This window comes from Gobio gobio, assembly GCF_949357685.1.
Source record: "Gobio gobio genome assembly, chromosome: 22".
Taxonomy (NCBI): domain Eukaryota; kingdom Metazoa; phylum Chordata; class Actinopteri; order Cypriniformes; family Gobionidae; genus Gobio; species Gobio gobio.
The window spans coordinates 12,449,427-12,593,605 of record NC_137118.1 but is presented as its reverse complement, the minus strand read 5'-3'; the positions used below and the strand labels follow the sequence as shown (position 1 = coordinate 12,593,605).

At 39.7% G+C, this 144,179-nt stretch overlaps 4 protein-coding genes across 5 annotated transcripts; 2 read left to right on the top strand and 2 right to left on the bottom strand.

Annotated features, from left to right (window-relative positions):
* The first annotated feature begins 7,005 nt into the window (after positions 1–7,005).
* On the top strand, positions 7,006–9,670 carry LOC307118238 (uncharacterized protein). Of its 2 annotated transcripts, none has more exons than XR_013815509.1 (7): positions 7,006–7,094; positions 7,682–7,755; positions 7,938–7,985; positions 8,069–8,152; positions 8,303–8,508; positions 8,676–8,835; positions 8,936–9,670. XR_013815509.1 is itself a non-coding variant. In XM_079803788.1 (7 exons), exons 1-5 carry the CDS (start codon positions 7,037–7,039, stop codon positions 8,476–8,478), a joined length of 432 nt encoding a protein of 143 aa, XP_079659914.1. In that variant the 5' UTR covers positions 7,012–7,036; the 3' UTR covers positions 8,479–8,508; positions 8,676–8,835; positions 8,936–9,670. The 2 variants fall into 2 exon arrangements, 1 of the variants encoding a protein (XP_079659914.1); XM_079803788.1 differs by having other exon boundaries at positions 7,012–7,094; positions 7,946–7,985.
* A 37,703-nt stretch (positions 9,671–47,373) lies between these two features.
* nlgn2b (neuroligin 2b) lies at positions 47,374–125,966 on the top strand (the record flags this gene model as incomplete). The annotated part of the gene is made up of 8 exons (XM_079803765.1): positions 47,374–47,860; positions 73,608–73,661; positions 88,340–88,489; positions 107,330–107,515; positions 121,674–121,939; positions 122,035–122,188; positions 124,562–124,928; positions 125,045–125,966. 8 exons carry the CDS (start codon positions 47,374–47,376, stop codon positions 125,964–125,966), a joined length of 2,586 nt encoding a protein of 861 aa, XP_079659891.1.
* Positions 125,967–126,946: 980 nt separating this feature from the next.
* epob (erythropoietin b) lies at positions 126,947–137,933 on the bottom strand. Its single transcript, XM_079803787.1, has 5 exons — positions 137,800–137,933; positions 136,278–136,405; positions 133,091–133,177; positions 132,781–132,945; positions 126,947–129,915 (listed from the first exon to the last, which is right to left on the bottom strand). The coding sequence occupies exons 1-5, from the start codon at positions 137,813–137,815 to the stop codon at positions 129,751–129,753; spliced, it is 561 nt and encodes a 186-aa protein (XP_079659913.1). The 5' UTR covers positions 137,816–137,933; the 3' UTR covers positions 126,947–129,750.
* Positions 137,934–140,308: 2,375 nt separating this feature from the next.
* On the bottom strand, positions 140,309–143,842 carry LOC307118234 (endonuclease domain-containing 1 protein). Its single transcript, XM_079803782.1, has 2 exons — positions 143,489–143,842; positions 140,309–142,300 (listed from the first exon to the last, which is right to left on the bottom strand). The coding sequence occupies exons 1-2, from the start codon at positions 143,792–143,794 to the stop codon at positions 141,695–141,697; spliced, it is 912 nt and encodes a 303-aa protein (XP_079659908.1). The 5' UTR covers positions 143,795–143,842; the 3' UTR covers positions 140,309–141,694.
* Positions 143,843–144,179: the final 337 nt, after the last annotated feature.

Here is a 144,179-nt window from a genome sequence, read left to right as displayed (position 1 = left end):
AAATCTAGGCAACAACACCCATTAGTCAAAAGTCTTGTGGATCTATTGTGTGTTTTGAGGCCTTAATAATAAAAAAAAAGGTGTTTTCTCAAAAACCATGCATAAACATTTTTCTCTCAAAAATACAAGCATGGACATACATGTTGCTCACATATTATGGTAGCCCAGTTTGTGCTGAATACAGTGTAATCACACTTTTGCCATTAATGTGTTTATAAGCAACTGAAAAAAACACAAATGTCAGAGCATGTCAAAACTTCTAAAGGGCCCCAAAACAGCTCAGACTCCTAGGGGTTAACAACTAAAAAGAGCTGTATTTTTACTAAGTATTATTATTATAATATTATTTACTAAATATACACTAACTTTTGTCTTCCAAGTGCATGTCATGTGACTTGGGCGATCGCTCAAGCTGCATGGTAGAAGGACAAAGAAAGCCAGTTTCCCCATTTAGCCAGGGAGGATAAAAGCTACCTTGGAGTCCCAGCAACATCGTCATTTTCGTAGCTTGTTACGAAATAAAAAATCTCTCTCACCTCAGAAAAACGCTTTCCTGTCCTGTCAGACATTATACTGCACTCGTAGCGCACACTCTTTAGTTACTCTTTATATACGCACGCCGTATATAAAGCAAGAGAAACTGTGAGCATGCAAAAATCACTAAAACATTGTGATCTAATCTTTATTGCGCAAAATTATTATAATATGAAAGGCTCCAATACAGAGTAGGGATGCGCGGTATACCGGTACTGCAAAAATACCGGTATATATTTTATTTCAAACGGTACGATATCATGATTTTGCTCATTTCGGTATATACTGCTGTTCCGAAGTTCACCGCTAGGTGGCAGCGCGCTACCCAAACTGACGCGAAACCGGCAAATGTGGCAACAGAACAAGATGAATACAGCAGTTGAATCTCACTCAACACGCACAAAACTCATTAATAAAGACGAGTAGATGTGAAATTTGGAATTACTTTGCTTATAAAACTGCTGAAGAACCATCAAACCTTGCCAAGCATCGGTCACTTAATTCCTGACTTGTAAGACATTACCCAGATAGCAAAAAATATCGGCACGGCTTCTTTTTGCCGCCGGCCCTAAGCTGTCGGCTATAGGTGCGTCCCGCTGGCGGTGATTAAACGTTTGCCGCCGAATACGTCACTCCCATTTCTTGCGAGATGCCGCGGCCGACTAGCCGGCGGGCCGCCGGCTTCATTTTCTCTGGCGGTTGCCTCCGCCTAATGGACCGCGGCCGGCTGGCGGCAAGCCGCTGTGAAATACAAGGATTTCTACTCTCAAATTCGACCAACCACGTTGGCTATGTTTGGCTTGTTGGGAAATAGAGTGGAACTGACAGCATTTTAACTAGTTCTCACATTTGAAGCGATTATAAAATCATAATAGCCTATATGTGAATTATATCAAATATTAGTTTTTTTTGCTCCAAAGCCATTAGGGTTTATAACAGATTCTTGACTCTTGATTCCATGATAAGGTTAGGTTTAGGAAATTACATTTAAATTTTCACTTGATTATTTGCATGTCGAGTGTGTTTAAACAGTGTTGGTCAATTTGACCCATAATGGATGTAATACTTTTTTTTTTTTTTTAGCATAATAGGAGGGTTAAGAAAGTTTGAAAGTTCATTTTAGGATAACACTTATTTTTGTATTGCCCTTTTTAGGGCCCAAGCCCTGAAAGGGCGCAGAGCCCTATTGTTCTTCCTCAGATTATTCTTTGTTTTTTTTTTTTTTTTTTTTTTTATTTTTTTTTTCGACTTCTCGGGTACTTTTGGGGCACTTAACATGCTCGAAAACTCTTGAAACTTCGCACGGGCGTCGGAATGCGCGGCCATCAGAGCCGGGCTGAAGCTGGTACCCGGGCGTGGCAGGGGGGCTCGACAGCGCCCCCTTAAGTGGGGTCTGAAAACTTGGTCCATATATCAAACACACTTGCACGTACATGTATGAAACTCGGTACACATATAGACCTCATCGGGCCAAACAACTTTCGTGCTCATAGTTATGCGTCAGCCCAACAGGAAGTGAGCTATAATCGGTTGTTCGGAAAACCCATGCTCTGGAATTTAATATACTCCTCCGAGGCCATTGTTTCGATCATCGCCAAACTCGGTCAGCATGAAGAGAACATATCCAGGATGCTAAATTGCGAGCGGATTTTTGATATCTCAAATGGTGTGGCCGTGGCGAAGCAACGAATTTATGGCGAGAAAAGGGAAACAGGAAGTGTGTTATAACTTGTGCAAACATTGACTGATTTGGATGAAACTTCAGCTGTGTGTTTGTTGTAAGAGGCCGATCACATGGATATGACTTTTGTGAGTCAAAGTTATAGCGCCACCAACTGGCAGCAGGAAGTGTGTCACTTTCAAAAATGCTTTGAATCACCATCTTATTTTCACCCCATTTACTTCAAACTTCATCAGTATAATGTGAAAACATGAGAGATAGAGACGTATGAAATGGATTCCTGAAATTTCAAATACTGTTGCCATGGCAACGTGTCAAAGTTTAATAATCTTTTGGCTGTTCTGAGGCTCTTAGCATGCTTGAAATTGCTTGAAACTGCTTGAAACTCAACACACACATCAGAGATGTCAGTCAGTACACATGGACAAAGCCTCAGAAACGGGCGGGGATGAGGGGCTCTCTAGCGCCACCTTTTGACAAAAGTGAAGGGCTTCGTTTCATCTACAATCACCAAACTCAGTATATATATTGACCTCATCGAGCCGGACAACTTTCTAATTTACAGTCATTAGCTCCGACCAACAGGAAGTCAGATATTTTGGTTTGAAGGTAAATTTTTGGTTAAATCGGGGTCTGAGTTTTTACGTTCTCCTCGTAGGCGTTTTATTCAATCTCCACCAAACTCGGTCAACATGAAACAAAGATACTGAAGATGCTAAAATGTGAACGGATATTGGATATCTCAAACGGTGTTTCCATGGCGAGGGATTAAATAAGGACAAAAAAGGGGAACAGAAATTCTCTGTCTGCTGCTCTCCCCTCAATGAACACAAGATGGCAGCATTGTATTAGTTTTGAAGCAGGATAAAAAAAAAACTTGTTTCTCTCTCTCTCTCTCTCTCTCTCTCTCTCTCTCTTGTTTGTGATTTATGAGGACACAAATTTGTATAATGACATGGGTATTACACTGGTATTACAATGTGTATGTGTGTGTGTTTAAAAACATACTAAAACAATGTTTTATTAAAATGTAACCAAATAGCTTTAAAATAATCATACTATTTTTCAGATCAATATATTTATTTTATTTAATATATTTCTTCTGAATATTTATTCTCTGTCTGCCCTCCCCTCACTAAAGGGTGGCAGTGTTGTGTTATTTTTTAAACTCTCTTTCTGTGTGTGTGTGTGTGTGTGTGTGTGTGTGTGTGTGTGTGTGTGTGTGTGTGTGTGTGTGTGTGTGTGTGTGTGTGTGTGTGTGTGTGTGTGTGTGTGTGTGTGTGTGTGTGTGTGTGTGTGTGTGTGTGTGTGTGTGTGTGTGTGTGTGTGTGTGTGTGCAGGCCCGTCGCGACAAGGCAGGCAAACCAAGCAATTGCTTGGGGCCTCGAGCTGGCCTGGGGCCCCAAGACAGCGACAGGTTAAGAATAAAATGAAACGACAAACTGTGTGAGCGCCCCATTGATAGTCAATGCAGTAAAGTGCAATGACGCTGTTATCGGGATCCCCCTTAAGGGGCCCCTCTCAGAAGTCGCTGACAGCAGCCAGCCAACCACGCGATCTCTGCTGCGGCAAAATACAAAATCTTCGGATTTTAAGCGGAATTTTATGCTTCAGGAAGCCAGAAAAGAAAATAGAGAAAGGAAGAGGAGGATAAGAAAAAACAAGATAGTGGTATGTGATAAATTACACTGGATAAAATAGCTCTACTTGTCTTGTACAAAAAAAGTGTAAGTTTGCAGCAGGTAGGCTAGCAAAAATATGTTTATGTTAGCTATCGTTACCTGCCTGACGGCAAATGCTGCTTGTAACGAACAGTTAGTGCAACTTTTTTTTCGAAAAGACGGAATGACATGAGATTGCTATAGCTTTGTAATAGGTTTTGATGAAAGTGGCATAGCATGCTCTACTAACTATTATTTATGCTATGCATAAATAACCTGGAATAGTTAATATAGCATGCTATATTAACAATTATTATAAACATTATTTAACCAGAAAGAGGCAGAGGAACATGATTTTTTTCATAGCTTATCTTAATGTGCTAGTGTCGGGATATATACGGTAGTGACAGTTTATGCAAATATGACATTATTTTTATGAGTTACCAATAGATCTTGAACAATTACTTTATTCTGTGGCAATTTTTACACTGTTACATTTTGAAGTACAGTATCAGGACAACCCACATGTTTGACTGGTACTGTTTACATGTTTTACTGGTACTGCCCACGTTTTACTGGTACTGTTTATTAACTATTTAACAAGGTATTATAGTCATCGGTTGCAACTTTATAATAACCATCCAGATAATGTTTATAGACAGTTTACAAAACAACTAGTAACCCTTAAGTATTCCCAAAGTGTTAGGAATATCTGGTCCGTCTATCTATGTAAAAGTAATGTTTATAGATGTTTAAAAAATGGTTACTTAAAGGTTTAAAAAAAAATTAATGATACAGTGGTGTTTTTTGCAAATGTTTTCAAATTTTATGCACAGTATATGCAACAACAGTATTTGCACTGTAAACCTTTTTATTAATATAAAGTGTAGGTGAACTTAAACTGTATGGCTATGCTGGTATGCTGTGTGTGTGTGTGTGTGTGTGTGTGTGTGTGTGTGTGTGTGTGTGTGTGTGTGTGTGTGTGTGTGTGTGTGTGTGTGTGTGTGTGTGTGTGTGTGTGTGTGTGTGTGTGTGTGTGTGTGTGTGTGTGTGTGTGTGTGTGTCAGTGTCCTATCTGTGTGGATGCGTCTCATGTCAGCTAATCAAGGGACACTGACACACACACACACACACACACACACACACACACACACACACACACACACTCGACGCATAGATAGACTCGCGTCAGTTTCCTGCTCACATCGAGTTCTCTTTTGCTCTTGAACAAACAATAACACAGAGGATTTTGAGTATTCTCATATTCGAGTCTTAAATTAGTTAAATAACGTCTTAAATGAACTTAAAGAGTTGTGAGGAAATGAGATGCGCGGGACAGCGCGTGAGATCCACGGCTGTTCTTAAAGTGACAGTAGCACTGATGATGCCTGTCATTAATGTTCATCACAGAACAACGGGAACAGAGAAAATTGTAGCTTTAATGATGATTCATCTATATTTCATTTATTATTTATGCAGTTAAGGAAGGTTTGATAACTATTACATTTCTGTATAACAGGGAAGGCCATGGGTAAATATAACATTTATTATTTTGGTGATTTAGGTAAAATGGTTTAAAAAAAACACAGCAGAACCACAGCGCATCTGATATGACTGGCATAACGCTGGCGAAGTTAGGGACCGTCTGCAAAGTTACATACAACATTGAAACGTGTATAACGTTACCAAACTTCACTAGCATTTAAAGAGAATGACAGTCATAAAACTGACTGTAAAGTGTTCATCTAGGTGTCAGGTATGATGCACACATTTTGATATTTAATAAAATAAACTGTCAAATCATATGGAAATATGGATATGCATTATTTCACTTGGATACTGTTTGGGCTCTAACACAAAATATGCTTGATTTAAATGCATCGTAGCTGAACACTGATGAGAATATTTATTGAGAATATATTTACAGAGATAATATTAGAGATTATATTTACGACAAATTATTATTATTTATGCGTTATGCGTTGCTATTGACGACGGCCATTAAGTAAAGAAATCCCACAGAATCTAGCTTAAAAAAGTGCTTAGAGCTGCTTTAGTTATTTGTTGTTTGTTTAATTTCAAATATAAAACTTGTTGAAATGTTTTAAGTGTGTGCATCTGTTCTTTTTGAACACTTTCATCTTGTTTGAACAAAACCGTGATAATATTGATAACCGTGATAATTTGGGTCACTATAATCGTGATGTTAAATTTCCATACCGTTTCATCCCTACTTTAGTGTGAATAAGTAAAAAAGAACTACAAACACCTTGAATTAAATACTGGCCTTCTGGACTTACAAAATTTTGAGCAGGAAAATATAACTTTTATTTATTTTATCCTATGATATTAAAATTAATCTAGATTTAAATTACATCATGGGTGTGGCTTGTGGTGATAGTGGCACCAGTTGCTGCGGTAAATGTGGCATATTCGAGCGATTCTAAAATATTCTCCTGTTTAAATGCATATTGCCTGCCGTGCACAGTTAAGCTGATGCCACCGGCGTGGCGGTGCCACCGGCTTGGGCCCGTCATCGCTGCTCGCAGCTTTAATTTCTATTTCTTTTTGGACTGACTTTAAAATAGACATGACAAAAAATTAGAACTAACTTCATGACATTTTACTTTGTTTTCAAAACCCATATTTTTCTGAAAAACAAAAATATATTATTAATTATTTAGGAAAAATTCTACATTCATAAGACAAGAATAACTCAAAAGAAGCCCTCTAATATTACCTCTTATAAAGCTGATTTTTACAATATTTGAAACCCTCTCAAACATGAGGTCGCAAAACAAAAAGCTTACAAAAACAGAAACCTGAAAGCTTTTCAATTTCATGTGACTGCCTTAATATTATAAAGTATTTTCTATCTCAGAATTCTTATTTTTATTATTTATTTTATATACAGTGTTACATTTGTTGTTATTCTTTGTTCTACATATTCGGAACTGTACCACAATGCTTTATTATTTTTATTTTTCTCTCATTGTACTTTTTGTATTGTACTTGTCTATACATGTACTAATTTAAATAAAAATAAAATAAATAAAAAACAGAGAAGTACCTCCACCGGCCGAGAGGGGCAGTATACCTAAAAAAGACGGAAGACAAACCGGTAAAACATACAGATTTACCATCAGCGGCCGCTCATCACATGGTTTTAGTATTTGAAGAGAGGAGATCAGAAAATATCCTCGACTACGAGCGTTTAAGTAAGTACATGTTTCCTTTTTGTGTCACACAATATTATGTTCATTTTTGATGTATATACCGGTAGGTTGTTTTAATTAGTTTGTTCAGACACGCACGCTGATATAGTGCACAATACACAGTGTTAGCTAACACGTGCTGTTTCGCCTTTTTTACACACTGAGTTCAAGCATGTGCTACATGTTAAAATGTATCTAGCTACTGTAGGTAAGTTAGCCAAAGCTTTACATCTAGAAAGACTTAAGTTTAACTTTTGGTGTTTTCTAACAAAACAGAATGATGTATATAGGTTATTTAAATTATTTTGTTAGTCCGAACAAGCATGCTGCTAGGTCAGTTTTAGCAAGTGTTAGCTAACATGTGCTGTGTTGCTACTGTTCTTCTAGCATTTAAGGTCATTTATGAGTTATTTCTCTGAACTGCTGTACTTATTATGTTTGAGGACAATGCAGTTTACTTGATTCACTACACTGAATGAATACATTTTACTGTTCCACATTTGGCTGACCAGTTTTTCCCCCCACAGCATAGCTACTGTATATTCTGTATTTAACGTTAACAATGCGGTTTTGTTCACATTTTCTTGCAGATACCTTGACCAGAGCACAATCGGTTATCTTCATCCAAGAGACCTATTGTTGGACAATCGTTTCGGCTTTCAAGGTAAATAAATTGTTAGTCACAATGTCTAGTTACTGGGCTATAAGGAGAAGAATATTGAAAGGAGTTGAGATGGACAAACAGGAAATTGCAGATGTTGGAAACTTTAACAGTATGGAAAATTGTGCCTGTAGTTGTTGTTTTATATATATATATATAATTAAAATAAAATATTTTTTATGTAGATTTCCAGAATGAGAACCAAGCCCTGAGGGAAAGCAATGCACGAGCAGGTGAGAACATGCACTCTTTCTTAAATTTTACTTTTTTGACTGTGATGTAGGTCCAAAATTACCAAATGCCTTTCATTTTTTAGCTTCGGATGACAGCGGCTCACTTCATGAGCAGGTGAAGCAAGTTGGGACAATGTTGACGACGTTTGCTCGTACTGGGCAATCAGGTACAACTTGCAAACAACACCTGTGGTTGTTGGTTTAATTCCCACTGGGGCCACCTGTACATGTAGTAGACCTAGTTGTAAATGTCATAGTTTAGTAGTTGAGGGACCAGGACTGACTGCTTTATTCTTTTATTCTGTGAACCCCTGTAGGTGCAGATCAGACCCTAATGCTGCGACGTCTTGGAGAGTTTGGCGATGTTGTGCGTAGCATGGACAACAAAATGGACACTATGCTGCAACATTTCAGTGCCAATGTGTCTTTTGGAGAGTTATCCCTGCCAGGGGGTCTGTTACTCCCCCTAGACAACCCATTTGGCGTTGCTTGACAACAGTTTGAGGCAGGATAAAGAGCTCCAGTAAGTGTGCTGATTTTGTTTATAATGCTGTAGGGTAATCTAAAAAGTAAAATTTAAGATTGTACACTGCATATTCTACAGTCTGAATCACAGCCTGTCACATTTTTATATTTATGTATGAGAAGCTTCAGAGATATGTAATTTGTAACACTTTTTTGTATTTTCAGCTTCGGTTTTTGGCAATCAAATGTGGGAGGGACCTAAAGACAACCGTGTGGCGAATGCTTTAGAGTATCTTCTCTAATCACCTTTCCATTAATACAACCTGGACTGGTGTAGGGGATAAAGCATGTTTTAGAGACATGTTCCTGAAGACCATTGTTCAAAGTAATATATATATATAAATATATAAATTTGTTATATATTTAAGTAGATGTGTGTGGCCTTATGACATTCACATGGAATGACAGATCTGTATTTTCTACAGGAGCCATCCGGAAGAACCCGGCAACCCAGGATGCCACTGATGAGGCGGTCCAGGTTAGCGCTATGCGTTACCTGAAAGGAGCATCTGATCGTGAAGGTGGAAAAAGACGCCGCACAGCTGAGAGGGACCCACAGCCGACCTCTTACACCTAGGCTGACTACTGACACCTGGAACCCTTTCTTTATCCTGCAGTCAGTAACATCAAGACCCCTAAAGAAGCCAGAAGTTTCAGGCTACACTCACCCAATCCACACTGTTCACTGTGGAAATTACTTTTTTTTTATTCCCTGTGACCCTGCCTTGAAGGCAGCTCCTTGGATAGATATGGGATGGCGAGGTTGTTTGTCCTTTATATAGGCGCACAAGAAATCACTGAAGATAAGCCAATTTGCGCTGCCTCATTCTGGAGGTCGGGGAAAACCGGAGAACCCATAGTCAGGCTTGTTATAATGTTCTGTTCTACTACTGTTCTATTCTTCTCCAGAGCTTTACTCTAAATTATTACCATTTATGCTATTGTTAGAAATGGCTTGTTAAATGTGATGTTATACCTCGATTTATTTGGTATCCTGCACATTCTTTGGTACCAAATATCCTCATTATTTGATATAATATTTAATGGTAATTCTTTTCATCCCAGAGCTGACCTATTTGTTATTAACAAATATTGTAAGTGTTATAATTTGCTTGTAAGGCTGTTTTTTTTTTTTTTTTAAACCAAAATTTAATTGGAAACATGCAGGTTCTTTAGTAAAAATGTTTTGTTATTTATAGGCCTATTTAAGCTTATTTATTGTCTGTTATATTTAATTTATATTATCTTGTATCATTGACAGTTAATGTACTTTGAAATGTGGAATAAAAATGCCAAATGGGAATTTATCTGGTTTGTTCAATTATTATCCATCATAAACTGCATGTTACAAATATATGAATAATAAATAAATATATATATTATTTATTACACAATAAGCGGAGGCAGATCGTTCGAAAAAAGCGTTTGCCTCCGCCGGGCCGCCTTCTGGTATAAAGGCGGCGGAACGGCGGTTTGCCTGCGGGCCGGCGGCGGTACGAAGGCGGTAGGAAGCCGGCTGCCGCTTTTAAAAAGCGGCTGCCGCCGGTGGTGCGCCGTCAAACGTGTTTGCGATTACGCAATTCTGACGCTTCTACAGCCGCCGGATCACCGCCGGTGGTCCGCCGACTCATTGCTATCTGGGTAAGAGATCGACAGGTGAGTGCATAATTCTAACGATCTAATTTAGACATTTTTCTTTTAACACTGATTAACGCACATACATAAGATCGTATCGTTTAAATATAAAGAAATCTCCAGCGTTCGTTTCAACCAGTGACGTTTAGACCTCATAATATTTGCACGCATACTATTGCACTATTTACATCCGCGAAAGACATAACCAACTGTGTTTATGTAACTACTCACTAAAGATGGACATTTTTGACATCATTTTGTGTGTATTTGACTGAGGAAAAACAACTTAATTTGGAATGCGCGAGCTCTTTAGGCTTGTGTGTGTGTGTGTGTGTGTGTGTGTTTGTTGTTGGCATGAGCGCAAAGAAAACTCTCTCTCTCAAAGAGCTCTCATCCCATATGTGTTACGAAATGCTATAAAATCGCTTGCATGTTCAAATTGGTGAGGTTTAAAAAGACGTGGGCAGTGATTTCCGTCAGTTGTCCCGCAACGGAAGTGAAAGTGTTGAATCTGAGCGCGCAGACTGCTTTTATAGTGCAGGTGCGATGTCTTTTGAAGCCAGAAGCAATGGAGACGCGCAGTAATGCTGATATTACTTACAAAAAAGTTTCCAAATGACTGATTGATGTGACAATCTTTGTTGATTAATTTAATAATAAACATTTGCGGTAATTTCCCGCTTCATAAACCCAAAACTTGCGAGAGTGAGCAAAATTATGCACAATACCCGCATCAAAATTCAGACCCTGTATGGTATCGATTTAATATCGGTACTTCGGTATTAGATTGTGGTACCGTACCGAAGACAAAATTGTGGTATCGAGCCATCCCTAATACAGAGCACCGCAAAGCGCTTATGTGCATCCTGTGCGCAGAATGATGCGCTTGGAGCAATATGGAGTAACATCACTTCGCATTGAAAAGTTCATAGCACAAAGGGAGTAGATATTGATGCGTAGTGTACTATATCTATGCAATAGTTTATTGAGCATTTTCTTTCAACAGTTTTAAATTTGGAGAAAGATTTCGAAAACGCAATAAACTTAAGCAAGATAAAGTCCTTAAATGCACAAGCATATACCTTTATCCACAGATCAAGTATAATAATAGGAATGCTGAATGAATGACTGACAGCCACAGTGGAGTGAAAGTAAATGTGAACTTGAATTTAACGACTTAAATGTTCATCTGTACCTCACATTAAAGGAAAAGCTTCAGAAAACTTGGAATATAGTGCACAAAAACTTTAATGTCTGAAGTTCTAACATGGACTCTGTAACATTATTTGTGGAAAAAAATGCCTTGGTTACCTTGTTTCAAGCCATTCTAGCGTGGTATAGAAAGCCTGCAGGAAGACGCAGCTCGATTTGCACCAGTTCTCATTAATATTCAACGAGCTAAGCTGCTTGACTCTGGCTAACAGCTAGCCAATGAGAGCCTGGCTATCAGCATCCTTTACCCAGACCAACAAGTAGAGGAACTTTGTTTACTATCGTCTGCAGAAATATACAAACAGGTATATGAAAACTGTCACTGAGCTAGACGAATTCTGTGGGCGCGTTCTCAACTGGGTGAGCTCATGAATAGTAATGAGCTCAGGCAACACCACGTCAGACTGACCAGCTTTTGTAAATAGCCTGATTTCTCCTCTTATTTCTTTTCAGTGGCTAGAGCTGAGGTAGCAGTTCATTTTCACATTCACAAGATAACATAAACACATAAAATACAAGTAAAAACGTTTTTGTGTGGCAGGGCACCTTTAATGTTTTGTGCCTTTGTGGGGGTTAACAATGAAGCTTGGTACATACTCCGCAAGAACAAAGAAATTAGTTTGTTTTCTCGAGGTGGCAAGAACAAAGTTCGTTCTGGCCTATGACATTCCATACTTCACGAGAAAAGCAGGTGCCGAACATCTCTGTTTCTCCGCATTAACCCCGCCCACTTTAAAATTCTGACCAATCACACAAGAAAAAAGTTCTGCTCAGACGATGTGTCGAGAACGAGCTGCGAGAACTCCCAAACCAGGGCTCCAAGAACAAAATGACGTAATTTTGTTCTCACAGCCCTGGGAGCGAGAACGTTATTCTCTTTTCTTGCGGAGTATGTAGCAGCCTTAACACAGAATAGTATACGCACAATATCAGATTTGGATGAACATGTAATATGAGTAACATGGGCAGTGAATTATCTTCCCCTGAGTCATAACACCGATAACAAAAGTGGGGAAAAAAATGTTTTAGAATGTATACTCGTCACTGTTGGTGTAGTGAATAATAGTAAAAGAAACAAGTAGGCCTAGTATCCAATGAATAGTTACTAGTCAAACTGAAAAATGGTACTTAGTCTGTATTGGATTATTTAGGGGACTAATTAGTAGGGATGCACCGGTTGACCGGCCAAAAATCGGAACCGGTTTTCTTTGTATTTTTCTGCTGATTTTTCCAGAAGTGCGCCCACGTGCATATTGCAATCATTCACGAACATGTCACTTGTGTGTTACAAACGTAAACTGCAGAACTGAGGGAAGGAGATAAATCTTAATTTGATTTAAAAGCACCTGCTGTAGCATCTTAGTTTTTCTCATTGCACTAAACATTATTTGATTTAACATTTTGGAACAATTATATACTTTGGTTTTATTTAATTTCACTGGTAAAGACTTTTTTTCTTTACACTAATTTTAAAAACAAATTCTGATTTAAGTAACATCTTTGTTTGGATTGCAGAATATGCAGTTGTTGCCTTTAATTTCACCTTTCAGCCTTTTAATTTCCAATTCAATTTCCCGTTAATTTCAGATTGCGGACTTGTTTTCATTAGCCAAAAGCCAATTTAGCCTGTTAAATACCAAATAAACATCTTGTTCATGTATACTTTCATTCTATTATTGTGTAAAAAAAAAAATCGGAAATAGGTATCGGAATCGGCCAGTTTTCTTGAAAAAAATCGGAATCGGCCATGTAAAATCATGATCGGTGCATCACTACTAATTAGAAACTACCTGTGAGTATTTATTTTTGAAGATTAAACGTTAAAACGGCTTGCCATAGAGTGTGCGTGTGTAAGGGGAAGAGAGAGAGAGAGAAAGAGAGAGGCGGACATCGGGATTCAGGACTCCCGAATCTTGACAGCTGTGCGTGAAGTACGGAATGGATATCTGAGAGGCATATACATCTTCATTGTTCGCGAGTGGGAATAATAATAATTATTATCATCATCGTCATTATTAGATACCAGTGAGAGAAACGAAAAAGAATCATAATTGTTTGCGCACTTGCTCACACAAGAAGAGGACTCGTTTGTGAGTGAGACAGACTGAGAGCAGATGAGAAGTCGTGCCACCGGATGGTTTTTATTATTTGGTGTCTTTTGATGCAAGAACGGACTCTGAAATGGGTCGCCATGACGACAGAGCGCTGAGTTAGCCGCTAATGCGTTATACGCATTTGTTTCTGTTATTGTTTTATTTTATCATTTCCCTACCTCCTTTATAGTAATAAAATATGTGGTAATCTCGCTGTCAGAAAACACGGGTGTTGTCAGATACAAAGAAAGAAAAAGGAGGAGGGGGTGTTAAGAGGTGTTTATTCCCCTTTCTTTTTTTTCTCGTTTCTTAATTTTCACTACGCTCCTTCCTTTTTATGTCTTCTTTTCTTTCTTTGCGTTTTTCTTTTATTGTTTTGGGGGCACGGGCTGACGCGAAGAAGGTAACGTTAAATTGATGTGCGAGAGCCTGCGACACATTCATGACGAATTACCTCAGAAAAAATACCGATGGCATAAACACCGGCTTCAGCACTGAAGTACGAATAATCACCGGGAAAGAACCGGAGACGCATCGACAACAACCCTTTCATCGCGGTAAGCGGGTTTATGTTGTCTATTGTTATATTACATGTATGTATATTTGCGCGACATTTGCAAGTAACTCGTCTGTATCGTTTTGGTGCACCGCTCACGAATGAGATACCTAATTAGAAGTGTTGAATAGGTGCGCTTTGGTCAGGCAATACCGAGTGTCATGGCCTGTATATAAGAAATAGAGATTTTATGATTGACACACTTGGCCAATATCCGCATATCCTACTATTTTATTCTGGCATGTCTCGTCTGCTCCAAAGAAAAATGACGCGTTCTTCAGATCTAGATCAAATGATCTCGACGCGACGTTGTCGCGTGGCCTTTACCGGCCATTTGCGCCTCTAATTGCATCCATCGCTCGTCCCTCTGGCAACGTGGGGATTGATTTATTTTTGCACTTGATAGATAATGGTAATGCGCTCTGAATGATGGCAAACATCCGCAACCCACAGACTTCCCATCGCCTGTTAAATGTTTAATGGCATTTACGTAAGTGTGAGATAGGATGGAGCAAAGACAACCCACCTAACCCAACCGCACACTCACGACGCCCATGCACACATAGGTATGGAGGTGTATTAGGAAGCCACGGCTCTCATAAAGGGGCACATTTATATGCTGTGGTGGTTGGGCAGTGCTCTGTCAATGGCAGAATTCAGCACAGACAAGGAGTCCTCTGTTCTCCTGAAGGCTGAGGATATGCCTGTTCCTCAGCCCAAGTGCTGGTTGATCAGTCTAATGTCTAATATGACCTGGTGTAGATGGTTTAGTGCTTCTAAATCTGTCTTCTGTCCTTGTATGATGTAGCAGAGGTGAGTGTTGCTCAAAGCTTTCCATTCTTTGCTGGAGTTCTGCTGCAGTCCCTCACGTGGATTGAGGAAAAACTAGGAGTTGATTTCAGAGCATGTGTCTATGTGGAGCATTCGGCCTTGAGCCTTCATGTGAGCTACTGTGCGCATCCATCATACTGTCTTACACGAGATAAAAAGACAAAACCCTCTGCTTGGTGACCCACTCAAAAGAGGACACAAAAATCTATGGAATTATGGCTGGCAAGAGCAAGTATTTAAGGATGGATCCGACCTTTCGACTTGGAAGGTATTCTGTCATTTGCAGAATGTTAGCAACATTAGATCATTCAAGATTCCGTGGCTCATTTTGACAGATAAAAATACGCTGGTAATTTTCCGGTAAAGAAAAGAACGTTTTAAAATGTTTTAGACCAGGAGAACGCAAGTGAGTAAATGTATAATTCTGAATGTAATTCATTAAAATATGTATTATCATGTTGTACATTTTAATTGTGTTTTTTTGCATTGAAAGAGCAGAATACAAAGAAAATGCCACAACAAAGCACTTGTTATATTAAACGTCACATAAAAACACCGTTCCCGTCAGATTGACAGATTTGTTGCACAACCTCTGCTTTAACTCAAGTTTTTGCTTGTCGGATTGTTAGGTTCTTGCATTGTTTGTTCTATTCATCCTTCCATTTAACCATCTTTCTACTGTGCTCAACTGAACTATTTATAAGATTTAATCTTCTTTCTACTGTGCTCATCTCTACTGTCTTACAATATGTTGATAGATGAATGAAGCACAGCTGGAATGCCCCGGAGTCAGGGCAAATGGCCTTCGTTATTATGAGCGGAACAACATAGAGTGCAATACTGTACCCAGGGCTGGAGCATTTGTGATGTAAGAGGGACGGAGAAATGCTTGTGTTTCAGGCTGGCCCAGGCCTCAGAACAGGTAAATAATGAAGAAAAGTGCAGTGTTAGCTTGATGTAACCCCCTTCATGTGTCCTTCTGTGCTGCCTGTCCTTAGTGTGTGAATGCCGTCTTGGGAAGCACTCACATGCACTGCAGCCTTATTAAACTTTAAAACTCTCTGAGCACTGGGCAAAGCTGAAAGAGATGGGTTTTAGACATGGCCCCTTTAAAAGGGGGTTTGTGAATAAATCAGAAACCTCCTTATTGTCTGGTGTTACTGCCTGGTCCATGATGGACAGTTGTATTTTCGAGGACAGAACAGATGTCTTGGTCCAGTAAATTTTACTTATTCACTTATGCAAAAGAGGCATAATTATATGAAGAATTCATGATGATGTTAACAGTATTTGCCTTCCTTTCACTCCGAGGAACACCCAAGGTCAGCACTTTTTTTTTTTTTTTTTTTTGTGGTTCATTCACACATGCACAACAGTATTTGTCAGACAGTATTCTGTGTCCGTGTGGAATTTATTCGAAAGCTTTCATCTCCCACAAAAGCCCGACCTCTGCCTAGTTTTGTAAACGCAATGTCAGTGCTAAAATACAGTTTTTATTCAACATTTATCTCTTCGTCCTAGGACACAGCATTCGAGCATGCAATTGTCCAGATAAGCATTTCTGAATGTTTATGCATCACAAAAGCGAGCGTTACAAACCATCAGTCTCCTTGAAGTGTCACACAACGCTTCTTCTACATCTTTCAAAGCGGCCACGACCTGTGAGTTAGTAGCTGTTGATTTTCTGCAGCAGTGTGTTCGCGGTACACTCTTTCTGAACTCCAGTGTGTTGTAGTAAAGTTGCGTTTGTGTCGGATTGTGTGGCCTGATGTGCTCAGACATCTGTGTGCCATTATCTCTGTCCCAGCATGTGCAGTATGATCCACTCACTGTAGGCAGCATCGCCACAAGCAATGAATCATCGGCTGAACCTGACAGCCTCCTCCCGTCTAGATCTATATTTCAACCTCCACACATGATATGTGGCGCCCATTGCCCGACACAGTCCTGCCGTTGTTCCGAGCTGTAAATGCACTCATAAACAGGAATCTCCTCTCATAACTTTACCTGGAGCGGAAAGGTGTGTAGCTGCAAGAAGGGAGCACCTAGCGTACCTTCCAGTGCTGACTCAGGTTTCCTGCCTGTCCTGACATTCAGCTAGAGAAGCTCTGGACTGACTTTACAGCTCTCTCCAAAAAAATCCCCGTCCTTTAGAAGTCTGGAATCCACAGATAGACATGCTAAATGCCACATCTGTGTTCTATCTTGGATGGCAATGAAAAAGCTGAAGTGTCCACTCATCTTGAGTTTTGCTCAGGTCTGAAAGAACCCGTAATCCGTCAGTAAGATATTTTTTAGGATGGCGCTGAGCTTTAAAGTTGCCAAGAACATGGCGTTCCCTCGCTCTTCAGTGCACAGCCTGAATCTGAAAGGAACCGGGAGAGGTAGAAAATGTAGAAAAAGGACGGGAGTAAAAGGAGAAACACACAAGTGAAGTCAGTGGTACGCCTGTGGTTTTCAGGGAATAGCTGTTTTTTTTAAGATGACATTTTGGTGGGAAAACAGATTCGTGTCACTTGGAAAGAAAGACTGATGCAGTTTTGCCCTGCTGTTCTGAAAACTGTATTTAATTATTAATTTGTTTGGAAACCCAAATCACAGCTGGGGCTACGTTGCCGCTTTGGAGGAGGTTCATTAGTCGTGGAAAAACTCCAAACAAACCCGCCGTTGACAGGATCAGACAGGCAGACGAATGGACAGTCCAGTGTTCCTTGATTTAGTCAGAATTCGTTCCGTTAAGCTTCTCGGGTTTAGTAAAGCTTCTGTGCACTTTAAGTGTGCTGCCTTCTTTCATTATCTTACCCTAATGGCATAAATCCAGCGTTACGAATTAATTACAGAATGTAAAATGTGTCCTATTTCAGGCACAGTAAGTTGCCCTGAAGGTGAGCATCTGGCTTTGTTGCAGTGTGTTTTTAGAGTGGAAACTGCACCAAAAAATGTTGTTGAATAGTAGGAGTTTGTCAAGGGTGTATGTTTAATGACTCATCCGCCCGTACAAGAAGAACTCAAGTGAACGGTGACACTCTCGAACTGATATTGACATTCTGCAGGTTCATTTCAAGCCAATTATGGACGAGGTGATGATTGTAAAATTGCGTATTGATCCCGGGTTTTAGTGTGGACCCTCCCGCCCTTGAGTGTTAAACATAGTCGAGTGCTGCCCGGTGTAATCACATCAAGAAACCTTCCCAAGATTCCTCCTCACGCTTCCTCTCTTCATTCTGAATGTTGATTGTCTTAGTCTCTCTGCAACCTGATCTGTTTCCCCTCACCCCACGTCTTCAATGGTCGAAGAGATCGAGAGGTTTAGAAGCTTCGAGAGATTTGATTTTTGGGATACGGACCTACATGCAAGACGAACTCTGTCTGTTATGGGTTCAGGGCCCCGTATTTATCAAGCTTCTCAAAGTGCCGTTTCAGTCTTAAGAGCTGAGAATTCACGAAATGTACTCCTACTTTCAAACATAAGTATAAAAGCAAGTTATCAAATTTCTTAAGGCTAAGAATCACTCTTACTCTCCCAGTTATTTAAAGGATTAGTTCACCCTAAAATGAAAATTTCATGATCATTTACTCACCCCCATCTCATCCAAGATGTTCATGTCTTTCTTTCTTCAGTCGAAAAGAAATTAAGTATTTTGAAGGAAACGGTCGAGGGTTTTTCATCATATAATGCTTTTCAATTGCAACCAAAATGCTGAAGGTACAAATCAATGCAGTTTCAAAGCGTTTCGATGGGCTCCAGAGGCTCTGCGTGATCCCAGAGGAGGAATGGGGTCTTATCTAGGGAAACGACCGGTCATTTAAAAAAGAAAATTAAAATTAATATTCTTTTTAACCTAAATTGTTCATCTTGTGCAGCTCTGAGAGGTGCTAAGGATGACGTAATAATTTCGGAACGGTATTACCGCCCCTGTGTTTACAAAGCGCTCGTGTGAAGACTAATACAAACGCCCTTTACCAAAAACACTCAATTTTCAACTTCAAAATTAGGGATATATCGTTGTTTTCCCTTTTTTTTTTTTGCTAAAGGGCGTTTGTATTAGTCTTCACGCGAGCACTATGTAAACACAGGGGCGGTACTTCTTCCTACGTCTAGCGTGACTATTCCGACGTGATTACGTCATCCTTAGCACCTCGCAGAGCTGCACAAGATGAGCAATTTAGGTTAAAAAGTATATTCATTTAAAAAAAAAAAAATCAAATGACCGATCGTTTCGCTAGATAAGACCCTATTCCTCATCTGGGATCACACAGAGCCTCTGCAGCCCATTGAAACGCTTTGAAACTGCATTGATTTGGACCTTCAGCATTTTGGTTGCAACTGAAACCTATTATATGATGAAAAACCCTGGAACGTTTTCTTCAAAATACTTAATTTCATTTCGACTGAAGAAAGAAAGACATGAACATCTTGGATGAGAATGGGGGTGAGTAAATTATCAGGAAATTTTCATTTTGGGGTGAACTAATCCTTTAAGACAGCTCGAGAGGTCTCTCAAGGGGTTAGGAGTTGCCAGTAGGGGCTTGTGATGGCACAGAGGAGATCGAGACGTGCACAAATCTTTTTAGAAGAGGAAGAATGTTTTTGAAATGTTTGACAATGAGCAGTTAATCAAACTGTATCGTATGGACAGAGCAGGCATCATCTTTGTCAGTGCTGGATAATGTTGGGCTGAACTTGCTTTTATAACATTCCGCTGTTCGAATAATTCAGCAAGTGATCGCCTCTTCCTCCCGCCAGTTCGGTTTTCTTTTGGAATCCATGGTGGCTGATAGGGGTGTAACGATTCGTTTTAACAACGATTCGATTCGTATCACGATTTGAGGTTGTCGATACGATTCAAGGACGATTTTGGTTCATTTAGAACGATACGATCCGAAACGATTCAGTGACCTGAAATCGATTCAGTAACTTTTTAGCCAAAAATTGTGTGACTGAAATAAATATCTGGATACTGGTCAGTGCAGGTGAAGTTTCCTAGATTCCTGTTGTTTCTTGTAAGGGAATCAGGTATCAATTAATTATGGATATAAACAAACAAGTAAACAACAATTAATGGCAAATGCATTCAAATTTTATTTGAATAAAGTGCAACCAACAGTTTAGGTTGAACTAACAGGAAGTTAACCTTTTCTGCTCTCACTTTCAATATTCAATACATTTTCAATAAAAGCACAGTAAGTGCAACCAACATTTCAACAGTAGGTTAACCTGCTACTTCTGCTTTTGTTATCCAACATAATAATATTACTATATTAATATCAAAAATAAAGTGCAACTAACTTCTCTTCAGGTTTAATTAATAGTAGGTGTACCTGTTACTTTTGCTGTTGTTTTTCAACATTAAAATAATACAAATACAATATTAATATCAAAAATAAAGTGCAACCAACATTTCTTCAGTTTGAATAAACTGGCTGAACCTGCTACTACTCTCAGTTTAATAAACAAACAATATTTAACAAAAGATCAAATGTAACCAACTACTCTTCAATGACTCTACATATTTCTTTTTCAAAAATATCAACATGATCTGACCGCAGAACACTTCTCTGTGCGTTCACTATGTTGCCAGCAGTACTAAAAACTCGCTCTGCTGGCACACTGGTCCCAGGAATGCACAGGTAACATTTAGCAAGGGTTGAAAGTACAGGTAACACGTTACTAACTTAGCTCTTTCTCCTGGTGGCTTGATCATTTCTCGCTGGTTGGCTTCTCCTCTGCCATACGCCATGCTATGTTTTGTTTTCTTAGCGCTGCTGCTGGTGCGTGCGTTGCGATGATGTCACAGATAGGCAGACTGAATCGAGTAACGTTTAACGCCTTTATCATTAAAAGTGCTAAGAAAAAACATCCATTTAAAGTCTGACGTGCTTAAATCCAATGCGTTATTTCCTATGATCGATACAATCGATTGATTACCTTTTAAAACGATGTTAGATCGATATATGTCGTCCGGAAGGCCAACTTGCCGAGCACAGATCGATGTAGTTAGATCGTAGGAAAATAAATCGATACATCGATGTAGTAGATGAATCGTTACACCCCTAGTGGCTGATTGTATTAAAAAATCTAAGCCATATATAGGCAGGTCAGTTAACAGCAAACCAGTTTAAAAAAGTTAATTCTTTATTGTCAAATGTGTGTTGAATGTAAACTCCTCTTAGGAACTTCACCATTTAATGTGAATTTATGAGAATATTCTTAAATTTGGACATCTATTCAGTGATTGGTTCATGCCTATGACATCATCCAAAATCCCGTTGCACAGCAAAGTGTCGTGAATCAACTCTAAGACTGACACTTAAGATTTAGTCCTACACAGGGGCGCCGCTAGCAATTTTGGGCCCTATGAAAGAATTCGATGTTGGGCCCTCTACCACTCCAACCTAGCTATCCAAGATCATCTCAGGGGGCCCCAAAAGTGTGTGGGCCCTTAGAATCATCCTAACTTTCCCCCCCTTAGCTGCGCCCCTGGTCCTACACTTCACTTAAAGTATGACTGAGATGCTTGATAACTAACTTTTAAGCGCATCTTTGAGCCAATCATTTTTTTACTCTTAAAGGGGGGGGGGGACACTCAGTTTCTGTCAATCTCATGTCAATCTTGAGTACCTATAGAGTAGTATTGCATCCTTCATATCTCCGAAAAGTCTTTAGTTTTACCATAATTATAAAAGAAAGATATGCTGTACAGAGTCTTTCTGAAAAAAAAAACGAGTGGCTGGAGGCGTATCGTGTGGGCGGAGCTAAAGAGCCACGAGCGCGCGGAGCTATTGCGTTGAGATCCCCTTAAACGTGGAAAAGAAAACGTTATCCTAAATAAACCATGGCTATCAATCAGATTCAGCCACACATATATGATCCAGAATCTGATCTAGAGGCTGAAAGTGAACAGGAGTAGCAGCAACAACTACTCCAGCATGACGTCTCTATGTGGTATGTACTGTAACTGTATATATTTGCTAAGCGGCTCGTCATGTGCGAGTGTGTGTTTACTCATGGTTTATGAGGTCATAAACCAGGTTTATAAGGACTTAAAGTTAGCAGTAGCAAGCGGAACAGTTTTGCACGTCATGTTGTCTACATGAGGTGCACTTACAAGCCGATAGTTACCAAATCAAAGACATTTGAAGCAGTTTTACTAACCGCCTGCTTCCAACGCACGACCGTGAACCTTAATCGCTGGGACTGTTCCATCTTTTAGCATTAGACGAGCTACAAATCTGGCATCGAACTGGGCCTTGCTTATAAACGATCGTCGCCGAAATGCAGTGAACAAACACAAACACTTGCACAACTCCGTTGCTGCTCCGGAAAAACAAACTCCATTCACTGTCCCATTAACGCTGGGTTCTTTGGGAAGCTGAACAGGGTTGTCTTGCCCTGACAACCAAAAACAGACTTCTTTGGTGACATTGTTAAATTTGCGAAGTCCTGTGACTGCAGCGGCCCGTACAAGGACATTCTGCCCTTGCTGACGTCAGATAGACCCATACTCGAAAAAAAACTTTCCAAAACTTGTGAGAAAACGGAAAGAGTATTTTTGGCACAGAAATACTCCTTAAAACGTCGAACTTTGTCCATGTTTAGCATGGGAATCCAAGTCTTTAACAGTGTAAAAAGCTCAGTATGCATGAAATACACCCCCCCCCCCCCCCCCCCTTAAGTCAATTCTTAGCAGTGTTCTTGTGAGTAATTCTCAGATATTTGATAAATACGGGCCCAGGTTTGGTCTCACGCAAAAATGAACTAAGATCCTCCATTTCTATTTGGATCCTCTGGTACTTTTAGGAGGTAATGGACACCAAAAATACCAACTATAGCCAGTTCAATTGTCTTCGTTTCTCTATTTCGATATTAATATGAGTACTATGTGCAGCTGTCACCTTTCTATAAGGATTAAAATCTTGCAAAAAATGAAGGCCGGTGTTCGTTTTATAGTTTTGTAATGCTGAAATTGTGTCACTCTCAATATGTTGGCAAACAACTCTTGCACTTTTCCGATTATGCTACAGATGGAGCGAATGCAAGCAGCTCTGGCAACATTTTTTTTTTTTTTAGAAAACAGGCAGTAATGACGGGTGCATTGGATGGTGTGCGAAAATATAGTAGCATTTCACTTCCAGATCAGCTTTAACTACTTCCGATCATGTGTGTCATCACACAGCATGCGTTAATGTCTCCTGTGTTAATGTGACAATGAAGAATAGTGGCATTATGAATCTGAATTAATAATGAATACTAGCTATTGATTATCTTGCTGGTTGAGTCATTCATACTCAGAAAGCACCAATTGATCAGTTTCTGACTGAGAGCTCATCAACCACTCAAGCATTGACATTCAAATCCAGCAGAGATTTTTCCAGAACGCTGTGTTTTATTTTGCATGTGTTAAACTTTGCCGTGCAATATTATTTATGCATTCCCTCAGATTGCATTATATGCTAAAACGATCAGTTTAAACTGATTAGAGAAATTTAATCTACAAAAGAGCTCTCGAACATGCTCTGGTGTTGATGCTGAGCAATTTGAAATTTAACCGCATTACTTCTCGTTTGACCTTTAAGTCGGGCTATAGAACTAATGGCTCCATAAATTTGCATTCAGTAAAGCGTTAATGTGCCTTGTAGACTTTGGGTTTATTTTTAACACGCAGCTCAAATTCCATGTGTAATTGTCCAGTACCTGAACATCGTTCAGTCGTGTGCACGAATCATTAAAATGACCATTGTATAATGCGAGAAAGGTTAAGTGACGGGAGAAGAATTGCTACATGCACAGCAATCTTTTATGTCTTACGCCGGTGCATCTAAATGTTGCGGAAATTATAGCCCGCTGTATACAAGTAATGCAGATTGTTTGGTGGCAGAAACAACATGAAAAAAAGATTTCATAACCGCTCTCAAAGCTGGCCAGCACGGCCCGTAGACGTTTCAGCACCTCATCCTCGTGGACAGCGACAGATTTAGAGCAGGCATGTTGATGGGCCAGCTCCAGAAATTAAATGAAGCTGCCTAGTTTCTCTTGCTGCCAAAATCACATTTGATTGCTGCACAACAAGTCATCACTTAGAGTACAGCTTTCTTTTCTTTTTTTCTGGTCACATTTTAAGTTCATGAACAGCATGAAACTACGGAAATGTATGTCGTTTTTTGGCTCTTCGCTTTGACAATAAGAATAAGTCTATACAGACTCTTGTCTTTTCAGTCCCTTATATCTTTGCTAGGAATTATGTCTCTATTTCTTGATTGCATGACCAGAATCCGCTTTTTACCAAAGGAGTGTTTTTTTTACCCCCATCTTTTTCCTTCACTCTCTCACGACCCATTATTTTGAAAGGAAAAGACAGAATAGCTTAAGTCCCAAAAGGCTGATAGCATATCACCATGTTAGCAGAGGGATCACCCATGTACTTCAATCACTCTCATAGCTACCGCCATTAAACCAGGCGTGCAGCATGGCTGACTGACAGCCCTGTCTCTGAGGGAAACAAATCGGGCTGGGCCAGCCTCCCGACCCCCAATCAATATGCCAGCCCTGCTGGGACCACTGCCACCAATCACTCTGTCTGGAGAGGGACTGAGACAGACAGGACGCCCGAGAACTTGACTCGTGCTGTGTTTAGTGGTAACTGTGTTGAAAGACAACATGGCTGAGAAAATGTCCAAACATCCCCTGAGGACAGGAGTGTGATGTTAAAGGCAGAAAAGTACACCGTTACAGTTCACTGAGTGATGCTCATGTACAGCGAGCTGAATTTCTCTTTCCCTTTAAAATGTATCTCTATTGCACACCCATAAACTAAAAGGCTAAGCAACAAAAAAGACATGTTCTATATTGCATGTCAGTGCTTGCTTATTTTTTTCACCTTAAGCTTAAAAACACAATGTTACTGTTAAAGCGCTCATCTCTCTCCCTCTGGCCTGCTACTTGTAGCGAGTGGTGATTTATAAAGCCATGGAGAGGGCGACGTCCCCCTCCAATGGGGAGCGTCAATGCGTAATTACTTTGGAAGATGGATGGGGCCCATCCAGGCTGTCCCAGACCCTGAGTTAAATCACAGCCCCCCCTTTCCTCAGGGTTCACATACACTCACAGGAACGGCCAACATCTCGGCGACGAGCGTGGCTCTGTTTCACCTGTTTCTATTGGTTCTCGCTCATACACCTTCTCCTCATGCGCCTTACATCCATCTAACAAGACCAGATGCCAGAGATCAGGTTCATTTCCCCTCTGAGGGCGAAAGAGAGAGGGAGAGAGAATTGAATGAAATGTGAAGTAGGTGCAGAAGATAGAGCCCGTGGAAGTGATGCGTAGACATAATTTTAGACAAATTTAGCAATCCCCAGATGACTGCGACAACTTCAGATGTGCAAAGAGTCAATTAATGATTATAAAGTACAACTTCCCTTACCAAAAAGATATTTCAGAGAATATCATGCCTTTGCCATTTGATTACCACATTCATAAATCATGATATTTAATTATTAAACAGTAGTATCCACCTTATTTTGCAATGTGGAAGTAAGCTATTTTCGGTAAATGTCTGAGACTGTAGACTCATTAGCTGTTATAGGTACAGTAAATAACTAGAAGAGTAAGAAAGTGCAGTAAATGGTAAAACAATTTTCGGTACGAACTAGTGTTTTTTTTTAAATATGATTAGATAATACCAGTTTGCAAAATCAAGCAGCATAACTGGCTGTTTTTGTGCAGGTAAAATAACTGGAAGTGGATGACACTGGACTCCTCTCACATTCAATCTACAAATGACTGCACCCACTCTTACGTTAAGAATAAGGTGGATTGGGCTGGGGTTTTTTATGCCAAGGACCCCCAAAAGATGTTGATTCTTTAGCCATGGAAATAAGCATATATTTATGTATGAATCCCCAATTAAAATGTATATGTGAAATATAACTAAAACTGTGAAAGAAGTATTTATATTATCCTTTTGTATTTATGTAATGTTTTAATATAAATTTTAGTTCTGTCAAAATTAGCGTTAATGCATGCGATTAATTGTTTCAGTTTAACGAGTTAAAAATATTTAACACAGCATCCCTAGCGTTACATTATAAGATCATGCTCTTAAAGGAACACTCCACTTTTTTTTTAAATTAGGCTCATTTTCCAACTTCCCTACAGTTAAACAGTTGAGCTTTACCGTTTTCGAATCCATTCAGCCGATCTCCGGGTCTGGCGGTAGCACTTTTAGCATAGCTTAGCATAGATCATTCAATCTAATTAGACCGTTTGCATCTCGCTCCAAAATGACCAAAGATTTTTGATATTTTTCCTATTTTAAACTTGACTCTTCTGTAGTTACATTGTGTACTAAGACCAGTAAGTTGCGATTTCCTAGGCCGATATGGCTTGGAACTAGACTGGGTAAACCCAGCCTGATCTGCCGGCGATTTGATTTCGCCCTGCAACTCAGTCTGGAAACCTGTACACTCATTTCTACTGCTTCTGTTACACTTTTGCGGGATTATATTACGCATAGCGTCTGAAAATAGTCCCCAGCACGCTCCCTGTGCAAGCAGGTTGTCACGTTGGTTATGTTGACGGAAGTTTTAATTTTCAGACGCTGCGTAATATCATTTTCCTTAGTACACAATGTAACTACAGAAGACTCAAGTTTTAAATAGGAAAAATATATGTATTGTGTGGACAGAGAGCACACCAGAATCGAGTTCTCTTTTGCGCTTGAATGAACATTAACACAGAATGAATGCCAAAATGCCCGTTTTGTCGAGTATCCTCATAAGAGCAGTCTTAAATCAGTTAAATAACATCTTAAATTAACTTTTTTTTGTGAGAAAATTAGATGCGTGTCACATCCGTGTCATGTTCGGCAGCGGCAGATCTTAAAGTGACAGCAGCCTAATAAACCAGTTGCTGTCATGTCATTAATGTTAATCAAAGAACAAAGGTAACTGTAACAAAGTTCAGTAAGTTCAGTAAGAACAAAGAGTTTAGTATAAATAAATAAACACAAACTGAAAGTAACGCAGGCAGCCCGTCACGGACGGCTGCTGCTCACAATAAAACATAAACAAAACACAAAGTAAAATCCAGGCCTGGTCCTCTCTCATCCTTCATTGTCATCGCTCCTCCTGTTACTCAGGAAGGAAGGCCACGGGTAATTATGACATTTATTATAAGGGTTTTAAAATAATTAAAAGTGATTTTTTGTAAAGCTCAATAAATTTTGAAATTGATATAGCTTTCAGCACTATAATGTTGAATGTCTATCATTTAATGTGAAAAAAATTCAAGCAGTTGTTTCTACATTAATTTGGAGAGTAACTGAAATTATTACAGTATAAAAATATAAAAAACGTTGCTGTTTTAAATCACGATTACTTACAGAAAGAAATGTGATACTTTTTTTTATCAATTGACAGCACTAATTTATTAACGTTTTTTATATTCATTTGTCATCTATCAATTAACTTATTATTAATTCATTTATTTAAATAATAATTTACTAAAATATGAGATTAATATTTTTAATATTCAACTATTGGTAGGTTTGTTCATTTTCCTGTTAAATCTCTTAAATCCTGTTAAGCTGTCCATAGAATAATAAATATAATTAATCTCCTGATTAATCAAATTTGGTGAATGGAAGTGTAACAAATTATTTCCTCACACATTTTTGGGGTTCCCTGGATTCTAGTTTGAAAACCCCTTCTGTAAGGTACCTCAAATTATTGTAGTGTCCAAAACACTATGTTTTGATGGCTTGGCAGATGCTTCCATCCAGAGCGACGTGCACATTTGATCGGTATGTACCAATGACCTTTGGCATGACCGCACCAGGTTCTACCAGTTTCAGGAACATCATACAAAAACACCATGGTACGTTTTGTAAACATCACCTCTCTAACTGCACATACTCTTCCATTTTTAAACCTACATATAAGCACTGTACTCATTCATACGGAAGTGGACACAGATGCAAGCATGTGCCACTGGGGAATTTGGTCTTTTTAGCCAAAGCTCTGTCTTCTGAGCTCCTCGGTTAGGGCCAGTTAGCTTGGCTAGCAGTGAAGGTTTAATCCCTCCCTCAGAAAGCTGTGGGTGCCTCTAAACAGAAGAGAGTGGCCTCAGGAGACTGCAGCCTGGCTCTCCTCTCCCGTCTCACTCGCTTTCATGTGTGGGTTAACTCGCTGAGGTGGGAGGATCGGCGAGGGGTGCTGGCGAGAGCTGGAGCTGCTTTTTAAGCCGTGGATGTGTGTGGGGTCTGCTGGGGAATTTGGCATGACTGTCTGCATGTAGTTTGGCAGGCCTATACTGTACAGGGCTGGATTTAATGATGCCAGAGAGAGAATTTGATACAAAAGACAGAAAAAGAGGAAAATCTGGGTTTCTTGGTCCATAGACAGTCGACTCTGATGCAACCGGCATCCACCAAGGAAACGCTTTACTTGAAGCCGGAATGTATAATGTAGTATAATGCTAATGCATTATGGACTTTACTCGAGGTAGACAGCATTTAATCGAATGAAAATGAAATCGAGACTGTGGAGGGATAGACATGCAGTGCGTTCTGTGGGTTGTGCTGTTGTCAATCGCCACAAAATATGAAAATACTTTTATTATTAGGACAAAATATCTAGACATGTTCATAGCCTCGTTTTCATTCATTATGGACTGAAAATGAATTAAATATTGCCTCTATCCTATCTAAAGGCCCGTTCACACCAAAAGCGATAACTTTTATTATAATTATGCGCTGCAGTTTTGAAGTCTGCCACTTTAAATGCACCGCTTTAAAGTCAGTATTTAAAGACAAATTCTGTCGAATTCTGATTGGCTGTCAATGTTTTTATAGTTTATCAGCTGAAAAAAATTATTCCAATGACATCGTTCCTTTGTGTTGTTGTTTTGTTGTGGACTTCACTACTCTCATAGAATTAGAACGATTATTAAAACCTTGTAGTTATCGTTATCGTCCTTGGTGTGAAAGGACATTAAGGTCCATAATACACAATTAATACATTAAAATGCTTTCCTTTACATAAATAATTTTAACAAAATATATTGCCTATTTTGAATAGAATAGAATAGAGTGCACAACCACAATGGTCAACTAGTCGTTCATACATTTTATTTTATTTTAGAATATGTGACCCTGGACCACAAAACCAGTCATACTGGTCAATTTATTGAAAATATGATTTATACATCATATGAAAGCTGAATAAATATGAATACATTGGTCGGATAGGACAGTATTTGACTGAGATGAACCATTTGAAAATCTGGAATCTGAGGGTGCAAAAAAATTTAAATATTGAGAAAATCACCTTTTAAAGTTGTCCAAATGAAAGCAACGCATATTCCTAATAATAATATTTTTTTTATATATTTACAGTAGGACATTTACTAAATATCTTCATGGAACATGATCTGTGCTTAATATCCTAATGATTTTTGGCATAAAAGAAAAATCGATCATTTTGACCCATACAATGTATTGTTGGCTATTGCCACAAATATACCCGTGCGACTTATGACTGGTTTTGTGATCCAGGGTCACATATTAGGGTTTTTTGTTGTTGTTGTTGTTGTTGTTGTTTAACTATCACACTGTGCTTTAGCTCTTTGACAGTTTGCACATTGACAAAAATACCACATTCTTTCTTTGCTAGAAAGATGCTCTGTGGTCAGCATCTTTCTAGCAATGAGTTAGTGAGTTGAATTACTTCAAAAACAGCAACGTTTCTGTGCTCCTCAATGTTTCTGTGCGTGCGCAGCACGATATCGGAGTCAGTGACGTGTGTGTGTGTGTGTCTGCTTCAATTAAAGCAGTGCATTAATATAGTACGGTGATTAAACTAACTTGGAACTACTTGTGCATTACACCATGTCCTAACTAGATGTGATGCGATAAGATTCCAGCATCAAGCCATGCGTCTGTCTAGCCTGGTCCTACCAGACTCTCGTACATTTCGTTTGTACAGAGAGTCTGGCCACTCTCCATTGACAAGCGTTTACTTCCTTGAAGGTGGTTTCTCTGTTGAAGTTTAAAACTATTGGATCTGCTCAGAGTCACTCTGATCTGCCATAACCATTCGCTAACGTATGGTCGTGATGTTCGCCTTTGATTCTCAAGGGATTCTCACATTGAAGTCCGCAAATAAATGTGCACGCCACCTCAGTGATAAAACCTTGTGCATTCGGATTGTGATTTATTCATGGTGGAGGGGAGAGTTTTGTGATCGGGAACGCGCTGCTCTTGTGGTCCGTAACATGATTGTATATGCTGTAAATATGCTGTCATATGCTTGGTATGATGCGAATAAATGCTGCTGTAAATAACGGCCCAATTCAAATGTTTCCGTGCTTTTCTTCTTTTTACTTTTTTAACGGTGATGAAATATATTGTTCTTGTAAACACTTGCCAGCATTTAAAGAAATACAAGTCTAGAAATGCATCCAAATTACAGCGCACACAACCATATGGTGCAGTGGTCAAAAAGGTTATATTCTGGTCAAAGATATAGATAAGATATATTCTTGAAAACTCAGAGATGTGGATTCGGAGAGCAATTAAATTACCACACGACCTTGGTGTTTGTCTAAAATTCGGCCGGGGATTTTAACGTGGGTGGTGGGAGACGGATGGCTTCAGCAACTCCTTCACCACTAACGGAGCGAGCTGGAAAATCAAACTTTTCCTGGGCCACAACATCATGGCCAACCACAGAACTCAGCACAGATTGTTCTTGCTCCGGCTTTAACTTCTGGATATTCGGCAGCGGTCCCAAAACGGAATGAATGGCTTCACTCGCATCTTTTCTCCGCCGCCATTACTGAACTACAATTCAAACTAGCACACAACATCAACGTCATCATTCTCAGCCACTCCCTCTGTTCGCTTCATTTCATTTGTTCGGAGAAAACCTAAGACTATACAGCAGTCCCAGACGGAGTACTGAAGGAAAATGAAAATTGAGAGGAAGTACATAGGAGGGTGGAGTCAGGTTAGCGTCTGTCCACACCAGACGTGATGCGACTACGAGATGCGTCAAAATCGATCAAAAACCCCAGCCAATCAGAACAGAGTGTGGGCGGGCTCTCACAGCAAGTGTAAGCTATGGCACCAGAGATTAATCTTGACGGCACTCGCAAGGAAATGGATAAGTACATAATCAAATTCACAAATATTACACCATTTAAACATTACTAAAAAATACATACAACAAAAAAGATTACATGCTTTTAACATTAAATAAAGCACATAAACATTACCTGAGATTATCATTGCCATGTTTTGTGTTGTGTTTCCAGCCGCGACGTCGCAGAAATAGAAACCGTTTCTAAAATAGAATCATCGCGTGTCGCCGTCGCGGCTGGTTAACTCTAGTTAACATGGATAAGATACCTTTTATCGCGTTGCGGCGTCGCGTGTAGTTAGGACACAGTGTTATACGGTTTTATTGCACACCTTCCTGCCAATCAGGATCAAGTATTCAGTCAAATGATTAATCGCATACAAAAGTTAGTGTTCACATAATATGTGTGTGTGTACTGTGTATTATTATGATGTGTGTATTGGCCAAATCCAGGCGGAAATTATACCAGATTAATTTTGTGTAAATAAGTTACTTCATGTAAAACAAATGCCAAAGTGTTGCATATCTCCAAAAAGTAGACATTCTAAGCTTTCAAATGTTACCACATATGAGCTCCTCCACAGACATTTAAAATTTAAAGTATATACTTGATGTCATTCTGGACCCTGATCAGGGTCTGCAGAGTTTTAAGAAAAACGTCTTATTTATATATAGAATATTTGTTTATATATGATATAAATTTACACTCACCTAAAGGATTATTAGGAACACCATACTAATACTGTGTTTGACCCCCTTTCGCCTTCAGAACTGCCTTAATTCTACGTGGCATTGATTCAACAAGGTGCTGAAAGCATTCTTTAGAAATGTTGGCCCATATTGATAGGATAGCATCTTGCAGTTGATGGAGATTTGTGGGATGCACATCCAGGGCACGAAGCTCCCGTTCCACCACATCCCACAGATTCTCTATTGGGTTGAGATCTGGTGACTGTGGGGGCCATTTTAGTACAGTGAACTCATTGTCATGTTCAAGAAACCAATTTGAAATGATTCGAGCTTTGTGACATGGTGCATTATCCTGCTGGAAGTAGCCATCAGAGGATGGGTACATGGTGGTCATAAAGGGATGGACATGGTCAGAAACAATGCCCAATTGGCACTAAGGGGCCTAAAGTGTGCCAAGAAAACATCCCCCACACCATTACACCACCACCACCAGCCTGCACAGTGGTAACAAGGCGTGATGGATCCATGTTCTCATTTTGTTTACGCCAAATTCTGACTCTACCATCTGAATGTCTCAACAGAAATCGAGACTCATCAGACCAGGCAACATTTTTCCAGTCTTCAACTGTCCAATTTTGGTGAACTTGTGCAAATTGTAGCCTCTTTTTCCTATTTGTAGTGGAGATGAGTGGTACCCGGTGGGGTCTTCTGCTGTTGTAGCCCATCCGCCTCAAGGTTGTGCGTGTTGTGGCTTCACAAATGCTTTGCTGCATACCTCGGTTGTAACAAGTGGTTATTTCAGTCAAAGTTGCTCTTCTATCAGCTTGAATCAGTCGGCCCATTCTCCTCATCAACAAGGCATTTTCGCCCACAGGACTGCCGCATACTGGATGTGTTTCCCTTTTTACACCATTCTTTGTAAACCCTAGAAATGGTTGTGTGTGAAAATCCCAGTAACTGAGCAGATTGTGAAATACTCAGACCGGCCCGTCTGGCACCAACAACCATGCCATGCTCAAAATTGCTTAAATCACCTTTCTTTCCCATTCTGACATTCAGTTTGGAGTTCAGGAGATTGAACAGGACCACACCCCTAAATGCATTGAAGCGACTGCCATGTGATTGGTTGATTAGATAATTGCATTAATGAGACATTGAACAGGTGTTCCTAATAATCCTTTAGGTGAGTGTATATATACATGCAAATATTTCTTGTATGTGTGTGTATTCAAATATAATTATACACAGTACACATACACATATTATGTAAACACAAACTTAAAATAATTTTGTCAATGGCTGAATATAGAGGGGGTTCCCTTTCATTTTTATTTTGTCATTTCTATTTACGTAAATTGTTGAAGTATTATCTAGAAGTATTTTTTTTACACTTTCAGACATACATGCACAGTACTACAAAAGCAGAGGCTGTTTGGGAGTATGAAAGTGACATCTATTCTCTCTCTCTCACACACACAAACACACACACACACACGCACGCTCACACACAACCCACACAACGAAACAGGACAGTTTGTCCTCATGTGGTGTAAAAAGGTGGGATTGAAACAAATTGGTGTAAAAGGACTTAATAAACTAAAAGGCAGTGCTGTGAATAAGCCATGAGTCACGGCAGTCAGCTGTAGGGTAGGCGTTACAGACCAGACTGACTAATGGAAAACATACAGTTTTATTAACTTAACGTCCTCACTGAACTCTTTTAGCACATTAGGTACAATTCTAAGGTGAAATTAAATGTAGTAAATTATCAAATGTATTAGTAGAAACGGTAAACGTAATCTGTGTTGTATTTATCTGTATGTTTTTTCTCTAAATATAAGGAGACTGGTTTCCATGGTGATATATTGATTGTCTGACCAAACAGAGGTTGAGATGTGTGTTGTTGTTGTTTTTTATATTTTTGTTTTTCACACCTATCTGTCTTCCCGCTGGGTCGTGTCCTGAGTCTCCTTCATTCATTCATCAATAGCTTCTCCTCCTGCTTCGTTAAAGCCTTCTTTAATGACTTTTATTTGATTATTCATGAGTTTGTTTAGTTGATTGTTTTTTATCATGCTGTGACCTGGGGGGTGCATTTCGGGAAATAAACCCAAAGTGTTCAAACAGGCTTTGTGTAGAATGGAATACTAGCTTACTGTTAACTGCACAGTATATTCTCAACATTGTATTGAGAGTATTTATGTTTATGTTAATATACTATATATGCTGCTTACATATACACACATTACAAACTACAAGCTGCCTTTTTCAATAAAAATATAACGTAATAACCCTCTCAGATCATATATATTAGATGATGTTTTGCATACACTGCAGTATGCTAGTGTAACGGAGGCCAGCTAATAAGAGCTGTGCGAGTAAACCTCCTGGCCTCAAGAGGTCTTTAGCTTCCTTGTTAGCGCGCCCTCCTCCCATGCTGGAAATGCCGGTTTGAATCCCGTTTCATAGGTCCATTGTGGGATACATTGTTCCGCTTAGTATGCTAATGTATAAATGTAGTATGTCATTCATGAATTCATACTGCACATAGTATACACCAATCAGGCATAACATTATTCCTAATATTGTGTTGGTCCCCCTTTTGCCTGCAAAACAGCCCTGACCCGTCGAGGCATGATGCCACAGAACACCTTTAGGGGTCTAGTGGAGTCCAAGATGTTAGCAGCAGATACTTTAAGTCCTGTAAGTTGCGAAGTGTGGTCTCCGTGGATCGGACTTGTTTGTTCAGCACATCCCACAGATGCTCGATTGGATTCAGATCTTGCCCAGTCAACACCTCAAACTCGTTGTTGTGCTCCTCAAACCATTGCTGAACCATTTTTGCTTTGTGGCAGAGTGCATTATCCTGCTGAAAGAGGCCACAGCCACCAGGAAATACCATTTCCATGGTCGGCAACAATGGTTAGGTAGGTGGTACGTGTCAAAGTAACATCCACATGGATTGCAGGACTCAAGGTTTCCCAGCAGAACATTGCCCAAAGCATCACACTACCTCTGCCGGCTTGCCTTCTTCCCATAGTGCATCCTGGTGCCATGTGTTCCCCATGTAAGCGACGCACACGCACCCAACCCGCCACATGATGTAAAAGAAAATATGATTCGACCATGTCACCTTCTTCCATTGCTCTGTGGTCCAGTTCTGATGCTCACGTGCCTACTGTGGGCATATTCGGTGCTGGACAGTAGTCAGCATGGGCACCCTGACTGGTCTGCAGCTATGTAGCCCCATACGCAACAAACTGTGATGTATTATGACACCTTTCTATCAGAACCAGCATTAACTTCTTGAGCAATTTGAGCTACAGTAGCTCGTCTGTTTGATCGGACCACACGGGCCAGCCTTCGCTCCCCACGTGCATCAATGAGCCATGGCCCCCCATGACCCGTCGCCGGTCACCACTGCTCCTTCCTTGGAGCACTTTTGATAGATACTGACCACTAAAGACTGAGAACACCCCACAAAAGCTGCAGTTTTGGAGATGCTCAGACCCAGTCACAATTTGTCGCTTGACAAACTCGCTCAAATCCTTACCCTTGCCCATTTTTCCTGCTTCTAACACATCAACTTTGAGGACAAAATGTTCACTTGCTGCCTAATATATTCCACCCTCTAACAGGTGGCGTGATGACGAGATAATCAGTGTTTTTCACTTCATACTGCATAGATAGTATGAGCATTATGGTAGTATGTGGTTTCGAACACATCCTTATCCATCTTCGTTTATCTTCTTCCTGGCCAGAAACTTGCTCTCTTGTTATTTAGGGTGTATGGAAAGAGTTTAGTGTTATCACAGTTAAGCTGGACTCTGCCAGACCCCTATGAATAGCTGTCTCGCACATACAAAAATACTCGCACGCATACTTTTTCAAAACTACTTTAGCAGGCTGAACAGAGGGAATCGTGGGATAAGGCTCTGAACTCACAAATGATGACAGTGCAATGTCTCAGAGTAATTATGGGGTCACCCTGAAATTAGCAGAGAAACATGAACTCCCATTCTAAAATGATTGTTCTCACGGACAGCTTAACCTCCAGCTCCAATGGCGCTGTCAAGAACAGATCAGCTAAGAATAGATTTAGCCACAAATCATTCCAGACTTCCTTCAGTCAGGGTATTACAGTTTGGAGTGGATTAACTAGGAATAGATTAATAAAGAATATCATTAAAAAAAAAAGTTGAATTACCCCATACTAGATATTACTGTAAGCCAGCATCGGGGAAGCTACTTTGAATCTAGCTTGCCAAGCTACATGCTGCTCATAATTTAAAGGAGCTAAACTAGTGTCAAGCTGCCTTTTTGAAAAAGGAAATACATTACACTTCAAGCTGCTTCTTAAGGGGGCAATATCCTTTTTAAACATAGAACTTGCGATGATTATGTCTAACTTAATCACATTTTGGCTCACAAACAAAGCAGGGTTTTGAATGAATAAAAATTATGATTGAGTTGAAAACATGATGAAGAGCAGCATTTAGCTAAGTATTCTGCTATAATCAATTCACTCAAATCAATGACTTTTTAATCTGTTCTATGTATTGTCCAATATGGGAGCGGACATTTATGAGAGCACGTTTATTTATTGCTTTAGCTCACTCGGTAGTAAAGCCGCATGTGCAATACGCTGTAGCATGTAGTCCCTCTACACCATCAGTAACATGTTAAAGTACGCACAAAATCAAATTTGACCTTATTTGCTTCGATAGTGTACATTACTTTTCTGTTTCGATGACAGCTGAGCTACTGCAAAGTTAGTAGCTGCGATACGTTTAAGGCTAATTCACAATGACGTTGGGGTTGTTCGGTGCTTCGTTTTTGCAGAATGAATATGTTCAGTTGTCATTTGTTGGGGGAAGGCATGTTAGAGAAGTGATGTACTGTGATTTGGTGACTTGCCGGTCCAGTGTGAATTAGCTGTTGTTAGCTGCTGTATGTGTATGCGTTTTACTTTACTGGATATTTACTTACTGTACATTATGTTTGTGTGCACCGAGTAATTTTTTTCCCATCTTGACATGACAGCTAACATTGCACAAAAAAATCCCATGCGTCTTCTTGTCGTGTTCTGAGCTTAGTTAACCGCCGACATACCCTGGTGGACCGGCTGAGTCTGACAGCCTGGCCAGAAGTCATGTCTACAGTGCCAGTGGCGGGACGTAAGGGTCTCGTGGTGGCCCATTTGTTCAAATGCCACCGTTACGATGTGCCTTTTCACACTTGGCTCTGACCATTCGTCCGGCTGAACGCACCCCCGCGTCTGTCCAGAGGGCCGTTACTCCATCAAACAACCCTCCTCTCTGCTGTGACAGCAGGACAGAAGGTGCTGTGGGCACTCGTTGCTGACACAAAGTTAGACAAGGCTGTGGGCACCGTGTGCACAGATGGACCTGGCCCAGCTCAGCGCCGTTCACGCCGAGAATCCCAGCACAGATGAATTAATGCCAGATATCACATTCATGCGAGAGGAATGGCTCATTATTAAAAAATGCTCCAGAACAATCCATATGTGATTGAGATCACGTGTGTGGTCATTGCTGCGCTTAAGGGCATTTAGACCCCCGTCTCGGCAGACAGGAGCCAGGCTGCGTTATTGGCTACTAATGTACAGGCCATGAGAGCTTCATATCTTTATTAGAGACTTCATCTCAGCCCTTTAGTGCTCTGACTCAAGGCCTCTCACTTTTCATTTTGAATGACTGTGACGTTTAGCTCAGTGTTTGAGGTGGGTGACATGTTAGGCCCTAACGGTAGTGGTGATAAAGGCAAAAAAATGCATTGATGTCACATTAATACGCTTATATTGATGTCAGAGGAGATCACAGACATGGCTAAAAAAATACATTTAAAGATGAATTTGACTTTTTGACCCATGATCTTGTTATCATGACCATAATAACTGTGTATTAAAAAAGAAACATTGTATTGACAGGCCTATATAGTTAGAACTCGTGAAATACTCTGTTCTTTTCTTTTTTGAGTTTATTTTGAATACTTTTACTTAAAGCGTTAGTTCACCCAAAAATATATATATTTTTTTCCAAACCCTTAAGACTTTTGTTCATCTTCAGAACACAAATGAAGATCTTTTTGATGAAATCGGAAAGATTTGTGTTAGGGATGGGTGTATCGATATGAAGTATCAATATCAGTACTGATGTGAGTATCGAAAAGTATCGATACTCCAATAAAAATATCGATACCAAGGTACTGGTACTTTTTACCAGTAATTTTCTTTATTTAAAAAAGATTATGTATTGCATACAATACGAATAACCCATGTACACGGATAATTGTGTAGTATAGGACTATTTTCCTGCTCATCTGAACCACACAGTACACACGCAAATGCTGCAAGGCAGAACCAATCAATCACAGAGAGAGCGTTCGCTCACTGCTGACACTGTATTCAAACAGAGCTGCATTTCCCATAAGAAACCATTGGTGCTTTTGGAAACACAGCCCAGAACAATGCTCATCATCATGTTTGAGTTATTTCACAATAAACAAATTGAAATTAGCCAACATAGTCTGTGCAATTACACTTATTTAAATTGAATGTTAAGACAAGACTTCATATTGATCATGTTCTATTCTGTAACTAATGTTAATCATGTCAGAATAAAAAGGTTGCATTTTATGGGTGCAACGGCCTGTCACTGGCAGTCCCTTATGAAAATTAACCATGGTTTTTCTACAGTGACCGTAGTTCAATTATAGTATTTGTAGATTTCCATGGTTACCACTACGAGTAAACATATTTTAGCCATGTGTAAACAAAAATATAATCAAATAAATTCCAAAGCATATTGATGGTTAAAATGCCTTTCAAATATAATGTTATGTGGGTATATTTACCCATTTTACTCTTAGTAATTTTAATAATTTAATAAATGTAATAATTTAACCCCTAGATGTCTGCACAGTTTTGGGGCCCCTTTAGAAGTTTTGACATGCTCTGTAGGGTTGGGTACTGAAACCCGGTGCCAATATGGTGCCTATATAACCGGTATGTACCGGACCGAATCAGAACGCAGATTTCGGTGCCTCGTTTCGGTGCCACTTAAATTCAAACGTGCTTTCGCGCTTTGGCTGGCGCCGAGCCAGAGACAGACACGCGCAGCGCTCGTCACATATCACAACTATTCAGTGTTTTAAACCACATAATGTTTATTTTAGGTTTCAGACATTTAAATGCTCATTGTCTATGGAAGCGGCAAAAACAATCCTTTCAGACAGTTATAACTTGAATACGTGTTTTATTCATATCAGATACACATTATATAGTAACTATATGTAGTTTACTCTATTCTTCTTCCAGTTCAGCGGTCACTTACTTTCATGTATTTTGTGAGACGTGAATGAATTTACGTGATGTAAATCCGACATATTAATGGCAAAATTGTCATTACACAGTATTCAACATAAACTGGGTTACCATAATATGTGAGTAACATGTATGTATAATGCTTGTATTTTTGAGAGAATAATGTTTGTGTTTAAAAAAAAAAAAAAGTAAGTCACTGAATTAACAATAGATATGTGTCCACAAGACTTTTGACTAATGGGCATTGTTGCCTAGAGTTGTTACTTCAACTTTATATGATGAACTGATTAAATGTAGGCTTTTATTCACAAATAAACATTGATCGCCCCACATATACAGAAGCTTAACCATACTTTCTTGACGCTTGAACCTCATTGGTTCTTGCAGAAGCTCAAACATGAGCCGTAACACACGAGAATGAACCTCATTGGTTCTCGCACGTCAGAGGTTCCGTTTACCATAACTGAGTTGATGAATGTTTATATGTGAATAAAAGCCTAAGTTAAATCGGTTCAGCGTATAAAACGTTAGTGTCTCTTCATAAAATTTTAACTAAATCACTCAATTCATATGGATTTTGAAGCATCAAAGGGGTAGTTGCATGGCTGTCAATGGAGGGACAGAAATCGCTCCGATTTTATTAAAAAGGTTTTCATTTCTGTTCCAAAGATGAACGAAAGTCTTACAGGTTTGGAATGACATGAGGGCGAGTAAATAATTTGGGTGAACTAACCCTTTAATGTTTCTGCAGGACAATTTAAAATGCTTGACGCAGATTACACATCATGAGTCAACTGCACATAATATATTCAAAGAAATGGTGACAAACATAACTATTAACTAACTATATAACTTTTTTTATTTCACTTCATGTAATATGCGGCACGGGCAGTTCTGGGAATGCATGAAATGAAAAGAATAATTTATTTCAACTAGTTCATGGAAATGCACCAGTCTTCACATTGATACCCCTCTGTCTTGTGTCATAAGCGACCCTGAACTTTTGATAACAACCTTTGATAATGCCCATTAGCTTGTTTCGTTTATGATGAATGTATTTGATGTGGTCTGCTGACTGATCGATTTGTGTCATAATAGCTAATGGAGCCTTTCACTGTTAAGAATTTTACATTTAGCTAAAAAAACATTTTCCATATTCACCCCATGTTACTAATTGGCACTTGACTGTCCCCCTGCAGTTGTCAGAATCGTGCTGTTCCCTCCAGGGTATTGTTTGGTTTAGGCGGTGCCAGATCCTCTGCAGGAGATTGTAGATGATCTACAGCAGTGGCTGATGGCTCAGGGCAGGCGGTCACACCTGGAGGTGATAGTAACGACTTTAGACTGATGGAGAAGGTTGGAGCCGTTACAGGATCACGTAGTGAAGCGGTGCTAAATTGTGAAGACTGAGACAGCGGTTGTTATCCGATGCTGTTTGTAGATGACAGAGGTCAGACCTAGTTTGGATTTTACAGCTGGTAAATTGATAATGTTTAGGTAACAGATTGAAAAGATAAATGGCTATTTAAATGGGAAATGTTGATTATATTATAAGAAAGAACATCATATAAATAGATTTTGACATTTTGTGAAGAAACCATGAGTAGTGCCTACCCAAGGTAAAGTGATTTAGGCTCATTCATTTTCAGTGGAGAATAGTGGTCTGTGAATGTATTTTATGTTGAATGTTAAAGTTATTTGTTTTTTGGGGATTTGTGAACAATAATGAATTTAGATTTGTAGGATTTTTTTTTTTTAGGAAAAATGTAAAGTTAGATCTTCCGAATGTGGGCAGAAGACACTCAGTGGCATGTTGTGGCTGGGGATTTTATTATTAAATGTTTTTTATTTTATTGTATTATTTAATTAAAATTTGTAATAATTCATGGAATTGTTTAATTCCATCAACTACTGTAGATGTTTCAAACATCATTATTCATCATAACCTACAGGCCAATTGAGTGCCATCATTTCATCTTTTGTCATAGATTGCAATTATTGAAATACCCTAAATAAAAAATAGGCATCTGCATAATTTATTGAATTATAGTGTACAGTAATTAAGTTAAATCTCTTTGACTTTGATTCCATCATGCTATTATTCAACAGTTTTTGTATTACATTAGTGACGGGTTTTCAAAAATATGAATCATTAAAAGTCACATCCGCTGCATTTTCCTGTATTCTGCAAAAATCGGTGGTGGGGCATGATGGCCCCTTTTCCTGATTTTCAATTTTGTAAATTAGCAAATGCTTTGATTTATTTTCCTATGCATCATTATCATGTACAGGTTAACGTCAATTTAGCTTTAAATACAAAGTGTTCTTAAGGAGGTATCGTCCTACATCTTACCCTAATAGTAATGTCTTTTAGAAGTTTAATTCTTGGCAAACAGCACTAAAAGAGCATTATGATGTCATGAGAGAAAAATTATTTTGGAGAGAGATGAATGAATCTCTATATCTCATTGGCTTGGATTAGTGACTTCGCCCTTTTGAGCCAGTTCAGGGTCACTTTCATATCGACTGAGCAAATGCTAAAATTCTGCTTGCAATTCAAATCATCTGTACGTGCCGTCGCAGGTTTTTATCGAACTCACCTCAAGAGTTGCATTAATCTCTTGAATCTTCTGAACTAAAATGGATCTGAGCCCAGGCCCGCTGCTGAATGCATCAAGCATAAGGACGGACCCGAGCAGAACGGGAAGTGTGCATCATAGTCACTTACTGTAGTGGACAGAGAATGAGTGGTGTGGTGTGTTATTTCAGCACACAAACACACAGTCCTTCTCAATTAGGATCCTTTTGCATGTCCATCTAGCAGTGAGTGCTTTATTGGCAGGTCCAGTAGGAATGCATTTCCTTCTAAAAAAAAAAATCTGCTTCAAACTACTGAGGCATCCGTCAATAAGAAGCAGAAAGAGGGGCGTACGTTGTTTTACTCTCAGACTTGCTGCTGCCCCTGAGGGCCTAACCTAGCCCACACGCCACTAATCAACAAGGGCTTTGCGTGGGCTTCTTACACTGCCATTTCACATACACAAACACACAAGAAATTGTCTGTGAGTGATTTATGAACTAACCATATCTAGTTTTATCAATAAAGCTCTCCCTCAGAGAAACAGTGTTTGTGTAACTCTGTGTTTTGGATCACCGATTGCATGCGCCCCCATATCATTAGGAAGTTCCCTGGTGTCCTTACAGGAAATGAAATATGTGTGTGTCCTAACCAATCGATTGAGAGCGTTTTATTCTTAGGTGTTTTGCAAGGATAGACAACAATGAAGGAAATATCTAAATATTTAGTTGCTTCTGTAACAATGGCTCAATTGCCATAGATGCATCTCATTCCAAGAGTTTGTCCCATAATATAATATAGTTATATAATATAAATACTACAGTATGTGGTGCTTTGCACAGTTTGTGCTAGAATTTATTTTATGAAATATTCAAGTACAAAGTATGTGCGAAGTTCCACATAGTGTCTTGATTAATTGTTAGCAAAGTGTAACACATATTAAATGTGTGTGGTGGTGATGATGATTATAATAATAAAAGAATTGGAAAAGTGTTTTTTTATCTTTTTAAGACTGAGTACTATATCACACGTCACACTGCTGTCAGTTTCTGTCATGTCATGTCAATTGCCCGTTAGCACAATTTGACATACCATTTAATATCTGAAGGGGGAATTTTGTCATGTCAGAGATCCTGATCACATGACTGGGAGACATTTTCACTAGCTTACTGAGCATATATCATAACAAGGACCTGATCTTGATGAGCTCGGAAACCTTTTACCTGGGGAGCTGAGAGAGCATGCTGTCTTTTTCTTGCTGTCTTCATACACTCTTGATTTATTACCACACGCTGCTGGTGATGTAACAGCACCTCAGCAGGTTATACACGTATTTGTGTGGCTGTGTATTTGAAGGTGGGGGGTCAGCTAAAAACTGCATATTTATGAAGTTCAATTGCAGCCCCACCAGGCGAGGGTGAATCTTTGGCCTTAATTGTGTCTCATTAATATTGATAGGTTAGGATATTTTGGTGTTCCAACACACCCATCTACACACAAGCAAAAATAGGATCTTCTTAATACCGCAAGTTTCTGAAATGTAGCTTACAGATATTGTCTCTTCTGATGTTTGGTTAGGTTTATTTTGCTGTGAAGTTTCAAAATATCACTGTGTGTGTGTGTGTGTGTGTGTGTGTGTGTGTGTGTGTGTGTGTGTGTGTGTGTGTGTGTGTGTGTGTGTGTGTGTGTGTGTGTGTGTGTGTGTGTGTGTGTGTGTGTGTGTGTGTGTGTGTGTGTGTGTGTGGCATGTTTTTGTGAAATATAAGGACACAAAAGTGTATAATGACATGGGTATGATGACATAGGTATTACAAAAAGAGGGTGAAATATGAGGACGTTACCCATGTCCTCACTTTTCCAAATGCTTATAAATCATACAGAATGAGTTTTTTTTCACAGAAAGTAAAGTGCAGTTTCCTGTGATGGGTAGGTTTAGGGGCAGGGGCAGTGTAGGGGGATAGAAAATACGGTTTGTACGGTATAAAAACCATTACGCCTATGGAATGTCCTCACATTTCACAAAAACAAACATGTGTGTGTGTGTGTGTGTGTGTGCGTGCGTGCGCGCGCGTGCGTGCGTGCGTGTGTGTGTGTGTGTGTGTGTGTGTGTGTGAAATTAAGTCATACAGGTTTGGAATGACATTTGGGTGAGTAAATGATGACACATTTTTCATTTTTGGTTGACTATCCCTTTAAGCCAATGTTGCTCTAGGGGGATTGAATTGGAAGTCTCTCTTTTTCGATGTGATTTTTGTGGGGATATTAGTGACATAAGCTATTGATATTGCAACAAAAGATTAACAGAATGTAATTATATCCAAATGTGATGACTACCAATAGGAGTAGAGACAGTGAACCGTCTTCTGAAACAGTGGGAGGCTGCACTCGAGTAGGGACAACTGCTAGGAACCAACAGTACAGCAACTTGGCGGCGTCTTAATAGCCTAATTGCAAGTTTTTTAGATGAAAGAGTCTGTTAAGTGGCTATTTACAGTACATACTGCTTCTTACATAAATGCATTCACTTCTTGCTGAAGGTTTTAGGAGCCATCAGTGACTTTGGGGTTGTTGATGTCAGATGTCTACATTCATCCACAAATTTCTTGAAGTGTGCTGAACTGACGTAGTTACAGGTCTCAGGTGTCTCTGATCCTAAATGTTATGGTATTAGAGGCTGTCACTGTATGTTGTCATTGAATTTTTTTTATCTTTTAGTACAGAAACATTTGGTTGTGAGCTCTGGACGTCAAACCCAGTGTATCTTCCTCTTCCTTCATCTTTTCCTTAGTCAGGTTCTCCTGCAGTTGGTGATTTTCTACTCCAGGTGTTTTGTGTCCAGGTTTGGTGCCGCTAGGTTGATTAGCTGTGCTTTGGTTGCCATGGAGATGCCGAGTGCTTGAAGAACAGCATACGCTGGATGATTCTGTCTTTGCTCTTGACTCTTGATTTCTTCGTAGAATCTTCTGTCTCCTGCGAGGATGATGCCCAGATGTTTCACTAAGATGGTTTCTGTTTTGCCTGCGCAAACGCTCATATTTTTCCTCAGCTGTTGAGATCGGCTGTGTGTTCTTTGCGGCTGTGCACACATTTACTTTAGCATACATTTACTTCTCTATAAAGTCTCCAGGCTTTGATCAGCAGAAAAGGAGCAGTTTGCTCAGGGCCTGTGAGGAAACGTTTACTTCATTCTTGGTTTTGTCGATGTAGATCCTAGGGACAACGGTTGTCACTTTAAAGTGGTTCTACAGCCCTCATGGTGTCCAAACTACACTCACAACTCCCATACAGATTGGCATTCTGCTGTTGAGAAGTCAGCCTACATCTTTACAAAGTTTTTTTTGACTTGTGTCTGTTGGCAGTAAAACTTTTTATCTGGTCCTTATACCCCATCTGACAGTGTCTTTTTTAAAAAAAAAAACCTTGCAGCTATCTTGTTTTTATTCCAAAGATTTCTGCAGAATTCAGAAACTGTTTTGAAATTGTCAGGTTTTCCCCAGGTTTGGATGTAAACAGACATTTAATAAGCCAGTAAAGTCATCTAAATGCAGAGTGGCATTGGGCTAATGTGCCAATTGGGTTGTGCTTAACCCATTTATAAACTTTGCCTGATAAAAAAAAAACACAGTTTATGGCATTTAATACTGTTAGTAACACATTTGACCATATTTACATCAATGCCAGAGATTTCCCAGGCAATCAGTGTATAAAATAAAAATAAAAAAGTGCATTGCTTCCACATGAGCTTACTCATGATTTACTGCATGCTGTGTGTGTATAGATTGTAATTTTACACACTCTTCATAACAGTATTGTTATTGTTACCTAAAACTAAAATGATTAAAAATTGTTAATATAGCCGCGTTTCCACCGCAGGAATTTTCCCCAGGAACTAGGGACTTTGGGGTGGTACTTGGTGTGTTTCGACCGCAGGCTCCAGGGTCTAAATTACATTCCGGGTAAAAATGTCCCCCTCAAAACAGCCCTGTTCACAAGGTAGTACTTTTCAAAGTTCAGGAACTTGGGACTTGGGCACTGAACATGCTGATTAGTTGAGCTCACCGAGCATTTTATTTCAACCTAAAAGTCGGTTGATGCGACGAGTAAGAGTTGTTTGCTATTCGAATCAACAATGAAGTTTAAAAAAATATGACAGATGAAACGACGACGAGGTTCAGGCTTTATTAGGTGTATTTGCGGAAGACGAAATCCAGTGGGCTCTAGAAGGTCGCGTGTAGTCCCACGTCACTGGACTAATCTTCACGGTACTTTAGACCATGATGGAAACGCAGACAGCAACAGGTCTGGGGGAAAAAAGTTCCTGGGACAAATTGTTCTGGGTAATTTTGGTGGAAACGGGGCTTAATTTAAATAAAGCAGAAATAAAAGAAAATAATAATAGATTAAAACCGTATAAACTTTTAAATAATCAAATGTTGCTTTGGCACCTATCTGAAATAAATACGTTTAAGTTAAAGTAAAACATAAATTAATTAATAAAAAAATACAAATGAAAAGCACCCCTGAAAAATGACTAAAACTTAAACTAAAATTGAAAATAGTAAAGCTAATTCAAATATTAAAAAATACTATTATATTATACAAATGATACTAAAATAATACTGCTTGCAATGGACGCGTCTAGTATGCATATGTTTTTAAGCACAGATACATGCTGTCCACTGTAGAATATTCAAACTGGAAGCAGTTTCCAGGACCAAATGCGTATGACATCATCGTTCTTGAGTCACTGATTCCTGTTACCCTGTTTGACTCCAGAATTTAGTGTCTCATTATAGGTTGATTTTAAATTGGTCTGTCTCTGTACACCCAGTCCCCGTTCATAACGTCTTTTTATGCCAAAATGGCGGTAAACACTTCTCCTTGCATTCCTCGTAGATCATTATGTCATGTGGCTAATTCCCGCCTGTAGATGTATGTCTTTAGCTTAGCAGAGGGGGGAAGGTGATTGTGTCATAGACTGTCAGCGGCAGACAGTTATTACGCCCAAATGCCCCCATCTACTCTAGCGAGATTGAAACTAGCACGGCTAAGTCAAGTGGAACGGAGGGGAGGCAGGAACCAAGAATCTAGAGCAACAGCACGTCGGGGGGGGGGACTTAAAATGAACACACTTGGTGCTGTCATCTCCTCCGAGGAAGTCAATTAAGCAACACACTCAGTATTTCACACCCCCCGGTACCCGAGCGCGAATATGTGTCGCTGTTGCGCACCTCTCAACGATGTGACAGCGCCCTGGAGAGAACGGCCCATGGTCCAGATATGCATCTGTAATTATGCGCCTTAGAGAATACTCCAGAAAAAGAAGATATTTCAACCAAGATATTAAACAAACATTAAGAGAAAGATTATATGCGGTGGAACAAATGATATTTAATTAGATTCATGTTTCACATGTTTATGGTTGATATGATTTTTAAACCTCAGGCAATACTGTAATTACCTTTTATTGTGTTTGATAGTGTTGGTATGCATGTTTTACTGTCTGCAGTTAATGATATCTGTCTTTCTGCTTTTGTCTCTCTCTCCCTGTAGGGAACTAATGAGCAAATCGCAATAGAAGCGCATGTTGCACTAACATCAGGATGAAGTTCGTCACCGCTCAGTGTCAGCAGTCCTCTTCTGTGCTCCGCTGAGGATACACGCACCCTCGCTTGCGCAAATTCCTTAACTTCGAAATCACTGGAGCAGCCTGAAACTCTTTGCCCTTGTCCGTTTCATACATAGTTACCCATCGCTGGGGCACCACTCACCCCAGCCGAAGCATGTCATTGGTGGGTGTGGCACGATTGCGGCGGGAGACGGCCCGCTCCTGCCCGCGCCGCATATCTGACACTTGCCTGGTGTGGCTGCTGGGCTTGGCGCTGCGCCTGGCCCTGTCCTCCTGCCAGCGGGCAGAGCTCACCGCCGCCAAGCACCCTATGGTCACCACAGGCTATGGGAAGCTTCGGGGCGTACGCAAGGAGCTGAACAATGAGATTCTGGGCCCGGTCGAGCAGTACTTGGGCGTCCCCTACGCTACCCCGCCAGTGGGTGAGAGGCGCTTCCAGCCCCCGGAGGCACCAGGTTCCTGGCAGGAGATCCGTAATGCTACCCAGTTTGCACCAGTGTGCCCGCAGAACATCCACGGAGTGCTGCCAGAGATCATGCTTCCCGTATGGTTCACCGACAACCTGGATGCAGCCGCGGCATATGTACAGAACCAGAGCGAGGACTGCCTTTACCTCAACGTCTACGTTCCCACAGAGGATGGTAAGTTTCATAGAAATATATGTTGATCTGGGGAATGTCTCGTTCATATTCATTCTCACTCACTATAAACATATTTTCACCCACACAAAAATGTACATCTCACCCTTTCTCAGTGCGGTTCTGTCTTTTTCCAGGACTTACTGTAGCAGTGTGTTACAGAGAGTTTACGCAAATGTAAAACAAAGGCTTCAAACTCTGTCTTTTCCAGGACTTACTGTAGCAGTGTGTTACAGAGAGTTTACGCAAATGTAAAACAAAGGCTTCAAACTCATTTACAACCATTATACCTCCAAATAAGACACTCTTTTTTTATATTACCCGTTTTCCGGATAACCTTGGGATCCTTCTCTTTTTGTTCTCCTGTAAAAGAAGCTATTCTATTGCTCATGATCACTTGCAGGGTTTAAGTTAGATTAGTTGCATTCGGTGCATACAAAACGGTAGTTTCCAGAGCTAAAGAGAGCAAGAGTTCTTTGCGAGCGCAACGGATATTTAACATGCTCCAGTCAGTGATTGTTACTGAAACTGCACAGGCAACAATCTGAGCATGTGCTAAAGTCTCTGATAAATGGGCCTCGCTGCAGTTTGTAAATGGGTTGTGCAGAGACTGCTGGGTAATGTCTCACTGTGCCAGCTCACAAAATGGGTTGTCATAGTCATGGGAGTGTGGCAGGCAATGTGTGTTTGTTCCAGAGATGAAAGCTCTTCAACGATGAAACCATATACACAGGAGGTCTCCTAATGCTAATAGCACTTTTGCGTTTTAGCAACTCTGTGTACTCTTTGAGTGTGTTAATGTGCCTGTCCATTACAGTGAGTCAGTAAATCAGTCTTCCTTAATTTGTAGATATACATTCACTAAGTGCTGTAGATTGCAGTGGGATGATGCATCCATTGCAGGAGCGATTCTAGGATTTCAGTCTTCGATCAGCTCAATTGACGTGGCTCAGCTAGTGATTGCAAGTTTGAATCTTGCTCTAGCTTTTTAAAATAAATTCAACTAGTTTGACTAGTACATCTACATCACACAATGACCATGTGTTATTTGCACACACGAGCTGAAAGAAACAGCTTCTGTGTACAGAAATATTTCTTCCATAATAAGAGATAATAAGCAAACTGGGGCCACATAACAAGAGAAGATATTTTCTTTCATAATTATGAAGATGAATTGGATTTACTCACAAGGGAATATGCAAGCATTTGTTTCATGTGTATGAAGTTGTACACACAGTGAAATATTCTCACAGACAGCAATGCAGTGGACCGGCAGTATGCATGCAGCAGACATATGACATTAAATGTGTGTAAACTCTTGCGATGGGACATCTATGTCGCTTTTGCAGTGTTAAGACAGGTCTACGACATTAAAAGAAACACCCAAATCCCATTCGTCCTCAACAACACAGAGAAGCAGTGCCTCCGCAGTAGGTGATTAATGCATCTGACAGTGTTGTGGAGGTGTACACGCTCTCCACACTCATCGCTTCCCATGTCTATGTGTGCCAAACGCCGCTGCGTTGCTAGTGAGTCTTATCAGAAAATCGTCCAGCACACACTCACTGACGGGGATTCCTACACAGTCACCGCGCTGAGAATCATTCACAGGTTTGGGAGGGATTTAACGGGATCTGGACTTGGCAACTTCACTGCATTTCAGTTTAACATTTGGTGAGTGTTTAGTGTGGGAATTTTGGACATGCTAGTGGGGATGTGAGTGTAGTTTTACAGCCAAAGGATTAGAAGAAACTGTAATTATCTCATCTATCTCTCCTTTTTGCTCATTCACTCTCTCTCATTCTCTTTCTAAGGCATTTTCAAACTTTCTGAAAAACCCACAAATATGATGATCCTCTTGCAAGGGTTCTCCTTCCTAAATCCTTTTATGCTGAGTCTTAAAATATAGTAAGCACGGTATTATAAAGAAAAATTGTTGCCTTTTATTCAGCATTCTACTAAATATTTTTTCAATTCTTACAATCTTTTAAAATAGTATGTTGAAAATATTTACTTTATTCACTCAGCAGGATATTTAAAAAAAAAAAGCATTTTAATTTTGATTAAGCTTTATTTTTTTTATTCTTAGCTGTCAATAATAGATAGATAGATAGATAGATAGATAGATAGATAGATAGATAGATAGATAGATAGATAGATAGATAGATAGATAGATAGATGGATGGATGGATGGATGGATGGATGGATGGATGGATGGATGGATGGATGGATGGATGGATGGATGGATGGATGGATGGATGGATGGATGGATGGATGGATGGATGGATGGATGGATGGATGGATGGATGGATGGATGGATAGATTGATTGATAGGAGCACACTTTATTCATCTCACCTGCACTTAACTCTTTTTCATAGCCTCAAAATTATTTTTTTTTACAAAAAATATATATATAAATATTATCAAGTTTTCTCTGCACTTCATTGTAGCCTCTAGTTTGAAAATCCCAGCTCAAAGTTATTGAAGCTAATCATAAAGGTTTCCATTGACAAGCATCTTCTCACCTCTAATCTTCTCCTGTATTACAATATAAAGGTTATCATTCTCTTTTTGAATTTGAAATATAAACTAATTGAACAAATCAGCCACAGTTAGCTTAGTCATTTTATGTGATTAATACTTAATTGGAAATGCTAATTCTATGCCACGTGCAGAGTTTAACAGGCAATATTGTTTCATTTTTATTACGGTGCTTGCAAAGGCCGCATTAATTCCTAAATATTTAGGAAGGATTTCTCAAATAATGAATTGCATTGTTTATTTGCACATTCTGTTTGCGCTGTTAGTCACCTGATGGTGCAACTGTTTAGTTTGCCAATCTACTTTTATCCATCTCTTCAAATCTCTGCAATTTCAGCTTTGATCGCTTAATGTATGGACTTCATAATTTTTTTTTGCAGTGTATTTAAATAAGTATCTTAAACAGTCATTGAAGGAGGGGTCTAATGCTCTTTCGTGCATTCTGACTTATTTACACTGTTAAAGAGTTGGATTCTCATGCTAAACATGGCCAAAATTTCAAAAAATTAGTTGGACGTATAAAGGAGTATTTCTGTGCCAAATACACTCGAACACGTTTCGGAAAGTTTTTTCCGAGTGTGTTTGTTTGTTCCCGGTCGTGTGTCATAACGCAGGCGGTCAAATGTCTGTTTTGGCAATCGCATATAATGTGAACAACACGAACGTATAGTGAATCGAAAGTTATCCAGGGATAATGCCATGCTGTATTGAGTTAGCCTGACAAGCCAGACCCACATCAAGATGTTTGGTCTGGAAACTCACCATTGACAGGGCTCAATCCGAGGGGCGGGATAAACGGTTGTCTGTCAAATTCCCTTTGCACGCAATTGGATAGCGCCACAACCAACCGAGGCGGAGCTAACGTTAGTTGATAGATTAAACTCCGAGTACATCTTCCTCTCTTACGAATGACTTCAGTGCCGTTCTTTGTTCTTTCCTCAAAGAAAAGCTTAACTCCAAGTCTTCCAGAGTGGCGGCCAAAACCGATTTGAAAGACGCTGATCGTCAGCTTCTTTGTTTACCTGTAGCACCAAGAACCTCCGCAACTCCGCTCCTTCATTATGTTAAGCCCGCCCACCGACTCTACACACGCTGTGATTGGCCTGACCAGAGTTTGGTTTTTCCAGCTCTGAGGTCTACCGAGAGTTGCTAGACTACACTCGCGGCAAAATAATTTTTCTACCGCTAGGGTGCGTCTAGATTTCTAGGCTAGTATTGAGTGTGTGCTCGTGACTCTTTAGCTCCGCCCACTGCTCGCCTCCACAAGTTCGGCTGTTTTCGGAAAGAATACAGCATATCTGTCTTTTATAAATATGATAAAACTAAAGACTCTTTGGAGATATTAAGGATGCAATACTACTCTATAGGTACTCAAGATTAACATGAGATTGGCAGAGACTGCGTGTGTTATGCAGTCCTTCCAGAAAAATGCGGCCTTTTTTTTTGATTGTTGCGGGCAAAAATCCTTGATTATGCGGCACGTTTTCTTAAAAAATGCGACGTAAAATGTGGGATATTTATGCAATTTTATGCGATAAAATTGCGGGAACTTGCAAAAATTACTGTTTGATGAAAAAGAGAAAAAGAGCACTACATCACAGAAAGTGCTGGGAATATAATATATATGCTTCCAATGCACAAAGTGCAATCTCTTAAAGGGTTAGTTCACCCAAAAATGAAAATTATGTCATTAATGACTTCCCCTCATGACGTTGGACACCCGTCAGACCTCCGTTCATCTTCGGAACACAAATTAAGATATTTTAGTTGAAATCTGGTGGCTCAGAAAGACCTCCATTGGCACAATGCACGGTACACTCTCAAGACCCATAAAAGGCACTAAAGACGTCGTTACAAAGTCCATCTCACTACAGTGGTTCTACAATAACTTTATAAAGCAACGAGAATAGTTTTTGTGCGCAAAAAAACCCTAAATAACGACTTATATAGTGATGACCGATTTCAAAAAACAGTATCATGAAGCTTCGAAGCGTTATGAACCAGCGAGTCGATTCATGATTCGGATCGCATGTCAAACTGCTGAAATACGTATTTGGCGATCCAAACCGCTGAATCGACTCACTGATTCATAACGCTTCGAAGCTCCATGATGCTGTTTTTTGAAATCGGTCAACACACCGGGAAACTGCTTGGCGCGGTCTTTTGCTGTTATTTTTGTTGGCAAATGGGAATTTGCGTGCTTCATATGGTTTCACCGATATCTATGGTTTCACCACGGGGTTTGCAGCTTTTTGATGAAGTTCACGTCGGGTAATTACGTCACTTCAAAACGTTCCCATGGCAATAGGGGGAAATGGCGGCTCTTGTGTGAAGTAAACGAAAAATGTTCATGCGAAAATAGGCAATTTACGCGGCGAAAGTGCGGCATATTTGAAAAAATTCGGCCCCCGCATAAATATGCGGACTTTGGCTGATTATGCATTAAATCATGCTATCGCATAATCACGTTTTTCTGGAGGGACTGGTTATGTACCCTTTAAAACTTTTTGTTCAACATTCCTACAAGTGTGTGATGTGTTTTATTTTATTGATTAAAGGATTAATTCACTTCAAAATTTAAGTTTTCTGATATTTTACTCACCCCCATCTCATCCAAGATGATCATGTCTTTCTTTCTTCAGTGGAAAAGAAATTAAGTTTTTTGAGGAAAACATTTCAGGATTTTTCACCACACAATGGACTTCAATGGCAACCAATATGTTGAAGGTCCAAATCAATGCAGTTTCAAAGGGCTTCGAAGGGCTTCAAATGCTCCGCATGAGCCCAGCTGAGGAATAGGGTTTTATCTAGCCAAACCATCAGTCATTTTCTAAAAAAATTAAATGTATATACTTTTTAACCTACATTGTTCATCTTGCGCTGCTCTACGAAGTGCCAGGGATTACGTAATCATGTAGGTCATGCTAGACGTAGGCAGACGTACCGCCCCCGTGTTCACAAAGCGCACATGCGAAGACTAATACAAACGTCCTTTAGCAAAAAAAGGTTAAACAACTTTTGAAGTTGGAGATGGACTATTTTTGTAAAGGGCGTTTGTATTAGTCTTCGCACATTCGCTTGGGGGGGTACTTCCGCCTATGTCTTAGCGAGACCTTTCCGATGTGATTGCACAATCCGTGGCACGTAGCAGAGCAGCGCAAGATGAGCAATTTAGGTTAAAACGTATCTAAATGTTAATTTTTTCTTGAAAATGACTGATGGTTTGGCTAGATAAGACCCTATTCCTCGTCTGGGATCGTGCAGAGCCTCTGAATCCCTTCGATGCCCTTTGAAACTGCATTGATTTGGACCTTCAACATTTTGGTTAGAGTTGGGCATCGTTTTGGTTTGACCGATTCTGATTCCGATTCTGATTCTTACTTTCGATTTCGGTTCTTTTCGATTCTCGATTCCGATTCTTTGAGGGGTGGAGTCAAAACATGTCACAAGTTAATTTCACAGAGGAAAAGTTTATTTTGATTCAATAATGAGTTTTATTTTTGGGACTTTCTCCGCTGGCATTTTCCCCTGCTTTGCTGCAAAGGTGAATGGAATTATTAGCAGCAGTCATATTAGGACTGCTACTAGCGTGGGCAATTTGCGTATACATTTATCTACGAGGGGAAAAAAAATTATTTCAGTAACGTTGTTGTTCACCACAATTAGCAGTTTGGTCAAGGGCTTTGTTATTACACTACAATCACTTACCTGATTGTGACAAGGTAACGTTAAAGGGATAACGTTAGTTCACCCTGAAATGAAAATAAAGCCATCTTTTACTCACCCTTCTGTTGTTCAAATGCACGCGTTCTTGTGTGTGCGCACTCCAAGCCGTCAGTAGGCTCACACAATGTTGTCATGACAATCGGTACACAACATTCACTTCAGGGGGTTTTATTATTAGTATTATTGTATTATTTCTTATCATATACGTTATAAAAAAGACGAGAGTCACGTTTGTTGCTATTGAGCCTGATTTCTCCAAATGGTGCGTGTGTGTGCTTATCCTGGATGCCATGACAACAGTGCGAGTTATAGTAGGCATGAGCGCCGGCGCCTGCTGACGGCTCTGAGTGCGTACAAACAGGAATGCGTGCAGAGTAAAAAAAAAAAATGGTTAAATGGACTGCATTTATATAGCGCTTTTAACAGACCAATGGCCATCCAAAGCGCTTTACACATTGCCTCACATTCACCCATTCATACACCGACGGCGGTGTCAAGCCATGCAAGGCGCCATCCAGCTCATCGGGAGCAGCTGGGGTTAGGTGTCTTGCTCATGGACATCTCGACACTTGGTCAGGTGGAACCGGGGATCGAACCACCAACCTTCTGGTTTGTAGACAACCTACATGAACCACTGAGCCACTGCTGCACCATAGTAACGGCCGAGCTCAGTGTTTTGACTGAATAATACGGTTTCTTTCTCGCAAAACCTTATAGTATCCCTCTGAACGCTTTCCATTTATGGCACGTATCATTGCGTGATACATTTGTATATTTTTTTGTAATGTTTTAGCCTGATCGCTATTCACTGCCATAATAGGAAGGAGCACGTGCAGGACAATATTTTAAATTTCTGCTTTTGAGGTCCGAAAAATATAGAAGGACATAGGGCACTGGGACAACAGCAGGGTGAGTAAAATATGGCTTTATTTTCATTTCAATTTGAACTATCCCTTTAATAACGTTGGTTAGCGCAGGGAGGACGAGACAGTGGACCTGCGCAGCATGTCAAACACGCTACACTCGTTAATTTTTAACGTTACACCACATATTTGTACATACAACTACCTCCCGTGCAAGAAATAAGTTTGTCACATGTTTTGCACTGTGCCGACCCAGGCTTTTTTAAAAGTGCAATAAAGCCACACTTTTGAGCGCCGCTTAACGTGCTCCATGGCTGCAACAGAACAAAATCCGGTGGCCACTATGGAAACCAAAACTTGCGCGTTTGGTAAAGATGATCGGAATCGAAAACAAATTCTCTAAACTATTTCAACGGCATCGTTATTTTTTCAATGGTTCCTAGTTGGAACTGGTTCTCGATGCCCAACCCTAAATTTGGTTGCCATTGAGGTTCATTGTGAAGAAAAATCCTGGAATGTTTTCCTCAAAAACTTAATTTATTTTCGACTGAAGAAAGAAAGAAACAAACATCTTGGATGAGATGGGGGGTGAGTAAATTATCAGGAAATTTTCATTTTGAAGTGAACTAATGCTTTAAAGCTTTAAAAAAAATATTCTATCTTCACATTATTAAAATGTTCTCAACTCAAAATCATTGCGTCATTGCAATGTTTGCATTCTGACTTGCGATTGGTCTTCTTTCTTATGTTTATTGGCTTACTGAATTGCGTTAGCCATTTTCTTCTTTTACACTGCAAAGACTGCACAGAAGTCACATTATGTGTGTTGATTCTAGTGCGCAGCTGGCAGAAAACAAGACTGAGTGTCATGACAAAGCCAAAGTTTAAAGAGCTTTTGCATTGTGGCATTTCATTTACGCAGAACCAAATCATAAACCTAAATTCACCTAAAATGTAACTCGGCCGTACAAGCACTGGTATTTCCTTCGGGCATGTGGCATTTGACTCTGAAAAAAAAACGTGATGGACGACTGTGCTTCAGAAGCAGAGGCGGGGCCGTTTCTCGGTCACGTCGGGGGAAATTTGATTTCATCCAGACGTGTTTCGTCAAGCAGATTGGAGCGTAACACTCACTTCTCTTCATTCAAGGCAGCGCTCCAAATAAAAAATCCCTTTAATACAATCCATAAGGTGCGCAGCTAAACAAAAGGATGGTAACAGTCCAATAGTCAATTGAAGCTTGGCAGCATTTTATAAATGTAGATTCGCTTAGTGGCACTGCAGGTTGGGAGAATGTTGCGTTTGGGGGAAATAGTGATGTCGGCGAAGGTAAATAAATAAATAACCAGTTGGTCGACGCTGCAGAACTATGGAGTCAACTGATTTTGATGCAAGAACAAACCTCAAACAAATGCTGCTATTTCTGCCGTCCTAGCAGCTCTTGATCAGGTGAAAATTGGATCAGGATTCTTCTGCAGGGGGAAAGAGAGATGGCGAAGAAAATGGAAAGGCAGTAAGGGAGAGTGCGTGTACATGCATACACTCCTATGCCTATTGTCTTCTCGTTCTTTTCTAATTGGCACAAATATATAAGATTTGCTGTATTGTTTACTTGAAAGGAGAGTTTTCTGCTGCTGTTGGTCTGATGGTGTGGCTGCGTGTGATAGAGATGCTGAATTATGGCCTGCGCTGATCAATATTCAATCAATGAAGCTGGTGATTGATGACCCGGCCGTGACAACACATGCATACACACACTGGCCATGCACCTCACACCCCTCATCGCCATTCGAATGCAGAGTTTTTGAATAAATGAGCCCAGAATGTTCCAAATGTCTTTAAAGTATAGCCCAATAAAAGTGAGGAAATTGGCAGAATCACACACCGATTTCATAGACAACGTTTCTGATGTAATGACAAGAAAGCTGTTGTATCTACAGTCAGAGATTTGATCAGGTTTCAAATTGAAAACAATTTTGGAAAGATGGAAAAACTGCAAATTAGATCTCTTTAACTAATATTTATTACCGATAAATTGTCTTAATTCTCCCACCGCTGACAACTTTTTTGAACCATGCAACAAAGACTTTAATCAAAAATGTTTATAGTAACAACAATTTTAAAGTCAGCATGAAATCAAAATTGACAGTTCTTAGTCTGCAATTTGGAATATCGCAGTATTTGTTACCATTTTTCCGTAGACATCATTATTTTTTTTAATTCATATTCGCTCATAATCTTTAATCAAATAACTTCCCCTCCCTCTTGCAGCAACATCTCTTCTCTTCTCTGCTGACGTGCTTACTGGCGTGAGGGCGGGACAACCTGTCACTCACATGACATCACAGCAATAGCAAACCACAACTGTCCAATCAATTCCTGATGGACAAAATCAAGTATCGCCCTAAATTGTTTTCTTGTTCGAGAAGCCGTTTCACTCAGATATGTCACAATAGGGAAGAAAAGACTATCGCAACTTCCGTTTCATGCCTATTTTAATGCTAACTTTCTCATCTTATTATTCCAAAACCAAACTATTGTACAGTAAAGACATGAAGCTGAAATAAAACATAGTCCATTCACATCAATTTTAGTTTTATGCCATTACTGTACAGTTGTCTCATTTGCTTCTATTTTTATTTCTCCCAGAGACATTATTAAGGAGAAGACGGATGCTTGTTTAGAAATTAAATAAAGTCGTAACTTTCATCATGGTGGTTGTAAGAATTGCCTTTTTTTAATTGAATTGTCCTGCCTTTTATAAATGAGAGGCCTAATCACGTTTTGGTCAGTTTACTCTAGAATGCATTAGCTGTTTTTTCAGCCTGATTTAAGCAAAAAAGCCTATATGTAATGGATATTGTACATCCAGCCGGTTGTTATCGCAGAATAAACCCCAACAGAGTGATCAGTCTTGCGTCACTCTGAAGGAGTTTATTCTGCGATAACAACCGGCTGGATGTGCATTATCCCGCTTATTACACGGCTACTTGTCTCAAGTAAATTAGACATGAAATATTGTCTTTAGTTTAAATATTTTATTAGCTCTTATGCAAAGCTTCCGCGAAGAAAAACTGTTCCAAACTGCTTTAAGCCTTTATCTATTGCTGAAAAGATTAGTTTTTACCATATATGTTCAAATTAATGCTGAAAGGGATAGTCCCTCCAAAAAAGAAAATTAGCCCATGATTTACTCACCCTCAAGTCATCCTAGGTGTATATGACATTCTTCTTTCAGAATAACATTTAAAAAGTCCTGGCTAATCCAAACTTTATAATAGCAGTAGTTGTAGCTCTGTTTTTGAAGTCCATAAAAAATTTAGCGGTTCGTACTTTTTATAAAGTAAAGTTCCGGCCGATCGCCTTCCATGGAAAAAGTGTTGAAAGTGCCTCTCGCAATTCAAAATGCTTATGTTACGTCATTTTGAACTGCAGAGGCACTTTCAACACTTTTCCCATAAGTTGAATACGGAAGGCGTTCAGCCGAAACTTTACTTTATATTTTTCTTACACAAACTCATCGATTCGCTTCAGAAGGCCTTTATTAACCCCCCTAGAGCCATGTGGAGCACGTTCATTGACGGACAGATGCATTTTTATGGACTTCTAAAAACAGAACAACATTCACTGCCATTATAAAGCTTGGATTAGCCAGGATTTTTTTTATATAACTAATTTTATTTGTCTGAAAGAAGAATGTGATATACACCTAGGATGACTTGAGGGTGAGTAAATCATGGCCTAATTTTAATTTTTGGGTGAACTAACCCTTGAAGTCTTCCATTGTAACCCGTGGTGGTTAAGTGTTTTTCAGTTACAAGACGGAGCCAGACAGTCAACGAAGACAGCGGAGTGACACGTTAAGCATATAAGTAGTAAAAAAACTGGGGCTGTTATCAAGATGGCCGCCAAGTGAACTGACTTTGCTTTACAAGGGCTGTGTCCGAAATCGCCCCCTATACCCTTAAATAGGGCCCTATTTGAGGGGAAAGCCATTTATAGTGGTGTCCGAAACCATAGTGGACGTTATTGAGTGCACTCATTCAATCCCACAATGCACTGCAATAATGTGTGTACAACTGATATTCGCTCAAAAGCTAGAGAATACCCACAATGCACTGTGAGTTGCGCGTATGACCACAAGATGGCGCCCGCATCTTTCCCAAACCGCTGATCCAACGTGGCTACAGTAATATACAGGTATATATTCCTTTTTAATTGGTTATTAAATTGTTTAATTACCTTTTATACATGCTAGTTTCCATGAGAGTTCAAGATAAATCTTTTCATTTACTGGAGCTGCAAGTTTGCTAAGTTTCAAATGATTATTAAACAGCAAGCACAAACTATGCAAAAGCGGCATCCCTTCCGGCGCACTCAGTGTCCAAATTAACGCACTCGTTTTCATTAACTCCTTCTAGTGGAGTAATGTAGGGAATAGTGAATGAGGGACACAGCAAGGGAAGGGACTTGTCCTCCAAAGGCATTTTAGGAGAAACATATGAAACAAAGTTAATGCGTAACTCAGAGCTCCATTAAAAAAAAAGCAAAAATCTTTTGTGTTAAATGTGAAATGTTTAAATTTGCATGTTATGATAGCTGTGGATCGGCCTGCTTCACATCTGAACTCTGCTGAACTCACGCTGTTCACCAACAAACACAGTTTCACAACCATCCAGCTGTATAGAAAAGCAGAACACACAGCTAAACACATCTTAATCCAGAACACCGCATTCATGCAGCTTCTGAGTATGTGTGTGTGTGTATTCACACAATGTGACAGGATCAAATGTGTTTGTATTTGTCTAGTCAGTGGAATCTTTTGAACCCAAGCCCAGGGCAGATCAGATATCAGTTATATTGATTTGTTTGGCCTCAACCGTGTTGTGTGTGTGGTGGTTTAAGAGTTGTGACACCGTCCGACTCCCCACAGTGCACAACAGCTGGAATACCTGATATGCACATCTGCATTACAGCACAAACACCCTTGTAAAACCATTCACCGGCATACATGTGTGCTTAAAGCCACTTTACCGCAATCATATCATGTAGGGTGACATGCACACACACATAGTGTTAACAGTCATTTCTTACTGGGACAAGGGTTGTAACCAATGCTGTGGATCATGACAATCTCCTGCAGGCAAATCTCCATTATACTGTCTCCCTGTCTCTTTCTCTCCCATATTTTTTCTTTTTCCCCCTAAGTACAGTACAGTTCAGCTGCATAAGAAAATGTGTCTTGTTGTTTTCCCTATTGAATCACTCTAAACAACTAGGGGCAATTCAGTAAGAATTAACTGTGGCCACTGTTACCGGCACTTATGCTCTGTTTGTGTTATTTCACCGCCTGATTCACTAAATGAGTTGCGTTAATCTGGTAACAGCATAAATGTGTATCAAAATCATCTGGGCTGAATGCATTATGAAGTTTTCACTTTTGTGGTTGGTTCTGAGCTCTTTTTATCTTGTATTTCTTTTTTTGTAAGCCAAATCGATTAAGGACCATTAGATTTTTTTTTTTACCATTGTGGCATTCTTTTCATGACAATTAATGGGGGTGCACTGATACCACTTTTTCCAGAGTGAGTCGGATACTAATACTTTCATTTTAAGTACTTGATGATACAGAGTACCAATTTTCACTGCATTTTTAATTTATTAAAATAACGGGCAGACACACCAAAAGAATATGAATCAAATGAGTTGGCTTAGCAAATAGATATTTCCTTCAGTTATTTTCATGCCTAATTATGCCTGTTAAAATGTATTGTAGTAGCTACTGTTCATATTATAGCTCTATCATACTATAGCACAGTGAATATTTAGAGCTGCTTCAGCAGAACTCAACAATAACGATTTTTTTCTAGTGGCCCGGTTGGGCCAGTGGTTCAAATTTTTACATACCAGTGAAATATCACAATTTCAGGTACAGAAATTGAATAAAGTAATCAAATATAAAATAACACTGCATCTTCACTGTATAAAATAAATCTAGGTTTATCATTAATAAAGTTACAAAAGTTATTCAGTCCAGAGCCATGAGTGATGTCCTCTTTGTCTTTTGTTGTTAGATTAACATTGAGGACAGCAGTAGGTTTATTAGGCTGCTGTCACTTTAAGAGTTGACTTTACATTTTCACGCCCATAAACATGACGCAGAACAAAAGGAACTGTGATTGGTTGCGTTACATGTCAGTCAAACGTCCTCTTGGGTGGTCCTTGGCCAGTGAAAGCTGCGATAGAGTCCAGACCAAGCGGCAACCTCCCGCAGATTCTCTTGAAGCCGATACGGAAGTGACTTAAACTGCAATTCATCGACTGGCTCCAGAAGGGAGCAGAATCTCATTGAGCCCCATGTTAAAATGCCCAACTTTACAGTAGAAAAAAAACATGTTTACAGCCCAAGCCTTTAGCACTCCTCTCAGGTCCTGTCCCAAATGGCACACCTCATGTGCACTGTCGGTCTTGTGGACTTACAATGGCCGTTGCGTGCATATGTCCGTTAAGTCATCGAGACCGCAGGGTGTCCCATTTTTCATTTTAGGTCTCAGAAGGGTGCTCGCGTGTGCCCCCTTTTAGGTCGATATGCGCCCTCGATGCTCACATCTGCCGAGCCTGCATTGGTGCGGGTTACGCAGCGGACTTCTTCCCGGCAGTCAAAGCGGCATTACGTTGTGAAAGTGCAGACTCAGAGGAAGACTGAGGGTTTAGGGTGGCATTTGGGACAGGGCCTCAGAAACTGAAGCCTCCACGCCTCGATCGCCCCCAGGTGGTTGGTCCCAGTATAGGTCATAACCCCCGCCCATCCGTGTTTTCTAATGGTCTTGACTTGGTCTCTCCTTGCTTTGGTCTTGTCTTGGTCTCAACGCACTCTGGTCTTGGTTATTGCTTTGTTCTCATATTAGGTGGTTTTGACAACAACACTACAATCTAGTATAATCAGGACAATCTGTTCCCAAAATAGCATTCATTTTAACAGGGATTGCTCTCCTAAAATATGTGCTCACCCAAACTTGTAAGATATTTTGAATTAATGATTTGTCTTTTGAATAAGATATTGACTAATGTTTTCATACAATAAAAGTCAATTCTGTCCAAAATATCTTATTTTATGATCTAAAGAAGAACACCATAAGCATTTATTATATGTTGAAAACTGTTTTTTCAGGATTCTTCGATGAATAGAAAGTTCAAAAGAAAAGCATTTATCTTAAATAGAAAGCTTTTGTAACATTATACACTACCGTTCAAAAGTTTGGGGTCTCTAAGGGTGGGGGGTGTATACTTTTATTCAGCAAGGATGCATTAAAATAACCCAACTTGACAGTAAAGACCTTTATAATATAACAAAAGCTTTCTTTTCAGACAAATACTATTCTTTTGAATTTTCTATTCATTAAAATTTGTGTAAAGGCAATATTAAATATGTCTCCTGAGTTTGTCACACCACAGAAAAAAAAGTGTTATTAACCATTCTGCCAAATTTGAATGATAAAAAAAAATAATAATAATAATAAAAAAAAAAAGAACAGTATTCTCTGGTCTCAAACGCTGGGGCGTGTCCGCTGTTGATGCTGAAACCACGCCCACTCGCGGGAACACTTACACTCATTGGTGAGCACATACTGCCGACGATGGCACCAGGGCTGCGTTCAGCCCCGAAAAAAAGTTGCAAAACGTTTTTTAAACGGAAACGGTGCTGCATTGAACACCCTGTTCTGATGACGCAAGAATTGCAACTATGGCAGCTGAGAAGGCCTTTCTTTGTGTTCTTTTTGAAGAATTTTCAGAGCCTGATGAAATCAATATAAATATGTGTTTAATGCTGCAAAATACATGTACTCACTGCCCTTGCCGTCCAGAATAAAAGAGAACATCCCCAGCCCATTTAATTAACTTTTTTATCTCCTGGTAATCAATTCTAATTTAAATCACTTTATTTCTGGTTCTTACTTTTTTAATACCTTGTATTTTCTTTCTAATTTTTATGCAAAGCACTTAATTACCATTGTGTATAAAATTTGGTATATAAACAAACTTGGCTTGCAATGAAGCTAAAAAATAATCATCATGTTGATATGCTATATTTTTTACTATAAAACTCTTATAATATCTCCAATTGTTGCGTATACTGAGCTGCAGCGTACACATTTGTAAACAACTTTACTTGGACCCATTGTGCGAACTGTCTCTTTAATACCACGTGGTTGCTGCTGATTGGGCTGACATTTTTGACACACCCACCAAACAAGAGAAAACGTATCTCAAAAGTCGTTCAACTGGAAACCGTAGCAAAACGTTGCGCACCGGTTTGAGCTTGAATGTGCCCCAGATGTCGGCTGGACAGGAGGATGAAGGGAGGCCGGATTGGGAGATAGTCGGTTCGGCCCCATTCACAGCGGATTATCAGTGGATCCCAGTTGTCCCCTATGAAAGTTTGTAAACTACAACTACAATTCTACCGAATTGATCCTCAGCTCTCCATCAAGGTGGCTCTTCACAAAATGAATCCACCGAGCTGTTTTGTAAGTTATCGCAACCAGGTAATATACATTTACATGACAAAGGCATAGCTAGCTAACAGAATGTAAGCTGTAGTAACTAACTGTACTGACAGTAACTCGCGATTGAGCGGTCAAACTGATGCGAATGTGCTCTAGTTATTATAGTGTTAGGGGAAGGGCCATGCTCAGTGACTCTAGTGCGTCATCAAGCCATGATTTCAGGCCTGCCCAAAAAATCCTGAACACAGAAATGGTGAAAAACTGTTTAACCATCTAACTCCACAATTCAGTACTACACAGTTCCTAGTTTTGAAACAAATCTCAGAATTGTCCGTTCGCAAAGACCCGCCCCCTTTAGTTACTGTTGCTATGTCCGACAAGCCGCGCTCTCACACCACACATTATGTTCTCACGCAGTGAAAAACACATCGCAGAGCAAAGAGGATACTGACAATGCACTGACAGACAGGACAGAGCAGATTACTTTTAATATGAAACAAAGTCTCAACTCTAACATTTTGTCATTTTTTAAAGAAATGTAAACAATAAATACCGTTTTATGACTCTTTAATGTGTCGTGATCGCTGTAGTGCCTCAGTTAAAGCTGCTCGTGAACCGATCATCTCTTCCTTCTAGTAAATTTATAGTATAAAATAAACATGAATGAACTTCAGAAGGAATGTTGTCTCAACTGCGGAAATATGTCATTACACACCATTTTTCAAGTTCACGTCAACCGACGTTAATCTAGGAACCCTCTTGACTGCTTTGTCGGACAAAAAAATGCGATGATTGGTCAGATCGCCTGTCAATCAAACTCCCAGCGAAGGGTGAATTGCCTTTAAAGAATCCTGAAAGAAATTGTACACAACTCTCTTCAACATTGATAGTAATAATATATTTCTTGAGCAGCAAATCAGCATAGAATGATTTCTGAAGGCTTATGTGACACTAAAGACCCGAGTAATGATGCTGAAAATTCAGCTTTGCCATCACAGGAATAAATTACATTTTAAATATATTCAATAGTAGAATAAGAGTAGCATAAGAGACTTATTAAAAAATATTACCGATCCCAAACTTTTGCACAGTATATGTACTGTTTGTATATGACATTTTTATGCAAAATACTGTAGCAATTATCAACCTTTAATTTCCTCTCACTTTCGTTATTATGACCTGGCCCCTATGATATTCTTGCCCCTAGATATGGCTTGGTTCTCTCCTTCAACCTGTTTTATTTTCCGCCGGGAATAAATGTCTGATAACTTAGTATTATAATTGCATCTCCTCTCACTAAACCATATTGAGACATTATGTCTGCAGCATAATGCATACATAACAGCATATAGTTCAGCACTTACCGTTAGGGGTTTGTTTTGAATTCAACCCTAGGTATGAGCAAAAGTAGTAGTGATGTTTGCGTGGCACGCACCACTAACAGACCCTCTTTTACTGTGAAAGGTCTATTAGAGCCAACAGCTCTACATAAACGCACACACATTTTTAACTCCAGCTGTGCTCTGTGTGGGAAGGCAGCTGTGTTCTCGTCTAGTCGACTGTGTTAGCCCCTGCCACAGTTCTGCCTCCACCAAACACCCCGAATCCTCCATTTTTATTACCGGTTCGACGAGCGTTTACAATCCATGCGCTTTATTAAAAGCTATATTTCAGAGCACAGCATGATGCAGCAGATGCAGACAGCACACCAGCGAGAGAAAGAGCGAGCAAGAGATAGATAGAGTGCGACAGGAGAGAGAGAGAAAGAGGAAGAGAAGGATGACACTTGTTTGAGTGGGAGCAGCTGGGAGATTGCTAGCAGTAACTGAAGGTTTATGTCATGAAGACATGGACGGGCTTCTTCTCACTTGCCCACAGGCACTGAACGGCAAAGAAACACAGCGCCGCGCACTCGTACGCACACGCGTGCCCGATGACCTCATTTTCACGCGCTCTTGGAGACGATTACAACGGTGATTCGTCCCTCTCCCGAAATTTCACTGAAAAACTGGCCATTACATCATGTCACTTGAGGCAGCGCTCACCTCCTTACTGGGTGACTTTTAAAAACAACACAAAATGGTATTTGCAACCCATTTAGCTTCCGTAATGTGGCATTTTGGAGTGAAACTGAATATTTAGCTGGAATGTCAATGTAAGGGGGGCTTGATTTGATTCAGAATTTGATTGGATGCTGAAAAGTGGGCTATTATCTTACAGCTAATATTATATTCTATGCTCCCATGGACTTGTTTATGTCCATGGTCTGTATCATAATACCTAGAGAAAGCTATTCTTTAACAAGTGACAGTTTATAATGTTACAAAAGATTTCTATTTCAAATAAATGCTGTTCTTTTGAACAAAGAATCTACCGTATATAAATGTATCATAGTTTTTACAAAAATATTTGACATCTGTTTTATAAAAAAAAATGTATGATGCTAAAAGTTCAGATTTGCCATCACAGGAATAAATTACATTTTAAAATATATTCAAATAGAAAACTGATTTTTGTTTAATTGTAATAATATTTCACAATATTAATGTTCTTGTATTTTTTATCAAATAAATGTAGCCTTAATCAGCAAAACGTGAGGTTAAAACGGGCTTGGGACAAAATTTGGGCTGGTTTGGCAGTTTTCAGACATAAATTTAAATTTTATAGTCTAATTGGTTAAAGCTACACTATGTAATTTTTCAACGCTAGGGGTCGCTAACCTCTTCAAAACAATAACAAAGACATAGATTGAGGACGCACTGAATGAGCGTGGAATCCTGGAACTTGTCGTCATACCGATGGATCTAATAATGTTTATGGGGAAATAATGTGTCTGGATGAGTAAATGTATTCATGTTTTTTAACTAGGGCTGTCAAAAGATTCATCGCGATTAATCACATCCAAAATAAAAGTTTGTGTTTACATAATATATGTGTGTGTACTAGACATGTGCCGGTAAACGGTAATACGATATACCGCAATAATGAACATGCTCAATATTGTTATCGTGGGCACTTCAAAATACGTGAATAATTATTTATTACGAATTATTCCGATTTTTTGAATGAATTTTAAGAATACTTTACCCATCAACCGTTTAAAATGAAAAACACGTCAAAGAGTAATGTGCAATGATGTAAATAGACCAAGAGGAACCGCAATTATGTAAATAGGCCGTGCATGAGCTGAGCACATGGCGGAAGGCGCTGAAGTGCACATTCACTCTTTGACAGCAGAGGGCGCTGACGGAACAGCAGAAACGCAGCCGTTTTCCCCGCTCATCACATAACCTAATACTTAATACTTAAAGACTAAAGGCTATTCATTTTCAAACTTGAGCATTTTATATTTTAATCTGGATTAAATTACATGCCCTAGATATTGTCTGAATATGTTCTGACTGTTGTTCAATCATACACTTTACACTTTCCATTATTTAACATTAGTTAATTCATTAACAAACTGACAATGAAAAATACTTCTAAAGCTTGTAATAATCTTAGGTAAATGTACATTTCAGCATACCTATTGTTCTTTATAATTATTTTGATGTCGTACTCTAGTTTGAGATGACATACGTCACGACCAAACGTTAGCGATTGGTTATGGCAGATCCAGAATGGCTCTGAGCAGATCCAATAGTTTTAAACTTCAACAGAGTACCCGCCTTCAAGAAAGTAAACGCTTGTCAATGGAGAGTGGCCAGACTCTCTGTACAAATGAAATGTACGGGAGCCTGGTAAGACCAGGCTAACATAGTGCACCTTTAATAACAAACTCAAGTGTGCATGTACTCCATAAAATCAGTGACCATAGACCGTAAAAAAATATGGACGGCTCGACTTCATTGGCTTCCGCTGAAGTAACTGGTGCCTCCGGAGGTCCGAATATGGCGCTGACATCTCGGGACCGAGTCTGCGCACTGTGATCTCAGGACCGGAGTCTGCGCAGTAGAGAGCAGGAAGTATAGCCGCGATATCAAAAGCCCGCCCACACTCTTGCAGATGAAGAACAATTCATTATGTTGGTGTGAAATAAACAGTTATGGAAATGTAGAAATTAAAGCTAAAGCTCCAATCTCCTCCCAAAAATCCAGAAAAAAAGTCAGTTAGTTCCTCAGTGACAACTGCACTCAGAGAAGCTGTCAATCTCAGCTGTCAATCATGACGTCACACCCCCCGTTTTTATAGGATCAAATCAATATCAAATAATAACTCAAACTAAACTTATTAAAAAAATTAACACTTGAAATTAAATCATCGTGATAAAAACTGCCTACAATGACCGACGAGCACGCACTTTCAGCCAATCAGCGATCAGCAGGGAGACACGCTCATTCAGGTTTTCACAATGCCAAAGTGGCATACAATAAGTTATCTACCGTAATGAGTGGGAGAGTGAACCAACTCTCAAAACGTGGATTACACCTGTGACTCAAAGACTATTTATAAATATAACTAACTCTAAGAGCACAGTTGAATGACTTGAATTGAAATCAAATATGACTCCTGTCCATCATCGTGTGCACACTGGCCTGATCAGGACATCTGCAACTTTTAAACCGTCTAGTCTGCGCTCTACTCGTCCCGACAGCTGCTGAAAGAGGTTTGACTCAACGATTAATCCATTTTGACTGTTTTAAGTTCTGCGTCATGTTCTACAAATATGTACTTCACGAAAGACATAACGTTACTGTAGTTCTGTCTGAAGTTAAACACAACACAAAGGTAAACGCATTCTTGTTGTTCATTTTTAGTTGTAGGATTATCGTACAGTATGTATCAGTGAATGACACATTTTGGCTGTGGTGTGTTCAGTAATGTGTGTGTAATGCCTGCTAATTACGTTGTTTATTCCGATCACTTATATTGGGCACTTTTTGCACTAAAATTAGTTTATTCTTACTGTTGACATTTGAAAATGATGCATGTGTTTTTCCATGGGATCTCGAGTTCACACTTACATATAATTTATAGAGAGTAAATTTGAATGCGTATTTGGCGTGCTGTCCGGGGGGAGGGCTTCGAGCTCGGAATTTGGCCCGAACCCCCGTGTATGTAAGTGGTTAGAACTAAAAGTGTGGAGAAGGGGGGGTGGAGGGATGCTGATAACTGTCAACAAACTGAGGTAGGACTGCTGCATATACAGTCTATACCTCTATTGTTGATTAGCTGAGTGCTCTCCACTTGTGTTAATTATCTGTACGTGCTCCCCCCGAACATTGTTAATAGAACATCATTTAAAGTCATCGGTTAATTTCATGATTTTGACAGTTTCCACTTCCAATTTTTGTCATGCATGACTGTAGTTGAATGTATTTGCCCTGTTTTGATCCATTTTTCCTGGGAAATGTATTTATTTTTATTTTATTTTGTCATCATTATTTTGTTTTAAGGAGATAAAATGGTGCTAATCAACCTTGCTTGACATGGCAATCAAATTATAGCACATTATTTGGCAGTTTAAATTTTGGGCGTTTTTTTCTTGGATCGGGCGGGTTTTAGTGAGCTTTTGGGCAGGAAATCGTCGACCCAATCTGGCAACACTGCATGTAAACGCTGGTCTTTGATGCACATATTTGTTTTCGAGCCAATCACCAAGCCTTTGACTTAAAGTCAATCCTGAGCTGTGACTTGAAGGACAGCAGACAGAGAAACCTGTATGTCCAGAATCAAAACTTGGTCACTGCTAAAACATCTGAAACATTTGTCAGAATACACGGCTAGTTTTAAATGGCCATCAATAGGGAGCTGCACTGATGATGTCATTTTATAGGCCAACCCGTAAGTTAGCATCACCCTGGTTCCCCTGACAAAAAGCCAATAGGATTTTCCATTGGCTTTTGTATTATTACATAAAATAATTATAAAAATTATTCTTAAAGCTACACTGTGTGATATTTTCCCCCATCTAGCGGTGAAAAGGTATATGACCATCCAGTGAATATTAGTTTCTGTTCCTCTCAATTCCGATTTTGTTTTAACTCCTATGGTGGCCGATTTAGTCCAAGATTAACATGGCTTCCAGTTCGACCTCATCCACATTCGACACGGTGCCATTGAGTGTTAAAACGCGAAAGGCGAAGTTTGAATTTACGGGTATGTCCCTCTTTGGCTAATGTACTTTCAAGATGGAGGGGCAACATGGCGACCGGCATTCAAACCCCTCACCCGTATGTATTTTCAATGGCATATTATAAACTTACGAGAATACTTTATTACTTGAAAGAAGTAAATATACATTAATGAGCACATATATTTTTGAAAGAACTAAGTCTTTTTAGCTAAGAATAAACTAAAAAAGTTACACAGTGTAGCTTTAAACATTTTGTTCATTAAGATAATGTTCAAAAATCGACAACTGAATTTTAAAAATACAATAGCCAGAAGTTCAAACCTAAAGTTATGTGATTAAACAAACTAGACCTCATTCACTAGCCTAGAAATCTAGACGCACCCTAGCGGCAGAAAATGTATTTTGCCGCGAGTGTAGTCTAGCAACTCTCGGTAGACCTCATGGTTCAAATTTCCACTCCACATAGCTACATACAGTATTAAACATCAATTTGTTCTGATTGGCTGTGATTAGCATGGCGTGATTTGTTTTCCCCCAACCAGTTAAGTGCAAACCCCATCCACAATGATTTTATTGGTCAACTCAATTACCCAACATCTCTCAAGAAAAGTTAATGGATTCATTTCAGAGTATCATAAATGGATCAAGATGTACTACTTAAGCTGTGCTAGGGTTGAGGTTGTTTCAGCATTGCGTTCAGCATTGCGATTGACATGACCAATGACATTTTTTAGTTTGCGCTGAACTGGTTTGGTGTAAAAAAATACAAATAAATCACGCAATGAGCATGTCACGCATTGATTTCACTTTGAATGTGTCCTGACAAATTACACGTCACGCCTGGTTAGGACACTAACAGAGTTAGCTATCGAACCTCCACAGTCACACTGTACTCTAGTATCCAGCCACTACTGCAACAAGACATTTCATTTGTCATGTGGTTTCTAATTCTGTAGCGTTGTGCTGGTTAGCCCCGCCCACATCCAAATCTCATTGGTCAAATTTCACTCCACATAGCTGCATTTTAAACATCAAATATTCTCTGGTTGGCTGCAGTATTTTTGCTTTCACAATATACAGTCAGTGGAAACTGGACACGTCATGTCTGGTTAGGACACAGCGTTAGAGTTAATACAAAAGAGAAAGAAAGAAACTGCTGTAGCTATTGTTTAATGGCTCATCTAGAGTCTTTAATGGAGGGGAGATATATATTGAGCACATGACATCAGCCCTTCAAGGCAGATTGCTTTCATGTATTGTTTTTTCTAGGTCTGCTCCCCTTGCAGACAGAGAGAGGGAGACAGAGAGATAGAAAAAAAGCAAAAACAGAGACGGAGAGAATAGGCTGAAGACATCTCTACACGGCAAGCCTGTCAGGGAGGACAAACCTGCTGGTTACACTGGGATGGCGTACTGCCGGGTTTCCTGTCACGCACTACTGTCAAAAAGTACCAAATACACACTCACTCGCTCACACACAAACTTTCCCGGAAAGAAAGTGTTTACTGCACAAACTGTACGGCGGCTCGAAACCCGCTGCCATCTCTCAGGCTGGGAGTAACGCCATGTTCACAGAGCCTAGTTTTCCCTTTCCGACTGTCACCGCACCAGGCGCTCACCAGCCCACGTACCACCCAAGACTCATCCCACGTAAATGATCTTTCCTCCATTTTAAGTCTTCATTATCATGCTTTCCGCTTTTCTTCCACACCGACGGCATATCCCATGTCTTCTCTTGCGCTTGGAGGTGAATTTCCGGGCCTTCGTTTTAAAGCTGGTGCATCGTCTTCAAAGGCCAGCAGGATTAGGTTTCTGGGAAAAGCCTGAGCCCTAATGGAGGCTGTAGACCATATAGACGGAAGCAGTAACCAGTAAAATAGTGAAAGCTTGATCTCCAAATGCTTTAAGCATCGATAAAGTGCTGACGTTGCTGAGACTTAATCACACACACGCGCTCGCTCCATACTCCCATCAACCTGTCTCCTGCTCTCCAGTCTTTACTGGAAGAACTGACCTGAGACGGTGAATTGAACTGAAAATCACGTCAACATTGATCGAGTCTCAAAGCTTAAGTGCAATTCAGGTTTCGCCTCAGATGAACATGCAAGAAGGCGAGTTGCTCTTCAGTGTAAAAAAATGTACAACAGTAAATTTATTTAAAATATTTGAAAATCAGACAAAGTCAAAGGTACAGCATTGACACAATCAAATTAACCATTGCGAATTGAAAGCGATGGATACATTTAAAACTGATTTAAAGATGTTGATTATTGATATAGAAACGATATACTTAATGTTTATTTAAAAATACATAAATATTTAAGAAGTTTGATAGTGTAAGGAAACTGGGAGTGAGCGGGCGCTAGAGTTTTGCCGTGATTTGTTTGTTTTGATTCTGTGACTGGATTATTCTCTGAAGAATCGGTGTGAAATTAATAATGGTATGAAAAATAGACTGTCGTGTCGCATTGTAATGTGACCTGCTCCATTAGCTACATCGCTGTTCCTCACCATTTACAAATGTAATGACTCTCCTGTGGCCTCACGCTTCAGAATTTCAGCGCAAAGAAAGTGTTCATTCAGGTATTTTTTGCCTTTGATTTTATGAATACTGTGTATTTTGGGCATACTACACATTTGAAATCATGCTTTTTGCAGACTTTGATGGGACATCAACCTACTAATGGCTTACTTTTAGTTGTCTCTCCACTTGGGATAAGAGAAAGTATTATGTTCATTGAAAACATGACACTTTCACTTTAAATGGAATTGTTAATATGTGTATGATTTAAGGAAAATCAGGGGGTGAGCATTTGAAGGGAGTGTTTTATGAGAATACAGTGCTGAATATGTTTGTTTGACAGTCTGGGTGAGGATTACATGCATAGCAATGACAAATGGGGTTTGTGTGTTTGTGTGTGTGTGTGTGTGGTCTATTGGTGTGGAGAGCCTGTGTAGCAGATAAACGGTAAATAAATGGAGACGATTTCTATCTCGTCTCTTACAGGCCCACCGCCAGTACTGAGGGAGGGGGTAAGGGGTCATGCTGATAATACCCGTTAATGGCTGTCGCCACACGAACATTTAGCATTTAACCTGAGTTAGCGACAGGTGCTAATGTGTCTCGCGGCACCAAGGAGCCAATAAGAATGCACTATTTAACTAGGACTTGTTTCATTGGGGTGAAGAAAATAGAATTTAACTTGCATCAATGCAATATTAGCATTAGATTCTCTGTTTAAAATACATGATCATTTTTTTGCTGAAAAATAAGGATAGAGAAGAGTCCAGGTCAAGTTTGTTGTCATTTTTCACATTTTATTTGATCCCACAAATGTATGGACGCCTCCTTGTTTTTACCAGTTGCTCTTCAGTGTAAAAAATGCACAACAGTAAATTTGATTTTGACTTCAAATTTCACTTTGTACCAGATTCCCATTGTCAAATGTTCATTTACAGCATGTCCTCTTTCTTAAGAAAATCACACAACACGCTAGTCTGTTTGTTTGTGAGACAGGAAAAGAGAGATCACAGTTTCAGCAGTCTTATCCTGTGAGGGGGAGTTACAGTCCCACAGGACATTAAGACGGAGGACTCCTGAGGGCCATTGCACTAAACGCAGCTTTGCTACAGTGTTTCCACATGTCTCATCACTTTCTCTCTTTGGGCACAAAGAAAGATGGCTGGACATTTGTCATTGAAAGCCTGGCATGTAGCGAATGAGTGAGTGTGGAAGGGAGGACTGAGGAAAAAAAGAGACAATAACATCGCAACTGCTAGTAGAGATGTTAGCAAGTGTCACTCCACCTCCAGTTCCTCTCTCTTTCTCTTTCTATGAGTTTGTTGTCTGTTTTGTTCTTTTGCTTTGGCTGCTGTTTTTGATTCTTCTTTTAAATTGGGACACATGATCTCTTTGCTAGTTTGTCGTTTTTCTTGTTTTGCTGTTTTTGAATTTTTTGCTCTTTTTGTTTAAGCGCAGTAAAATCTTTTTGAATTTTGTCTTTTCTCTTTCCCCCCCTTTTTGTCTTAACCCCAGGTCCGCTCACAAAAAAACATGATGAGTCTTCGATGAACAGACCGAGGGACGAAGGTATTTTTCTTGCATGTTTTTCCCTTTTTGTCTTGTTTTTCAGACTCTTTTTGGGGGGGCGGTTGTAATATGTGCCATTATTTCTCTTGATTATTTTGTCTTGTGTGTTTTTGCTTTTAGCTCAACAAGTCACAGACACACACATAGATATGCTCAAGCATATATGCGCTAATTCATACACTGCTGATGTGGTTATTTGTGCTGCATATATTTTTAATCTCTTCTTGAAACAAATGTTTCCGACATAATTTCATTATAACAGGCTTTTATTTTAGGAATAATGTCCCGTCAACGCTTATTAAGATTTCATTATACGTTTTGTGTCCTTTTTGATGAATGGCAAAGGATTAGCCAGAAATCAATAAACTACAAATCCCATCAGCCCCCTGTGATTTAGTGCAATTTCATTGGCCGACATGCATCCAGCTGAGAATGCAGTTGAGTAGCTAATGCAGTAAGTCTGTAAAAGACAACAGGCTGGATTTATTGCTTTCAGTAGCAGAGTAAAATTGAGTCTAGATCCTGAATGTTCAAAATGACTTAATATTAATCTTGTATCTTAAAATGGCCCATATTAAATGAATAAAATGTCAAAATATGTTTTGATAATAAGAAGGAAGCTCTTGTTGTGTGTATGTATGTGTTTACAGCATATACTGTGTGTCTGAACACATTTGTGTTTGTTTGAGTGTGTGGGTGTGCATGTCGATCATTCCATGTAATACTTTCACAGATTCCACAAAATGTGTGTTTCTGTTGTGTTTAAAAAAAAAAAGCTCGCAGCTGTGGTTGCCAGAAATTCACTGTACAGAGACGACATTTGGTGCCTGTATATTTAGCAGTTTATGACAGGCTATATGTCTTTTACCGATTTAATTTACCTATTGAAAGTACTTAAATTTGCTTTTCATTTTAAAATATAATGAAATCCACATTTTTAATACAAGTAATGAAAGTAGAAGATTACATGATGGCAGTGAGTTCATAAAAATTGTCTGAAACACATGAAGTATAAACATGTAGACAGTTTACATTATTAAACATAAAATGTACATGTATATGTACATATATAGAAAATAAAAAGAAATTGGGGAGTGTTCTTTACAAGTGGGGAAAACACAAATATTTTATAATTAAATAATTTCATTAATTTACTGTTAAAGTATTGTTTTCCTAAAGGGATAGTTCATCCAAATATAATTTACTCACTGTCATTTATGTTCAAGACCTGTATATGACTGACTTTCATCTAAAGAACAACAAGTTTTTCCCATTTCAAATCCAATTTTAATGAATCAGTACTTCAAGCTACGCAAAATCCCCATAAGCATAGTTCATACGACCATAAACATAGTCTTTTGACTCTTAGGGTGGGTTGCTCCAACAAGGATTATTCTTAAATCTAGATTAAATCAAGGTTTATCGAATAATTCTGTTGCACTAAACTTAAAACTTGTTTAAAAATAAGCAGGTTTACATTTAAACCATAATTTAATTCATATTTAAGATATAGATTAACTTTAATCCTGTTGCTCCATAATTTTAAACTCAGATTTAAATCTCAATTAGGGATTTTAAATTTACTTGGGTGGAGGTTTAAATAAAATAAAGTACCCCTACAATTAAAATATACAGATGATTGAACAGAGATAGAAACAGTGGGTGGGTCATCAGGTCTCAGAGGGGTGTTTATTGCAAATAAAAATGAAAAATAAAGCGCATTGAGCCGGCAGTATGAGGGTGGTGGTGGCCTAGCCTCCTATTAAGTCCGGGATGCAGATCTGTCACCTCGGTGAAGAGAGTAAGCCCTAATAATTTATTTAGCATTTAACGGCAGCTGTGATGATGAGGTGAGCGCCGGTGATCGCGGCCACGCCTCGCGTTTCTCATACCCGCTCCACGCGTGCGTGGCTGCTGCGGCGCTGTCAAGAGCGGAGATAGTCACTCCGCCAATGGTAAATGGACTGCATTTATATAGCGTTTTTAACAGACCAATGGCCTTCCATAGCGCTTTACACATTGTCTCACATTAACCCATTCACACACCGACGGCGGTGTCAAGCCATGCAAGGCGCCATCCAGCTTGTCGGGAGCAGCTGGGGTTAGGTGTCTTGCTCATGGACACCTCGACACTTGGTCAGGTGGAACCGGGGATCGAACCACCAACCTTCCGGTTTGTAGACAACCTACATGAACCACTGAGCCACTGCCGCCCAATCATGACAGCTGTTTTGTCATAAGTTACGCTGCCACAATATACTCCATTAATTCATACTATAAATATATTTCCATGCTTATGAAATCCGCACACGCTGCCACAATATTCTCATTGCCTGCTTGATCAGTAACGGTCAGTCTACGTAGCACTTTATAAAGACAGCTGACATTTTACAAGTTTATTTCCTTTATCGGCAAGAGCTGCTTGCTGTATGTCAGAGAGAGAGATTTTGTGGTGGTCAATAACAAGGAAAATGAATATTAGTATTGTTGCTGTCAATGGCGAATCCATCATGGCGGCGAAAATTAATCGTAAATGGAGGTTTTAATCGCAGGTTAAATTCTAATCCCCGATTTGTTAATCTGGGTTTAAAATTAAATGGTGCAGCACAACTCGATTTAAAATCAAGCCTAGATCAACAAATCCTAGATTAGCTCTAAACTGTGCTTAATGTAATCCTTGTTGGTTCAACTCACCCTTACGCTGCGTCCCAATTCGCATACTATCCGTCCTAGATAGTATTTGAAAATAGAATTAGTATGTCCCAAATCGTAGTATGCTGGAAAGAGTATTCCAAAGATACCCAGATGGTCTACTATTTCCGGTTAGAATTTGAAGTGCAGATCGATGCACAGGCCCTGTCCCAAATGGCACCCTAAACCCTTGCGGTCTTCCTACGAGTCCGCACTTTCATAACATAATGCGGCTTTGACTGTCGGGAAGAAGCCCGCTGTGGAACCCGCACCATTTTGAGACCTAAAATGACAAATGGGACACCCTACAATCTCTAGGACTTAACGGACATGTGCACGCGGGAGACATTGTTAGCCCACAAGACCGAAAGTTCATATGAAGTGTGCCATTTGGGACAGGGCCACATTCTAACGGCTGATATTGCCCACAACCCATTGCGAGTTGGACGAGGATTCGATTAGAACTACAAACGCGGATAAACATGACGGACGTGCGAGTCCAACGGTTAAGTAGAGAGGTTTAGATAAAAGGGTTTGAGAGATCAATTATCAGTATTTAACCTGACGAAAAGATATTTATTCAATGTTATCCACAATATATTTCACCTGCAGCGGCATTGTGAACTTTTGTACTGATACGTTTAGACATTAACTTTTAAATGCATCATATTTAAACTGCAAACACATGAGGAGAGTCTCTGCATTAAAGACCCTCAAATGGCAGATCAACGTGCGTCTACATTCCTCTCCGATACGGTAGGAAATTAAATTGAATGTGGAGGATTTTAACTGTGACGATGATTGACAGGGTAGTTTAAACTGTGACGGGATTCACGTAACTAAGCGACAGAGTCCGTTATAGATGATGAAGTAGTATGTCCCAAAGCTTGCATACTCTTCTGCTACACACTCAAAAGTATGTACTTTTTCTTCACAAAAAGAGTACATACTTTTAGGTCGTAGTATAAGTAGGCGAATTGGGACGCAGCATTAGTTTCCAATAAATCAGTTGATTCAGAAACAAATTCCTTCTTTATGTTCCAATGAAGTCAAAATTAAACAACATATGGGTGAATAATTAATAACCATTTTCATTTTGAGTGAAAAAATATATATATTGTGTATTCTATATATACACCTTATAACATTATGACCACTAACAGGTGAAGTGAATAACACTGTTTTTCTCTTCATCACCAGTTAGTGGGTGGGATATATTAGGCAGCAAGTGAACATTTTGTCCTCGAAGTTGATGTGTTAAAAACAGGAAAAATGGGCAAGCGTAAGGATTTGAGCAAGTTTGACAAGGGCCAAATTAGGGCTGTGCGATATGACGATATATATTGGATGGACGAAATAAAAAGTCTATCGTTTCAAATTATGCTCTATCTTTTATGTCATGGTGTCGCAAAATACATTGTTTACGGCAATACTTTTTCATCATTTGGATGACTGCAATCTTGCACGCCACCACGAGGATGCAGGCAAAAATGTGAATAACAGCATGGTGAGTGAAGGGGAGACAGAACCAGGTGGCTCCGAGCAGGAGTCTGTGTTCGTGTGTTACAGTGCATCAGTACAATGATACACATCCAATGGTCTAAAATCGCTTGAATGTCCAAACTGGTAAGCCTTAAAACACATACAATTCCCACCACGCGCATAACGCTCTGCGCGTATGGCACCAAGTGCTGAGGGGGCCACCACAAGAGCACCCCCCCCCCCCCCATTCAGCTCTACAAAGTCACGATCGCCGCCACCGCAGGCATCATAACGTAATTACGCTTAGAGCACCAAGACAAACTTTCTCAAGGACGCTGTCTGCGTGTGTTGACTCTGTGTTTGAGTTCCCCTCCATGTTGCTTCCATGCCACTGAATGGATGGGGTGGAGTCACGTGACTACAAGCACTCTATTATGTTTTTAAAGGGTAACTCAACCCCAACTCAGAGCCTAACTCCACCCACTGGCAATATTTGAAAAATGCTGAAAAAGTGGCCAGAGCCCAGCGGAGACGGAGGGGACGAACCAAGGGCGGAGCTGAGCGGGAGGCGTGCACCTGAGACCCACAGTGATGTATTGATTGACAGCTCTCTGACTCGCGAGTCGCAAAGATGGAGAATGACTGGAGTGACGCCAGTAGCTTTGCAACAGAGCGGTCATTTGAAGTAGAGGACTTTTCTCCCCCACCTTCACCTGAAGTGACACAGGGCCAGAGCCTTATCAATTTGAGCCGCTGGCTCAAAGTCGACGCTGCTAGCGAAGCAGCAGCGCAAGAGAGAATGGGACCACTGTCCTAATCTATGAACAGTCAAATCCTTATACTGAATGCCACTAAATAGATCAGATACATGCAACGTATTTTCATTCAAATTAACTGAATCAATAAGCAGTGCAGGACCAATAAGTTCAAACCTAATAGCCTATTATAAACAGATTTCCTCAAATAAAAGTTAGACTATATACACCAGCACGTTACAGTATTGCGTGTCCAGGTTTGAAAACGCGTCTCATATGAAAAGTATCTGTACACATGACGGGCAGCAAAAATATCACAAGAAAAGCCTGACGTGTACTGACAACTGCATTATTTAACCGCATTTTCTTCATTAGAATGCTGATAGCAAGTGTCAAGTAAGTTTAATTCATAATGTTTCTACTTCATGTAACATGAGAGTTAATTCTAAAACATTTCTTAGGACGTGGTGAGCTCGTGAGCCGTTGGAAGAACCATCATACGTCACCAACATCGTCCAATATTCAACTGCAGTAGCCACCGTTCAACCTTAAGACGGCAGCACTCAGACGTTTTTACACCATATATTGTAGAATTAAAACACTTTATACTCAAATGTCAAAACATTTACTCAAATCAATGAACAGCACTAACAAAGACCCAATCTTGCTGATCATTAACTAAAAAAAGTTGGTTTAGGGTTTTGTTACCCTTTAAGGGGAAAGTATTAACAGGATTAAAAACCGAAATAACCGACATGGGAAAATTTCGTCGGTTAGAGGTTCTGAATTTCGTTTTCAATTACTTTTCGATTAATCGTCCAGCCCCATGTCAGGTGCTAAAAATAAACCACAGAGTAAAACGTTAGAACAGGCTTTTGCCCGTGGCACTCCATTGGCTTAACAGAGACTCGTGAAGGTGGAATATTTTCAATGTCTCGTTCATCACGACTTGTTTCATTAATCAGCGTTTGTGAATAAATCTTTTAAATTAATTGTGTATATATAAACAGAAAAGGTACTATATTGTGATATATATATCGTTATCTGAAAATGAGATTACTTATATCGTGAATCGTGATATGTGATTTTGGTCATATTGCCCAGCCCTAGGCCAAATTGTGATGGCTAGATGACTGGGTCAGAGCATCTCCAAAACTGCAGTTCTTATGGGGTGTTCCCAGTCTGCAGGGGTCAGTTTCTATCAAAAGTGGTCTAAGGAAGGAACAGTGGTGTACCGGCGACGGGTCATGGGCGGCCAGGGCTCATTGATGCACATGGGGAGCGAAGGCTGGGCCGTGTAGTCCGATCAAACAGACGAGCTACTGTAACTCAAATTGCTCAAGAAGTTAATGCTGGTTCTGATAGAAAGGACATCACAGTTTGCTGCGTATGGGGCTGCATAGCCGCAGACCAGTCAGGGTGCCCATGCCGACCCCTGTCCACTGCCGAAAGCGCCAACACGTGAGCATCAGAACTGGACCACGGAGCAATGGAAGAAACTTACAGGACTTAAAGGATGCTGCTAACATCTTGGTGCCAGATACCACAGCACACATTTAGGGGTCTAGTGAAGTCCATGCCTCGACGGGTCAGGGCTGTTTTGGCAGCAAAAGGGGGCCAACACAATATTAGTGGTCATAATGTTATGCCTGATCGGTGTATACAGTATACCATTTATAGCTGTTCATAGGTTTGGATAGTACAGTACTGACTACTTTCAAAAACGTAATTTAAACAGGATTTTACAGTAAAAGTCTGCTTGTTGTTTCAGCAAATTAAACAATTAACTGGGTTTTACAGTATCTATTTTTCATGCTGTAACAATTCTAAATGACTATCATTCTTTACCGCATACATGTCTCTGCATGTGCAAGGCTCGCACTCATTGCGTTGAGTTCTCGGATTTCGGGCGTCTCTAATTGCAGAGGTTTAAATAGAGACACTGCCAGCTAATCCAATTTTGCGTCTCTGAACACGGGGAGAGAAGAGGAGAGGAAACGCACAGCAGAGATGGAGGAAAGGAGGAGAACGACAGAGAGGAGAGCTGAAAAAGAGGAGGAGAGGGGGAACACTCAGATCCCCAATTTGAGAGCACAGAGGGGGAGAGATCGCTAAAAAAAAAAACTGTCGTGATAAAGACGAGTATATGATGAAATAAGATTCATGGAGCTTTGAAAGTGAGAGAGGATGTGTGGGTGGGAGACAGGAACAAGAAGGGAGGGATGGTCGTGGTGCAAAAGGTAGCGCGCTTGCTCACGACACACGAGAGCCGTTGGCTCATATGGACCCGGGTTCGAATCCGCCGTGTCCCGATCCCGTTCCCATTCCACCGTCTCTCTGCTTTACTTTCCTGTAAATAACGTCGAGAAAAGGCCAGACGGAAAAGAACAAAAGATGAAGAGTGAAGTCCCATAACGAGAGCAGAGAGGCAAAGATGAAGGCAAAGAGTTGAGGAGAGGGGGAGAGAAGAAGGAAAAGCAGGAGATCAGAGAGAAAGGGAGGGGGAGGTGCGGCATAGGAGAGGAAGAGAGAGATGCAGGCTTGGAGGAGGAGAGACAGAATAGCGTTCTTGTATTTTGAGGATGTTTTGAAGCGAATAGGATACTAAGGCCTCTGTTGAAAGGATCTGGGCGTTGTGCTCTCTCACTCTCTCTCTCTCTCTCTCTCTCTCTCTCTATTTCGGACTCTTTCCATTCCATATTGAGGCTAACGCATTGCATACGGTCTCTCTCTCTTCCTGTGTCTCCCCATTCTTCCGTCGCTCTTACACACACACACACACACACACAAAGATTATACTCATGGATTCGTAAGCAGGGTTGTCCCAGATAAGATGTTTGTGGATTCTATGTGCTTCTCTGTGATGCATCGCACACACACAAAATATCTCAATACTGCAGCAAAAAAAACAGCTTGGAGAGATCTGCGTTTACAGCATCTGATTCTACACTTATTCATTATTATTGACAATAAAGTGATAGTTCACCAACAAAATAAACATTCGGTCATTATTTACGCACCCTCATGTCGTTCCAAACTTGTTTTCTTTCTTCCTTTGAACAAAAGCAGATGTTTAGCTGAATGTCCAAGCTGCTCCATATAATGAAAGTGGATGGGCATCAGAGTCTTTTAAAGCTTAAAATAGGCTTCATAAAAGCCGCCCACATGACTTGCCTGCTATATTCCAAGTCTTTTGAACTCATATGTTAGATTGTGTGAGGAATAGACCCACATTTACGTTCGCTGAAAACTTGCCCTAAACATCTCGCTTTATTCAGGCTAGGAATGACATGAGCATGAGTGAAATATTTAGATAGCCTCGTGGGCAGTGCTCTGACATATAGCGCAAATGTGCCTCTGGCGACCAGAGTTACGAACCCGTTCCCCTCTCTCCATCCTGCACTTTCCTGTATATACTCTATACTGTCCTATTCAATAAAGGCATAAAAAACACTAAAAATTTTACTTTAAAAAAATGTATATACAGGCCATTACAATCATATTACAATGACATTTTTCCTGATTAAACATTGACTTATGGAGGTTCATTTTGAAATCAATTGCAGCCTTTGCATCTTGGAAGATTCAGTTTAGTTTGAGACATCTTTAAGATTTCTTATGAAATACACAACCGTTCAAAAGTTTGGGGTCGGTAAGATTTGTTAAAATTATTATTAAAATAATAGCCTGACAAGCCATTGGCAGGGCTCAATCCGAGGGGCGGGATAAACGGTTGTCTTTCAAATTCCCTCTGCACGCAATAGGATAGCGCTACAACCAACCAGAGCTACGAAGAAGGTGAAGCGGAGCTAGTTGATAGATTAAACCTTTTACCGTATCCGGTCGGCAAAACTCCGAACACATCTTCCTTTCTTAAGAATGACTTCAGTGCCGTTCTTTGTTCTTTTCTCAAAGAAAAGCTTAACTACAAGTCTTCCAGAGTCGAGGCCAAAGCCGATTCGAAAGACCGCTGTTCTCCAGCTTCTTTGTTTACGAGTAGCACGCAGAACCGCGTCAACTCTGCCATCATTATGTTAAGCCCGCCCACCGACTCTATACACGATGTGATTGGCCTGACTAGAGTTTGGTTTTTCCAGCTCGCAAGCCAACGGAGAGTTGCTAGACGTCCTGGCTGCAAATTAGTGCGTCTAGATTTCTGGGCTAATTAAAATAATTAATCAATATTGATATAATTTAATAATAATAATTTATTGTTATTATTAAAATATTTATAAAAAATATTGTAAGAAATCCTCACTGAGGCTGCATTTATTCTATTAAAAATACAGTAAAACTAACTCTTTTCTATTTGAATATATTTAAAATTTTGATTTATTCCTGTAATGCAAATATGAATTTTCAGCATCATTCGATACGATATTGCTTTAAGTGTGTAAAATCTATTTAAATTATATTCAAACAATTATTTAAAAGCTGAGAATGATACTATTTATGTGTTTCACATTCTTTCTGGGAAAAGAAAGCATCGCTACAACTTCTGAAAGTGACCAGCCGTGTACAAATGTATGTCACAAATCTGACAATGTAATTTTAACATCAATGTAAACAAACAAAAAATGGAATGCCAATATTTAAATACCTTGACTGTTCGAGTGTGTAACAAGGCACGAAACAGAACTGAAGCTGCACAATATATCGAAATATCGCAAATGTTCATATCGCGATATTCATATCGCAAGGGCCCTCAATATCTGAATAATTTTAATAGGCTACTTCAACATTGTGAAAATTGTACGTTTAAGGTCGACACTTATAGCAGAGAATAGACTGGGCGCACGACTGTTACTTATGTGACTTTCTTGACATTAAAAAGAGTTATAAACGCAATAACAGTCTCGCTGTCTGACACACACTGAAACGCACACACAAGCCGCCTCTCTGAAAGCGTGTGATCCCTTCAGTTCTGTTTCGTGCCTTGTTACACACTCGAACAGTCAAGGTATTTAAATATTGGCATTCCATTTTTTGTTTGTTTACATTGATGTTAAAATTACATTGTCAGATTTGTGACATACATTTGTACACGGCTGGTCACTTTCAGAAGTTGTAGCGATGCTTTCTTTTCCCAGAAAGAATGTGAAACACATAAATAGTATCATTCTCAGCTTTTAAATAATTGTTTGAATATAATTTAAATAGATTTTACACACTTAAAGCAATATCGTATTGAATATCGCATTATTTAACAAGGATATCGTATAGCCGCTATACGATATCCTTGTTAAATAATGCGATATTCAATACGATATTGCTTTAAGTGTGTAAAATCTATTTAAAAAAAATAGATATACTATAAGCTAATAAGCTATACTATAGCGCATTTTTCTTCAATATCGCACAGCCCTAATTACTAGTGTCACATGATCCTTCAGAAGTAATTCTAATATGCTGATTTGCTGCTCAAGAAACATTTCTTATTATTATCGAATAGTACTATTGTTCTGATTAAAATGTACTGTGGGAAAACTTTTTTTTCTTGGAGGAATAGAATGCGTATGGATGGATGAATAGAACAGCATTTATTTGAAATAGAAATCATTTGATCAATTGAATGCATCCTTGCTAAATAAAAATAATTTTATTTTCTTAATAAAACCTCTTTCCTGTGGGCATTCAAGTCGCCTTATAGTGACACAAAAATCAGTTCCATCCTTAATAAAAAATTCCCATCAGCTGATTGGCTGTTCACAGCACACTGCCATAACAGCACACCTGATCCACACCGTCCTATCCGATTGGCCGAATCATCGGTGTCATTGCTTCAATGGCACCAATGAAACACAGACGTTTACCAAGTAACTCTTGCACTGAGGGTGTGAAACAACACATATCAAAGGCAGGAGAAAATTGAGCAGTCTGATATTAGTGTTGTGTGTATCTGTGCGTCTAAAAGAGATACTCTGGGATAATTGAACTTGTTTATATTTCCATTGGAAAATCAGTGGTCTCGGTATTCGAGAGACTCCGGCACTGTGTTTATTCAAGTGCCCGTACTTGTGCAGGAGTGTGCGAGCATGTTCATGCGTGATCGCACGTAGGTGTGTGTGCTGAACAAACAGATGTGCTCATTGTTTTATATGCGTGTTTATAAGGTGTGTTTGTCTACAAGCAGAGGTGTTTGTGTGTGTGCAAAGATTAATAAGAAAAGTGTGTGTGTGTGTGTGTGTGAGTGTGCAGTCGCTGTAATGCGTTTGTAACCCGAGATTCAGGTGGTGATGCAGGCGGGCGTGCAAATACGTGCGTAGAATTTGTTTCCGTGGCAACAGGCATGAGTGAGTCAGTGCTGGTGAGCTTCTATTAGACAGAGAGAGAGAGAGATGAGGCAGTTTCCATAGCGACTCAGCATCACAGCTGCCTGTGTGTGTGTGTGTGTGTGTGTGTGTGTGTGTGTGTGTGTGTGTGTGTGTGTGTGTGTGTGTGTGTGTGTGTGTGTGTGTGTGTGTGTGTGTGTGTGTGTGTGTGTGTGTGTGTGTGTGTGTGTGTGTGTGTGTGTGTGTGTGTGTGTGTGTGTGTGTGTGTGTGTGTGTGTGTGTGTGTGTGTGTGTGTGTGTGATTTTGTGTGTCCGTGAAAGGACCTTGGTCTGTGTAACTTTTATTTTATTCTCTTTTGTGTGCCATTTCCTTTTCACATCTCGATCTCTTCCTGTCTCTCTCTCTCTTTCTCGCTGCCACTCCAGCCGTATCTCCCTTTCTCTCTTAATCTGTCTCACTCTCGCTTTTATGATTTCTCCCATCTCTCTCACCCACACTCTTTCTTTCTCTCAGACCCCCCTCCTTCTCTCTCGGGGTAAACAGATGTCGTGGTAGTTATTTATGTTTCTGCATGGTCTGGTTTTCATATGAATTATCTACAGCGCTTGCACACCACAGAAGCACTGGCTAACTGGACATCTCTGACTACCCTCACACACACACACACACAAGCATCTCCGAGAACATATGTATATATGCATGAGCATGTGCAGCTCAAACACACTGCGAGAGAAAAGTGAAGGGGAACAACCTGTACCATTAAGCAGCACATATAGATGTGAATCTAAAAGAGACAGAATAAACCAATCTGGACACTTGAGATGGGGGAGTTTCGAAGGGTCGAAGGACAGAGAAGGTACCAATGAAGCGCACAAGAGAGCGTGAAAGGTACCAGTGCAGCACCTAGAGGGAGATCCAAGATGTGAGATGGTGGAATTGTTGAGAGAGTCAAAGCTCTGACTGACCTACCAGAGCTTTTGCATTACAAATTTACAGAGGAGCGAGAGAGTGAAAACGCACACAGACTGTACTAACTGATACAGAGATACATCAGAGCAACAGAGTTTTGGAAGAGAAACAGACAGACATTGCCAGCAGAGTGCAGAACTGATGAGCCCACCCAAGGCAGACCATGCCAAAAGATTGCAGAGTGAGAGGATTGAGGATATGTTCAGAATCGTGTACTGATATACTATTTCTGCAATATACAGTGTTTGCATTTGTATACTCGGATGACCTACTAAAGTTGCCATTATATGCAGTGTACAGCAGAACATATTGCACTGTGTACTGTACTTGCTCAACTTGACCTTCTATTTTAAGAGTGACAAGTGAGCTGGAAGCAATATCAACCGCTATTTTTACCATCTCTTTCTTGACTCATTATTTGATCGGACCGTCAAACGGGAACACGCCACTAATTCCACAAATACTACACCACAATCGCAGTATACAGTATATGCACCTTATTATTTTGCAAATACAAGATAACGGATCATTTCTGCTTAAATTTTTAAAATACCGCAAAACTTTTTTTTCCCAACCACATTTTTCAACTGAAATGAATGCATAGTTCTAAATCTGTGTTATATACACTACCATTCAAAATGGATTCAACTGATGAAAGGTGACAGTAAAGATGTTTATAATGTTACAATTTTTTCTCAAAATTTTTCTCATATCTCAAATAAATAAATGCTGTTCTTTTTTAACTTTCTATTAATCAAAGAATCCTGAAAAAAGTATAACACTTTCCACAAAAACTGTTTTCAACATTGATAATAATAAGAAATGTTTCTTGAGCTCCAAATCAACATATTACAATGATTTCCGAAGGGCCATGAGGCTGCTAAAAAATGTAAAATATATTCCAATATAAAACAATTATTTTAAATTGTAATATTTCACAATATTGCTGTTTTACTGTATTTTTTGATTAAATAAATTAGCCTTTGTGAACATAAAAGACACCTTTCAAAAACATCGTACTGACCCCAAACTTTTGAGCGGTAGTGTATAATAATAACTATATATTTATTCATTTAATAGACCTTTTTCACAGACTGCGATGACGCGTTTTAACGGTCATCAATATCATAAATCCTGCAACGTTTTTTGTATTTTTATTTTAAAAAAATGTATGTACATATATAATACTAATACTTTGTGTTTTATTACTTTTGCATCAAATTACAAAAAAAAGTTACCGCTGCTGTGAGGGTGTTTCTAATACAGCGTCTATGTGAGTGATGGTAAAAATTAACATATTTCTCTTTTGTCTCCCGTTATCAATCTCACTCAATTTTTTCCCTCTTTTGTGAAATCACTATTGTGGCGTTTTTCTTTTGCTGTTTAAGCAAATGGGCACACAAAAAATATTTTATGTACATTCACAACTATAATAGTTAACCCAACTATGATGACTTCCGCTCTGAGAAACCTGGAAATGTGAAAAGGGTCTATTGTCAATTCAATGTGCATGCTTGAAAAATAACAAATATGTTATTTTATACACCACCGGTCAAACGTTTTTGGACGGTAAGATTCTTTAATGTTTTTAAAAGAAGTCTGTTATGCTCACCAAGGCTGCATTTATTTATTTTATTTTTAAAAAAAAACAGTAATATTGTGAAATATTATTAAAATGTAAAATAACCGTTTTCTATTTGAATACATTTTTTTAAATGTATTCCTGTGATGGTAAAGCTGAATTTTCAGCATCATTACTACAGTCTTCAGCGTCACATGATCCTTCAGAAATCATTCCAATATGCCGATTTGCTGCTCAAGAAACGTTTTTGATTATTATCAATGTTAAAAAAAAAATACATTTTAGGATTCTTTGATTAATAGAAAGTTCAAAAGAATAGTATTTATCTGAAATAGAAAGCTTTTGCAGGATTGTACTACCGTTTAAAAGTTTTGGGTTGGTAAGAATTTTTTTTTTTTTTTTTTTGGGAAAGAACTTAAAGAAATTAATACATTTATTCAGCAAGGATGCATTATATTGATCAAAACAAATTCACCAAATTGTTTTCAAAATTGATAATAAAAATAAATGTTTCTTGAGCAGCAATTCGGCATATTAAAATGATTTCTGAAGGATCATGTGACACTGAAGACTGGAGTAATGATGCTGAACATTCAGCTTTGCCAACACAGAAATAAGTTGCATTTTAAAATATATTCAAACAGAAAACAGTTATTTTACATTGTAATAATATTTCACAATATTACAGTTTAGCTTTATTTTGAATCAAATAAATGAAGCCTTGGTGAGCAGAAGAGACTTCTTTTAAAAACATTTAAAAAACCTTACTGTCTAAAAACTTTTGACCGGTAGTGTATAAATCAAGTGGATAATATCAGGCTTTATCACGGTTTACTCGCTAAGCAGATCAATGAAGCGGCAACATTTGTATTTGATGTTATATGTTGTGCTCCAAAAATGTTTATGCATGTTTATGCTTTACACAGATATTAGAGATCGTCGGAAGAAGCCTGTGATGTTGTTTATCCATGGTGGTTCATACATGGAGGGGACAGGAAACATGTTCGATGCGAGCGTTCTTGCTGCATATGGAAATGTGATTGTTGTCACTATGAACTACAGATTAGGCGTTCTGGGTAAGTACAACATTGTCTTTTTATTATTATTATTACTGCTGTTGTGGTCCTCTGTTAGTTGTTGTTCATTAATTTTTTTTATGTAATTTAAAGGACCCAAAAAAATTTAATTCAGTCATCATTTACTGTTTCAAACTGTTTCTTCTTTGGCAATTTTTTTAGAATAATCTGGCCCCATAAAAATGTGGTAAAAATGGTACCGTATGCTGAAAATAACTGTCAAATCTCATTCATATATTTTGAATATATGGCATGTCAAGTCATGTTGCACCACATGTGCCATCAGTAAAGTCAAATATCATTGGTTCTCATGCCAAAGCCTCCACAACATGTCTTGACAAGCCAGTTTTGAATGCAAGTGCAAATGAGATTTGAACACTAGTGGATGAATGATTCATTTAAAATTTTCCAGTGTTTACGTTTGTGCAGTTTTTTTGTTGTTGTTGTTGTAATATTTAACTTGAATATAAACTTAATGTTTAAGTTCACATAATATTTCGATTCACATATTTGAATTTAAGCTCAATCAATGAACAATACAAAAAGTCAAAACTTTTAATAAATGGTATATTATGTTTTAGAAGACGCACTCGTTTGATTTTCTGCATTATTGGACTGGTTTTTCACTATAAAGGACACTTTGGCTGTGTTCACACTGTCAGTTTTTAGGATTGACAAATAGGCTACATGTACTTACAATTGTGAATCTCAAAATGTTCCATTCGAACAAAAACTTAGGGCAGAATCTCGAATAGTAGCTGGGTTTCCATCCAAACGTGAAGTGAATCTTTTCAAAGTTCACAAAAAAAGGAAAAACAAACAAATGCGAATTAGGTGCGTTTCCATCCAGTGCATTGGTAACCTAGTAACCAACAGTAAATAAAACTCCCTCAGCTTAACCTTAACGTGAAAAACGCTTTAAAAAGTGGTATTAAAAGACCAAACTCGGTAAACACCAAACTAATAAAGCATGCTATTTACAGAAAAGCAGATGAGTCCAGAATATGAACACAACGCGTTTAATTACACGTTAAGCATTTTCCTCCCATAGAAAAACCAAGAAAACGCTTATGATGAGGCTTAAATGGACCAATATATAATGGACAAACATAAAAAAAAGACAAAATATATTATTAAATATTATTAATAAAACACAGGCATGTTTAGTGTTTTCTGAGTTTGGTCTTTTAATATCACTTTCTTAGTAGATTAAGGGTTAATAAAGTCCTTCTGAAACGAATCAATGGGTTTTTGTAAGAAAAATATCCATATTTAAAACTTTATAAAGTAAAATATCTAGCTTCCGCCAGACATCCTTGCGTATTCAACTTACAGAAAAAGCGTTATTGGCACGATGTATGACATCGGACGTAGCGTAAGTGTTTTGAACACTTTTTTTGTACATTGACTACATAAGGCGGTCTGGCGGAAGCTAGATTGCCAGCAGCCATATCACCCTGTAGCCCAAGACTGGTTTCCCACTGAAGCTAAGCAGGGCTGAGCCTGGTCAGTACCTTGATGGGAGACCAACTGGGAAAACTAGGTAGCTGCTGGTAGAGGTGTTAGTGAGGCCAGCAGGCGGCGCTCACCCTGTGGTCTGAGTGGGTCCTAACACCCCAGTATAGTGATGGGGACACTAAACTGTAACAAGCATGCTAAAGAGACACTAAACCGAGGTCCTGACTCTCTGTGGTCATTAAAAATCCCAGGATGTCCTTCGATAAAGAGTAGGGGTGTAACCCCGGCATCCTGGCCAAATTTGCCCATTGGCCCCTGTCCATCATGGCCTCCTTATAATCCCCATATTATTATAAGATTGGCTTCATCACTCTGTCTCCTCTCCACCAATCAGCTGGTGTGTGGTGGGCGTTCTGGCGCAATATGGCTGCCGTCGCATCATCCAGGTGAATACTGCACATTGGTGGAGGTTGAGGAGACCCCCCCCCCTTCCATGTAAAAAGCTTTGAGTGTCTAGAAAAGCGCTGGGACCCATGAATAGACTTTTGTCCACTGTAGTGGACATAATATTTTAGTGAATTTCTCTGACATCATACATGTCACATGTCACAGTCTGGATGTCCTTTAAAGAGCACATCCGGGGCTTTGCAGAGATACCAAATGTTTGGAGGTTTCACCAGGACAACAACTTCCTCTTGGTGTTTAAAACGGCTGTTAATATGTTAAAAAAAATTTATTATAATTTAAATCTGATTCATTTTAAAATAGTTTGTTATAAATCAACATCTCAGGAAAATTTTATGGGATTTCTAATCAAAATATGACTTTCTGTTACAAAACAGGGCATTGATTTCATACATGTCCACTGTAGTGGACGCCAAGACTTAAATCATGTTGATCAGGCATTTTGGAGACATAACAAGTGAATAGGGAAAGAAATTACATATCAATATTTTCTATGAACTATTAGATATTATTATGAAAATGTTGCCAATTATTACTCCCATTATTACACTTCTTTATTCATTACATGTTGCTCCAAGAACACATTAATATGCAAATTAGATGCAGTGTATAGATACATTGTATTGAATGGGAAAATCCAAGTATGGCCATTTTACCCACATATTGCATAAAGTAAAATGGTATATCAACGCATTTCATTATATCTTTCATAACATAGTTCAGAATCATCTTTAAACAAAGTTTGTTTAAAAAAAACCCTGAAACCTAAAAATTGATTGGTGAATTAAAAATAAATCCCATTGTTTTTGCCTATACATGCAATTTCATGTCATTTTTATTTTTTAAACAACCTGGTGTCAACTACAGAGGACATAACATATGAATAAAATATAACTTTTCAAAAAAAATTATTTTCCATTTGTTGCTTATGCTCTAAACCAGGGGTGTCCAAACTCGGCCCTGGAGGGCCACTGTCCTGCAGAGTTTAGCTCCAACTTGCCTCAACACGTGTTTGGAAGTTTCTAGTATGCCTAACAAGACCTTGATTAGCTGGTACAGGTGTGTTTAATTGTGGTTAGAGCTAAACTTTGCAGGACAGTGGCCCTCCAGGATCAGGATTGGACACCCCTGCTCTAAACAATGTAATGACATGAAAAAATACTAAATTCAAAAAACTTTTTTTTTCTGGGTCCCAGGATGATATAAATGTAACAAATTATTATTATTATTAGATATTTTACTTTATATAGTTTTAAATATGGATTTTTTTTTTTGTACAAAACCCCATCGATTCGCTTCAGAAAGCCTTCATTACCCCCCGGAGCCATGTGGAGTACGTTTATGATGGATGGATGTAATTTTTTGAGCTTCAAACTCACTCCCTCCCCATTCACTGCCATTAGAAAGCTTGGAAGAACCAGGGTATTTATTAATATAACTCCGATTGTATTCGTCTGAAAGAAGAATGTCATATACACCTAGGATGGCTCGAGGGTGAGTAAAGTATAGGGGATCATTTTCATTTTAAAGTGAACTAATCCTTTAAGCGTTTCAAACAGAGTATTAGTCACGTGGGTTTAATGTTCGCTACGCCAGAATTTATTTGGCAAATGCATTTCCATCTCCCATTATTCGCATTAGCTCTTTTTCTCACAAGTCAAAAAACACCTTAAGTGAGCGTAAAAATGTTTAACAAATTTGGCATTTCTATCACTCGTTTCTGATGCGATACTTTAAAATGTGCATAAAAACAGGGTGATGGAAACATAGCTACTCTCTGTATGAACATACATTCTCTTACCAGTAACAATAGTAATATCAGTGACCAAAACATTCATAAAACTGAAAGTCTTATCACTTTTGATACGACAAGAGTCCAATCGAGCCGTGAGTTCATCCATCAAATCTTCATTAACCGACAGCAGCTTTTATGTCTGGGAAGAGAGCGGAGCATTTGAGTCACAAAATTGACAGGAGCCCCTCTGGTGGAGAAGTGACTGGATCTAAAACGTTCTGATGACACACAGCTCCAGTGCTGTAAGTTACCGAAAGCGAAACCACACATGAAAACCCACAACACACAGTAGACATGTGTTTATGCAGCGCAGAACGGCTCTCTCGCTCTGTATGAGGTGACAGACAACTAGTTGTCCAGTCCGGTTCCGTTCACACAGCACGTGTTTTTCGAGAATGCGGTTGTGAGTCCTGAAAATGTACAGATGTAAGTCCGGTTATAGAATGTGGTTGTCACTGCCGTAAATAACTGAACTGTGTGTGAACGTAACCATGTTAAGGACTCAAATACAGGACTGCCAACCATATTCTGCGGCTGTGTGAATGTGGTCTTTTTTCTGAGAACCTAAGGATATCGAAAAGAAAGGGGGAAGTTGTAGTGGCGGTTCGTCTGTATAGAGCTTGGTTATTGAATTATAAATCTATTTTGTGAATTATATGAAACCATCAGAGAGGTTTAGAAGAACATTGATTTATTTCTCTTCATTTTGCGTTGAGTTGAGTATTTTTGAGTCATTAGCATCTAGATGTGGTTTTCTGCTCTACTTCAACTTTAACACATTAAGTGACCTCATCTGGATAGAAGAGTTACAGTAATTTAATCAGGAAGGAGAAACGGCCGAAACTCTAGAAGTGGAGTACTGCTCTCTGTCAATTTAAAGATATTGAAAAGTGTTTTTAGGATATAAGAATTACAATAACCCAATCGGGGAGAAGTAAAAGCCTACATTCCACTTTCAGTGGCACTAAACTGTAAAAAAAAAGACCCAATTATGACTGCATTTCCAAGCTGTTAGTAAGGACGCTTAAGTTTCAAGCTTGGTTTATGTGTCAGAGATTTTGTGAGGAATGTTTCACGTATGGTGTGAGAGAACCGTGTTTGGTCCGTTTCTGCACAGCATCCTGTGAGTCGAGATGACTCCCTTTTTCCATGAACGCATAATGAATGCAGAAGGCCAGGGTGAGTTTACCTTCAAGAATGACAGATTGAATATAAATCTAAACAGACTAAGAAGGTAAATGAAACAGTTCCCTGTGGAGATGAAGTGATCTGAGGGAATCACAGTCAAAGTTGTAAGTGGAGTAGTTTTGGCCTGTGTGTGTTCTCTAGTGTGTTTATTTAATACAATGATCAAAAGCTTCTCATATCGGTTGGGGTACGAATAGAGAAGAGAGGTTCCATGTTTGGGATATTTGTGTGCTATGAATACTAGCATACTGCGCTAAATACAGTCTACAATTTATTTTAATATAAAAGTATGGGATTAACTTTAACACTTTTGGTGACAAGACCTTACTATGTTGCATGTTTAATACGTCAAGTCAAGTGACATCAGGTACAGTTGAGGTCAGAATTATTAGCTTTATTTTCATTCAAAAAATGCACAAAATCTAATCTTTCATTGAAGTAAAATAATTGAAAGTGGGGGGAAATCACGTTGGACACAATTATTGGCACCCCTAGATTTCTTTATGAATAACATATCTCTGAAGTATATTCCCATTCATTTTTTTTACATTTTTAGCACACCAGGGTGACTAGGAACATGAAATTGTGACTTCTTGTTCCTCAGGAGTATACATATGAGGAAACACAAAGACCAAATTCCTTTAATCATCCATCACAATCAGTAAAACCAAAGAATATAGTTCTGATGTGCAGCAAAAGGTTGTTGAGCTTCACAAAATAGAAAGTGGCTATAAGAAAATAGCTAAAGCATTGAAAATCCCCATTTCCACCATCAGGGCAATAACATGTCTATATCGTCCTAATGCACGATTAGAGGATAGTTTTAGTGGCCAAAAGACTCTCCAAGGATCACAGATGGAAAATTGCAGAGGTTAGTTGAGTTTTAGGGTCAGAAATACAAAAAAAAAAAAGATCAAACCACCCCAACATCACCACACGTTGTTCGGGAAAAGTCCTCCATTAGTTCATGATCTAATGGATCATGAACTAATGGACTAATGTTCAACTAATGAACACGTTCATGGTTAGTTCATGTTAACTAATGCATTAACTAATGTTAACTAATACATCCTTATTGTAAAGTGTTACCAAAAAAACTTTTGTCCATTGTTTATGTTAGTTCATATTATTACTTTATTGTTTTATTATTATTACACACTTTAATGGTTTGTTCATGTTAGTTCACAGTGCATTAACTAATGTTAACAAGATTTTAATAATGCATTAGTAAATGTTAAAATTAACATTAACAAAGATAAATACATGCTTTATAAGTGCAGTTCATTATTAGTTCATGTTAACTAATGAACCTTATTGTAAAGTGTTACCGTAATTCACACCCTGACTAAGACACATTAGGGGAAGCATTTTAATAATCCTATGAATGCATAATCAAATTGAATTAATCAAATCGCATCGAATTGTAATGTGAACCGCCTCGAATCGAATCATTCTTAAATCGAATCGAAAACCTTTGAATCGTGAATCGAATCGATTTGCTGCCTACCCAAAGATTCACAGCCCTAGTTTAAACGGATTAACAGAGATGAAATCAAAAGGGCTAACTCTAAAGCCATTTTTAATAATGAAATCTTTAGCTCTCATACTTGCTTTCATTCTTATCACGACAATCCTGTAACTAAACGCTTGTTAGGAAATGTAGTGAACAAATAAAAATGCACTAAAATCATTGCAATATCCAGTCAGTGTATACCTCTGCAAATTTTATAACTCCAGCATTTTTCAGCCTGTCAATATTATTACTTTTGCTGCATTCATCACATTGCAAATGGAGTACAGTGCATCCTGGGATACAGTATGCCATGCAGTATACTATGTTGCGTACTGCACATTTTAAATATTACATGCATACAGAAAATGTGCATGATGCACACATTATGCATACCTCAGCATTAGTATGTTGTGTAACCTACACTGTATAAAATGAACACATTAGAAGCAAAAATACATGTATGCCGCTCTGAAAGGGTGCAAAAAGTGATGATTATTAGCATGGGTGATGAATTTTGGGACATGGATAAATAAGAATAACCTTTCAGTGTATTATCTGTCTTTCTCTCTATTCTGCTTTAAAGAGGTTTCTCTATAGCGGTGAAGAGGATTACGCATTTGTGTCTTGCCATTCCAGCCCCATTGGATGATTGGATTGGATGAAGCATTTTCAAACAGGAAAAAAATGCACAAAGGAAGTGGGAAAAAAAGAGACAGAACAGTGTTCCGCATCATAAAAGCAGGTTTAGCACAAAACCCGACCCTTTATCCAGCTCCCATACGCACAGACACTGTCAGAAATGTGTGAGCTATATGCACATGCACCTTTACACAGCGAAAGAGAGATAAAAGGAAAAAGGGCCAGAGAAAGGGGGAGAGAGAGAGAGAGAGGACGAGTGAAAGAGTGGAGACAGAAGGGAGATATGTGAACAAGCTAAAAATAACCATCAGAAGTGCCATTTTAAATCTGCAGTGAAGCAGAGAATTCATTCAAACCAATGCTAATGCAACACACACACGCACACATTTGTTTCTGGATTCTGACCTGCACAGGATCTTGTGTATTCGAAGCCGATGTGCAACGTTCTGAAATTCCTCACACACACTCTGAGGAGGGGGTGACAGGCCTGAGTGAGCTGCGAGTGCTAGTACACATGTGCTCTATGTACTGCAGCAGGTTAGCTGCGTTAGCATTAGCGCTCTGCGAACGTGCAAGTTTTCTCCAGATCTGAGGCGCCCTCACCTTCCATCTCTGCCTCCGCCCAGCTGCCCCTCTGAGCTGCTGATTTGTGTACCACGACCATCTGCTCAGGCTAATTAACTAATTAACAAATTAATGAACTCTGGGGAAGAAAGAATGCGCTGTCAATGGGCCTTGCGGGTTAGCGCCGTTTTCTTACCAGGGCCTAAGCGTTTCCGGCGTTTCCCTGTTCGCATTACCCCCCTCACCTTGCTCGCTTTCTCTTTCTCTGCATCTTCCAGTTCTTCATCAAATCTGTCCTATTTGAAGAAACAGATTACCCTAATTAGGTTCCTAATTCCACACGAGTCTTTATTTCAGCAGTTTTTATACTTTCCGCCGTTCGCCACCAGCTAGCACAGAATCCCCGAATTATGATTCACTCGCTGATGTGCCCCTCTCGAGGATGTTTGCTTTGAGCTATATTTATATTTCTGAAATGCGCTTTTCATTTTTTGATGTGGACGCTAATCGCGTAATTATAAATTCAAAGGGAAACAATGAATGTTTGCCGTGTTGGTATCTGAGAAGTGGAGGAGAGGATTTTTGCAAATGTAAATGCCACCTCAGATCTCAGAATGAAGAGGGCACATTTTCATATTTTTATACCCGCTGCAGGTGATCAGCGCCGAGATTTAGCATGATTAACTTCACTTGTTTATTTCTATTTCAGAGTCAATGATTACAAAGACTAAAGAAGTGAGCCGTCAATGCTGCCAACACAATCTCATGGCATTTCGTAGGTATTTTACGTTTTGACGAATTGGTAGCTAATTTGTCTTATCCCATTTGTATGTTTTTGTACATATGCCCTGCAGATGGTTAGGTTTAGGGGTGAAGCTTCATGCTTACTTTTGTCAACAAAAAGTATGTTTTTGTTCAAATTCATATAATATCGGCACCTCATAAAATAGTTCTAATAAGATCAGATTGGGAGTTTGCATTCAAACACATAAGATCCAATGGCTAATATTGTAGCAAGCTAAATCTCACCTCTTCGCCATCATTCTTCTTTCAGTAGCAGTACGTCCTCTGGTAAAACAGGCGGTTAGTTGTCTGTAGTCTGTTGTAAGGTGCAGCCGTGCAGAACGCAGAATATTGTTTTTATGTTTGTGAGATATTGATGTAGCCTAACAGCGGGGCCCTGCGAAGCACAGCTGATTAACTATTTTACTATACTTCACCAACCAATATGCTACAGATATTTCAGTGAGAGAAACACGCTTGCGTGCGAGGAATGGCGAGGGCAAATGGGGTTCTGAGGTTCTGCTTGACTACTGCTTGACAAGACAAAAATCGTAATTTAAGAATGTAGTCAATTCACAAGCAGGAGTTTGAATTGAATTAGAATTTAGTGAACACAGAAGTGGACTTCTGTCTAATGGGTCACTTCTTTGGTGTTCTGCTTAAGGTTTTCATCTTGTCATCCTGCTTCATATCGTTTGGCTCCAAGGACAGGTCAATTAAAGCATTCTGGGTTTTGTGGAGTTCCTCTGCTACAGTCCATACAATTATTTATTGTAATTAGTAATATATTTATAATAGTAATTAAATATACTTATAATAATAATAAGAATTATTATTCTTAGTGTTGTGTGAGTAAGATTAAAGGTGATTTGTATGGTAAAATACATTATCTTAATCAAGTTTGTTGTTAATTGACTACTATTAGTATGCCATTCATGGGTTTATCTCATAGACTGTATAAAAGAAGGAATGTAGTGTCCGTGGCGTCCCCCGTAGGTTTCTAGAAGCCCAAAGTGGGCGGAGTCGGCTGTCTCCATCTTGGCAGCGCATTACTCCTGAATAACCGAAAATGGGCAAAGAGGCGGGACGTGGGTGGAGCTGAGGTGCCTGGTTGACGGCAGACAAACGGCTAGTAGTGACTAGTAGTGGCAATCCACCTGCCACTCAAGTGGCCATGCCCTTAATTATGCAGAACTGTAAGGCTTAATATAATTTAAAATAAAAAGTCACCCCCTGACAGTTGTCATGAAGGGCAAAATTAGCTATATAGAGCAAAACCACCTTTTGTACCAGGCTGTAAACATTTGTTTTCTGCTATAAAGAACATTTTAACATGGGGGGTCTATGGGATTGACTCCGTCTAGCAGTCAGTCGATGAATTGCTGTTTAAGTCACTTCTGTGTTGGATTCAAGAGAGAGACCGGAAGGTTGCCTCTTGGTTTATCTCCCCCCAAAATTTAAACATTGAGCCCCCCCAGGCACCATCAAAACATTAGTTGCTTTTCCACCATCAGGCCAAACGGTTCTAAGAACGGTAAGGAACGGTTCCAGTTAGATTTCCACTTGAGCGTGGTTCAGCACGGGGCAAGTACAAACTGTTCTCGGCCCATAATTTTCAGGTTCTTAGCTAAACGTACTGAACTGCGCTGGTAGAATGCGTGTAGTGACTCAGCCACTCAGGATTGGTCACGTGTCTTTTGCCTAGCTCACAGTTTCCTGGTTGCTGGTCAAGCGCATTATTTGAGCAAAGGTAATGCAAGTTAATAATAAAGTTAAAATAAATATCATCACTTCAACTTCATCACATCAAGGCAAAGACAGGGTTCTCTGAAGTATTGAGTTCTAGGTCTTAAATAGTTTTAAACAGGTCTTATATTATCCTACGTCCATGTAACGCTACCTCTAATGCTCATTGAAATGCTCCCGCAGCGCTTTTGTGTGTGTGTGTGTTTATTCCGGGCTGTTGTAGTTCTTTCTTTCGCTAGTCCAACTATAGTTTGCTGTATTACAACTACAAATGAGACCAGCATTCATCTTATATTGCAGCCAATCAGCTTTCATGTTATTGGCGCGGGTCTCTTTCGGATTGTACCACAGATGCATCAAACTGATTTTATTCTTCAGCTTCAGTTCTCCAGTTCACGCAATCGTGAAAACGAGGGTGAATCTTTATCACCTGCCATCTCGCATAATGACCAAATAAAAGTATGATGCGTCCGATAGCACTAAAAAGAGTTAATAAAAGCGATGTAAACCACAAACTCAATTCGGTAGACACACAGACCGATGTCAGAAGAATGGCTGTGGATTCTGTGCACGCGTTTGCCGCCTGTCAGTTTGCGCAAGTGTACCGAATGTGTCTATTTCTAGGCTTACTCTTGAACGATCATACACACATTCATATCCCTATGTTCTTATTGGCGGTTATGTCTTGACTCTTGAGTAAAACAGTTTGGGACGTGTGTCAGTATTGGATCTGCACATTACTGTAGTTTACTGTAGTATCTTTAGGTTGTATTTATTTGTCCTATTGTAATTGGTTAATAAGTTCTTATTTTATTAATGACCGTTTACTTGAGAACTTTTTACTTATATTAAGCAATTGCTTACTTGTAAGATTTTGGTCATATTTCCCACCCTAAGCGATAATGTTATTAAAGCTAGATAGCACATCAGCTTTGGACCAGCCTTTTTTTGTAATACCAAACAAGATTCAAGCATTTTGTTTGTTTTATTGTCATGTGTGACTATTGTGCATCAAATATGGTAAATGTGGCATCCTATGAAAAAAAAAACTGGAAATGACCACCACAAAATCAGTAATTTTGATCTCAGAAGGAGGAAAAAATAATAATAATTATATATATATATATATATATATATATATATATATATATATATATATATATATATATATATATATATATATATATATATATATAGTGAAATCCTGAGATTGAGCTATGAGGAAGTGCAAGTTTACTAATACTTTGTTCAATTTGAATAAATTAATTTGCTTTGCAAGTAATTTTGTGATTCTGCATTTCCTTTGTAAGTTTTTTTTTATTTAAGACTTAAAAAGTCTTAAATTTGACTTGGTGAAACCTGCATGAACCCTGAAAGACTAAAGCTTTGTCCGAAATCGAATACTTCTATACTATAGAATGTGCAAAAAAACAGTACGCCAACAGAGTAGTATGTCCGAATTCATAGTATTCGAAAAACAGTAGTCGGAAAGTCTCCGGCGGGAATCTGGGCCGGATCAGCACGGAATGGAACGAATAAGCAATGAGAACTCAAACTATAGCGTGAGTTTGGGGTGTGGCTTCTGTGCATACGGAGTCAGAGGGTGTTTAGCTGGTTTGAGACCACGACTGACTCGTACATGGGAAAAGAATTTCAGGTTCCGGTGTAGGGGTGCTAACTAAACTTCGCTACATTTAGACCTTCAAAGGTTAAACAGGTCGCGAACGCATCAAAGTGAACAGGGTATTGCGATGCAACGTGCTACAATGGATGCTTCAGCACAACATCATCATGCACAAGTTTATAATGTTTACTTTGACATGTCCGGTGTAGACAACCTCAAACAGTTTGTCATGTTAAAAAATATGCAGATATGTTGCATGAGTTACTTATATAAGAAAGACTCATGTGTTTACGCACAGCTTAAAGTAATCTTAATATTTTGGATCTTTTATTGGAAGTAGCCTATTTTGCCTGTTGAGACATGACTATTTGTGAAGTTTGAGTTAGGGAAGGCGCATAATTTCAAAAGATGCTTTATTTGTGGAATTCCACTAGGTGCTGCAGAAAATACATACTTCACCTTTAGCTCTTTCCCTGCCAGCATTTTGTTTTAAAGTTGCCAGACATCGCCAGCATTTTTGATCATTTCATGGCCCTCAGAATATTTTGTTGTCTGAACATGCAATATATCAAAGGAAAGAACAGAGCCTCTGCTTAAAAAAAAAAAACAAGCCTAATCTAGCTTAATGCGTTCTTCATCAACACTTGAAGTACGTTTCATAAAAAAAGCAACATTTTGAGCAGAAAGCTAAGAAAATTGCATTATAATGATCAAAACATAGATGGAGTAGATCGAGTCCATCAACATCCTCTAAGGTTGCACAGTCCTATAGCTCGTCCTGGGTCGACATTTCATTCAGTAACATTAGGCAGTTTTGATTAATATGCAGTTTAATGAAGATGATTGCGTGATTTTACATATGCATCTGCTTACATATGATATTGCTTGTTTCTGCTTCTTTTCTGCCTTTATTGATTGGGAGATTCAGTACTCTTTAAGGTGATGTGTCATAGCTATAATCTATCTATCATAGAACTATATATCTATCTAATCTATCTTTTTCCCTGCATCGCCTCTTTTACTCTGGCATGCAACATTCTCTCTCTATCTCTCTCTCACTCTCCGATCTGCCGTTCACTGGAGTGGTGCATATGCATGAGTCCAGCCCCAAACTGCTGCTCTCAGCACCGAAGTCTGCAGGAGATTCAACTCAGCACTCAGCTCACAGTGAAACTTACCGAGCGAATCAGAGCGGTGCACGGGGTTAGACGTTTGACTGATCATTTTGCTAAATTGTAATATGATATTTCGTTACACATATGGACGCAACCCGTTGTTTAGGATAATCACTGCATTTTTGCAACATTCAACATTGTGTCTGCACACTCGCAAAACACATCCCTCCGAAAGAAGTGGCTGGTTGCCAGGCAACAGCAAACAGCTCAACAGAAGGAGGTTAATTTGAAGACAGTCAAACCCACCGACCCTCAGCAACCAATTCCTGAACACCACTTTCCCAACTATCAGCTTTTTATCCAATGGCTGTGCTGCACACTCAGACTTACAGTCATCTGACAGACCACGGTAGGGTTCCCCCTCATCCAGGTACACAAATGTTTACATGCTTACCTCTGAACAGTAGGTTTAGACAACACGGGTTATGTTCAGAACGTCATACTCCCATACTGCTATTACTATATCTGATGCATGTATATTGTGCACAGTATGCCCTTTTTTCTGAATGCATGGAATTCCCGCATGACCTTCTACATTTGCCATTAAGTGCAGCATGCAACTGTATAGAATACTGTATCCAACAATGTACCTTGCTTGACTCCTTATTTAATCAGACTTGACAAAAGTTAAAATTTTCTACACAAAATAGTATAAATGTAAAACAACCATTTTTTAACAGTTTGGGGTTTGCTGTTGCAATGTACATTATATTTCATGTATTTTATATAGCATACAATACATACTAAGAAGGATGTAGTTTGGACTATGTGAGTGCCAGTGTTGTTTTTGTGTTGTTTATATACCAGTATAGTTATTTAGATATATAGATATAGATATTTTGCTTTTTAAAGATATTAAAGCTTTTATGTTTATATTTCAGTTTTCATTTAAATTTTAGTAAAAATATTAGCAATTTTTTTATATTCTTTTGTCATTTTTATTATTTTATTATTATTAATATTTGGGTTTTATTTATTTTAGTTAAGTTTTAGTTTGTTCAGTTAAAGTTTTATCCCCCTATATCTTAAAATATGGGGGGGGGGGTATAAATTCACAAAACCTTTTTTTTTTTCTGGTTCTCAGGAAGATGACATGTTAAAATACTAGTAACGCATTAAATCAATGTAAAGACAGACTAATAGATTATTAGACAATTTGTAGCAAAATATTTTAGAAATTCCAATTATTGGTAAAAGCGATGTCTCACTGTACACTACTATGTTGGAGTCTTTGCTTAGCCTCTCTGCACTTTACTAGAGCACACTCAGTAATTTCAGAAGCACCCTCAGTGATTTGATTCTGTAACCGGGCCTGGCAGCAGTTCCAAATGGCATACTAACGTAGTTACTGCGTATGCAAGGTTAAGTTGAGCAGGTTGCATTGTGGGATACAATACCCAGTGAAGTAGGACATCTACGTATGCTGTGCCTCCAGAAATGTGCATACTGCACAAAGTATGCATACCCAAACAGCCAGATTTCCGAATATAGCCACAGATTCACTACCTCTAGGTTTCACACTCACCTAATATGAAACTATTATAAAAAGACCTCACGTCCACACTCCCCCTCTAATTTGCACTACAGTTGTATTTGTAATGCACTCAGTGACTTCACTCATCTTTAGGGACTCGCCTGTGGTGGCCTGATCTAGCAGTTTGATGAATACGTAATTTGTCTCGTTTTCTAGGGGTTGTCCTTGACTCGTGAGGCCGACGCTTAGAATGTGAGTTAACAAACATCCAGTTACCTGCCCTATTAATGTCATTTAGACAATACGGCGATGTTCACACCACAGCTGAGTGTGGCCCATTTTTGTTTTTTGTTTTTTCTTGATGAGTGTGACCAACTAAACTGAAATAAAACAGATATGTATTGGATATTTCGTAATAAAAGTGTGAACAGTCAGGGTGGAATTTGTGTGAGGAGGCATTACATTTACATATAATGTTGTACTGTATTTTTGAATCAAACTTTTGATTGGTAGTGAATGTGGTATTTCAAGGCAAAGAGCAAAAATATAGGCTGTATTAATTTCAAATATAGTGATGCATAAGTGCAAAATCACTATTTCTGTTGTATTTTGTCATGTCTTAGAATAACGGTGCCTTCGGTCATGAATACATGCTACTACTTTATATAGCATGTAAATGGATGTAGCAGAGGCGGTGGTATCCTTTAAAACAATGTCATTATCGTTCGGCGGGACTTTCAGACGTCAAAAGCTTTTTTTTTTTACATCTGTAACGAACATTTTCAAAGAACTCTATTTCTGTGTATTGCTCCATCTATGACGCACTGGGAGAGCCTTTTATATGTAGAGGTGCCGAGTTTGTGATCTGTTGTGTGTTGTTTGTGATATGATGTGCCGTATGTTGTCGCTTGTCGTCTTCCTCACAGGCCTGACTCCTGAAAACAACATGGCAGTTTGTCTTTTTCTCTACTCATCCCTTTTGGTTTCTTTGACATGCTCTTTTTCTCTAAAACACACACACACAGCCACACTAACTGACTCTTTTATTGGGTCTGAGGGCACGTAGCTTTTAAGTACGGGTCTATTTTTATCTCTTTTTTTCCCCTCTTATGTCTTTTCCCCATTTCTTTTAATATTCCAGAGGAAGCCTATCTTTCACAGTCTGAAGAGTGCTTTCTTAGACATATGATGTATGTTAGAAATTCCCTTTTCTCTCCAAATGTTCATGTTTTTAGTGCATCACCGGTTCAGTTAGAGTAGTAAAATAGACTTACATAAGCTCTTTAGTTCTCATTTACACCGTGACTCGAGAGCCTCATACGGCCCATTTTAATGAGCATTAGCATTTATTATTTGTAGAGGTCCATAATGGTATATGGGCTTCCTATTTTAAAGTGTGTATGTGAGCCGTGAGCACTTAAGCTTCTGCTATCCAGAGAAACGCGGTCCAAATGTCTAAACTGGCTAATCGGCTAGACCCGTCATAAAGACAGGCTTGACAAGATGATAATAAAACTCTCACCAGCGATGATAACAGTTAATGCATCAAACCCACCCCAGCACCACTGAGGTTCACAGTGCTGAGCATTGCAGATGAAAACATGTTCTGCTAAAGCGTTCCTAGTGATTTTAGACACATATGTTTTTGAGCGATTATAAATAGATCTATGATCTAGCAATGGGATGATTAGAATATTTTTAATCATGTGTTCCTTTAGACTACTTCACCAGTGAGTGACTCAGAGTCATGTTCACTTAGCCAAAGATGCAATCATTGAATCATTTGCTTAAAAGAGTCTTTTAAAAATATGAATGTAGCCTACTGCTTCTGTATATTGTGCGTGCAGTACATTGAGTAATGCCTACTATTCAGGGCTCCACAGTGCGACCATTTCACTCGAATTTGCGACTAAAAATAGATGTGTACGAACTGTAAAATGTATTTTGGAGCATGTGTGTGAATAAAAAAAATCCATGTGGATCAATTTTCTTAAATGCAAGGTCATAAAAAGATGTCTTCAATACCTTAAATGGTATATAGCAAGCATCTTGATAATTTTAAGGCATCTTATATTTTGGTGATGGAAAAACATAAATCACGATACTACCTAATGTGATTATTAAACTTCAAAAGGCTATGATTTCATTACATAAATGTGAGCACTTCACGTTTCAAAGCCTGAACGTTGCGCTGTTGTGTGTTCTACAGGCTCACGCAATAATGACAATGTTTACTTTAGGGTGTTTATATTGTAATATGTTGTATACAGTTGTAAGAATGTATATTGTATCTCCCGCATCTGAATTTGAATGAGCATCCTGCAATAATAAAGCATAGGCATTTCAAAATAGTCCTGGTGTTTTTCAGGCTTGTTTATTAAATAAAAGTCACACAGTGTGTCCAATTTCCACCCAGGTTATTATTTGGTTACACAAACTGTTTCTAATTCTGTCTGGGATGGAAAGGGAATCCATCACAGGAAGGAAAGACTAAGAACAGTATTAAATATATAGATTTTACCATGGGCGTCGGAAGCAAAAAAAATGTGGGTGTGTCCTCTCTCAGAAAATTTTTACTGGAATAGATGCCATTTATATTAAGTCCAAATATTGCCTTGTTTGCTAAACGTCTGCTTGGGAAAGACATAATTACGGAAATCACCATATCATTGAGAGCAGCAATAGTGTAGGGGTAAGATGCATGGCATCAAGTTTTGACACAAATCGAACCGAGTTTCGAATCCGCCTTTTGCCGAACTCACTCCACTCCCTTTTCCCATCACATATCAGATCGGAAAGGCATTTATTTTAAATTAAAATGAAGAAAATATTAGAAAAGTGGAAATAAAGTGTCTAACGTGTTTAATAATAAGTGTTTATCGGTTAGGGGTAGGTAAACAGACATGTGCTGAATTAGAGACGATAAAAGTGAGTGGGTCCAGTATCATTGATCGTAAAAAGTATTTTGTATGTGTCCCACCCACATACAATGGTTTTGACGCCCATGGATTTTACTAGTATCAGTGTTATTATTGCTAACAAAAACTAAAACCATTAAAAAAAAATCTTTACTTGAAATAAAAAAATGTTAACTGACATAAAATAAAATATAAAAAAAAGACGTTTTTATAAAAATTTAGTTGAAATTAACCTGTTATTTAGTTTCATTAACCTGATGTACCAAACTAAAACTGAAATAAAAATTAATAAAAACTATACAGACATTTTTTTAAATAACAAAAAAAGACAAAACAACGGAATTACTAAACCTTTTAACTCAATTTGAAATGAAAGCAGAATTCAACAGGTGCTCTTTGGAGAAAAAAGTAAGCGTCAAGCCCTGCTATTTTTTCTACTATTATACATATACTATTATATTTTATAAGATAAACATGCTCAATTTTACAAAAAAAATACTCCAATCTAATGAGGGAAAGTGTATCGGAAATGTGTAAATGTGTTCTACTGAGAGACATACTGTGTTTTTAATAGATTTATGAACTGTCAATGGAGTGATTTGAGTCTTTTGAATAAGTTCTGATTTGTTCACTCATTTGTTCAGTTACCGTTCCTGTAGGCAACGTCAGAAGTTGGCGACCACTGAGTGGCCCAAAGCATTCAGTCATTGAATCATTCACTTAAAAGCTTCTTTTAAAAACAATAATGTTCTGTATATTGTGCAGTATACATTGAACAATGCCTATTTTTTCATTATGCATTGATAAACATCCTTAATTATATACGAACTTTTCTCAAACCTTATGAAATAAAAAGTGCTCTTAAAGCCACAATATGTAATTTTTCGGCGCTTGAGGTCGCTTATTCAAAACAAAGGCTTAGCTTGATGACGCCTGGATTTCACAGAGCTTTTATTATGCCGCAGGCGAGCGATTCCGCTTTTTCCGGTCATGCGTATGTGGGGTAACACAGTTTTATCATATTACTTATATTATTTAAGTGTGTTGAAAGTTATGTTATAATGCTTCGTTCGGCGGCTACTATGAGACACTTGTTACACACTGCAGTAAGATAGATCTATATAAGGCATGGTAAAACATGGTCCTCGCGGTAAATCAAGAAAACGAGATTTAAACAATAAGACTAACTGTGTTGAGATATATAACAATGATACGTTTTCTGTCGATGAATGTATTCAAACAGTTGCTCACCTGTCTAATAAAACACGTAATATATTAAAGCGTCTTTGGTGTTTCCATGGTTTCTACAAAATAAAACCGGAAATCGAACATGTCTAATTAAAGCTTTAGTCATCTGCCTCATTTTATTCTTACCAATGCGCTTTGCTCTTCTCAGGCTCAGAGTGCTTGATCAACATGTATTGATCATGGTCTTTTTATACCTTTGGTCCGTACTGTCTGTTATTTTTCTCCGGTGTAACTCTATTATTCTCTGCAGGTTTTCTGAGCACTGGAGATCAGTCTGCAAAGGGGAATTATGGGCTACTGGACCAGATTCAGGCTCTACGTTGGCTCAATGAGAACATCGGACACTTTGGAGGAGACCCAGAGAGAATCACCATATTTGGCTCCGGGGCTGGAGCCTCCTGTGTCAACCTTCTCATCCTGTCCCATCATTCTGAAGGTTTGTGATCATCTTCAATAAAGAGCTCCATAGTTTAAAAGAAGGTCACCCCAAAAAATGACTCATTATTTACTCATTTTAGGATGCTCATTTGTGTCTGGATCTATTAATTTATTCAGTAAATGCCTTCAAAATGTAATTCATACATGCACTACCATTCAAACATTTGGGGTCGGTAAGAGTTTTTCTTTTCTTTGTTATTTTTTTTGTAGAAAGAAATGAATACTTGTATTCAGTAAGGACTCATTCAAGTGATCAAAAGCGACAGACATTGTAATTTATAACGTTATAATGTTACAAAAGATCTTCGTATTAGAATGATTTCTTTAGGATCATGTAATACTGAAGACTGAAGTAATGGTTGCTGAAAATCCAGCTCTGCCATCACTGAAATAAATAATATTTTAAAAAATATATTAATAAAGAAAACATTAAATGTCTTTTAATGTTTTTACTGTATTTTTGTCCAACTAAATACTGCCATGGTGAGCATAAGAGACTTCTTTCAAAAACATTGAACATCTTACTTACCCCAAACTTTTGAATGGTAGTGTAGAACGACTTGAATACACCTCTCCAATGCTGAGAACATTTTTCATTTCTATATTAATTTTTAAATTTATATGGGGGGGACATAAAGTTAAACATATCATGGTAATTCAACTGTCCTGAGAAACAAGCCTTATTAAAAGAATTAAATTCTTAAAAAGTAAACGTTATTAAGTAGTTTGACATAATCTATTTTTTCTTAAAGGAACACGCCGACTTTTTGGGACTTTAGCTTATCCACCGTATCCCCCAGAGTTAGAGAAGTCCATACATACCATTCTCATCTCTGTGCGTGCCATAACTCTGTCTGATGCACCCACCGCTAGCCTAGCTTAGCACAAAGACTGGAGGTAAATGGCTCCAGCTAGCCTACTGCTCAATAAGTGACAAAATAATGCGAACATCTACCTATTTACATGTTGTGATGTGTATAGTTACATCGTGTACTTAGACATTACGCAGCGCCTGAAAATAGTCCCCAGCACGCTCCCTGTGCAAATATGTTGTCACGTTGGTTATGTTTACGGAAGTTAGCCTATTTTCAGGTGCTTTGTAATATCATTGCACCACTGCACTCATGGTACGGCTCAAAGTTCCTTGATTATTACACAGGAATGAGTGAATAGTTCCTAGCCATATCGGTCTAGAAATCTATAAGTAACTATACACATCACAGCATATAAATAGGAAAATGTTGGCGTTATTTTATCACATATTGAGCAGTAGGCTAGCTGGAGCCATTTACCTCCAGTCTTTGTGCTAAGCTAGGCTAGCGGTGGGTGCGTCAGACAGAGTTATGGCACGCACGGAGATGAGAATGGTATGTATGGACTTCTCTAACTCTGGGGGATACGGTGAATAAGCTTAAGTCCCCAAAAGTCGGCGTGTTCCTTTAACACAACTGCTCCACTTTTATTAATATTTTAAATGTTGTTTCAAGGTCAGTAAGTTTCTTAAAATATCAGAAAATTGGATACAAGTTTAGGTTGTAGTTTAGGTTGTAAAAAATCCCCCAAAATTAATAATTTGTTTTAATACTTGAAAAAAACTAAACATTTAATTTAAAATATTTTGTTGTGTACACTCACAAGGTGTAAAGAAAATGTATTCGTTTTTACGGTGATATTTTAGAGAAATTTGAACTTTCCTTGAAAATGGTATACCATATCAAAACCATATGAAACCAACATCAGTAGAAAGATTACATTTCTAAGAACATGATGTGTGTTTAAGAATAGTTTTTTTCTTCATTGACCCATTTACTGACCCTCAGCTCATTGCAAATCTAAATGACTTTTGTTTTTGGATATTTGGATCAAATTACATTTCTATCATTAATTACTCACCCTAAAGTCGTTTCAAACCCGTAAGACTTCCATTCATCTTCAGAACGCAAAGGAAGATCTTTTTCATTAAAGAGTCACATGGACTACGTTTATGATGTCTTTACTACCTTTCTGGGGCTTGAAAGTGATAGTTGTGTAGATTGTCAATGGAGGCACAGAAAGCTCTCAGTTCTCATTAAAAAGATCTTAATTTGTGTTCTGAAGATGAATGAAAGTCTTACATGAGGGTGAGTAATTTTAATTAATGACAGAATTTTCATTTTTGGGTGAACTAACCCTTTAAAGTCTTCAACCCTTTTTTTATGCTATACGTTTTTACAATATGCTATTCTATATTATAAATGTTTTAATTACTGATAGTGTGAAAGTGAGATTTTTGGCACTGCCTTTCAGTGTGTGTGAGACTGATTTATACTGCTATCTGCAGATCACACGTGCATCTGCATTTGATGCCAGTTTATAATGAGTGCTGTGTGATAAAAACGGAGAGATGTGAGACAAATTTATAATGAGCAGCATGTACAACTATGTGTGTGTGATGCAGAAGTGTTGGACTGCAGCTGAGCTGATTCTTAATTGATTTCATAGGGAACTGGAGCTGGGGGGGTCTTGTAATAGTGTGTGTGTGTGTATGTGTGTGTGTGACTGGGGGGGTGGGGGAAACATTTTAATAATTAATAACAGAATCTGCAGATGAAAAACGTGGGACACTTTACATAACGGTGCAGCAGGGTTCTGAAATCCAAGATGGTTTCCTCATGCTTATCCAGAGCGCTTTCGAACACTGCTGAGTTCACTTTGTCTCACTTTCACTCAAGTAATGAATCGGAGTATATACCTGCCCTATTTACAACACATTAAAACAAGCCCCTGACTGCTGGTTCATGTTGTTATTGGTTACACTCTGTTGAAGACCAGCATGATCAAATATTTTGAAGGATTAATTAATGAAATGCACATCGCATGGCATCTTCCTTCCTAACACAGAGGCCAATTGTAATCTGATTAACATTTGTACATGCTCGCTACAGTTGAATCATATAGGTATGTTTGTCTAAGAATCTGTTCTATTCTCTTCTGAAGTCAAAGGGATGGTTCACACTAAGATGAAAATTGTCATTATTTACTCCAAAATAAAATGTCCCGCTCGCACTTTTCCATATAATGGCAGTGAATAGTGACCAGCATCACACTTTAAAAAAAGTATGGTTCCATGTGACACGTGTCATATACATATACTTAATAATTTAATGTATTATTTAAAGGGATAGTTCACCTGAAATGAAATAAAGTCATCTTTTACTCACCCTGCTGTTGTTCTAATGCCCTGTGTCCTTGTTCTAATGCCTAGGACCTCAAAAGCAGAATTTTTTTTTTAAATCTTGCACGCGCTCCTCTATATAATGGCAGTGAATGATGACCAGGCTAAAACTGTAAAACGAAATTATACAAAAGTATCATGCAATGATACAGTGAGACGTGTGCCATACATGGAAAGCGATCAGGAGGCATACTATAGGGTTTTGAGAGAAAGAAATTATTAAATTATTAAGATTATTCAGTCAAAATACTGAGCTCGGCCGATAGCGAGCATGACTCTCGCCTCTTCTGTAAAGTAAATAATAAGAAATAATACAATAATACTAATAACAAGGTAAACCTCCTGAAGTGAATGCTGTGTACCGGTTGTCATGACAAAATTGCGAGTAAACGAAAATCCTGACCTTGGCCTTCTGTGCACGGCACACAATCGTCACTCTATTAGCGCCACAGTTCACTCCGACTTGCCCAGAAAAAGCACACAAGTTGTGAGATATCTAGATTAATAAAAAAAGAACATGTAATACAAAGTATCTATTTACTTTCTTTACCGAGTTAAATATCTCCGGACCAGAATTCCGGTTGTCAGAATGACAGTTGACAGATGTGAACGTGATAACACGTTCGACAAAGTACACAAATCAAGTACTTAAGTGAAAATTTCACTACAGATACCCTAATAAAATATTACTTCAGTAAAAGTTTTAAGTACTGCTTTCCAATTTTACTTGATTAAAAGTACAAAAGTACTTGAAAATGTGCTTAAGTCTTAAAAGCAAAAAGGACTCATCAATGAATGTTTTATTTTATATAGTTATAGACTATACTTTTACATTAATTTTATATAGACAGTGGGGAGAACAAGTACTTGATACACTGCTGATTTTACAGGTTTGCCCGCTTACAAAGCATGTAGAAGTCTGTCATTTTTATCATAGGTTATTTTCAACTGTAAGTGACGGAATCTAAAACAAAAATCCAGAAAATCACTTTGTATGATTTTTAAGTAATTAATTTGCATTTTATTGCATGACATAAGTATTTGATACATCAGAAAAGCAGAACTTAATTTTTGGTACAGAAACCTTTGTTTGCAATTACAGAGATCAAACGTTTCCTGTAGTTCTTGGCACTGCAGCAGGGATTTTGGCCCACTCCTCCATACAGACCTTCTCCAGATCCTTCAGGTTTCGGGGCTGTCGTTGGGCAAAACGGACTTTCAGCTCCCTCCAAAGATTTTCTATTGGGTTCAGGTCTGGAGACTGGCTAGGCCACTCCAGGACCTTGAGATGCGTCTTACAGAGCCACTCCTTAGTTGCCCTGGCTGTGTGTTTCGGCTCGTTGTCATGCTGGAAGACCTAGCCACGACCCATCTTCAATGCTCTTACTGAGGGAAGGAGGTTGTTGGCCAAGATCTCGCGATAAATGGCCCCATCCATCCTCCCCTCAATACTGTGCAGCCGTCCTGTCCCCTTTGCAGAAAAGCATCCCCAAAGAATGATGTTTCCACCTCCATGGTTCACGGTTGGGATGGTTTTCTTGAGGTTGTACTCATCCTTCTTCTTCCTCCGAACACGGCGAGTGGAGTTTAGACCAAAAAGCTCTATATTTGTCTCACCTTCTCCCATTCCTCCTCTGGATCATCAGATGGTCATTGGCAAACTTCAGACGGGCCTGGACATACGCTGGCTTGAGCAGGGGGACCTTGCGTGCGCTGCAGGATTTTAATCCATGACGGCGTAGTGAGTTACTAATGGTTTTCTTTGAGACTGTGGTCTCAGCTCTGTTCAGGTCATTGACCAGGTCCTGCCATGTAGTTCTGGGCTGATCCCTGACCTTCCTAATGAACAGTGATGCCCCACGAGATGAAATCTTGCATTGTGCCCCAGACCGAGGGAGATTGACCGTCACCTTTAATTTCTTCCATCTTCTAATAATTGCGCCAACATTTGTTGCCTTCTCACCAAGCTGCTTGCCTATTGTCCTGTAGCCCATCCCAGCCTTGTGCAGGTCTACAGTTTTGTCCCTGATGTCATTGCACAGCTCTCTGGTCTTGGCCATTGTGGAGAGGTTGGAGTCTGTTTGATTGAGTGTGTGGACAGGTGTCTTTTATATAGGTAACAAGTTCAAACAGGTGCAGTTAATACAGGTAATGAGTAGAGAACAGGAGGGCTTCTTAAAGAAAAAGGAACAGGTCTGTGAGAGCCGGAATTCTTACTGGTTGGTGTGTGGTATATCATGCTGGTATGTCATGCAATAAAATGCTAATTAATTATTTAAAAATCATACAATGTGATTTTCTGGATTTTTCTGGATACAGACTTCTACATGCTTTGTAAGTGGGCAAAACTGCAAAATTGTTCTCGAAATCTTGTTCTCCCCACTATATTTTACATAACCCTACTGCTCAAAATACCTGGGAGAGGGGAATTGCTGGGTCTAACATCATTATGAATTAATATGAATTGTCAGTAGTCAGTAAGGAAGATTGGTGGATGCAGATACATAATATGTAATGTGTGTTGTCAAACAATAAAAATAGACGTCACGTCACACAAAAATGCATAACATTTTAAAATGAATGCTATGCAAACATACTAGCTTTTTATCATTTGAAATGACGTGTTGTAACAATATCCACTGGATGCGAGTGTAGATGAACCCAAGTGCAATTTATTAATCAAAACGTGAACAAATACAAAACAAACCAAACTAAAACATGACTTAAACCAGAGTAGACTTGAACTGACTGAACTAAAACATAACATGACTTGACAACTCAACAAACAATGGGTTACACTTACAATACTTGACAAAGATACATAGCAAACATGAGGGCTTAAATACACAGACTACTAATGACTAACAAGTAACACCTGTGAACAATCAAACAATGAACCAATGACAAAACAGAAATGATGAACACCTGACAAAAACAACCAATGAGAACAGGTGTGTTCGAGATTTCAGAGACATTTTCATTTATGTACTGCTTAATAAAGCATCTGTTTGTACAAGAATAAAGTTCAACATATAAACCTACACTATCAAAGAAGTGGGGTCTACATTTTTTATCCGTTTTATTTATGACAATATAAAATCGTGACTACATGAAAAGAGGTTTTACCGTTATAAAAAAACTGATTTGTGAGCATTAGTGGAGGTTTTAGAATAAACATGAGACACGTGATCACTGTCATGCGGTGAATCCGGCCAATCGGGGAACAGCTGTGTCGTCATCAGAATCCGTGCCGCCTTGTGCAGCCGCTCTGGAGAAACTGCACCGGCTGTATTAGCCGGCTGCTCTCGAATCGCTCTCGCGGCACTTTGTTGACATACGTCACTGTCACGTGGCGTCGGCGCTGCCTTAAGTCGGACAAAATTTCTAACCAGCATGCACTGCTTCAAGTCAGCCGCCGATCGGTCTGCGCATCGCTGTATCAAGTCAAACAAGCCTATTATAACACATGAGGACAAGGGAATCACATGACAATAGAGCACATGGCAGGATCACATGACAAACAGTTACACATGACAAAACCAGGAACAGGACAAGGAGCATAAATATAAAGACATGAACACAAACAAAACCCAAACTGTGGCACGTGTGCAATAATTTGAAAAGAATAATACAAGACATTAATTTAAAAGAATGCAAGTGCAATAATTTGTGCTATTTTAATGTTATGATGTTTGTTTGTTTACTTAAAATCTACACTGTTGAGATGGTGATATGGACGTGCCCGCATTCTCGACCTTTACAGCAGATTTATTCCAAAAATGTCTGAAAGTCGTGACCTAAATATGATTTTCATTTACAATAAGTCGTCATTTGTAATTTAGAATCAGCTCGTTCACGAATCAGACACTGCTATTGCGTCTCAGAGCACCAGACGATTTCTTCAGTTCAAAATAACGAGTAACGATATGTTTTCATGAGATGTAGCAGTGCTTTAAGTGGAAAAAATAAAGTGCCGGTACTCACCAGAGGGGGCGGGGCTTTGTTGGGGGCGTGGTTATGGGGGGATTGTTTAGTCAATAATTCAAGAAGGTCCATATTTTAAAGCTCTTTCTAACTTGTTCTCAGCCTTAGAACTTACATATAGTTCTTGTAATTGTGTAAATATATAATTTGTTACAATAAGAGTTTATTTACAAAGCAAGACCATTGACGGCACCTCATTAGGCTACCATGCAGGCCAATGTTAACTTTTTTCTTTCTTTTTTCTAATCAAATAGCAACACAGTTAGAAACTATAGCTGGGTCATTCCTGGTATGCGGTAACATTTTGGCTTCATAAATGTTTGAAAAAAAAGTACATGATTTTCATGTTTTTAGCATTCTACCAAAATGGTGACATGTTTAACTAGTCGGAATACATATTGGTCAAGCTCAGGGACTAAAAAAATAATAATTATGGGTAGATTCATTGTTCAGACACGGGCCGTGAAGGTGTTCCACCCTGTTAGGGACATATACATAGTTATCACAAAATGTTAATAATGTAAATGTTAAACAATAACAAGTTTTTCTTGGATAGTATATGTCCCTTATGCCATCATGGTATTTTTTTTAAATTCTTGAAACAATAACAAAACTATTATTGATGAATAGAATGTCTTGATTATTAAGAACGTCTCAGGTTACGAATGTAACCATTGTTCCCTGAGAACAGGGAACGAGACACTGCGTCAGCTTTTGCTTACGCTATGGGGAACGCCTCCAGCGTGACTGGTGCCTGAAATCACAATACCAAAACGTCAATCCTATTGACCGGCGACAGCCTATGATGTCATCAAGGTGCGACCAGGAAGTATATAAGGGCGCCTTGCCAACATGACAGTATCAAATCGTCTGAAGGGACTGTTTTCAGCAGGCAAGCCCTGCGGCATGGCAAAGCGACGCAGTGTCTCGTTCCCTGTTCTCAGGGAACAATGGTTACATTCGTAACCTGAGACGTTCCCTTTCGAAAGGGAACTCGCACTGCGTCAGCTTTTGCTTACGCTATGGGGAACGATATACCAACGCCGCCATGCGGACGGGAGTGCATGCCCACTGGCAGTGACAACTGTCAAGACAAGCAAATTCTACTGAGATGCCTGAACCACTCCCCTTCTGGTCACATTAGGCTGTCAGTGACAGCGCTCCCTACGGTCATAGCCCAAGCTATCGCCCAAGAAGGAACCTTCACACACATGAGGTCCTTCCCAGGCCCTGCTCGAAGGCCTGGAACCAGCCCATTCGACTTAGAAGGGGTTCCTTTAAGGGAACGTGGCAAGGGAACTACGAGGGAACCCTATGCCAGTCACTATTCGGGAGGTTCTCACCGAATGCCACCAGGGAGACCTGACCAGGTGACCCAGACTAATGTGGGACACGTAATACGGTCAACCCTGTCTGTACAGTACAGAGCCTCTGGTACTCGCCTCCGAAGAGGCATCCCGCTAGGGTGCTGCAAAAAAGGCAGTGACATCCACTAGCCAGATCTCAGAGACGGGTTATCCCGGAGAGCAGCTCTCAGCGAAGTGCTATATAACCCTTGCTAGCGAGGGGAGTTTAGCCGCTCGATCCTCGGATCTACCAAGCACCTACTTTAAAACGTGCTTAGGAGGCCAGAGGCCTTACAGGCTGATTATGCCAGGGAGGCCCCGAAGGGCCTACGACCCTTAACCAGCGCCAAGCGGCCGTAAGCTCATAGTAGACCCTCATTCGAGAGGAGCTCATAAGCCTGCCTGGTAGGTAACCATGCAGTAGGCAAACTATGAAAGACCCCTCCCGTGGGGACCGCATAGCAGCAGTAACGTCTCGTCGTGCTAGGGTAAGAGCACCGCCTCCAGGTCTCGCGAACGGCCAGAGACCGGCGCCTGATAGCGGGTGACCACTAGCTGTCAGCGTAAAGCCAGTTGTGCGTTCCCACCCAGGGAACTCGTTCCTCAGGGAGGCCGAGAGGGGCCTCCACCTGATGACAGAACATGCCGCCCATAGCCAGAATGTGCTACTCATAGCACTCCATGGTCACCGCCTCAGCGGCTGCACTCAGGGAGGCCAGTTGTGGCCTACTACCTACTAGCACTCGTGCTAGCCATCCAGTGCCTACTAGCAGTTTGTACCAGCCGTCGAGGGACTTAATGCCAGTAGTGCCCCCTCGGGGAAGACCAGGCAGCGCCTGCTGACCACAGCAGGCCCTCAGGGAGGCCAATCGGGCCTACCACCTGAGCGAAGGTAACCCAACCGGGAGCCTACCCCTCAGGGCGGCCTTAAAGAAGGCTGGCTGCTGCGCCTGGGCTGGCGGCAGCTGTCTGCTGCTGACAAAGCCTGGAAATCCAGATCACACCTGGGGACTCATCCCCAAGGAGACTAGCTGACGAAGTTACTGCTGATGTCAACACCAGTGGAGAAAATCCTCCAGGGCCCACTCGTGGGCCACGGCGTCGAGACTTCCTTGCAGGGAGGCCAGTTGACGCCTACTACCTGTTCTGAAGTCCAACTGCCCAGACTGCCCAAGCTGGCTACTAACAACCAGCTGGCTCCTACGCCCTGGGGCTGGCTCCATCCCAGAGGCAGCTAGGGACAACTTGCATCGCCGTGTCCTAGGGCCCCTAGGACGGACGACTCTGTAACAAGAGGAGGCTGAAACAAGGATGCATAAACCACGCCATGTTCTCATATCAAAGGACAGGCCAGGGGCGAACAACCTTCATTAAAAGGGAACGCCCCCATCCTTGACAAAGCCTAGGCCAAGTGGTGCGGCATACCGCACTAGATCTACTCAGGGCTCGGGAAAGAAATATTATTACCTCTAATATAACACACTGAGGCCCCGAAACCCCTTTTCCCAAAGCCCCGCAGAGCTGGGCGCAGATCTTACTACAGCTCGCGCATTAGCGCGTACCCGGTCTTCAGCTACTTCCCACTTTTACGCTAGGAAAACACAGCTAGCCCTCTACACTACATCCCTTGGGCAAGAGCGCAAATTAAACACCCACATAGTGGGAAAAATAACACGGAGAGGCAGCAAGACTCTACTAGCAAAAGTGAGGCATTCACAGACAACCACATAATGTTGCAAAGAAGATCGTTCTTAGCTTACTCACGGGGAGCTGCAGGCCCTGCGAAATCCCTCGATGATCCAAAATTTCCCCAAGCAACCCCTCAGGGGAGTGACGGTCAAAAAGTCCTGAAAAACATAGTTTTGAAAATGTTTCGCCCTCATAGAGGGGGACTTACCAATCGCTCCTCGCGGTGCTTCGACCCAGCCATCGAGCTAGTATCCGCCCGCCATCCTGAGGGGGGCGCTTTCACCAAACTAGCCAGGCGAGCCGGCAGAATCTTACATTTTCTGCTCATCATAGGCCACCGGCCTGATGTAAAAGCGCCCGGGGGAAAACCAGAGGAAGGGAAAAAAGGCAGCGTTCATCTCCGCGCTCCTCGGGGGGTGGAGTCTGCTGCCTGCGCTGGTTCCGGTTACCAGCCCCGGCTTCCTTCCTCTTCCTGTCGCGGGTGTCCCGCCTCCCCTGCGCCCCCAGTCCTCCGCGGCGGGGCGCACGAGAGGCGACGCTGGCTCGCTATTCCCGTCTCCAGCCCTCAGACTGGGACGGGCCGGGGACACCCGACTGCCTGGGCACGGTCCCGGACCTCAGCGGAATGCATGTCCTGAATGCCGCCGAGCGCGCCTTCGCCTCTCCGAACTTTCCCACCACCGCCTCTACGGAGGTGCCGAAAAGTTCAGATGGCGAAACCGGGGCATCAGGGAGAAAGGATTTTTTCCTTCTCCCTGATGTCCAAACGGTTTAACCACAGATGTCTCTCCGTGGCCACCCTCGCCGCATCGGCGCTATTTGTACGGTGGCCCGGAGAGCGAAAACCGCGGTCCGGCGCGACTCGACTACCGCCTCAGGGGGTCCCTCCCCCCTGATCGAGGTCCCTCAGCAGGTCCGCCTGCAACACAGCTGTGGTGTGCAAAGCCGCTGCAGCGCGACCCACTGACATGTACGCTCTGCCATTCAGGCATTTAGACCGGCAGGGTGGGAGCCACAGTGTCGCCGGCCGCCCAGAGGCGAGATAAACATAACATCTCGTCCACGGGCGGCATCGACATATACCCAGCCAGGCAGTCCCTCGACATCAGCGACATCTAGCTCGCCGATGTCGACAGATGCGGGGCTGAGTATGGTTTCTTCCATTCCCTCGAGATCTGTTGATGGAGATCTGGAAAGAATGGAAGACTCCCAGGAGTTGGGAGGTCATGGGCGGAGAGAAACCGATCGTCCGAACTGTTTGGACGCTCAGCCTTTCTCCTCACGCGCCGCAAGGCAGCTGCAGTCTACCCGCAGCGCGTTCCATGACTTCCAGCAACTCCCCGTACATGGGACAGGATGGTTTGAAAAGCTTCAGCATCTTTAACTGACTCACCCATCCTCTGCTCGAGCCTCTCGCGATCTGGATCGTCCTCAAGAACCATAACTGTCTCCAAGCGACGAGCCAGATCCATCTGGGAAGCGCATTTCAGACGCCGCTCAGCCTCAGCTTGAGCGTGGTCTTTCCCAGATGCTGAAACCTCTCCCCTCGAGAAGAGGTCCCACCGAGAGCGGAGCGTTTCCAGAGGACAACGCTCACAAATACTTTCACAAGAGGTTCGCAAACCTCTCATGCATGCTCTTCTCCCAGACAGTAAACGCAAAGTGTGTGTGTATCCAAAGCGCAAGATACACATTCAAAACACACCTGCAGAAGTGGCGTTCTCAGCACACTTCATTGTTATCCTTCTTGTAGACGTTTCACGTGAAGACAGGCAAAACAGTCCCTGAAGACGAAGAGATACTGTCATGTTGGCAAGGCGCCCTTATATACTTTCTGGTCGCACCTTGATGACATCATAGGCTGTCGCCGGTCAATAGGATTGACGTTTTGGTATTGTGATTTCAGGCACCAGTCACGCTGGAGGCGTTCCCCATAGCGTAAGCAAAAGCTGACGCAGTGCGAGTTCCCTTTCGAAAGGGAACAGGTACTTTTTGTACCCATTTTTGCCAACAGGATGGTAAATAATAAAAAAAAAATTGTTTAAAAACATATATTGTATATGCTTTTAATGATCCTCACCTCCCAAAATGAAACATAAGTATGCAAAACATTTAACGTTGCTGTCAAATTATTATTTAAAAATGACTCGCCTAACAGGGTGGAAGACCATAACAGTGGATGAGTTTTCCGTCATTGTCCTGCATGATTTGCCATCAGTAATGTGTGGCACTGCACCTATATAACATGGTTTTATATATAATATTTATATATGCATATATGTGTTTATAGAATTTGCAATATACACAAAATACGATTTATTCTATTAGAATTTCCACCCTGTTAGGTTTATAGATCTAACAGGGCGGAATCAACAGGGTGGAAAATTTTAAGATAAGTTAGCCGTAGCTCTTTGAGGGATCAACGTTTAGCTAACTAACCTTTTACAGATAAACAGAACTTTTATAACTATGTCAGATATGTTTTAAAAAAAATTTGACCGGACAAACATTCTTCATAACAGAGCCTAACAGGGTGGAACTTTAAGATTGGGACAAGCAGGATAACATTTCAAAAACTAAAAAAAAAGGTAGAGGTGAGTTGAAGCTTACTTAATTTTGTACGTTTGAATTCCAGCTGGAAAAACTAATTATGTAATTTCCTGAAAATTGTCTCAATGAAATTGTGGTATTTTTTGGAAGTCGAGAAATACATACTAACAGGGTGGAAGATGACTTCAGGGACAAAGTAAACGAAGACAATTGTAAAAAAATAAAAAAAAATAACTATAGTTTCACATGATTTATATGTATAACTAGAGGTAGTTTAGCCTATTCTATAACATCATCTAAAAATATTTTGAGATTTTCATCATTTCATGGTTTATAATTCTTGTGGAAGTTGATTACTTTGCACTGAGGACATGATAAAATTGAATGCATATATCAATAAAAAGGTGTGCAAAATACAAAATTGTATTTTTAATACCTATTATATCTGTTTAAGTGATAAAGAAGACCTACATTTATAATTTAAGCCATTTCTTATGTGACTCATTTTATAGAAAATATGAGTAAGTAAATCATAAAGACAGAAAAGTCACTGTATACAGGAACGACCCAGCTACAACATGCGGCTGTTGTCATCGGTAGAAGTGGTGCCACTCTCGTCCTCGTCCGCGGCACAAGTGCTTTGTATTTTAACCATAGATTTTAAACGAGCAGCTATGGTTGCGCGTTTCCAACCCAGTCTCACGTGGCGTTTCACACACTCTCTCCGGACCACTTTGAGTTGTTGACACTGACAGCGGCAAAAGCGACGCATGCGCTTTTCACTTGTAAAACTCAAGGGTGTATGGGTAATGTAGTCTCTGCTCGCAAATGAGCGTACCGGTACGCTAAAAGCACGTTCTGGCCTGGGCGCACTGAGAGGTGGCGGTACGCTCAAGAGCTATATTTGGAAGTGGCGGTACTGAGTACCGGCGCGTACCGGCCACTTAAAGCACTGAGATGTAGTGAGTAAAAAGTACGATATTATGCTGTGGAATGAAGTGAAGAAAAAGTAAATTAAAGTACTGATACTTGAAAAATGTTCTTAAGTACACACATTGTGTCCTATACAGTAAAAATACTTACTGTCCACAATTACAAACACAACCAATATGTTCACCTCAGAGAAGAAAGTACAGAGATTGTATTTTATGTTGCATTTTTATTCATCTTGATAAACACAACTTGTGTGCAAAAAATGTAAACATTTATTGTGATAGAAACAAGTTCCACTGGCCTTGTGTGATGATAAAGATATTCAGTGGCTTTATCTTGCTTATGGTCATGGGACACTTAGTGTCCACATTGACTCACTCACATTATAGCCTGCTCTCTGACTTTTCTTAGTCATTGCTTATATCTAGCCCTGGTTTCAGGTTTGTTCCAGAGAGCCATTGCTCAGAGTGGCTCCGCCATATCCAGCTGGTCAGTGAACTACCGGCCCCTGATGTACACCAAGATCCTGGCCAAGAAGGTGGGCTGCAGCTACAGCGACACTGCGGATCTGGTGGACTGTCTGCGAAGGAAGAGCTTCAGGGAGCTGGTGGATCAGGATATCCAACCTGCCCGTTACCACATCGCATTCGGACCAGTGGTGGACGGAGACGTGGTACCCGATGACCCTGAGATCCTCATGCAGCAGGTGTGATTTTAGACACTGCAAGCTCCCAGAGTCTAATCATGACAGTTAATTAGAGAAAGTGAGTACTGTGGGTGACATTTGTGTAATGTCCTCAGGGGGAGTTCCTGAACTACGACATACTGTTGGGGGTGAACCAGGGTGAAGGGCTGAAATTTGTAGATGACAGTGAGGGTGAGGATGGAATTTCAGCTGCTTCTTTTGACTACACCATATCCAACTTTGTGGACAACCTATACGGATACCCAGATGGTGAGTTTCACTGACATAAGCATACACACTTGCACTATAACATAGATCACTGTTTGCACTGCCATTGCCGCCATTGAATTAAGGGCAGTGGCTGTTTGCACTAAGTGTAAATAGCAACTAGATTCTAGATTCTATTTACACAAGTGAAAATATCATATTTTCTTAGCGATAGATGATGTTTACACTAAGTGCGAATAGCTGTAGATGCTATTTACTAAGTAAAAATAGTGATATATTCTATTTACACCATGGAAAAGTAGTTCTTTGCAATATGTGTATATATAGTAATTAGATGCAATTTATACTTTATTTTGACAGATGCATACTATTTGCACCTCAGTATTGTTGTACATAAACAGGATGCAATAATAAAATAGAGTGTAAATGGTTATATTTATTAAAATTATTAACTGGATGCTGCCTTAATAGGACAATAAAAGCCCCCTCTACACCTATCCCTAACCCTACCCAATAAATGCTTTTATTATTATTAAACATTTCGTTAGGCACTATATTTCCATTTTTAGAACATTTTCTGAATTTTTATTGAAAGTAAATGCCTTTCCGATGTGATATGTGATGGGAAAAGAGAGAAGAGCAAGCCTTGCAAAAGGCGGATTCCAACCCGGGTCGATCGTGTCAAAACTGAGATCTTTAAGACTTATGATTTACTGACTCTGCCACTGAAAACTGAAAAAAATATTGAATCTTGTTTTTCCCAAATAGGCATTGTTAGGCGGAGCTAGTGCGAATAGCACTTGCCAATAAGGCACGCTATTTGCACTTGGTGTAAGTAGACACTGTTGAATTAACAGTGCAACAGCAAAATAAATGATACTATTCACAGAGTTGTATGCATTCAGAATTAAATAGTGATTTTAGTCTTAATGTACAAAAATGTATAATTTAATGATTTAAGGATTTCTATTGTATTGCATATGCTGTCTACACCCAAAAACAAACATATAGACCAAGGATAATCTGAATGAATCAGTTCATTTTAATGAACCACTAATAAAGATTTACCACTTATCATTTTGAACAAGTCTGAATCCATCAGAGTAGTTACTGAATTAACATCTGACCCCAAGAGGTCTTTAATGCCTGTTAAAAATATATCATATTATTGTGACATCTTCTAAATAACATCAATAGCATCTGGTGATCCTTTTTTTTAGCAGTGTAGCTAAGCTAGCAAGTGAATTGGCTAGTAGTATTTTAAGATAGTTGACTAATCTGCTAGAGTAGACATCTAAAAGTGCTGGGTAGATTACTTGCAAACTGTAGTTCATTATTGAATACAAATTACATGAAAAACTGTTTTTACTTAGTACCAAACTCTATTACATTACACATTTTAAATGATATAATCCGACTACTTTTGGATTACGTTTAGATTACTTTTGACCTAACTTGTTTATAATATTGATTTGAATAGTATAATCTTGTACCAGACAACGAGGAATAAAAATTATAATTTTTTTTGTTGTCAACAACATGAACTGCATTAAACATTACATTACTTCAGGGTTTTTCTAATTTGGGAAGGAACTGCAGGGATTTATACGTTTATGAAAAGCTTAATTAATTAAATCATAAACAAGTAAAATCAAATAAAAATATTAAATGTTTTATTTATTTATGCTGGGCAGCCTCTATATTTTCCATGTAATTATAGTCGCCTGACTAGTGGCCGATCTGACGAAAGGAAATCTAAAAGATAAAAAATAAGAATTAGAGAGAAACAATGAATTCTGAATAATTTGCTGCCATTTTGTGGCATATTAAGTAATCATGTAATCAATAAAAAAGTAACTGTATTCTGATTGAGTTTTTTAAACATAAGTCATTTTGGAATATGATTACATAATCCAGATTACATATAATCATTTACTAACCTATGTTATGCTAATTTAACCGGCTCATCTGTTAGTTGTATGCTAAACTTGCAAGACCATTTATTGCTTCTGTCATAATTTAAAATACATTATTTGTCATATTTACATATTCAACAAAAAGTGTATTAATAAAATGATTTGAAATCAGGCACTGAATTGAGTACCTATTAAAAGTTATTTCAGTCAAAAGAGTTGCTTTGGGCTCCAAAGACGATTCTGCAGGAAGAAAAAAAATCATCAAATGTGCCATTCAGGACAGTCCCACAGATCTCTGTAGGAAACACCGACATACATGTGTCTACACATTCTTTTAGCGGTTGTTCAAGGTAATCAGTCTAATTTTACCCCTCACCTTGGGTGCTTCTGTCACATTGCCTCCTATATTGAGTCAAGGTGCCCTGCTTTGTGTGACAACCAACTCTCTTTCAACATCCAACATCCTTCTTTTTCTCTCTTTTTCTCTGTCCCTTCTTAGGTAAAGACATATTGCGGGAGACTATAAAGTTCATGTACACAGATTGGGCTGACCGTGACAACGGTGACATGCGGCGTAAAACTCTACTTGCACTTTTCACCGATCACCAGTGGGTGGCGCCAGCAGTGGCCACAGCTAAGCTGCATGCCGAGTTCCAGTCCCCCGTTTATTTTTATACCTTCCACCACCACTGCCAGACGGAGGCACGACCTGAGTGGGCAGACGCCGCACATGGCGATGAGATTCCCTATGTGTTCGGTGTTCCCATGGTGGGCGCCACAGATCTATTTCCCTGCAACTTTTCCAAGAACGATGTCATGCTCAGCGCTGTAGTGATGACGTACTGGACCAACTTCGCCAAGACGGGGTGAGGGTTCGAGCTTTTTTAAAAACATTTCATTCAATGTGACCAGAATACAAATGGCATTTTCTTCGTCTGTCCTTTTATTTTCTTCTGACTTTGTTTCAACTTTTCTTTTCCAGTGATCCGAACATTCCAGTACCGCAGGATACCAAGTTCATCCATACTAAGCCCAATCGCTTTGAAGAAGTTATCTGGACCAAGTTCAGCTCTAAAGACAAGCAGTACCTCCACATCGGGTTGAAGCCTCGCATCCGGGACAATTACCGTGCCAACAAAGTTGCCTTCTGGCTTGAGCTGGTCCCTCACCTCCACACCCTCCATGAGGAGATCATCAGCTCCATAACCACACGACTACCGCCTGGCGGACCGCACCGGCCCGGCTGGAAGGGTACGCCCCAGAGTCCAGTGACACGCTCTACTCGCCACCCCACGGTTTCAACCTACCCACCCGACCCGGACCTCGAAGGTTCCGAACACCCTCCTGAACGTTTCCCGTTCCCGAGCAACACTCGGGACTATTCGACGGAGCTAAGTGTGACGGTAGCAGTGGGTGCATCGCTGCTCTTCCTCAACGTACTGGCATTTGCGGCATTGTACTACAAACGTGACAAACGGCACGAGCTGCTGCAACGGCGCCATCGCCGCCTCTCGCCCCAACGTGGGGCGGGGCCGGGTGTCGGCATTGTGGGGGCTCCGCCCCATAACGACTTGGCACTGAGCCAGGAGGAGGAGCTAATGTCCTTGCAGATGAAGCAGCAGAGGGTGGAGCTCGACCACGGCACACCCCTTCCGACGCGTGGTCTCCACGGCGACCTGGAGCCCCTGAGACCACCCGTGTGCCCGCCAGACTACACTCTGGCGCTACGGCGGGCCCCCGAGGACGTGCCACTCATGACGGCTAACACACTTTCCATGATCCCCAGCACCATCACTGGCATGCAGCCCCTCCATGCCTTCAACACTTACCCCCCTGCCCCTGCACCGAGTGCTGGGCACAGCAACAACGCCCTGCCCCACCAGCACTCCACCACGCGAGTATAGTAACCCCTTTGAGGGGACCAGGCCCCCCAAACGCATAGGAACACAGACCTCCGGTACAAAGAGTGGTGCTCTACACGGATACTGTCCAACCCACCGCTCCTGTCCTTTTTAAGTCCACTCCCAGCACACACTATTTCTCTCGTTCGTTCTTGTTTTACTCTTCCTGCTTCTCTTGTTCTTGGATTGAGTAGCGGAGAAGGTTTTGGGTGGAGAAACGTCATTTTCTCCACTCAATACAGCAGCTATCCCCTCCCCTGTTTGATTTTTTTTTTTTTTTCATCACCGTCTTTCTCTTTCTTTTTCTTTTTTTCCCTCCCCGACAGTCTTCTGCTCTTCTGTAGCTGTTTCTAGTCCCCCCAAAAAAGAACAGTTTTTCCTACTTCGGACTGTTTTATAAATCAAGAAAACATACGTGTAAAATATGTATTATTGATAACCTTATAAGGCTATGAATGAAAAAAAAAGATTCTATCTAATTTTTACCAGCATTCTTGTGCCAAGTACTGTGATCATCGTCCAATCAGACGCAGTCTTGTGGACGGACGTGGAGAGAATCGCCTGAACTGGATTTATTCGAGGAATTTGCAGAATTGAGAAAAAAGTGCCAAATTTGTTTTTGTTTTCTTTGGTCTCTTTCTCGTTTTTTATGTTTGTTTTTGCTTTTTGTTTTGCACTGTCACTGTTATTTGCCTATGGGGAGAAATGATGATACAACTACTACAAATACCTATATAAAAAGATATAAAGATATAGAATAATTAAATTTATACCTTGATTGCGCTTTGGGAAATTTGCATGATTTATTTTTTACGAGGAAAATGGACATCTTGAAGAGAATTTGTTCCGCATTTGAGATTCAAGACTCTTCATTATTTGTCTTTTTATTGTTGTTGTCTTTTTCTGCAATAGTCTTCTCTCTCTTCCTCTCTCTGTCTCTTTCTTTTTTTTCCCTTTTTTTCACATCAGCTATATTTTGTGCACTTCATTTGGAGATTCTTTTCCCTCTGTAGATACATGGTCGTATCCGGAAATGAAACTGATTCTTGACGATAATAAAGAGGATAAATAGTTCCCTTCTTTTTTTCATTTATAATTACGGAAGCCGTACGACAAAGCTCATCTCAGAGAGAAGGACTGATCAAATCCACGATCCTCTCCTCTTCTTCTTTTTTTATATCCCTTTTATCTCTCTCCGCTCGTATAGTCCTCCGTAGTAACCCGCGCATTACGCCACATTGAGTTAAGGAACATTCGCTGCCGCTCTTTCTCTCCGTTTCTCCGTAAAGACTCTGCTGAGTTGGACGTCCAGAGCGACGGGATCAACACCTGCGCCCGTCCCCGCACAGCTGGAGTCTCTCTCTTTTATCAAGAGCCCAAGAGAGCTCATGACGTGTCCAGAACATTCTTCCCCCTCACTGACACTGACCTTTGAGTGATTATCTCAGTTTGAGCTCACTTGTCATCAGGCGGACATCTTGTTATATGCCCTGTCACAAGTCCCCATAAGACCTTCTGATTCAACCTCTCACTTCTCAATGTGTTTTTTCCAAAATCTCTCTTTCAGGGTGCCGAGAGGAAGTGGGAGACGGGCCGCTTGCATTGGCGTGTGTGCGTGTAAGAGCGTGTGTGTGTGAGGAACAGGACAGATGTGGCCTCTAAATGAGCTCTGGATACCGACTCTGGAAGCTTCGTACATCAGGTTTGAGCCACGGTGACTAAACGCACTACCGTTACGCAGCCTGAAGAGGCCTACTTCACTACAGTGGACGGGGCATCGCGCCTCACGCCACTCAAATATACATTTATGATCCATGACGCAAGCAACTGTGCACACCGATCTCATCTCCATCCATTTTTTTGTTCTCTCATCGTGTCTTGTTTTCGGAGTTTCTCGTCGGTGGGTGGATGAAAAACACACAAGACCACTTTCTGTCACGCCATGACGAAAAACACAAGATGCAAACTGTACATTTTTATAAGTGTAAGAGATGACATGGTCTTTGTAAATATTTTGTTTATTGTTGGGTTCACGGCCAATCGTATCCACTGTAAAAACAGGTGCAAGCTCATTCAGCCAATCACATCCCTCCACCTACGATTCTGAAGACCCTTGTTAGAGTTTCATTTGAAGGTTTACAGATATTAAAGCTTCTTTTTGACGAAAGACATTAAATCGTAATGAATGTTGAGGGAAGCGGGAATGAAGCGAATCCACATTAGAGGATATATTGAGTCAAGAATGAGCGCGTTCGATGAGAATAATTGCATTTGGAATTCAAATTTGCTGCAAGACCCAACAATGAGGCGGACAAAAGAGTCGCTGGCTGCATCTGATTCTGTTTCGTTTGAAAAACCGAGGGTGGAACCGATCGGGCCCTAATCAGAATATTTTGTTAAATGAGAAAGTTTATATGGAGAAGCTCGTTTTATTTCCTCGTACGAGGCCGTAGGATGCAAATCGCTTGAGTCAGCCCCGTTTTTTTGTTTTTTCCCCCCCGAGGCCTGCTGTTTGAGTCATTCTCCTGGGTGTTCTTCATTACGCTTCAGTGGACTAAATGACACTGTGGGGTGTTTGTTTTCTCTTACCTGGTTGTAAGTTCTTAGAAATTTAATGTTACCCAAACCATTGGAGATCTGTTGGAGTGAGGGTGAGATTTCACAGAGTTCTGGCTTATCTCTTTGTTGTGAATTTGAGCTGCATATATTTCAAAGTAGAGAATTTAAAACAGTTCATATTTTTCTACAAAATAAAAGGAGAGAGATGATTCTACCGGCAACTGACAGACATATAAAGCACACTCTCACCAGACATACATGGTGATACTTTTTGTCTGGGTTGCCTATGTATTATAGAGGATTTAAAGAAGAAAAAAATGACGAAAAAATACTGAGAAACACAACTGTTGAGTATTAATGCTTGGTCGCCCAAAAAAAAAAAAAAAGACTTGCACCTGTTGAGTTTCATTTTGTTGAATTTCAGCAACGTAAAAAAGGCTTGATGAGGGGACTGTATGACCGCAACGGGTCTAAAGAATGAAATTCATATTTCTATTTCCTATACAGGCTACTACACACTGTATGTTGTGTATCTGAACTGGACAACATTAAAAAGGTTATTAAACATAAAGACAGGGCTGTCTCCTTCTTTGCATGTTGTTCTAAATTGTCTACTTTCAAAAATAATGTGAACAATGTTTCATCTAAACTTGTTGTTTTGTCCTCTAGATGGAAGCATACTTCATGCCACTGCATGTGTGAGTCCACATGGCAAACCCTGCTGAACCCTAAACAGAACGTTGGTCCTGCCGTTAAACGTTCATACCTCAGAAAGAGGGACGTGTCCTGTAGTTTACGTACCCAGAAGGGACATTGCTTACTAAAAACACAAACAAATAGCAGCACATTTCATGGATTTGTAGAAAAACTGAACATACAAAGATAATTAAATAAAAGTGTCTCATGTGTACTATAGTCCAGGTGGCTGTACACAGCCGGACAAGCTGTTCGCCAAACCGCTTTGAGCCTGCAACGAGTCCGCTTGTGGGCTCTGATATGTTCCTCCGCAGGTTCTTCAGCCATGTTCGCCTTGTTGAATAAGTCGAGGTGTCCCTACCGTTTCGCTTCACTCTGCACGCGATGCATACTCTAGAAACATGACTGCATTTTAAAGAGCGACACCCGGGAAGTAGAAGCTCTTTAAGATTGAGGAACGAGTCACAATCGAGCGTTTTCGTTGTGTATGCGTGACTGTTGTAAACAGTTCCCGAGCTCCTCCGAGCTAGAATCAGCTGTTTTGCCGTTGGCAAGCTGGTGCAGCTGAAAGCAGGAGTCTGACTTTCCCTCGCAGGAAGCTGCTCTGCACCTGCAGAAGTTCTGGGAGAGAGGAGACCTCCTGCATCTGTGAGCTGGCAGGAGCTGAATCATCTGGAAGAACTGTGGACCTGGCCTGCTGCGGAAACAGAACGGACTCATTAGGGAAAATTGATCAGCCCAAAAATGGATAGATTGCAACTAAATAACAAACCAAGGCGGTTTTCCGCTGTTTTAAAATCAACTCCTGGTAACGGCTTTGGCTACTAAGCTAGTTACCCCTCCCATTTCTTGTATTGCACTCTAGTGTTATATTTTAAGAATGATTCATTATATTTTAGCACTGTGGGAATGATTAACTGATGATGATTGATATATATTGAAGCAGCCTTTAATTTACTCTCATAGTTACAGCAATGAATCATACTGTATATTGGGGCTGTGGTTTACTATGGTGAGAAAATCCCATTAGACTGAATTACTTATTTTAACTGCAATTAAATAAGCAGTCTACACTAGACATGCAAGTATTTAGGCATAATCTATTGTCTATTAAATTTACATTTTATTTATTTATTGGTTTATCTGAATTGCAAAACAATAAATATATATATATATATAATATACATATATATATATTATATATATATATATATATATATATATATATATATATATATATATATATATATATATATATATACAGGTGCTGGTCATATAATTAGAATATCATCAAAAAGTTGATTTATTTCACTAATTACATTCAAAAAGTGAAACTTGTATGTTATATTCATTCATTACACACAGACTGATATATTTCAAATGTTTATATCTTTAAATTCTGATGATTATAACTGACAACTAAGGAAAATCCCAAATTCAGTATCTCAGAAAATTAGAATATTACTTAAGACCAAATACAAAGAAAGGATTTTTAGAAATCTTGACCAACTGAAAAGTATGAGCATGTACAGCACTCAATACTTAGTTGGGGCTCCTTTTGCCTGAATTACTGCAGCAATGCGGCGTGGCATGGAGTCGATCAGTCTGTGGCACTGCTCAGGTGTTATGAGAGCCCAGGTTGCTCTGATAGTGGCCTTCAGCTCTTCTGCATTGTTGGGTCTGGCATATCGCATCTTCCTCTTCACAATACCCCATAGATTTTCTATGGAGTTAAGGTCAGGCGAGTTTGCTGGCCAATTAAGAACAGGGGTATCATGGTCCTTAAACCAGGTACTGGTTGCTTTGGCACTGTGTGCAGGTGCCAAGTCCTGTTGGAAAATGAAATCTGCATCTCCATAAAGTTGGTGAGCAGCAGGAAGCATGAAGTGCTCTAAAACTTCCTGGTATACGGCTGCGTTGACCTTGGACCTCAGAAAACACAGTGGACCAACACCAGCAGATGACATGGCACCCCAAACCATCACTGACTGTGGAAACTTTACGCTGGACCTCAAGCAACGTGGATTGTGTGAATCTGGGACCCTGATTTCCAAAGGAAATGCGAAATTTACTTTCATCAAAGAACATAACTTTGGACCACTCAGCAGCAGTCCAGTCCTTTTTGTCTTTAGCCCAGGCGAGACGCTTCTGACGCTGTCTGTTGTTCAAGAGTAGCTTGACACAAGGAATGCGACAGCTGAAACCCATGTCTTGCATACGTCTGTGCGTAGTGGTTCTTGAAGCACTGACTCCAGCTGCGTCCACTCTTTGTGAATCTCCCCCACATTTTCGAATGGGTTTTGTTTCATGATCCTCTCCAGGGTGCGGTTATCCCTATTGCTTGTACACTTTTTTCTACCACATCTTTTCCTTCCCTTCGCCTCTATTAATGTGCTTGGACACAGAGCTCTGGGAACAGCCAGCCTCTTTTGCAATGACCTTTTGTGTATTGCCCTCCTTGTGCAAAGTGTCAATGGTCGTCTTTTGGATAACTGTCAAGTCAGCAGTCTTCCCCATGATTGTGTAGCCTACAGAACTAGACTGAGAGACCATTTAAAGGCCTTTGCAGGTGTTTTGAGTTAATTAGCTGATTAGAGTGTTTCACCAGGTGTCTTCAATATTGAACCTTTTCACAATATTCAAATTTTCTGAGATACTGAATTTGGGATTTTCCTTAGTTGTCAGTTATAATCATCAAAATTAAAAGAAATAAACATTTGAAATATATCAGTCTGTGTGTAATGAATGAATATAATAATATAATACAAGTTTCACTTTTTGAATGGAATTATGGAATTAGTGAAATAAAATCAACTTTTTGATGATATTCTAATTATATGACCAGCACCTGTATATGAAGGCCACAGGTAAATATGACATTTATTATAATGGGTTTACGTGAAGATAATAAATGTTGAAATTAATAGCTTTCAATTATACTGTAATGTACAATGTCTGTTATTAATGTTTAAAAAAAATCCTCAGTAGCAGTATTAGTATTTATATATTTGTAACTTTTTTTCTAATCCTGAAAATACATGATCAAGGTTTCCACAAAAATATTAAGCAGCAAAGCTGTTTTCAACATTGATAGTAAGAAATCTTTCTTGAGCAGCAAATCAGAATTTTAGAATGATTCCTGAAGAATCTTTTTTTTTTTTTTTATCATTTGCATCTTTCATGACAGAAGTAGGTTAAAATATCCAGTTCCCTAAAAGATTAGTATCCAACTATTGCAACATCCTCCATTCACGGACAGCTAATATGACATGCCTGCAAACACACAGACATGCAGCTCCACAGCACTACACTTCACCTCACAGTCACTGAACTATCAAGCTTACGGGAAACAAAACGCACTTCCCAGAATCATGCCGCCGCTTTGACTGCAGCCAACATAAGAGAGAGAGAGGAATTAAAGGGCAGGCCGACTAAATCTGCACGTTTGCACAATTTCCTAGAATGCCAAATTAGTAAAGTGGCTCATGCTGGATGTTAATGCCAGAATTGTCAAGAAGAAACAAGACTTCACTCTGACGGACATCAGCGGTAACTTATATACCTGTAAATCAAGACTGTGCAGGATCTGGCCGAGGCTGTGGATGTTACTGATGTTGTTATCCCGAGTGCTGGCCAGAGGAGCGTTGCTCACTGTTTTTTTCACTGTACTCAAGGCCTGAACCAGCAGAGACAGTCCAGTCTGGACCTCCATGGCCTGTCCCTGAACCTGGACACATAGATTTACAGTCAGTCAATGAGTAGAAATGCCATATACTTGCTGTAATAGTCTGTATAATAGACCAATACTGGAATATAATAATGCTTTTACACTACTGTATTTGATCATTTTAAACATAGACACTATCACTCACGTCTATATGTTCCCAAACAGCAAAGTCAACTCTAGTCAGAGGAACAAAGTAGGATTTCATCACTCCACAGCCTCCTCTGCAACCCCGCTGAGAGAACAAGAGACAGATGAAGTGATGTGTCTCAAAATAACATGATGGGCCCTGTTTTAACGATCTGAGTGCATTATCTGAAGCGCAGGTGCACTTAGGGCATGTCCGAATTCACTTTTGCTAGTTCAACGATGGAAAAAAAAATGTTGGCGTGCCAGGCGCATGGTCAAAAAGGGTTGTCCCTAATCTCTTAATGAGTCATGGGTGTGTTTTGGGCGTAACGTGGCACTAAACCAATCAGAGTCTCAACTCCCATTCCCTTTAAAAGCCAGTTGCGCTTGCACCATGGCGGATTCGCTATTTACATGGTGGAATTTGCGAGCGGAAAGACTGAACGCTTCTCCAGAGAGGAATAATATTTTAAAATGTGTGTGTGCTGCTGCGAGATCATGTGTGTGCAATAAGCAGAGTGTACAAGCATTGTGCACCCGCCTATAAATGCAAATTACTAATGCGCCCTTTAAATAACACAAAAAAAACTGCGCTATTGACTTTAGACCAGGTTTTTGTTGGTCAATGGCACAGTCGTTGTCAGTTGCCTCAAAGCAACGCACCAACAATGCGCCTGAACACACCTTGTTTTCAGACCAGCACGCCCATGGGCGAACAGATGGGCACAAGTGCATTTGCTATTTAAACAACGTGGCGCTGAACTTGAAAATGACAACTGCGTCAGACTGAAACTAGCAAAAAACACTTGCCTGGCGTCACATTGCGTCGGGTCTGTGATATGGCCCTATGTTCTGTGTGAACCAAGGTTATTTTCGTAAATGAAAACTGAAACTAAGACTAAAAATATTGGTCCAAAAACATTTTAGTAAACTGAAAAAAAAAAAAAATTATAATAAATGAAAAACTAGATGAAACTAACAACACTTACTGAAATAAAATAATAATTAGCAAAAATAAATACTTGTTTTCGTAATTAATAAGCTTTTTACTGTGGAGGAAAATCTGACCCAGCAAGCAATTTTGTGTTTAAAAGACGTTTAATAGACGTCCAAGCACAGCCCTGACGTCTAGGCTAAAACAAGGCAAAAGTTGGGCAGTCAGTGAAAATGTTATAGATGTCTAACCAAAGCCCAAGAATAGACAAGTCATATAGAACATAAACATATCAAAGAAATGAAACCAAACACCTTGTAATCACTGTTGACTTTGCTTACATGATGGAATATCATCTCACAAGTTATTTTGGCAAAAACGACATGTAACCAAATTCAAGGTTATTTTGGCTAGAAGTGGGTTTGTCATAGCCGGACTATATCGGGTCTATTAACCGAGGCGGTGAAATGATGGCTATTGCTTGCGGGGTGTTTAAAGCGATATACACTCCCCTAAAGGATTATTAGGAACACCATACTAATACTGTGTTTGACCCCATTTCGCCTTCAGAACTGCCTTAATTCTACGTGGCATTGATTCAACAAGGTGCTAAAAGCATTCTTTAGAAATGTTGGCCCATATTGATAGGATAGCATCTTGCAGTTGATGGAGATTTGTGGGAAGCACATCCAGGGCACGAAGCTCCCGTTCCACCACATCCCAAAGATGCTCTATTGGGTTGAGATCTGGTGACTGTGGGGGCCATTTTAGTACAGTGAACTCATTGTAATTTTCAAGTAACCAATTTGAAATGATTCGAGCTTTGTGACATGGTGCATTATCCTGCTGGAAGGAGCCATCAGATGGGTACATGGTGGTCATAAAGGGATGGACATGGTCAGAAACAATGCTCAGGTAGGCCGTGGCATTTAAACGATGCCCAATTGGCACTAAGGGGCCTAAAAGTGTGCCAAGAAAACATCCCCCACACCATTACACCACCACCACCAGCCTGCACAGTGGTAACAAGGCATGATGGATCCATGTTCTCATTCTGTTTACGTCAAATTCTGACTCTACCATCTGAACGTCTCAACAGAAATCGAGACTCATCAGACCAGGCAACATTTTTCCAGTCTTCAACTGTCCAATTTTAGTGAGCAGATTGTGAAATACTCAGAACGGCCCGTCTGGCACCAACAACCATGCCACGCTCAAAATTGCTTAAATCACCTTTTTTTCCCATTCTGACATTCAGTTTGGAGTTCAGGAGATTGTCTTGACCAGGACCACACCCCTAAATGCATTGAAGCAACTGCCATGTGATTGGTTGATGTGAAAATTGCATTAATGAGAAATTGAACAAGTCTTAATAATCCTTTAGGTGAGTGTATATTAAATGTCTGTAAATATGGCGCTTCATGCGCGTGAAGCTAGCTGAGGCGATTAACCGTTGTCTTGTGACGTGCTCAGTGAAGGACAGAAACGTAGAACACATCGCTAATCCTAAGCGGAAGAATGCGTTTGTGGCAGTGGAATGGGAAATGACACATGGTAATGGGACGCACACTGAAACGTATTTTAACTTGAGCGCATTGCTTTTAGAATGCCGTTTTGTTCGCGACGAGAGACATGGATTCAACAGAAACTACTAGCAAGTAGCTACTACTGTATGTTTGAGATTTCATGTTTGCATAATATTGACAGGCTGAAAGGTGTTATTATCATGTTTTTTATAAATAATTTATTACTAGTAATATTACTATCCATGTGGAGACATTTCCCCACTAAGGGAATACCAGGACACAGAGACACACACACACATACTGTCACGGCCTACTGACACTTCATTATTTAATCACACTGGCTTCACAGCAGGTTGTGTTGTCTGTAGTCAGATGACTAGCTGTTTTTTAATTTTCATCATTTTTACTTTTATGTTTTTAAGTTGCATTTATTTGGTTCTTTGTTCAGCCTCTCAGACCATTATTTTATTTTTATTAAGATGTCTGCTCAAGAGTTTACTCTAATTTGTGCAAACATTAAACTTTGCTGAAATTACTGAAAATACTAAAACTGAAACTAAATATATAAAAACTAAATAGAAATGTGATCATAAAAATAAAAACTAAAAAATAGCAAAACAATTTATGAAACGAACTAAAACTAAACTAAAATGTATAGCAAAATTGAAAACGATATTAAAATAAAAACTTTTTTAAAAATGCAAAACTATAATAACCTTAGCGTGAAGAACCACATGAAACCTCACCATGATGACTTCAGTATCTCGAGCTTCTTTAACAAAATGGTCCAGAACCCTCAGGTCGCAGATGGGTCGGAGGGGCGAGGCCGGGTTTCCACCCAGCCACACAAACACTATCAAAACTGACACCAGACCTGAACAGACATGAGAGACACTTAATAAAAGTACTTGATGTAAAGCTCCAAATGCATGCAAGTTCACAACCTGACCAACTAGTATATGAAAAATGGAGCCATATTCATAGCTCCACTGTGAAGCTGTGCCTAATCAGGCTTTTAATTCTTCATTTGGAACTGGTATTCACATACAGTTACACAAGCACTGTATTTAATGCCAAAGAGACTTTTGCAGAAATTCAGAATTTTAAAGGAATGGCAGCGGTGGGATTCGAACCCACGCCTCCAGAGAGACTGGAGCCTAAATCCAGCGCCTTAGACCGCTCGGCCACGCTACCCACGTGACTCCACAGATGCAATCATTGTATTTCCACATTTCTTTACGAATATTATCATTGCACATTTCTTTACACGTTTTACATAGTTGCGGTCAAACACTAAATGTCCCAGGATTCACTAGTGTATCGTAGCACCTCTGACTAGTCTTCGTTTCTTTATCTCCTGCATGTAAGTTACTAGTCATCTGATTCATCTTTCTCTGTCACTGACACTGTTCATACTGGGGTCGCTGCTCTAAGTAGCTTTTAAGCAGCTACTCTTTAAGCATTATAGCTGAACGGGGAAGGAAGAACAGCGTAGTGTTGATGAGTTTAACTCACCAGCAACTCGAATCTTTAGAATCAGTATGCCTACTAAAAATATTCATTCATTGAATCATTTCCTGCAGCTGAGCAGACCGATATCGCTGTATGACATCAAAGTACCGCGACAGCAGATGGAGCCGTATGCAATTATTGAATCGTTAAAAACCGAGAATTTGTGATTTTTAGCATGACTTTTATCAAGCTTTCAAAAAAAAAAAATCCGAATATCATCAGTAATCAGCTGGTTCAGTACTCACGAACATAACAATACGTCATAACGTGTAATTTCTCTTTCAAACAGACTCAGTGAACAGACTCATTCATTTGGAAAACAGATAATATTTTTGGAGGAAACTGTGATAGGCCTACACTTTTTCAGGATTCTTTGTTGAATAGGGAGGTCAAAAGAACCGCATTTTTGTGAAATAGAAATGTTTTAGCACTAAAAATGTCCTTACTGTCACTGCAGATCAATTCAATGCGTCCTTGCTCAATAAAAGTAGGCCTATTCATTTCTCTAATTTAAAATCTTTTATACCTCAAAGTTTTGAATGACAATATATCACGTTTCTACACTTTTTTTTTGTTTAAATGATCAAATAAAATAGTTTATAGGCATATAGGCCTATTATAAATGTAAAATAAAATAATTCTTGACGACAACAAGGAAGGGACTAATAGGCTACTTGAATGCAACGAGAATTATTTGACCAACATGGCACTACAAACGTGAGTAGGCTATTATTACGATATAAAAAAAAATCTTACCTGAAAACGTTTGCATCCGCAAGCTGCATTTTTACGATGCATAATGTTCTTAAATCCGACTTTTATGTTCCTGCATAAAATCTGCAGACTGTGCACTGTGTGTAGATTTCAGCTCAACACACTATATGACTCCTACATGACCCTCGTGCGTCCTTGGTAGTATTCCAGCACGCTCTGTCTACGCTGTGTGCAGTCGCTGTGTTGCTCAATATACTCTCGGTGTACAATCCTGTGGCGACAGTGATCTCACGTTTGAGGGCAAACTTGTTAAACTTCCCAAGAAGCATTATATTAGGTGACTGTATTAAATAAATAGGCTACAATTATAAACAAATATATTAAACCATAGGCCTTGCTGAGATGGGAAAAACAGCTTTGACGATTATTTAATAGGTTTTGGGGGTTTTCAATATTTATTAAAACTGTTATTATACAAGATTTATTCAATAATGATTCCTCTAACTGGACTTTTTTGTTGTTTGACGGCAGCACCATCTAGTGTACAAATACTAAATTACAGCCACTCATGCATCGTTTGGTCACAGCTGTAGATTTAGGTTGCCCTACTCAAGCATGGATTATGGGTCGGGCCCTGGGGTCTTCCTTAGCACTTGTGCCTCCTGAACACCTTATTGCAGCTTGGATGTTGTATATTTGGACCCCGTGTTGATTTTAGACTGAGGGACATGTGTTAAAGTCCCTGGCCTGAGGCATCAGAAGGCATCTGATTTGTCAGTGTGGTTTGCTGATCTGGGATCAGGGGACTTTGAAAAGACTCCACAGTTCTCCCATCTTGCACGGAAACCAGCAGCTAAGAAATAAAGAATCATATTTTTACTCCCTTGAGTTTTTTCACCATTGCTGGCACTATGAATAGATGCAAAATTACAACTGCCTGTAATAATATTAACCAAAGACAATTTACAGTAAGGAATACAAAGGAGAATGTGTGTTAGAGAGAGAGAGAGAGAGAGAGAGAGAGAGAGAGAGAGAGAGAGAGAGAGAGAGAGAGAGAGAGAGAGAGAGAGAGAGAGAGAGAGAGAGAGAGAGAGAGAGAGAGAGAGAGAGAGTTATGGCTTATTCAGCCTTATTCGCTTCATTTGCATATCCTTCCTCATATGTGTCTCTCTGAGATTAGATTACAGTTTTAAGAAATGAAAGAAATTTGCTAATCTCAATCATGTGGTTAGCTTCCAGTGGTCAATCATTGAAGACTTGTCCTATGTGACCTGTGAATAATTGCGCACTTTTATAATGGCTGTGTTTCCTTACGAACCCATTTTTTAAGTGTAGGAAGGTTTATCCTACTTTAAAGAGTGAAGTGAAAAACACTGATTATCTCGTCATCACGGCACCTGTTAGTTGGTGGGATATATTAGGCAATGGGCAAGCGTAAGGATTTGAGCGAGTTTTACATGGGCCAAACTGTAATGGCTAGACAACGTTGGGTCAGAGCATCTCCAAAACTGCAACTCTTGTGGGGGGGTTCCCGGTCTGCAGTGTTCAGTATCTATCAAAAGTACTGTTCTGTAGCTCAAATTGCTGAAGAAGTTAATGCTGGTTCTGATAGAAAGGTGTCAGAATACACAGTGCATCAGTTTGTTGTGGATGGGGCGGCATAGCCGCAGACCAGTCAGGGTGCCCATGCTGACCCCTGTCCGCCGCCGAAAGCGCCAACACGTGAGCATCAGAACTGGACCACGGAGCAATGGAAGAAGGTGGCCTGGTCTGATGAATCACGTTTTCTTTTACATCATGTGAATGGCCGGGTGTGGGTGCATGTGCGTCGGTTACCTAGGGAACACAATGCGCCCTGCCACAAAGCGGCGCATAAATGGTTCAGGAATTGTTTGAGGAGCGCAACGAGTTTGAGGTGTCCAAATTCCCCTGATCTCCAATCGAGCATCGGTGGGATGTGCTGAACAAACAAGTCCGATCCATGGAGGCCCCACCTTGCAGCTTACAGGACATAAAGGATCTGCTGCTAGCATCTTGGTGCCAGATACCACAGCACACCTTCAGGGGTCTAGTGGAGGCCATGCCTCAACGGTTCAGGGCTGTTTTGGCAGAAAAAGGGGGACCAAAACAATATTAGGTCATAATGTTATGCCTGATCAGTGTATATCACCATGGATTTGTTTAGGTCATAAGATGTGGGCAGGTGTTCTTATATGACCATTTCAAGGTTTCAAGGCCCTCTATAAACCACTGTCACTGCAAATGTGTATCTGTATCTTCACATCTTTCATCCAAATAATTTTTTTCAAATTGTATTATCCTAAATTATAAACTGATCAACTGAACAATGATGAAAGAGAAACAGATACACTTTCACTCAGTGTTTTTTGAATATCTGATGTAGAGATCATAATGAGCATATAATTCTGTTCATTACTCTTTCTCTCCCTGTTTCTCACAATGTTATACTGGTTTGATACAGTGTCTGTTACTGAATATGATTCCTGATATAGAATTGTGATCAAGTGGAGGTAATGATTAAACTCGACTAGAATTGTCCATAGGTTTTTATTGGTTTTTATCAGTCATGTTATATTGAAACAACAAAGGTTGGAAATCAGCTTTTTTTGTTTTCACACACCTTATACCATCTAAAATTATATACCACCTCTTCATCCTTAAAAAACAAACAAACAGAACTTCAGGTGGTGTCAGTGAATTATGTAGCGTATGCAAACTGAGGCACTTTGTCACGATTATAAAGGACGATTAAAGTTAAGATAAAAGCAACAAAATAGTTGTAAGCAGAGAGATGACTTACTTACACAATCATTTTTTCACACCGTAACATCAAAATATTTGAATTAAATACTTGAATTTAAAATATTTTATAGGCCAATACGCAACTGTTCAAAAGTTAGGGGCTGGTACGTTTTTTTTATGTTTTAGAAAAAAGTATTTTATGCCCAACAAGGCTGCATTTATTTTTGGGGGGGGAGTTAAAATGTAAAATAAATGTTTTCTATTTATAAATATATTATTCCTGTGATGCAAAGCTGAATTTTCAGCATCATTACTCCAGGCTTCTCAAGAAATATTTCTTATTATTATCAATGTTTCAATTATCAATTATTATCAAATTTTCTGGAAACCGTGATACTTTTTTCAGGATTCATTGATGAATAGAAGTTCAAAGCAACAACATTTATTTGAATATCAATTATTATAAATGTATTTACTGACACTTTTGACCAATGTACTATCTTTACTTAGCCTGGATGCCAGCCGACCTTAGCCCCGCCCACAACATTTGAGTTCGGGAAGTTCGGTCTGGACTTGATCCGTTGTGGAGCAACTATGCCTGAACAGAAGCTGTTGGGACCAATCAAATTGTCAGGGCGGGCTTTATATGATGATGGACAATGGAAAAATGGCGTTTGGGGGGTAAATTATGTTTTTTTGGCAGGGTTGCCTGGGTTCCTGGGTCTAAATATCACATAATTGGGGTCGCTTCAACCCACGGACATGGAAAAACAGCCTGCGGAGTTCTGTTGACATTTTGTCGCTCCGTTGCTCTGATTGGTTGTAGGTCTATCCAATTGAGGTCTTTCCTGGTTCAGTTGAAACCCCATAATCACAGCCCAACGGAGCAGTATCAGACTCATATTCTGACTAGAATTGAGTATGACAACGTCAGGCTAAACTTTACTGATTAAAAAATATACATTTTCTTTTTTTTAAATCTTACTGGCCCCAAACATTTGAACGCTGGTGTATAGCTAATATTGCGAACCACTAAATGTAACGTTCTGCAGATTGTTACATTTAGTTGTTATTTCAACTCTTTTTCTATAAAGAAATACAGAGAAGCTAGAGGAAAGAAGAAAGCAAGAAAAATGAAACCACAACCAAAGCTGTAAGTTGAAGGCAGGTCGGATCATTTATGATGAAGGTAGGGAGGAAGAGGTGAAGGTGAGATGCAGTTATCATAGAACAGCTGGAAGTTCTTGTCTACGCCCATTCTGTTTGTCAGGTAGATCTCCAGTTCTTGCACTGTGAGCTCTTGGACTGTGTTCCCCTCCTTTGCATTCTTGGCGAGGGCCGCTTGGGTCGGGAAGCGGATGCGCACGTTGTGTGGCGCGTTCCGGTCGTAATCGGTGCAGCAGTAGGCAGACCACACATCTTCAGGGATGCCAACACGGTCCTGGTTGTTGCGTCGGATCTTGTTTCCGGTAGTGGTAACCCCAGTTATGATGTAGGCTGTGCCCCTGCAGAAGTTGTTGAGGCGCACGCGGATGCGCTCTTCGTGTTGGCGCCATGGACCGATGTTGAACTCGCGGATTTCTGGCACAACGTTGGTGAGCGTGTAGGTAGCCGCTCGGTCCTGGGGGTCTGACTGGTGCTGGTCTGGATTCAGGTGGCCTCGCTCGTACAGAACCACGTCGGAGTAGTCATCCAAAACTGCCTGGCTGTCCTCAAACTTCATGTGTAAGTATCCGGTTGGGAACGGCAACATGTTCCCATTCCCATCAAGCTCTGCAAGCTGGAAAGTAGGTCAAAACATCATTAAAATCAAAACAAAGAAAGTCATTCCTCACACTCTTAGAAAGAAAAAGGTACAAAAGATGTCACTGGAACGGTACCCTTTCCTACGCTTTTGTACCTCATTTACCCCTAAAGGGTAGTTTAGAAATCTAGACGCACCCTAGCGGCAGCAAATCTAATTTGCAGCCAGGGTAGTCTAGCAACTCTCTAGCTGGAAAAACCAAACTCTGGTCAGGCCAATCACATCGTGTATAGAGTTGGTGGGCGGGCTCAACATAATGATGGCAGAGTTGATGCAGTTCCGCGTACTACTTGTAAACAAAGAAACTAGCGAACAGCTGTCCTTCGAATCTGCTTTGGCCGCGACTCTGGAAGACTTGCTTTTCTTTGAGGAAAGAACAAAGAATGGCACTGAAGTCATTCTTAAGAAAGGAAGATGTGTTCAGAGTTTGGCCGACCGGATACTGTGAAAGTTTAAAATGCAAATTAATTACTTAAAAATCATACAATGAGATTTTACTGATTTTTGTTTTAGATTCCGTCACTCACAGTTGAAGAGAACATATGATAAAAATTATAGACTTCTACATGCTTTGTAAGTGGGCAAATCAAAAATCAAATACTTGTTCTCCCCACTGTACATGCATGTGTGTGCATTTATATATACATAATAATTATACACAGTACACACACATATATTATGTAAACACAAACATTTATTTTGGATGCGATTAATCGCGATTAATGTATTTGACAGCACCAATTAGCCTACCTTTTTAATGATTATGAATACTCAATATTCACAAAATGGCAGTAAATTATTCATAAATCGATTCTCCCTTATTATTTTTTATCTTTTACATTTTGCTTTCTAAAAAAGCCTATTCCTTATACATGTTTGAAAAGTCTACCAGTTTTGTGGAATTACACACACAGACCAGCCACTAGTTAGGTGTAATTACACAGGATAAACAAATAAAATAGTGTGCTTTGTTTTAATTAAAAAAGTAATCGGATTACATTACCTGCAATATGTGTAAGGCAATAGATTACGTTACCGATTTGTTGTTGAAGTTGTATTCCGTAATGGACTACAATTTGTAAGTAATCTACCCAGCACTACATAGTAACTTTCAAAAGGGTGCTGCCCCAGTGATAGCTTTGTGTGCTTTTGAGTGATTCATACCTGAGGCTCATACATCCAGGGGTAGTCCACACGCCGATCACTCTCTGTTTTCTTGAAGGTGTACGCAGAGTAAACTGGGATGCGGTTTTCGGGGTCATACAGGGTCACGTATCTGGGTTTGTCAGCGTATCGCTGGCAGATCTTCCTAAGCCTTTCATCTCTGAAGCCGCGCGGTGGGGTGCCCATATACAGCGAGTCTTTGCATCTCTCAATATGGTTGAAGTCTTCAACCACGGTTGCAGTTCCCCAGTGTTCGGAGAGCCACATTGTGATAGCGAGAACCAGAAGGATGACTGAGGGATGCATTTTAGTCAAAGGAGCTTCTTGACTTGTCTTACTCAAGTGCTTCTTTGATAGAATGAGCAAGTGAGAGGAGGATAAAGCTGGTTCCTTTGAATAGCTTTGATTAGATAAGCAAAACAGAACTGGTGAGACTTTGCCTAAAAGAGAAGAGCGGAAAAGCTTCACGCCTGCCCTCCAGGTGAAGTTGTACAGGTGTAGCTTTACATTGATCTAGGATACAACATTGCAACATTTAGACACGTTTTCACGTTGCTGTTTTAGCTCGAGGAAAATAATATAAACTAACAAAAAAGAAGCATCCTCTCACTTTCAACTGCTTTTTTCCGCATTTGTATGAACACAAAAAGATTTAACAACTAAGATATAAACTAAACACATTTCATAGACA

What these genes read in the sequence shown, in the direction of transcription:
- LOC307118238 (XM_079803788.1), top strand. Translation starts at nt 7,037, where the DNA reads ATGGTTTTAGTATTTGAAGAGAGGAGATCAGAAAATATCCTCGACTAC. An exon ending in CCTCGACTACGAGCGTTTAA is followed by an intron (nt 7,095 to 7,681) that starts GTAAGTACATGT and finishes ATTTTCTTGCAG; the next exon opens with ATACCTTGACCAGAGCACAA. An exon ending in CAATCGTTTCGGCTTTCAAG is followed by an intron (nt 7,756 to 7,945) that starts GTAAATAAATTG and finishes GTAGATTTCCAG; the next exon opens with AATGAGAACCAAGCCCTGAG.
- epob (XM_079803787.1), bottom strand. An exon ending in GAGATACTGAAGTCATCATG is followed by an intron (nt 133,178 to 136,277) that starts GTGAGGTTTCAT and finishes TTGTTCTCTCAG; the next exon opens with CGGGGTTGCAGAGGAGGCTG. An exon ending in CTGTTTGGGAACATATAGAC is followed by an intron (nt 132,946 to 133,090) that starts GTGAGTGATAGT and finishes CTATGTGTCCAG; the next exon opens with GTTCAGGGACAGGCCATGGA.
- LOC307118234 (XM_079803782.1), bottom strand. Translation starts at nt 143,794, where the DNA reads ATGCATCCCTCAGTCATCCTTCTGGTTCTCGCTATCACAATGTGGCTC. An exon ending in CCTGGATGTATGAGCCTCAG is followed by an intron (nt 142,301 to 143,488) that starts GTATGAATCACT and finishes CCTACTTTCCAG; the next exon opens with CTTGCAGAGCTTGATGGGAA.